Genomic DNA, 144,179 nt, shown 5'->3' on the forward strand with positions numbered 1-144,179 from the left:
GTGTCTGTGAAAGTACGCAACCTTGAGGGGCTCCCGTATTCACCGTTCTAGATGCACAGTTAGACTTCACTTGTTGAGTACTGTTCACAAGGAAACTATTTATCCACTTGCTCAGTTGAGAGTTCACATTCACAAGCTTATCCACAAGTAGGTGGGGTTGGATGGTTTTAAACGCACTCCTGAAGTCAATGAATACAATTTTCACTAGGCTATTTGCCTTTTCTAAATGTTGGTAGATATTGTTCAGCATGACCAGTAACTCATCATCAACACCTCTGGAGGCACGGTATGCGAATTGGTTTGACTCTAACTGGGATGAGAATTTAGAGAGAATTTGTTATTTAAATAATTTTTTCAAAACATTTCATAGGTACAGATGTCAGAGCTACAGGACGTAAATTGTCCTTTTCTTTCGGCCTGTTGTTTTTAAGTATTGGGACAATCAGTGACTTCTAACATAAGTTTGTAATTATCCCAGTGTTCATTGACTGCTGGAACAGCTTCTGGAACGGTAATGCTGAGCATGAAGTGCCTTGCTGCTGACGTCGTCTGGACCATATGGTTGTCCTGGGTTGACACGTTGAAAGTGTTGCTTGACGTCATTCACAGAGATCTGTATATCAACAGATGTCTAAGGCCAGTTTCTGCTGCGATGTCAAATCACACGTCAAACCTGCAAGGTCATTTCCAATGGTCTCTGCCAGGCTTTCCTGCTGTCTTTGTCCTTGAAAAGGTTTTCTGTCTTTGTATGCTGCCTTGCACTACTTCATTTTGCTTATGACATGCCTCTGAATATGTGTCATTTACTACCACCTGATTTAAACACGCCTTTTCTCTGGTTGAGGAGCTCTTTTAATACCTGACTTACCCACACTATATTACTGGGGATGATGTTGACTTTCTTTTTGGGAATAACGAGATCCTCACAGAAACGGATGAACCCTTCCAGGTCATTGATGTACCCTTCCAGGTCATTGATGAACCCTTCCAGGTCATTGATGTACCCTTCCAGGTCATTGATGTACCCTTCCAGGTCATTGATGTACCCTTCCAGGTCATTGATGTACCCTTCCAGGTCATTACCCTTCCAGGTCATTGATGTACCCTTCCAGGTCATTGGTCCAGTCAGACGCTTCAGGAGTCCAGCTTTAAATCTACACATTTTTTACCTGGGCTGCACCGCATCTGCCCGATGTCGCACCTCCCATCTGCGGTGAAAGGTGACACAGCCAGAGCGGTTTGTCAGACCATGAGACAGCCCATCTGCGGTGAAAGGTGACACAGCCAGAGCGGTTTGTCAGACTATGAGACAGCCCATCTGCGGTGAAAGGTGACACAGCCAGAGCGGTTTGTCAGACTATGAGACAGCCCATCTGCGGTGAAAGGTGACACAGCCAGAGCGGTTTGTCAGACCATGAGACAGCCCATCTGCGGTGAAAGGTGACACAGCCAGAGCGGTTTGTCAGACCATGAGACAGCCCATCTGCGGTGAATGGTGACACAGCCAGAGCGGTTTGTCAGACCATGAGACAGCCCATCTGCGGTGAAAGGTGACACAGCCAGAGCGGTTTGTCAGACTATGAGACAACCCATCTGCGGTGAATGGTGACACAGCCAGAGCGGTTTGTCAGACCATGAGACAGCCCATCTGCGGTGAATGGTGACACAGCCAGAGCGGTTTGTCAGACCATGAGACAGCCCATCTGCGGTGAATGGTGACACAGCCAGAGCGGTTTGTCAGACCATGAGACAACCCATCTGCGGTGAAAGGTGACACAGCCAGAGCGGTTTGTCAGACCATGAGACAGCCCATCTGCGGTGAAAGGTGACACAGCCAGAGCGGTTTGTCAGAACATGAGACATGAGAAAAACATGAGAAAAAAAGTCTGTAGCTCCAGAACAGTTTGGCCTAAAAACTGTACTGAACAAAAAATATAAACGCAACATGTAAAGTGTTGATCCAATGTTCCATGAGCTGAAAGAAAATCACAGCAATGTGCCATACGCACAAAACGCTTATTTCTCTCAAATGTGTTTACATCCCTGTTAGTGACTTAATTGAAATGGATTGAATAGAGCCTTATGAACACACTATTTCTTACACTTACGCTCCTTGACCTTGTTTTGTATCATTTGTGGAATATAGTTGACTATTTTGGGCATCTTAATGCCGTTTTTAATAACCTCATATTTTAACGGTTGGCCGTTTCATAGGCTACATCAATGTACTAGTGTGGTGACTGGACATGATATTACAGTGATTCAATATAATTAATGCAATGTAACTGTGTGGGAGCAGTCATTTCTGAACTAGCTTCTAAATGAGTGGCAGGACTTCCAGTATCAAACCCTCCTGTAGAGGGAAGTATGCAGGACAGAAAAAAAATAAAACATGATATTTTTAGATAAAAATATTTTATTGACTCCACACTAAAAATAAGAAAGCAATAAAAACACATCATCTAGATCAGTGGTTCCCAAACTTGTTTTAGTCCCGACCCCTTCTTTCCTCCAGCTGTACCCCTTCAAACATTCAACCTCCAGCTGTACCCCCTCTAGCACCAGGGTCAGCACACTCTCAAATGTTGTTTTTTTGCCATCATTGTAAGCCTGCCACACACACACTATACGATACATTTATTAAACATAAGAATGAGTGTGAGTTTTTGTCACAACCCGGTTCTTGGGAAGTGACAAAGAGCTCTTATAGGACCAGGGCACAAATAATCATATAATAATAACCAATCATTTTGCTCTTTATTTAACTAACTTACAAATAAAACCTTATTTGTTCACAAAAATTGTGAATAACTCACCACAAGTTAATGAGAAGGGTGTGCTTGAAAGGATGCGCATACCTCTGCAATGTTGGGTCGTATTGGTGAGAGTCTGTCTTAAATCATTTTCCACACAGTCTGTGCCTGTATTTAGTTTTCATGCTAGTGAGGGCTGAGAATCCACTCTCCATAGCTATGTGGTTGCAAAGGGCATCCGAGTCTTAACAGCGCGATTTGCCAAGGCAGGATACTCTGAGTGTAGCCCAATCCAGAAATCTGGAAGTGGCTTCTGATGAAATTCTGTTTTCATAGAACCGCTTGTTGCAATTTCGATGAGGCTCTCTTGTTCAGATATCAGTAAGTGGACTGGAGGCAGGGAATGAAAGGGATAACGAATCCAGTTTGTGTCTTCCATTTTGGGGATGTACTGTACCTGCGTAACTGTGCACCCAACTCACTCAGGTGCTTCGAATAAATCACATTGACATTGTCCGTAAGCTTCAGTTCATTTGCACAGAAGAAAATCATACAATAATGGAAATAGAAGAGCCCTAACTTCTTAATCATAGCCTCAATTGTATCCCGCACATTGAATATAGTCTGTATGTTATAAAAGCGTTACATGGTCGCTGCCCATATCATTGCATAGTGCAGAAAATACACGAGAGTTCATGGGCCTTGCTTTAACAAAGTTAACCATTTTCACTGTAGTGTCCAAAATGTCTTTCAAGCGGTCAGGCATTCCCTTGGCAGCAAGAGCCTCTGGGTGGATGCTGCAGTGTACCCAAGTGGCTTCTGCTTGCAGGCGCGTTACCTCTCCACTATGTCTCCCTGTCATGACTTTTGCACCATCAGTACAGATGCCAACATGAGCAGCAGTTATGTTCGGCTACATACGGACCGTTAGTGGAATTCCCACGAGAGAGTAACGGTTAATGTGATTGGATGTTAATTATTTGACGAGGCTACCTGTATTTGACATTGTGTTGTTATTTCGATGAACACTAGATGATTTCATTTGATTTTTGGCAGTGAAACGAGGCTACTTAGGCGAGGAGAAAAAAACTCACCCAAATGTATCGCCCCATTGGAAAATAGAAATGGACTGTTTGAAAATGTGGGAAAAAAAAGTGAATCACATTTTTATTTGGCGTACAATGAGTACCCCAGTTAGGGATTAGCTGATCTAAATGATAAGGGCCTGTCTCTTTGACTTGTAGGTGTCATGTCCCCTGGATTACAGCACAATACAACATCCACATTCTGAAAGCATCCTTGTGTTTTTGGCTGAAGTGCAGGACATGTTAAGTTCTTGTCAGTGGCATGTCTACTGCAGAAGTCGCTGTATGTGTTTGCTGGTTCCTTTTCAGTCGGTTAACTTGGTACAACACAGCTATGGGGAGTTTGCACACTAGATCCTTCTACTGAAAAACATTAGAATCACACCTGACAAGGTGAATGAACACCATGCCTCACCAGAAGCCCCGCCTTCCACAGGTGAAGAACATTAGAATCACGCCTGACAAGGCCAATGAACACCATGCCTCACCAGAAGCCCCGCCTCCACAGGTGAAAAACCAGAGGAACGTTCTTCACCTCCAGCTGAACAGAAGAATTCACACATTTCTTTCGTGCCAGATGCCTACAATCTCTCTTTCTCTCTCTCTCCCGAGGAGCGTGTAGGCTTCCTTAGAAGGCTTTGTGGGACTGAATTTGTCTTTCCTCTCCTGGGTGCCTATAATTCGGCAGAGTCTGAGTTGCAGTATACGGGGTTGATCTGGACTCACTTTGGAATGATGCTGTTGTGTCTATGGTCTGTTCTAGGGGGGGTTCTTAAAAGAAGATTGAGGGTTTGTTTTCCGGGCAGCCACACGTCCTACGGAATCCCTTGCTTCTAGTGAACCGCTAATTTATTTATGTCTCAGAGCGGCTGTCAGCGGAGGGGCTGTCCTCACCCCGCGGTGGAAGGTGTCAAGGTTTGGTGTAAATACCTGCTACTGGTGCTATCCACAGTACTGCACTGCTACTGGTGTTATCCACAGTCCTGCACCGCTACTGGTGTTATCCACAGTCCTGCTACTGGTGCTATCCACAGTACTGCACTGCTACTGGTGCTATCCACAGTACTGCACTGCTACTGGTGCTATCCACAGTCCTGCTACTGGTGCTATCCACAGTACTGCTACTGGTGCTATCCACAGTCCTGCTACTGGTGCTATCAGCAGTCCTGCACCGCTACTGGTGCTATCCACAGTACTGCTACTGGTGCTATCCACAGTACTGCTACTGGTGCTATCAGCAGTCCTGCACCGCTTGCCTCTTTTTCCAGACTCTTTCGATGAGCTTAAGACAACATGTTCCCAGCCTGTTCCCAGACAAGCTGATGTTGCATGGATAATTCCCACTTCACGGATATGGAGGGGGCGGGGTTTTTCCACATGCTTCCGGTGGGTGAGAAGCTAGCTGGCTACCTAGCCCCGTTGGCTAACAAAGGGATGACTAACTCCAACATGTCGCTCCCTAATAAGCACTGTCATTTGTTTTAGGACGCAGCTGGACAAGGTGTACTGGTCCCAGGGGGTGGCGTACTGATCAGTAGAGGAAGGGACCTCCCCATAGCTGTGTTGTACCTGGTTTCCCTCTCTCAGGGAACAGAAGATACAGTAATGAGTATATGTTCTGCTGAGTCCAGGTGGTACTTGGAAAGAAGGCAGGAAGGACATCAATGCAGCAGCTGAAACCAGTTTCTTAAAACTCGTGTGTTATTGTGTTGTTGTGTGTCTGTTACTCTGTATGGTGTGTGTGTTACTCTGTGTGGTGTGTGTGTTACTCTGTGTGGTGTGTGTTACTCTGTGTGGTGTGTGTGTTACTCTGTGTGGTGTGTGTTACTCTGTGTTGTGTGTGTTACTCTGTGTGGTGTGTGTGTTACTCTGTGTGGTGTGTGTGTTACTCTGTGTGGTGTGTGTTACTCTGTGTGGTGTGTGTGTTACTCTGTGTGGTGTGTGTTACTCTGTGTGGTGTGTGTGTTACTCTGTGTGGTGTGTGTGTTACTCTGTGTGGTGTGTGTGTTATTGTGTGTGTTCCTCTGTGTTGTGTGTGTTACTCTGTGTGGTGTGTGTGTGTTATTGTGTGTGTTCCTCTGTGTGGTGTGTGCGTTATTGTGTGTGTTACTCTGTGTGTTATTGTGTGTGTGTTCCTCTGTGTGGTGTGTTCCTCTGTGTGGTGTGTGTGTTCCTCTGTGTGGTGTGTGTGTGTTATTGTGTGTGTTCCTCTGTGTGGTGTGTGTGTTCCTCTGTGTGGTGTGTGTGTTATTGTGTGTGTTCCTCTGTGTGGTGTGTGTGTAATTGTGTGTGTTCCTCTGTGTGGTGTGTGTTGTAAGTCTCTCTCAGCCTCCCCAGAAGCTCCTGCAGCTCCTCCATGTTGTGATTCTTGTCCTCCAGCAGCTCATAACGCAGACTGGAGATATCCTGCTTAATCTCTTTCAGCTCACCTACACACACACAGACCACACAGTTCGCGTTGAGTAAAGTTTCAAAACTACTCTGCATTTCTTATGACTAAAGTGTGTGTGTGTGTGTGTCAGTCACCTTCGTTGATCTCGTCATTTTCTTTGTCCGTCTGGGCTTTGATGATGTAACGTTTTATAAGGCGCTTCATGATCTTCTGCAACACACACACACACACACACACACACACACACACACACACACACACACACACACACTGAACAGATAAACATACAAAATATACATTCATTATATTAACCTGTAAGTGAGTGAGTGGCGATTCCTCAGAGGAGGAAGGGGAGGACCATCCTCTTCACTGAGTTTCATAAAAATGTAAATAGTGAAACATATATATATAATATACTAAATACTGCATATTCACGTCACCAAATAATTGATTAAAACACACTGTTTTTGCAAAGAAGGTCTACAGTAGCCTCAACAGCACTCTGTAGGGTAGCACCATGGTGTAGCCAGAGGACAGCTAGCTTCCATCCTCCTCTGGGTACATTGACTACAATACAAAACCTAGGAGGCTCATTGTTATCATCCCCCTTCCATAATTATGACAACTTCCGGAAGACGTCCTCTAACTTGTCAGAGCTTTTGCAGCATGAACTGACATGTTGTCCACCCAATCAAAGGATCAGAGAATGAATCTCGTACTGAAAGCATAAGCTACAGCTAGCTAGCACTGCAGTGCATAAAATGTGGTGAGTAGTTGACTCAAAGTGAGAGAATGGAAATAGTTTTACAGTTTTGAACAAAAATACTTCTTTAAAAATTATTGAGAGGCATGAGAAAGGGAGAGAGAGAGCTAGCTATATTTCGTAGTTTAGCCTAATCAAAAACCCAGCTCAAAACAGAGAGGAATGTTACGTTAGCTAACTGGCTATGTCTATCCAACACTGGAACTCTTAAGTCAAGGTAAGCTTTTGGTTGTATTCATTTATTGCCACCAGGGCACTCCGGTGTAACTGCTAAAATGCTTGCTGACTGTACTGCATGATTTTAGCAAGTTTACTGGTGCATTAGTTATGTTAGCTATGTTGACTATGATGTTAGATAATATGGTGACACAATGTAGGCTGTGTGTGGCATTTAGAGGGTATGATATGAAGCTTTGGCTTGGAAAGGTTTTTTCACCTGGTCACATACAGCTGATGTGTTGTGCACTGAAGTCCTACAAGCGAAGGGAAATGGTGAGAGGACGAGAGTAAGTAGATCAGAGAAGGATTTACAACGTGAAAAGTGACTGTTTGTATGTGGCTGCTACAAAATGAACTGTGTTTGTGTGTGATTAGGGGTGTATTCATTCTGCATATTCTGTTGAAAAATGTTACTTAAATGTTTCTTCTTTCTTAAACGGAATGAAACGGGGATAAACATAGCTGAATTGGTCCAATAGAAACTCTCGTTTGCAACTGTTGTACTAATGCTTGCATCTTAGATGGGGCAGCAGGTAGCCTAGTGGTTAGAGAGTTGGGCCAGTAACTGAAAGGTGGCTAGATTGAATTCCCGAGCTGTCGTTCTGCCCCTGAACAAGGCAGTTAACCCACTGTTCCTAGGCCGTCATTGTAAAAAAGAATTGGTTCTTAACTGACTTGCCTAGTTAAATAAAGGTTAAATAAATAAAAATATATACTATCAGCTAGATGCAGACAAGATGATATTGAATATGTTACTGTCTGTGACCTTGATTGTTAAGAATTCTCTTGACCTGTGAACCTACATTGTAAACGTTCATTCATAGTTTAGGTTCTATCAACGTCATGATAGGTTTAGGGAAAATTACAGTATCATGTAGTAGCCTAAACCTATCGTTGTTACATTGAGCTTTGTCCATGGAATATGAATGACAGTCATCCAATATGCTGTAATATAAATAAGGCCATGCTCATTAAAATAATAAAATAATCCTGGTGTATGTTACCTGGTATCTGGTGGGTCTCGGAGAGTTGCTGTATCCTGAAGCTTTACTGTCTCCCAGCTGGAACACACAGAGACACAGTAGTAAATACTTATTACGATTGCTATATTAATACTGTTTACATACCTATATAAATACGGATTACCGTTAACATTTTACAGTAAGTTTTATAATTACGTTATTAATAATGGTTATTTAATCATTTGTAAATGCATTATAAACCAGTGAAAAACAGGGCATTGGTCAAAATAGTGTGATCGGCAGTCAGTGCTTGCCTCCAGTTAACCATTTAGAAATGCACCTACAAATGCAATAATAGGAACCCTTATGTATCATCATGCAACCTTATTTTCTATAGTTGCACAATTGAACGTTATCTTTTCACATTTGGGTGTGGTGCATTGTTGCTCTGCCCCAGGAAAAGAAATGATTGGTTTTTAGGCCAGTGGTCAATTCCTATTATGTGTTTTGCCCCACGTTTGAAACCCTGATGATGATGATGAATTGGTGCGCTTTATCCCAGTCTAATAGCCTCATAAAACCATGTATTATAAACATTACCCTTTATTATAGCCTTTGTGGATGAGCATATGGTGTTTTATATTGCATCAAACACTTGTTACTTTCATGTGCAAACGTAGAAGAAACAACATTTCAGGGTCAATGTTACATTTTCTATTGTACCATTCACTTAAATATTTTGACCTTTTATGCTGTAGTCAACTAAAGTAACCTATTTTGTTTTAGCCAATTAGAAGCCTTGCTAAGCCATCATTGCATCAATAATTAGCCTAGCTTCTTCAAAGGAAGAGTTGGAGAGGACAGCTTTGTTCCAAGATGACCTGAGGACTTTTTTGTGACCTGGACTTCTCTTCTGTTGCACGCAGGGCATTTTCCTCCATGGATTACAGCATGCAGGGCATTCTGAGCATGTTGAGGACGCGGCTAGGGATGCCGTCTGGGCCAGCAGCCTTGCGAGGGTTAATACATTTAAATGTTTTTCTCACATTGTCTCACATGGAGAAGGAAGGAGGGGGGTTGCAGTCCTTGTTAGCGGGGCGCGACGGAGGCACTGTATCCTCAAAGTGGGCAAAGAAGGTGTTTAGTTTGTCTGGAGGCGTGACGTTGGTGTCTGGAGGCGTGACGTTGGTGTCTGGAGGCGTGACGTTGGTGTCTGTCATGTGGCTTTTTTTTTGTAGTCCATTATTTCCTGTAGACTCTGCCACATACGTCTCGTGTCTGAGCCGTTGAATTGCGTCTCCACCTTGTCCCTGTACTGGCATTTCGCTTGTTTGATTGCCTTGCGGAGGGAATAACTTCACTGTTTATATTCAGCCTTTCCATGGTTAAATGCGGTGGTTCATGCTTTCAGTTTTGCACAAATTCCGCCACCCGTTCACGGTTTCTGGTTAGGGTAGGTTTTAATAGTCACAGTACAACATCTCCAATGTACTTCTTTCTAAAATCACTCACCGAGTCAGCGTATAGGTCGATGTTGTTCTCTGAGGATGACCGCAACATATTCCAGTACGCGTGATCAAAACAATCTTGAAGCGTGGCTTCCGATTGGTCAGACCAGTGTTGAATGGGTTCTCATCACTGGTACATCCTGTTTGAGTTTCTGCCTATAAGACGGTAGGAGCAAGATGGCGTCGTATTCGTATTTGCTGAAGGGAGGGGGGGGGTTTGTATGCATCGTGGAAGTTAGAGTAGCAGTGGTCGAGAATCATAAAACACGGGACGAGATGTTAAAAACTGTCCATTGTGCCAATAGATGGAATGCACTCGCATGAGATTTGCCGTGATGTTGACAGAGTGTCATGGGAGGTTTATTTCTTAGACTGGGGTAAGATGTCAATTTTTGGGACACATCCTCAGTAGTGTGCCTTCGAATCAGTGGGTGTTTCGGCCTTTAATCACTAAACACCCTCATCAAAGGTGGCCAGCTAAAGGGTGATCAAGCCTTAGCTTGTGTCCCATGCCCAATTAAGATGTCCCACAGGACTGTGCAAGGCAGGGGCGTCCTCTTCTCTGAGCCAGCCATACAGCTGACCGCATACCTCATATGCCCTCCTCAAGTTGGAGGGATCTGAATTGAGTTCTCAGGTGGGGGTGAGGGGTCATGAAGTTATAGCCCAGCAAGGGTCCTTCCGTTTGATCCAGATCCACTGGCTACCTCTTTCAGCTGCTTGAGAAACTGCTCTGACGGTCTGCCGCAGAGCCTGTCCATGGATTCCAAGTTCTTTCAGCAACCTGATGATGGAAGAAGCCACGAATCCTCTGCATCCCACTTCAACTGGCCAGACTTTTGCATTCCAGCCACGCTGAGTTGCGTCTGCTGCCAACTCTGTATAACGCAGTTTCTTACGTTCGTAGGCCTCTTCAACAGAGTTTTCCCACGGGACTGTGAGCTCTATGATGTACACAGCCTTTCGTGAAGGGGACCAGAGTACCATGTCTGGCCTAAGGTTGGTAGAAGCAATCTCAGGTGGAAAAATGAGTTGCTGGCCAATATCGACAAGCATCTTCCAGTCCCGGGCCATAGCTAGGTGTCCAGTTTCTGGCTTTGTAGGAGGATACTTGGGCCTTTTCTGTCCCTCCCGGATGAATGTTGTTGTTTTGACGGGATTGCTTGTTTTTGGAGGTAATGAATTGGTTGCACTCCTCTTGGTCTCAAGTGCTGCAGCCAGGCTCTTGAGGACCTGATTGTGCCTCCAGGTGTAGCGGCCTTGTGAGAGGCTGGTCTTGCAACCTGTCATTATATGCCTGAGAGTCGCTGGAGCTGGGCAGAGGGGGCAGGTCGAGTCCTCGCCATACCATTGATGTAGATTTTTTGGTGATGGAAGCACATCATAAACAGCTCTTATGATGAAGCTGATGTTGCTTGCCTCCATTTGCCAAAGCTCACTCCAGTTGATCTTTCTCCTCTCCAGGCCTTCCCACCGCGTCCATTGCCCTTGTTTAGCAAGAGAGACAGCCTTTGCACTTCTTGCAGTCTCCTCCTGTCTTCGCACCTCCTCGACCACCAGCTTCCTGCGTTCAGATGTTGTTGCCTTATGGAACGTTGGTTTGCTTGCTGCCAGGCCAAAGCCTCCTCTTCCATGCTGGATATTCCCCACAATGTCTTGGTGTCTCAGGGCTGATGTTGCTTGCTGCACAGCATTGGATGATGTCCATTTCCGTCCAGTTTGTAGGGGAGGTGCAGCCTTGCTAATGGTCTGGTCTTTGGAGTCCTTCAATGTCATCTGAAGTCTTACTTTAGAGCACTTGTACTCCTCCGTTAGACTTGTAAGAGGTAGTTCAAGGACCCCTTTGCCATAGAGGCCGATGTTACTCAGGCATCGTGGGACACCCAGCCATTTCTTCACGTATGAGGTAATGGTTCGCTCCATCTTCTCCACTGTTGTTATTGGGACCTCATAGACGGTGAGTGGCCACATTACCCGGGGGAGAAGTCCAAACTGTAGGCACCAGAGCTTGAGCCTCCCAGGCAGTAGGGTCTTGTTGATGTTCTCAAGACCATCGGCGATGTCCTGCCTTACTTGCTGCACTTGATCTTTATCCCGGAGGCTTTCGTTGTACCATCTACCCAGGCTCTTGATGGGTTGCTCAGACACCGTTGGTATCGGGTCATCTCCAATGCAGAACCTCACATCTTTAAGCTGTCCCTTGACTATGGAGATGCTTCGAGATTTGCTTGGCTTGATTTTCATCCGTGCCCACTTGATGTTATCCTGCAGTTTTGCAAGTAGCCGCCTGGTGCATGCTGCAGTGGTGGTCAGTGTAGTCATGTCATCCATGTATGCTCGGATAGGTGGGAGACGGAGCCCTTCCTTAGTTCTCTCACCACCGACCACCCATCTCGATGCCCTGATGATGACTTCCATGGCCATAGTGAAGGCCAGAGGAGAAATTGTACAGCCTGCCATTATGCCTACTTCCAAGCGCTGCCATGTTGTTGTGAAGTCAGGTGTTGTGAAACACAATTGCAGGTCTTGGAAATAGGCCTTTACCAGTGTAGTGATGGGTTCTGGTACGTGGAAAATGTTGAAGGATTCCCAGAGGAGTTCATGGGGAACTGAGCCAAAGGCATTGGCCAAGTCGAGGAAGATGACATAGAGGTCTCTCTTGTCCTTCTTAGCTGTTTGGATCTGGTGCCAAATCATACTAGTATGTTCCAGGCAACCAGAGAAACCAGGAATGCCTGCTTTCTGTACAGATGTATCAATGTACTTGTTCCTTTCCAGATAAGTGGACAGCCTCTGTGCTATTATACTGAAAAAGATCTTCCCTTCGACGTTGAGAAGGGAGATTGGTCGGAATTGACTGATGTCTGTCGCATCCTTCTCTTTCGGGATTAGCACACCACCAGCCCTTCGCCATGCCTTTGGTATTATTTCCTTCTGCCACACTATCCTCATGAGCCTCCAAAGAAAGCGTAGAACATCCGGGACGTTCTTGTAGAGCTTGTATGGTACTCCATTAGGCCCAGGAGCAGAGGCCGCTCTTGCTCTTCGGACAACGTTCTCTACTTCCCTCCATTTTGGAGGGTCAGTGTCCAGATTGAATTCTGGTGGTTGAATAGGTGGGATGTCATGTGGGATGATTATCTGCTCATGCCTTTTCATGTCCTGGTGGACCTTTTCCAGATGTTCTTCCAGTTCAGGCTTTGTAGTTTTTAGGATTCCGCACTTTTCCTTTGCGAAGAGATCTTTGACAAACTTAAAGGGGTTTTTATAGAACCGTGTTCTTGAGTGTTCCTTCTTCCTACGAAGTTTCCTTAAGTTTTCCGCTCTTCGCAAGGTAGCCAGCCGACATTTAATGTCTGCTTGGAGTAGCATGAGACCTTCTCTCTCTGCATCAGAGGCCTTCTTCCACTGCTTCCTCAGCTGCCTTCTCTCTCTGACAAGTATCTCGATCTCCTGCTGTCTCCTAGATTTGGCTGGTGCGGGAGGTGTCTTGCCACTTCTCCTTTCGTTTACGCCAAAGCGCTCTTCTCCGTAGTGGTAGATAATGTCTCCCATCCTTTCAAGCTTTTTCTCTGCTTTTCCTACCTGTTGTTCCAAGATTTTTGTCAGGTCGTTGTTGATTGTTTCCCACTCTCTCTTTTCAACGGCTTTGGGCCACTTCACACTCGGTCTGTGCCCTTTGATCTTTTCCTCTTTTAGAGGTCTCTGTGGTTGGGTGAGTTCATCCACCGGCATTTCTGTGCTTGTGTTATCCTCCTCAGTTACAGGGGTGCTGATGCTCTGCGAACTTTGGTTTGCGTCCCGTCGCTGTGCTTCATTCGACTGATTTGACTGGCTGCTTCGTAAGAAGTACTGGTCAATGCGAGGTCCCTGTCTCTGCTTCTCTAACAAGCACCTTTTCCTCCCTTGATGGATCCTTAACCCCCTTGCCGATGTTACTCTCTCCCAACCACAGCTGCACACCTGAAGTGTGTGTCCTGCTGCTGTTATGGTTGTCTCATGTGCTGTGTTCCTACTCGTAGTCGTTTCCGTTCCTGGGTCCGTAACCGTGTGATCAGTCGTTGAGCCATCTTGCGCCCCAGCTCTCGCAGGCTCTAGGGGTATGTTCCTTTGTTGACTTTCAGTAGCACTTAGCGGGTGTCTCCAACATACTGAAACAGCGTTGGAGACTGCCAACATGGGTAGCTAACCCATGACAGCCCCAGTGGGGTCTATTCCCTCCGGTCAGCTGTCTCTCCAAGCTGTCACACAGACTTTCCTATGTTGTCAGCTGTCCTTTCACAGCAGTCACTGGACTGGTCCAGATAATCAGAATCATAAAACACGGGACGAGATGTTAAAAACTGTCCATTGTGCCAATAGATGGAATGCACTCGCATGAGATTTGCCGTGATGTTGACAGAGTGTCATGGGAGGTTTATTTCTTAGACTGGGGTAAGATGTCAATTTTTGGGACACATCCTCAGTAGTGTGCCTTCGAATCAGTGGGTGTTTCGGCCTTTAATCACTAAACACCCTCATCAAAGGTGGCCAGCTAAAGGGTGATCAAGCCTTAGCTTGTGTCCCATGCCCAATTAAGATGTCCCACAGGACTGTGCAAGGCAGGGGCGTCCTCTTCTCTGAGCCAGCCATACAGCTGACCGCATACCTCATATGCCCTCCTCAAGTTGGAGGGATCTGAATTGAGTTCTCAGGTGGGGGTGAGGGGTCATGAAGTTATAGCCCAGCAAGGGTCCTTCCGTTTGATCCAGATCCACTGGCTACCTCTTTCAGCTGCTTGAGAAACTGCTCTGACGGTCTGCCGCAGAGCCTGTCCATGGATTCCAAGTTCTTTCAGCAACCTGATGATGGAAGAAGCCACGAATCCTCTGCATCCCACTTCAACTGGCCAGACTTTTGCATTCCAGCCACGCTGAGTTGCGTCTGCTGCCAACTCTGTATAACGCAGTTTCTTACGTTCGTAGGCCTCTTCAACAGAGTTTTCCCACGGGACTGTGAGCTCTATGATGTACACAGCCTTTCGTGAAGGGGACCAGAGTACCATGTCTGGCCTAAGGTTGGTAGAAGCAATCTCAGGTGGAAAAATGAGTTGCTGGCCAATATCGACAAGCATCTTCCAGTCCCGGGCCATAGCTAGGTGTCCAGTTTCTGGCTTTGTAGGAGGATACTTGGGCCTTTTCTGTCCCTCCCGGATGAATGTTGTTGTTTTGACGGGATTGCTTGTTTTTGGAGGTAATGAATTGGTTGCACTCCTCTTGGTCTCAAGTGCTGCAGCCAGGCTCTTGAGGACCTGATTGTGCCTCCAGGTGTAGCGGCCTTGTGAGAGGCTGGTCTTGCAACCTGTCATTATATGCCTGAGAGTCGCTGGAGCTGGGCATAGTGCAGTAAAGAAGCTGATAGAATTTAGGTAGCCTTGTTCTCAAATTTTCTTGTTAAAATCCCCAGCTACGAGTCCAGTGAAGTTCCTTGAAGGCCGTCTTGGTGTCTGCTTGAGGGGGAATGTACACCGCTGTGACAACAACTGATGAGAATTATCTTGGTAGGTAAAATGGCCTGCATTTGATTGTAAGGAATTCTAGGTCGGGTGGGCAAAAATACTTGAGTTCCTGTATGTTATGATTACACCATGAGTCGTTAATCATGAAGCATACACCCCCGCCCTTCCTCTTCCAAGAGAAGTGTTTATCTCTGTCGGCGCGATGCATGGAGAAGCCCGGTGGCTGAAACGATTCCAACTACATACCCCGAGAGAGTCATGTTTCCATGAAACAGAGAATGCTACAATCTCTGAGTTCTCTCTGGAAAGCAACCCTTGCTCGAATTTGGTACTGTATACAGCAGTGACCAAACGTTTTGAGAATGACACAAGTATTAATTTCCACAAAGTTTGCTGCTTCAGTGTCTTTAGATATTTTTGTCAGATGTTACTATGGAATACTGAAGTATAAGCATTTCATAAGTGTCAAAGGCTCTTATTGACAATTGTCTTATTGACAATTTCAATCAATGAAGCTGATGCAAAGAGTCAATATTTGCAGTGTTGACCCTTCTTTTTCAAGACCTCTGCAATCTGCCCTGGCATGCTGTCAATTAACTTCTGGGTCACATCCTGACTGATGGCAGCCCATTCTTGCATAATCATTGCTTGGAGTTTGTCAGAATTTGTGGGTTTTTGTTTGTCCACCCGCGCCTTGAGGATTGACCACAAGTTCTCAGTGGGATTAAGGTCTGGGGAGTTTCCTGGCCATGGACCCAAAATATCGATGTTTTGTTCCCTGAGCCACTTAGTTATCACTTTTGCCTTATGGCAAGGTGCTCCATCGTGCTGAAAAAGGCATTGTTCATCACCAAACTGTTCCTGGATGGTTGGGAGAAGTTGCTCTCAGAGGATGTGTTGGTACCATTCTTTATTCATGGCTGTGTTCTCAGGCAAAATTGTCAGTGAGCCCACTCCCTTGGCTGAGAAGCAACCCCACACAAGAATGGTCTCAGGATGCTTTACTGTTGGCATGACACAGGACTGATGGCAGCGCTCACCTTGCCTTCTCTGGACAAGCTTTTTTCTGGATGCCAAACAATCAGAAAGGGTATTCATCAGAGAAAATTGCTTTACCCCAGTCCTCAGCAGTCCAATCCCTGTACCGTTTGCAGAATATCAGTCTGTCCCTGATGTTTTTCCCTGGAGTGAAGTGGCTTCTTTGCTGCCCTTCTTGACACCAGGCCATCCTCCAAAAGTCTTCGCCTCACTGTGCATGCAGATGCACTCACACCTGCCTGCTGCATTCCTAAGCAAGCTCTGTATTGGTGGTGCCCCGATCCCACAGCTAAATCAACCTGGCACTTGCTGGACTTTCTTGGGCGTCCTTAAGCATTCTTCACAACAATTGAACCGCTCTCCTTGAAGATCTTGATGACCCGATAAATGGTTGTTTTAGGTGCAATCTTACTGGCAGCAATATCTTTGCCCGTGAAGCCCTTTTTGTGCAAAGCAATGATGACTGCACGTGCTTCCTTGCAGGTAACCATGGTTGACAGAGGAAGAACAATTATTCCAAGCACCACCCTCCTTTTGAAGCTTCCAGTCTGTTATTCGAACTCAATCAGCATGACAGAGTGATCTCCAGCCTTGTCCTCGTCAACACTCACACCTGTGTTAATGAGAGAATAACTGACATGATGTGGTCCTTCTGTAGCTCAGTTGGTAGAGTTGGTAGAGCATGGCGCTTGTAACGCCAGGGTAGCGGGTTCGATCCCCGGGACCACCCATACGTAGAATGTATGCACACATGACTGTAAGTCGCTTTGGATAAAAGCGTCTGCTAAATGGCATATATTATTATTATATTATTATTATTATATTATGTCAGCTGGTCCTTTTGTGGCAGGGCTGAAATGCAGTGGACATGTTTTTGGGGGTTTCAGTTCATTTGCATGGCAAAGAGGGACTTTGCAATTCATCTGATCACTCTTCATAACATTCTGGAGTATGTGCAAATTGCCATCATACAAACTGAGGCAGCAGACTTTGTGAAAATGTATATTTGTGTAATTCTCAAAACTTTTGGCCACGACTGCAGTTTCCTAAGAATTCGAAGCAAGGCGACAGTCTCTGTCGGCGTCATCTTACACTACGTCTACCATAACTAGAGGCAGATACAGGACCAAGGTCTACCATAACTAACGGCAGATACAGGACCAAGGTCTACCATAACTAGAGGCAGATACAGGACCAAGGTCTACCATAACTAGAGGCTGATACAGGACCAAGGTCTACCATGGTTCATAACTAGAGGCAGATACAGATCCAAGGTCTACCATAACTAGAGACAGATATAGGGCCAAGGTCTACCATAACTAGAGACAGATACAGGACCAAGGTCTACCATTACTAGAGGCTGATACAGGACCAAGGTCTACCATAACTAGAGACAGATATAGGGCCAAGGTCTACCATAACTAGAGGCAGATACAGGACCAAGGTCTACCATAACTAGAGGCTGATACAGGACCAAGGTCTACCATAACTAGAGGCAGATACAGGACCAAGGTCCACCATGGTTCATAACTAGAGGCAGATACAGAACCAAGGTCTACCATGGTTCATTACTAGAGGCAGATACAGAACCAAGGTCTACCATAACTAGAGGCTGATACAGGACCAAGGTCTACCATAACTAGAGGCTGATACAGGACCAAGGTCTACCATAACTAGAGGCAGATACAGGACCAAGGTCCACCATGGTTCATAACTAGAGGCAGATACAGAACCAAGGTCTACCATGGTTCATAACTAGAGGCAGATACAGGACCAAGGTCTACCATAACTAGAGACAGATACAGGACCAAGGTCTACCATGGTTCATTACTAGAGGCAGATACAGGACCAATGTCCACCATGGTTCATTACTAGAGGCAGATATAGGACCAAGGTCTACCATAACTAGAGACAGATACAGGACCAAGGTCTACCATAACTGGAGACAGATACAGGACCAAGGTCTACCATGGTTCATTAGTAGAGGCAGATATAGGACCAAGGTCTACCATAACTAGAGACAGATACAGGACCAAGGTCTACCATAACTAGAGGCTGAAACAGGACCAAGGTCTACCATTACTAGAGGCAGATACAGGACCAAGGTCTACCATAACTAGAGGCTGATACAGGACCAAGGTCCACCATGGTTCATAACTAGAGGCAGATACAGGACCAAGGTCCACCATGGTTCATTACTAGAGGCAGATACAGGACCAAGGTCTACCATAACTACAGGCTGATACAGGACCAAGGTCTACCATAACTAGAGGCTGATACAGGACCAAGGTCTACCATGGTTCATTACTAGAGACAGATACAGGACCAAGGTCTAACATGGTTCATTACTAGAGACAGATACAGGACCAAGGTCTACCATGGTTCATTACTAGAGGCAGATACAGGACCAAGGTCTACCATGGTTCATTACTAGAGGCAGATACAGGACCAAGGTCTACCATAACTAGAGACAGATACAGGACCAAGGTCCACCGTGGTTCATTACTAGAGGCAGATACAGAACCAAGGTCCACCATGGTTCATAACTAGAGGCTGATACAGGACCAAGGTCTACCATGGTTCATTACTAGAGGCAGATACAGAACCAAGGTCCACCATGGTTCATAACTAGAGGCTGATACAGGACCAAGGTCTACCATGGTTCATTACTAGAGGCAGATACAGGACCAAGGTCTACCATGGTCCATTACTAGAGGCAGATACAGGACCAAGGTCTACCATGGTTCATTACTAGAGGCAGATACAGAACCAAGGTCCACCATGGTTCATAACTAGAGGCTGATACAGGACCAAGGTCTACCATAACTACAGGCAGATACAGATCCAAGGTCTACCATGGTTCATTACTAGAGGCAGATACAGGACCAAGGTCTACCATAACTAGAGGCTGATACAGGACCAAGTTCCACCATAACTAGAGGCAGATACAGATCCAAGGTCTACCATAACTAGAAGAGACAGATATAGGGCCAAGGTCTACCATGGTTCATTACTAGAGGCAGATACAGGACCAAGGTCTACCATAACTAGAGGCTGATGCAGGACCAAGGTCTACCATAACTAGAGGCTGATACAGGACCAAGGTCCACCATGACTAGAGGCTGATACAGAACCAAGGCCTACCATGGTTCATTACTAGAGGCAGATACAGATCCAAGGTCTACCATAACTAGAAGAGACAGATATAGGGCCAATGTCTACCATGGTTCATAACTACAGACAGATACAGGACCAAGGTCTACCATGGTTCATTACTAGAGGCTGATACAGGACCAAGGTCTACCATGGTTCGTTACTAGAGGCAGATACAGGACCAAGGTCCACCGTGGTTCATTACTAGAGGCAGATACAGAACTAAGGTCTACCATGGTTCATTACTAGAGACAGATACAGGACCAAGGTCTACCATAACTAGAGACAGATACAGGACCAAGGTCTACCATGGTTCGTTACTAGAGGCAGATACAGGACAAAGGTCCACCGTGGTTCATTGCTAGAGGCAGATACAGAACCAAGGTCTACCATGGTTCATTACTAGAGACAGATACAGGACCAAGGTCTACCATAACTAGAGACAGATACAGGACCAAGGTCTACCATGGTTCATAACTACAGGCAGATACAGGACCAAGGTCTACCATAACTAGAGACAGATACAGGGCCAAGGTCTACCATGGTTCATAACTACAGGCAGATACAGGACCAAGGTCTACCATAACTAGAGACAGATACAGGGCCAAGGTCTACCATGGTTCATAACTAGAGACAGATACAGGACCAAGGTCCACCATGGTTCATTACTAGAGGCAGATACAGGACCAAGGTCTACCATAACTACAGGCTGATACAGGACCAAGGTCTACCATAACTAGAGGCTGATACAGGACCAAGGTCTACCATGGTTCATTACTAGAGACAGATACAGGACCAAGGTCTAACATGGTTCATTACTAGAGACAGATACAGGACCAAGGTCTACCATGGTTCATTACTAGAGGCAGATACAGGACCAAGGTCTACCATGGTTCATTACTAGAGGCAGATACAGGACCAAGGTCTACCATAACTAGAGACAGATACAGATCCAAGGTCTACCATGGTTCATTACTAGAGGCAGATACAGGACCAAGGTCTACCATAACTAGAGACAGATACAGATCCAAGGTCTACCATGGTTCATTACTAGAGGCAGATACAGGACCAAGGTCTACCATAACTAGAGGCTGATACAGGACCAAGTTCCACCATAACTAGAGGCTGATACAGAACCAAGGTCTACCATGGTTCATTACTAGAGGCAGATACAGATCCAAGGTCTACCATAACTAGAGACAGATATAGGGCCAAGGTCTACCATGGTTCATAACTACAGACAGATACAGGACCAAGGTCTACCATGGTTCATAACTAGAGGCTGATACAGGACCAAGGTCTACCATGGTTCATTACTAGAGGCAGATACAGGGCCAAGGTCCACCGTGGTTCATTACTAGAGGCAGATACAGAACCAAGGTCTACCATGGTTCATTACTAGAGGCAGATACAGGACCAAGGTCTACCATAACTAGAGACAGATACAGGACCAAGGTCTACCATGGTTCATAACTACAGGCAGATACAGGACCAAGGTCTACCATAACTAGAGACAGATACAGGGCCAAGGTCTACCATGGTTCATAACTACAGGCAGATACAGGACCAAGGTCTACCATAACTAGAGACAGATACAGGGCCAAGGTCTACCATGGTTCATAACTAGAGACAGATACAGGACCAAGGTCTACCATAACTAGAGGCTGATGCAGGACCAAGGTCTACCATTACTAGAGGCTGATATAGGACCAAGGTCCACCATAACTAGAGGCTGATACAGAACCAAGGCCTACCATGGTTCATTACTAGAGGCAGATACAGATCCAAGGTCTACCATAACTAGAAGAGACAGATATAGGGCCAATGTCTACCATGGTTCATAACTACAGACAGATACAGGACCAAGGTCTACCATGGTTCATTACTAGAGGCTGATACAGGACCAAGGTCTACCATGGTTCGTTACTAGAGGCAGATACAGGACCAAGGTCCACCGTGGTTCATTACTAGAGGCAGATACAGAACCAAGGTCTACCATGGTTCATTACTAGAGACAGATACAGGACCAAGGTCTACCATAACTAGAGACAGATACAGGACCAAGGTCTACCATGGTTCGTTACTAGAGGCAGATACAGGACAAAGGTCCACCGTGGTTCATTGCTAGAGGCAGATACAGAACCAAGGTCTACCATGGTTCATTACTAGAGACAGATACAGGACCAAGGTCTACCATAACTAGAGACAGATACAGGACCAAGGTCTACCATGGTTCATAACTACAGGCAGATACAGGACCAAGGTCTACCATAACTAGAGACAGATACAGGGCCAAGGTCTACCATGGTTCATAACTACAGGCAGATACAGGACCAAGGTCTACCATAACTAGAGACAGATACAGGGCCAAGGTCTACCATGGTTCATAACTAGAGACAGATACAGGACCAAGGTCTACCATAACTAGAGGCTGATGCAGGACCAAGGTCTACCATAACTAGAGGCTGATACAGAACCAAGGTCTACCATGGTTCATTACTAGAGGCAGATACAGATCCAAGGTCTACCATAACTAGAGACAGATATAGGGCCAAGGTCTACCATGGTTCATAACTACAGACAGATACGGGACCAAGGTCTACCATGGTTCATTACTAGAGGCTGATACAGGACCAAGGTCTACCATGGTTCGTTACTAGAGGCAGATACAGGACCAAGGTCCACCGTGGTTCATTACTAGAGGCAGATACAGAACCAAGGTCTACCATGGTTCATTACTAGAGGCAGATACAGGACCAAGGTCTACCATAACTAGAGACAGATACAGGACCAAGGTCTACCATGGTTCATAACTACAGGCAGATACAGGACCAAGGTCTACCATAACTAGAGACAGATACAGGGCCAAGGTCTACCATGGTTCATAACTACAGGCAGATACAGGACCAAGGTCTACCATAACTAGAGACAGATACAGGGCCAAGGTCTACCATGGTTCATAACTAGAGACAGATACAGGACCAAGGTCTACCATAACTAGAGGCTGATGCAGGACCAAGGCCTACCATAACTAGAGGCTGATACAGGACCAAGGTCTACCATAACTAGAGGCTGATGCAGGACCAAGGTCTACCATAACTAGAGGCTGATACAGGACCAAGGTCTACCATAACTAGAGGCTGATACAGGACCAAGGTCCACCATAACTAGAGGCAGATACAGGACCAAGGTCTACCATGGTTCATAACTACAGGCAGATACAGGACCAAGGTCTACCATAACTAGAGACAGATACAGGGCCAAGGTCTACCATGGTTCATAACTACAGGCAGATACAGGACCAAGGTCTACCATAACTAGAGACAGATACAGGGCCAAGGTCTACCATGGTTCATAACTAGAGACAGATACAGGACCAAGGTCTACCATAACTAGAGGCTGATGCAGGACCAAGGTCTACCATAACTAGAGGCTGATACAGGACCAAGGTCCACCATAACTAGAGGCTGATACAGAACCAAGGCCTACCATGGTTCATTACTAGAGGCAGATACAGATCCAAGGTCTACCATAACTAGAGACAGATATAGGGCCAAGGTCTACCATGGTTCATAACTACAGACAGATACAGGACCAAGGTCTACCATGGTTCATTACTAGAGGCTGATACAGGACCAAGGTCTACCATGGTTCGTTACTAGAGGCAGATACAGGACCAAGGTCCACCGTGGTTCATTACTAGAGGCAGATACAGAACCAAGGTCTACCATGGTTCATTACTAGAGGCAGATACAGGACCAAGGTCTACCATAACTAGAGACAGATACAGGACCAAGGTCTACCGTGGTTCATAACTACAGGCAGATACAGGACCAAGGTCTACCATAACTAGAGACAGATACAGGGCCAAGGTCTACCATGGTTCATAACTACAGGCAGATACAGGACCAAGGTCTACCATAACTAGAGACAGATACAGGGCCAAGGTCTACCATGGTTCATAACTAGAGACAGATACAGGACCAAGGTCTACCATAACTAGAGGCTGATGCAGGACCAAGGCCTACCATAACTAGAGGCTGATACAGGACCAAGGTCTACCATAACTAGAGGCTGATGCAGGACCAAGGTCTACCATAACTAGAGGCTGATACAGGACCAAGGTCTACCATAACTAGAGGCTGATACAGGACCAAGGTCCACCATAACTAGAGGCAGATACAGGACCAAGGTCTACCATGGTTCATTACTAGAGGCTGATACAGGACCAAGGTCCACCATAACTAGAGGCTGATACAGGACCAAGGTCTACCATGGTTCATAACTACAGGCTGATACAGATCCAAGGTCCACCATAACTAGAGGCTGATACAGGACCCAGGTCTACCATGGTTCATAACTAGAGGCTGATACAGGACCAAGGTCCACCATTACTAGAGGCAGATACAGGACCAAGGTCTACCATGGTTCATAACTACAGGCAGATACAGGACCAAGGTCCACCATGGTTCATAACTAGAGGCTGATACAGGACCAAGGTCTACCATGGTTCATAACTACAGGCAGATACAGGACCAAGGTCTACCATGGTTCATAACTAGAGGCTGATACAGGACAAAGGTCTACCATGGTTCATAACTACAGGCAGATACAGGACCAAGATCTACCATAACTAGAGGCTGATACAGGACCAAGGTCTACCATGGTTCATAACTACAGACAGATACAGGACCAAGATCTACCATAACTAGAGGCTGATACAGTGGATGAACAGAGAGGTGTGTTTGTATGTGTACCTGGTTGAGCTGCGCCCCGTCAGGTGGCTGTGTGTGGCTGTGTAGCAGCAGCTCTCTAACAGCAGTGGCCAGGCCCAGCATTGCTTTAGGACTAGGAACCAGGTTAAATGGGACGGGCAGGGTCCTGCCTTCCTCAAAGTAGGAGAACCACAGCTTGGCACGGGCAAACTTCCACTCCACATCAGCATCATCCTGTAACCAGGTAGAGAGAGAAAGAGAGAAGGAAGGAGAGGGAGAGCGAGAAGGAAGGTAAGAGAATGAAAGAGAGAGCGAGAGGAGAGAACGGGGACAGAGAGAGAGAGAGAAGGAAGGAGAGAGAGAGAGAGCGAGAAGGAAGGAGAGAGAGAGAGAGCGAGAAGGAAGGAGAGAGAGAGAGAGAGAGAAGGAAGGAGAGAGAGAGAGAGCGAGAAGGAAGGTAAGAGAATGAAAGCGAAAACGAGAGGAGAGAACGGGGAGAGAGAGGGAGAGAGAAGAAGAGAGGACAGAGAGAGGGAGAGAAGAACAAGAGAGAGAGAAGAACAGAGAAGAAGGAAGGAGAGAGTATTAAACAGGTTTAGGAGAGTCTGACTGATGAGACCTTACAGGGCCTCGATCCTGTGTGTGTGTCAGGCCTGTATTTAAGTATGCGCATGTGTGTTTCACGTTTTATTTATCGTACTGGATACACATGGTATACATCGGCCAATGAAATGCTTACTTCCGGGTTCCTTCTCAACAATAAGACAATAACAAAAGATAAGAATATGAACACAAAGTAAATGTCTCAGTAGAATAGAATAAACATTTTAACATCAGTATAATACAGGAAGTCCAATGTTTACACGTTTTGGACAGGGGGATTGGGGGGCAAGTTCTTAAATGTTACAGTATTTACCAATCATATTAAGAGTCTGGTAGCATCAGTAGTGGGGTGTGTACCTCTATCTCCTGGAAAGAGCTGTTTATCATCGCGATCAGCATGTTGAGCAGAACGATCACCATGGTAACATTGTAAACACCATACAGCACATAGCCGATGTTCTCAATGAACTTGTGATCGTTGTTAATGACTACCGACTTCACCTCCGACAGGCCGAAGATCGCCCAAAACAGAGTCTTAAAGCTCTCCTCGAGACTGGAGGGAGGGAAGGGGGGAGGGGAAATAGAAGGGAGGATGGTGGAGTTATTTGAAGCACCACTGGAAATAAAATATCATTAGAATGAAAATAAAGCCCTATGTAATGGACTGGGTTGAAACCATCTGAGTTAGCCTGCTGAGCTAAAGGCTGCACGGAAGTTGTTACTGTGTGTGAATGTAATGCGTGATAAAGGACTCATTCTGCTTGGCCCCCAGGTAGTAGGACTGTGTGTGTGTGAATGTTTTACGTGGTAAAGGCATCGTTCTGCTTGGCCGCCAGGTAGTAGGACTGTGTGTGTGTGTGAATGTTTTACGTGGTAAAGGCATCGTTCTGCTTGGCCCCCAGGTAGTAGGACTGTGTGTGTGTGAATGTTTTACGTGGTAAAGGCATCATTCTGCTTGGCCGCCAGGTAGTAGGACTGTGTGTGTGTGTGAATGTTTTACGTGGTAAAGGCATCGTTCTGCTTGGCCCCCAGGTAGTAGGACTGTGTGTGTGTGAATGTTTTACGTGGTAAAGGCATCATTCTGCTTGGCCCCCAGGTAGTAGGACTGTGTGTGTGTGAATGTTTTACGTAGTAAAGGCATCGTTCTGCTTGGCCCCCAGGTAGTAGGACTGTGTGTGTGTGAATATTTTACGTAGTAAAGGCATCGTTCTGCTTGGCCCCCAGGTAGTAGGACTGTGTGTGTGTGAATGTTTTACGTAGTAAAGGCATCGTTCTGCTTGGCCCCCAGGTAGTAGGACTGTGTGTGTGTGAATGTTTTACGTAGTAAAGGCATCGTTCTGCTTGGCCCCCAGGTAGTAGGACTGTGTGTGTGTGAATGTTTTACGTGGTAAAGGCATCGTTCTGCTTGGCCCCCAGGTAGTAGGACTGTGTGTGTGTGAATGTTTTACGTAGTAAAGGCATCGTTCTGCTTGGCCCCCAGGTAGTAGGACTGTGTGTGTGTGAATGTTTTACGTAGTAAAGGCATCGTTCTGCTTGGCCCCCAGGTAGTAGGACTGTGCGTGTGTGAATGTTTTACGTAGTAAAGGCATCGTTCTGCTTGGCCCCCAGGTAGTAGGACTGTGTGTGTGTGAATGTTTTACGTAGTAAAGGACTCATTCTGCTTGGCCCCCAGGTAGTAGGACTGTGTGTGTGTGAATGTTTTACGTAGTAAAGGCATCGTTCTGCTTGGCCCCCAGGTAGTAGGACTGTGTGTGTGTGAATGTTTTACGTAGTAAAGGCATCGTTCTGCTTGGCCCCCAGGTAGTAGGACTGTGTGTGTGTGAATGTTTTACGTAGTAAAGGCATCGTTCTGCTTGGCCCCCAGGTAGTAGGACTGTGTGTGTGTGAATGTTTTACGTAGTAAAGGCATCGTTCTGCTTGGCCCCCAGGTAGTAGGACTGTGTGTGTGTGAATGTTTTACGTAGTAAAGGCATCGTTCTGCTTGGCCCCCAGGTAGTAGGACTGTGTGTGTGTGAATGTTTTACGTAGTAAAGGCATCGTTCTGCTTGGCCCCCAGGTAGTAGGACTGTGTGTGTGTGAATGTTTTACGTAGTAAAGGCATCGTTCTGCTTGGCCCCCAGGTAGTAGGACTGTGTGTGTGTGAATGTTTTACGTAGTAAAGGCATCGTTCTGCTTGGCCCCCAGGTAGTAGGACTGTGTGTGTGTGAATGTTTTACGTGGTAAAGGCATCGTTCTGCTTGGCCCCCAGGTAGTAGGACTGTGCGTGTGTGAATGTTTTACGTAGTAAAGGCATCGTTCTGCTTGGCCCCCAGGTAGTAGGACTGTGCGTGTGTGAATGTTTTACGTAGTAAAGGCATCGTTCTGCTTGGCCCCCAGGTAGTAGGACTGTGCGTGTGTGAATGTTTTACGTAGTAAAGGCATCGTTCTGCTTGGCCCCCAGGTAGTAGGACTGTGTGTGTGTGAATGTTTTACGTAGTAAAGGACTCATTCTGCTTGGCCCCCAGGTAGTAGGACTGTGTGTGTGTGAATGTTTTACGTAGTAAAGGCATCGTTCTGCTTGGCCCCCAGGTAGTAGGACTGTGTGTGTGTGAATGTTTTACGTAGTAAAGGCATCGTTCTGCTTGGCCCCCAGGTAGTAGGAGTAGAGGTTGAACATTCCGATCATAAACGCCAGGAACACCAGGATAAAGATTACCATGAACTTCAAGATGTCTGCAACACACACACACACACACACACACACACACACACACACACACACACACACACACACACACACACACACACACACACACACACACACACACACACACACACACACACACACACACACACACACACACACACACACACACACACACACACACACATGGGAGGGGTGAGAAAGTGATATAATCAGGTATATTAACAGAGTGGTTACTGTTGGGTTTGGGTTATGAGATTATCAGGTAGAGTAACAGAGAGGTTATTGTGGTGTTGGGGTTATATATGAGATAATCAGGTAGGGTATCAGAGAGTTTATTGTGGTTTTATCAGGTAGAGTAACAGAGAGGTTATTGTGGTGTTGGGGTTATATATGAGATAATCAGGTAGGGTATCAGAGAGTTTATTGTGGTTTTATCAGGTAGAGTAACAGAGAGGTTATTGTGGTGTTGGGGTTATATATGAGATAATCAGGTTGAGTATCAGAGAGGTTATTATGGTGTTATCAGGTAGAGTAACAGATAGGTTATTGTGGTATTGGGGTTATATATGAGATAATCCGGTCGAGTATCAGAGAGGTTATTGTGGTGTTATCAGGTAGAGTAACTGAGAGGTTATTGTGGTATTGGGGTTATATATGAGATAATCAGGTAGAGTAACAGAGAGGTTATTGTGGTTTTATCAGGTAGAGTAACAGATAGGTTATTGTGGTATTGGGGTTATATATGAGATAATCAGGTAATAGAGAGGTTATTGTGGTATTGGGGTTATATATGAGATAATCAGGTAGAGTATCAGAGAGGTTATTGTGGTGTTATCAGGTAGAGTAACCGAGAGATTATTGTGGTGTTGGAGTTATATATGAGATAATCAGGTAGAGTAACAGATAGGTTATTGTGGTATTGGGGTTATATATGAGATAATCCGGTCGAGTATCAGAGAGGTTATTGTGGTGTTGGGGTTATATATGAGATAATCAGGTAGAGTAACAGAGAGGTTATTGTGGTATTGGGGTTATATATGAGATAATCAGGTAGAGTAACAGAGAGGTTATTGTGGTATTGGGGTTATATATGAGATAATCAGGTAGAGTAACAGAGAGGTTATTGTGGTATTGGGGTTATATATGAGATAATCCAGTAGAGTAACAGATAGGTTATTGTGGTGTTGGGGTTATATATGAGATAATCAGGTAGAGTAACAGAGAGGTTATTGTGGTGTTGGGGTTATATATGAGATAATCAGGTAGAGTAACAGAGAGGTTATTGTGGTTTTATCAGGTAGAGTAACAGAGAGGTTATTGTGGTGTTGGGCTTATATATGAGATAATCAGGTAGAGTAACAGAGAGGTTATTGTGGTGTTGGGGTTATATATGAGATAATCAGGTAGAGTAACTGAGAGGTTATTGTGGTTTTATCAGGTAGAGTAACAGAGAGGTTATTGTGGTGTTGGGGTTATATATGAGATAATCAGGTAGAGTCTCAGAGAGGTTATTGTGGTTTTACCAGGTAGAGTAACAGAGAGGTTATTGTGGTGTTGGGGTTATATATGAGATAATCCAGTAGAGTAACAGATAGGTTATTGTGGTGTTGGGGTTATATATGAGATAATCAGGTAGAGTAACAGAGAGGTTATTGTGGTGTTGGGGTTATATATGAGATAATCAGGTAGAGTAACAGAGAGGTTATTGTGGTTTTATCAGGTAGAGTAACAGAGAGGTTATTGTGGTGTTGGGCTTATATATGAGATAATCAGGTAGAGTAACAGAGAGGTTATTGTGGTGTTGGGGTTATATATGAGATAATCAGGTAGAGTAACAGAGAGGTTATTGTGGTGTTGGGGTTATATATGAGATAATCAGGTAGAGTAACAGAGAGGTTATTGTGGTGTTGGGGTTATATATGAGATAATCAGGTAGAGTAACAGAGAGGTTATTGTGGTGTTGGGGTTATATATGAGATAATCAGGTAGAGTAACAGAGAGGTTATTGTGGTGTTGGGGTTATATATGAGATAATCCAGTAGAGTAACTGAGAGGTTATTGTGGTGTTGGGGTTATATATGAGATAATCCAGTAGAGTAACTGAGAGGTTATTGTGGTTTTATCAGGTAGAGTAACAGAGAGGTTATTGTGGTGTTGGGGTTATATATGAGATAATCAGGTAGAGTCTCAGAGAGGTTATTGTGGTTTTACCAGGTAGAGTAACAGAGAGGTTATTGTGGTGTTGGGGTTATATATGAGATAATCCAGTAGAGTAACTGAGAGGTTATTGTGGTGTTTGGGTTATATATGAGATAATCAGGTAGAGTATCAGAGAGGTTATTGTGGTTTTATCAGGTAGAGTAACAGAGAGGTTATTGTGGTGTTGGGGTTATATATGAGATAATCAGGTAGAGTCTCAGAGAGGTTATTGTGGTTTTACCAGGTAGAGTAACAGAGAGGTTATTGTGGTGTTGGGGTTATATATGAGATAATCAGGTAGAGTATCAGAGAGGTTATTGTGGCGTTGGGGTTATATATGAGATAATCAGGTAGAGTAACAGAGAGGTTATTGTGGAGTTGGGGTTATATATGAGATAATCAGGTAGAGTATCAGAGAGGTTATTGTGGTGTTGGGGTTATATATGAGATAATCAGGTAGAGTAACAGAAGTTATTGTGGTGTTGGGGTTATATATGAGATAATCAGGTAGAGTATCAGAGAGGTTATTGTGGTGTTGGGGTTATATATGAGATAATCAGGTAGAGTAACAGAAGTTATTGTGGTGTTGGGGTTATATATGAGATAATCAGGTAGAGTAACAGAAGTTATTGTGGTGTTGGGGTTATATATGAGATAATCCGGTCTGAATGTTAATACAGTAGGCAAATAATTAGTAGTAAATAACTTTGCCATCATTATGATGTCGGCAATTTTACTTTAGACAGATGGCAATGTTGTTATTAGCTATCAAGGTTTGTCAAAAGTACTTAGCAATGCTTAAGTTAGCTAGCTAAAATCCGGTGCTCTCCCATCAGTCTTGGCTAAATAGTTAACGCTAAACTACGTCTAAAGACATTTTGTCGACATCACAATGATGACAAGGTTTTCCTACTAATGATTTGCCTCCTTTAGAAATGTTATTGTTTTTTCAAGCCACTACAATGCACTTTAGACTAATTCTTTATCAACTCCAATTGAGAAGGCATTGAGTTGAACATTTTGTCTGGAGTCAGTCTTCAAAACAATATTGTGACGAAACATGCAACCCATTAACCTACCAGGTCTTACAGTCTCACGTCAGAATTAGACGTTCATCCATGTTTCTCAAATTTCATTTTTTTTCCAAGAATAACACTTAGAAGTGTTTAAGGCTAAGTTTAGGCATTAAATCTGCATTTTTAATGTTGGAGTTCAGTTCAGGCATTAACTCAAAAGTCTTAAGGTTAGGCATTAACTCTGATTGGTTGGTTAAGGTAAGAGAAGGTTTGGGATAGGCTTAAAACAAAAATACCAAAAACAACTTTATATCACTGGACTCAAACTTGCAAACTTCGAAATAAGAGGCAGATGCTTACGCCCATCCGCAATCCCTGTCCACAACACCCTAGCAAAACCGAAAACCTTGAAGGGAACACCGCTCACTGTTGCCTCTAGCAGCCGTTTTCCACGTCATCTCCCGACATCCTTAGACATGGATGGACGTCAAATATTGACTTGTGTCACTGGGGACCTGCCTGCATAAATAGCAGTTAGTTAGGTGTGTGTACCTTTAACAGTGCGTCCCAGTGATATCTGCAGCGGTCCGAAGCTTTCATTGGCTGGCAGGATGTAGGCGATGCGGCTGAAACTGAGCACCACGGCAACCGCATACAGGCCCTCAGATATCAGCTGGGGGTCAGAGGGCAACCAGGAGAGACGAGCTGGGGGGGATTGATTGATTGGTTGGTTGGTTGGTTGGTTGGTTGGTTGGTTGATTGATTAAGTGAATGATTGACTCAAGTCCAAGCTCTGTATGTGTGTGGTGTGGTGTGTGTATACTCACCCAGTGTGTAGTAGTGTACGTGTGGTGGAAGGGTGATGTTGTCCAGGGTAGAGAGGTGGGTGTAGTGTGTGTGGACGTATAGCTGGGCTGAGTGGGTGTGGTTATAGGCAGAGAAGCGGGAACTGAAGGACGCCAGGAAGATGGCCAACATTCCGAAGTCCAGGAAGTTCCATGGTTCTAAGAGGTATTCTCCCGCTCCCTGGGACCAGATCTCCTTTACCTCTGCCCAAATCATACCTGAGAGAGGGAGTTAGTAGTTCATAGATGCTCCTTTCACCCCAGTTCAGATCATTCTGCTGGACTTACTTTACATTTAGTTGTGTTACAGCCTGAATTCAATTTAGATTAAATAGATTACAGTACACCATAATGACAAAGTGAAAACATGTTTTTAGAAATGTTTGCTAATTTATTGAAAATTAAATGAAGAAATGTGTCATTTAAGTATTCACACCCCCGAGTCAATAGATGTTAGAATCACCTTTGCCAGCAATTACAGCTGTAAATCTTTCTGGTAAGTCTTTAAGAGCTTTTCACACCTGGATTGTACAATATTTGCAGATATTTATTTGTAAAATTCTTCAAGCTCTGTCAAGTTGGTTGTTGATCATTGCTAGACAGCCATTTTCAAGTCTTGCCATAGATTTTCAAGACAATTTAAGTCAACTGTAACTAGGTCACTCAGGAGCATTCAATGTCATCTTGGTAAGCAACTCATATATATTTGGCCTTGTGTTTTAGGTTATTGTCCTGCTGAAAGGTGAATTGTCCTCCCAGTGACTGTTGGAAAGCAGACTGAAACAAGTTTACCTGTAGGATTTTGCCTGTGCTTAGCTCTATTCTGTTTTTTTTATCCCCAAAAACTCCCTAGTCCTTGCCTATGACAAGCATACCCCTAACATGATGCAGCCACCACCATGCTTGAAAATATGAAGAGTGGTACTCAGTGATGTTGGATTTGACCCAAACAGGTAATTTCTTTACCACATTTTTTGCAGTTTTACTTTCGTGCCTTTTTGCAAACAGGATGCATATTTTGGAATAGTTTTATTCTGTACGAGTTTCCTTCTTTTCACTTTGACATTTCAGTTAGTATTGTGTAGTAATGGTAGACTTCCGGTCAGGCGATGTAAGAAGACGTGTTTGAGAAAGGTACCCAATTAAACATTTATTTTTAAGTTTTTACACTCCGCTGTCAGTTTTTATGTTGATGTATCAGTTTGTTATATTCTTTTGATCACTTTTTTTGGTAGCTTGAGCAAGACCAGCCCAAAGACAACTGCTACAACCAACACACCGAACCAACTACTGTAAATGGCTGCCAGCCCTGTTGCAGAGTTGGAGGCCTTGTATATGACCACGCTTGTAGCTGAGGTAGTTAAACAAATAAGTAGCCTAAAAGAGGATATGGCTTGTCTCCTCAGCACTTGGCTTGCACCTCTCCAAACTTCTATTGACGCCTTTTGCGAAACAGTCAACACGTTTGGGCGATGCTTCACTACACTAGCAGGTTTCTCCATTGACAACACCGAGCGGATTGCTGAGCTGTATCTCATATGGAAACAGCCAACACAGCTCTACTTTCCAAGGTAGATTCGCTGGTGAATTATGCCAGAAGGGAAAACATCCGATTGTTGGCGTCAAGGAGAGAATTAAGACTGGAGTCAACCCTGTGAAATTTGTCTCCAACATGCTGGTGGAAGTGATGGGTAAAGGTGTCTTTGACGAGCCGTCAGAGCTCGACCAAGTGCACAGATCCCTCTCCCCTAAATCCAACTCAGGGGAGCAACCTAGGTTAATCATAGCCCGCTTTCATTATTACCAAGACAAGGAATGTGCAATGTGCTGGGCAAGGTAACATGAACCAAAATTCTGTGGCCAAGATATATGATTCTACCTGGACCTGAGTGCCAACCTTGTGAAGAAATGAGTTGAATTCAAGGACATCAAAACCGGTCTCAACAAGAAGGGGATCAAGTTTCAGCTCCGACACCCTCCCCGTCTTCTATGCGCATAGAGTAAAGTTGATCGAGGAAGGCTAGCAGTCAGGCTGGAGGAATATACGGCTGGCTAATTTGCTAGCTGACAACGGACTGATTTTCATGACATCGACTTGGATATTACTTTTCACATGAAAGCAATGTTGTTTTATCTTCTCATTCCAGGAGCACAGACTTATTTTTTTGTTATATTTGACTGAGACTAATACATCACACTCAAGCGGGAGCTGGCTGGAGACACTTGACTGTTGACTATCTAGCTAGCTACATTTATTTTGAGATGTGTTTCTACATGGCTCAACTCCTATATATATATATAAATGTTTCACTTCAGTTTATTTTAGTAAATAATTTCTTAACACTTTTAAAAACTGCGTTGTTGGTTAAGGGCTTGTAGGTACGCATTTCACGGTGCATGTGACAAATAACAATTGATTTGATTGTTACACATTCTACTTCAACAGTATGTTGCCTAATGTTTGTTTTTTTGTCAGTGGTCTTATACAGGGTTTTCATCTCTATTCCAGTTTTCTTTTGATGACAATTCAGATATTGGGGTGGGAGTTGGAGTCAGCTATTAGGTTTGCAAGCTGGAACGTCAGGCAAATGAACGGCCCAGTTAAACAGGATAGTGTTTTTGCTCATCTTAATTTAAAACCAGATATAGCATTCTAACATGAAACACAGCTGTGTAAGGCAGATCATGGTAGACTCCGTAAAGCTTGGGGATGACAAATATTCCATTCAAAATGTAATGCTAAGGCAAAATAACAGAACAGGGGAACAGCAATGCTTAATCATAGGAACGTACAATTTACAGCTGCTGACATCATCTCGGATACACAGGGGTGTTTTGTTATGGTGTCAGGTTCTCTTTCACACCTCTGTAAAGGTTTATGCTCCCAATTGGGATGATGTTGATTTTATTAACAAATGTATTTCTTTGCTGCCCAATCTCAACTCACACTATATCATTTTTGAAGTTGACTTGAATTGTGTGATCAACCCAGTCTTCCACATTCAAACTCTAGATCATTATCTGCCTCTAAAATGTTCAGAGCTTTGTCTGCATTAATGAGCCAGGCAGGATGTGTAGATCCATGGAGATTCCTTTTTTCCCAGTAACAAAAATGTTCTTTCTTTTCACATGTGTACCACTCCTATTCCAGAATATACTACTTTTTTTGTAGATAAAGCTATTCTCCCCACTGTTAAGAAAGTATAATTCTCTGCCACTGTTGTTAGTGACAATGTTCCTCTGTCACTCAACCTCTCATTGAACTTTACAGATCGCCCCCCATGGAGACTTAACTCATCTTTACTTTCAAACAATTCATTCTGCACCGTTCTATCGAATGCAAATTATGTCATTATTGAGACAAATAAAACAGATTCTCTCCATCTACACTTTGGGAAACACTTGAAGTTGTTCTTAAAGGCTAAATCATTTCCTATTTCTCTCTAATAATTTAATTAATTTTATTGTATATTTATTTTTTATTTATTTTACCTTATTTAACCATGTAGGCTAATTGAGAACAAGTTCTCATTTGCAACTGCCACGTGGCCAAGATAAAGCAAAGCAGTGTGACACAAATAACAACAAACAAACATGCAGTCAATAATATAATACAAGAAGTCTATATACAGTATGTGCAAATGCGGTAGGATAAGAGAGGTAAAGCAATACATAGGCCATAGTTTCGAAATAATTACAATTTAGCAATTTAAACAATGGAGGGATAGATGTGCAGAAGATGAATGTGCAAGTAGAGATACTGGGGTGCAAAATAGAAAGAAGAAAAATACATTTAAAAAACAGTATGGGGATGAGGTAGTTGGATGAGCTATTTACAGATGGGCTATGTACAGCTGCTCTGACAGATGGTAAATATAATAATATAATAATATAATAATAATAATAATAATAATATAATAATAATAATATAATAATATATAATAATAATAATAATAAAGATGGTGCTTAAAGTTAGTGAGGGAGATATGAGTCTCCGGTGTCAGTGATTTTTGCAATTCTTTCCTGTCATTGGCAGCAGAGAACTGGAAGGAAAGGCGACCAAATGAGGAATAGCTTTGGGGGTGACCAGTGAAATATACCTGCTGGAGCGCGTGCTATGGGTGGGTGCTGCTATGGTGACCAGTGAGCTGAGATAAGGCGGGGCTTTACCTAGCAAAGACTTATAGATGACCTGGAGCCAGTGGGTTTGACAACGAATATGAAGCGAGGGCCAGCCAACGAGAGCATACAGGTCGCAGCGGTGGGTAGTATATGTGGCTTTGGTGACAAAACGGATGGCACTGTGATAGTTTGCTGAGTAGAGTGTTGGAGGCTATTTTGTAAATGACATCGCCGAAGTGGAGGATCGACAGGATAGTCAGTTTTACGAGGGTATGTTTGGCAGCATGAGTGAAGGATGCTTTGTTGCGATATAGGAAGCCCTTTAATTTTGGATTGGAGATGCTTAATGTGAGTCTGGAAGGAGAGTTTACAGTCTAACCAGACACCTAGAGATTTGTAGTTGTCCACATATTCTAAGTCAGAACTGTCCAGAGTAGTGATGCTAGACGGGCGGACAGGTGCGGACAGCGATCGGTTGAAGAGCATGCATTTAGTTTTACTTGCATTTAAGAGCGGTTGGAGGCCACGGAAGGAGAGTTGTATGGCATTGAAGCTCGTCTGGAGGTTAGTTAACACTGTGTCATAGAGACTGCCAGAGGACCGGACAACAGGCCCCTGATTTGATACACTGAACTCTATCAGAGAAGTAGTTGGTGAACCAGGCGAGGCAGTCATTTGAGAAACCAAGGCTGTTGAATCTGCCGATAAGAATGTGGTGATTGACAGAGTCGAAAGCCTTGGCCAGGTCGATGAATACAGCTGCACAGTATTGTCTCTTATCGATGGTGGCTATGATATCGTTAAGGACCTTGAGCGTGGCTGAGGTGCACCCATGACCAGCTCGGAAACCAGATTGTATAGTGGAGAAGGTACGATGTGATTCAAAATGGTCAGTAATCTGTTTGTTAACTTGGCTTTCGAAGACCTTAGAGATGCATGGTAGGATAGATATTGGTCTGTAGCAGTTTGGGTCTAGAGTGTCTCCCACTTTGAATAAGGGGATGACCGCAGCAGCTTTCTAATCTTTGGGGATCTCAGATGATACGAAAGAGAACAGGCTAGTAATAGGGATAGCAACAAATTTGGCTGATAGTTTTAGAAAGAGAGGGTCCAGATTGTCTAGCCCTGCTGATTTGTAGGGGTCCAGATTTTGCAGCTCTTTCAGAACATCAGCAATCTGGATTTGGGTGAAGGAGAAATGGGGGAGGCGTTCGCACGTTACTGTGGGGAGGTGCACGGCTGTTCACCAGGGTAGGGGTATACACGTGGAAAGCATGGGCAGCCGTAGAAAAATGCTTTTTGAAATTCTCAATTATCGCGGATTTATCGGTGGTGACAGTGTTTCCTAGCCTCAGTGCAGTAGGCAGCTGGGAGGAGGGAGGTGCTCTTATTCTCCATTGACTTTACAGTGGCCCAGAACTTTATGGTGTTTGTGCTGCAGGATGCAAAATTTGTGTTAGGAAAGCCAAGGCTGCCTGTGTATATTGATTCCTAACTTCCCTGAAAGTTGCATATCGCGGGGGCTATTTGAATGTAAAATGCCACAGGATGTTTTTGTGCTGGTCAACGGCAGTCAGGTCTGGAGTGAATCACGGGCTATATCTGTTCCTGGTTCTACATTTTTTGAGTGGGGCATGCTTATTTAAGATTGTGAGAAAGCACTTCTAAAGAATAACCAGGCATCTTCTACTGACGGCATGAGGTCAATACCTGGGCCAGGTCGATTAGAAAGGCCTGCTCGCTGAAGTGTTTTAGGGAGCGTTTGACAGTGATGAGGGGTGGTCGTTTGACCACAGACCCATTACGGACGCAAGCAATGCGGCAGTGATCTCTGAGATCCTGGTTGAAGACAGCAGAGGTGTATTTGTAGGGCAGGTTGGTTAGGATGATATCTATGAGGGTGCCTGTGTTTACGGATTTGGGGTTGTTCCGGGTAGGTTCATTGATAATTTGTGTGAGGTTGAGGGCATCAATCTTAGATTGTAGGATGGCCGTGGTGTTAAGCATGTCCCAGTTTAGGTCACCTAACAGCCCGAGCTCTGAAGATAGATGGGGGGCAATCAATTCACATATGGAGTCCAGGGCACAGCTGGAGGCAGAAGGTGGTCTATAGCAAGCGGCAACGGTGAGAGACTTGTTTAATAAACAATGAAAAATGAAACAACATTCTGGGATTAGGACAACAGTACTACACCTCTCCATCACCAGAAATGTATAAATAAAGGCTTAGTCTTCAAACGTGGCTTTTCCTTCCTGTTGGCCCGCAGAAGGCTTTTATTGGATTGGGAATCTATCTAACCTCTCTTTGGCTCCAAGATATGATGCTGTTCCTAAAATGAGAAGATATTAAGTATACTATCTGAGCGTCAAGCAACTCATTTGATTCCAACAGGGACACGATAATATCCTATTTTGAACAGCTCCAAACACGTCCTTCAGATTAGTACTCTTGGCCCCACCCCCACCAATTAAGATTATTGCTATATAGGCCTATAAAATCACCTAATCATCTGAAATTGTTAGGCTATTATGTTTTCGCTTGTTTTGAAGTAGCGTTGTATCATTTTGTTTTCTGACATGTAACTCAATGACTTCCCTTTCTTTTTAAATGTGTTTGGAGGGGGGTCGAAGGGGGCCAAAAAGGGAAGAATGTGTCTACATTTTATCTTTCATTCAGTGTGAACAAAAATATTATACAAATATTTGGAGTAACTACACTGTTGTTTATCCAGCCTCAGTTCTCTTTTATTACAGCCATTGGCTGAAATCCTTGAGAGGTTTTCTTCCTCTCCTGCAACTGAGTTGCCACCTGTAACAAAGGGGTTGAATCCTTATTGACTGGAGACATTTCAGATTTTCATTTTTTATAAATTAGTTTAAAAAATGTAAAAGCATAATTTCACTTTGACATGATGGCGTATTGTGACACAAAATCTACATTTAATATTTTTTTATTTAGGCTGTAACGACGAAATGTGGAAAGAGTCAATGGATGAGATTACTTTCTGAAGGCACTGTACTTATAGCAGGGAGAGAGATGGAGCGAAGGATAGAGGGAGCGAAGGATAGAGGGAGCGAAGGATAGAGGGAGGGAGTTAGTAGCCAGGAAATTATGTTATAGCAGCAGGATATGATGTCAGACTGACCAATGACCCAGGATATGATGAGAATCTCCATCCAGGTGAAGGGGGTGGTGGTCATACGGTACAGCATGGTGGGGTCTTCCTCTGGAAAGGAGGAGGAGATGAAGAACAATTAAAGTTGCAAGCAGCAATGCTGGGATTCAAGCTGTGGGCCCACCATTCCACCATCAGGTGTAATTGGACACATCGCCCTAGAATGGGGTCAGTCTGTTATATCTGGTGTAAATCTCCTGCCTTATCTGGTGTGCTGTGTGAATTTAAATATGCTTCCTCTAATTCTCTCTCTCCTGGAAGAACTGAGCACTAGGACCTGGCCTGATGACTCCTGGCTGTCACAAATCCATCTGGTCGTGTGGCTGCTTCAGTTTCAACCCTGTTCACTGGATGTGTTACCTTGTCCCGGACATGCTGTTTTTGACTTTCTCTCTCTCACTCTCTCTCTCTCACTCACGCACCTGCACCTGCTGTCTCAACCTCTGAATGCTCGGCTTTGAAAAGCAAACTGACATTTACTCCCGAGGTGCTGATCTGTTGCACCCTCTACAACCACTGTGATTATTATTTGCTGGTCATCTATGAACGTTTGAACATCTTGAATAAGAATCTGGCCTTAATGGACATGTACTGTTATAATCTCCACCCGGCACAGCCAGAAGAGGACTGGCCACCCCTCAGAGCCTGGTTCCTCTCTAGGTTTCTTCCTAGGTTCTTTTTCCTAGCTACCGTGCTTCTACACAAAATCAAATCAAATGTATTTGTCACATACACTTGGTTAGCAGATGTTAATGCGAGTGTAGCGAAATGCTTGTGCTTCTAGTTCCGACAATGCAGTAATAACCAACAAGTAATCTAGCTAACAATTCCAAAACTACTACCTTATAGACACAAGTGTAAGGGGATAAAGAATATGTACATAAAGATATATGAGTGAGTGATGGTACAGAGCGGCATACCAGTAGATGGTATTGAGTGCAGTATATACATATGAGATGAGTATGTAAACAAAGTGGCATAGTTAAAGTGGCTAGTGATACATGTATTACATAAAGATGCAGTAGATGATATAGAGTACAGTATATACGTATGCATATGAGATGAATGATGTAGGGTATGTAAACATTATATTAGGTAGCATTGTTTAAAGTGGCTAGTGATATATTTTACATTTCCCATCAATTCCCATTATTAAAGTGGCTGGAGTTGAGTCAGTGTGTTGGCAGCAGCCACTCAATGTTAGTGGTGGCTGTTTAACAGGCTGATGGCCTTGAGATAGAAGCTGTTTTTCAGTCTCTCGGTCCCAGCTTTGATGCACCTGTACTGACCTCGCCTTCTGGATGATAGCGGGGTGAACAGGCAGTGGCTCGGGTGGTTGTTGTGCTTGATGATCTTAATGGCCTTCCTGTGCCATCGGGTGGTGTAGGTGTCCTGGAGGGCAGGTAGTTTGCCCCCGGTGATGCGTTGTGCAGACCTCACTACCCTCTGGAGAGCCTTACGGTTGTGGGCGGAGCAGTTGCCGTACCAGGCGGTGATACAGCCCGCCAGGATGCTCTCGATTGTGAATCTGTAGAAATTTGTGAGGTTATTTTCCTGACACCACACTCTGAGGGCCCTCACCTCCTCCCTGAAGGCTGTCTCGTCGTTGTTGGTAATCAAGCCTACCACTGTTGTGTCATCCGCAAACTTGATGATTGAGTTGGAGGCGTGCGTGGCCACGCAGTCGTGGGTGAACAGGGAGTACAGGAGAGGGCTCAGAACGCACCCTTGTGGTGCCCCAGTGTTGAGGATCAGCGGGGTGGAGATGTTGTTGCCTACCCTCACCACCTGGGGGCGGCCCGTCAGGAAGTCCAGTACCCAGTTGCACAGGGCGGGGTCGAGACCCGGGGTCTCAAGCTTGATGACGAGCTTGGAGGGTACTATGGTGTTAAATGCCAAGCTGTAGTCGATGAACAGCATTCTCACATAGGTATTCATCTTGTCCAGATGGGTTAGGGCAGTGTGGTTGAGATTGCATCGTCTGTGGACCTATTTGGGCGGTTAGCAAATTGGAGTGGGTCTTGGGTGTCAGGTAGGGTGGAGGTGATATGGTCCTTGACTAGTCTCTCAAAGCACTTCATGATGACGGAAGTGAGTGCTACGGGGTGGTAGTCGTTTAGCTCAGTTACCTTAGCTTTCTTGGTAACAGGAACAATGGTGGCCCTCTTGAAGCATGTGGGAACAACAGACTGGGATAGGGATTGATTGAATATGTCCATAAACACACCAGCCAGCTGGTCTGCGCATGCTCTGAGGGCGCGGCTGGGGATGCCGTCTGGGCCTGCAGCCTTGCGAGGGTTAACACGTTTAAATGTTTTCCTCATGTCGGCTGCAGTGAAGGAGAGTCCGCATGTTTTGGTTGCGGGCCGTGTCAGTGGCACTGTATTGTCCTCAAAGCGGGCAAAAAAGTTATTTAGTCTGCCTGGGAGCAAGACATCCTGGTCCGTGACTGGGCTGGGTTTCTTTTTGTAATCCGTGATTGACTGTAGACCCTGCCATATACCTCTTGTGTCTGGGGATAAGAGTAGGTGGATAGGGGAATGGGGCTTAGGGTAGGGAGTAATGGTTGGAGATGTGCGTAGGCTGATGGACCTGCAAAGCTTATGTTTATGTGTGTGTGTGTGTCAGAGCCAAGATTATATGGAATAGTAAGGCTTTCCTGTTTGGACTCATCCAAAACATCTGTCATATTTTCTTTGAAGTGAGACACCTTCAGTCATTCATAACACATCCATGAGGTCTGTATATCCACGATGCTGTACTTACTATGTAGCCAGACACCTTCAGTCATTCATAACACATCCATAAAGGCTTAATGATGTAAACACATGTATTACCACTTAGGGAACGTTCACTAACAGCTAAAATAAAAATAAAACATTAATGACGTGTTTAAACCACATTTTTGTGTCCCTAGTGGCACATACTCATCAAAAGGTGTCTGACTGGACAGAGATGCTTGGGGAAATGATCACAACGGGGGACCAGTGTGTGTTTCAGGGTGGAGGGGGTGTATCTGAGCACCATCAGCTTGGACTTGACATTGGTTAATCAAACCTTCCATTCTTGCTGCGTTTTGCATTCCTTCTCAAACAACTGTGTATGCATTCGCACATCATGTCTTCTCTTGGGTTGGGCTTGGGAATTCTACTTTGTCTCTATACTGACGCTTAGCTTGTTTGATTGCCTTGCTGAGGGAATAGTTACACTGTTTGTATTCGGTCATGTTTCCGGTCACCTTGCCCTGATTAAAAGCAGTGGTTTGTGCTTTCAGTTTCACGTGAATGCTGCCATCAATCCACGGTTTCTGGTTTGGGAATGTTTTAATCGTTGCTTTGGGAACGACATCTTCAACCCACGTTCTAATGAACTCGCTCACCGAATCAGCGTATTCGTCAATGCTGTTGTTTGGCGCAATACGAAACATATCCCAGTCCACGTGATGGAAGCAGTCTTGGCGTGTGGAATCAGATTGGTCGGACCAATGTTGAACAGACCTCAGCGCGGGTGCTTCTTGTTTTAGTTTCTGTCTGTACGCAGGGAGCAACATTGCATTGCTTGCTGTTTGGGGTTTTAGGCTGGGTTTCTGTACAGCACTTTGAGATATCAGCTGATGTAAAAAGGGCTTAATAAAAACATTTGATTTGATCTAATCCTTACCATACTTGGCCAAACATCAGAACTCAACATCAAACAAATCATGCAATATGCCTTTGACATGTTATTTTCCGCTGGGCTGATCGGCCCCAAATGTTTAAATGAAACATTTTCCATTGGTCGATCTGAATGTACTTACATATGTCGAGTCTTGGCAGTGTTTGGAACCAGGTTTTGTTACAATACAAAAATATCTGTGTCTGATTTATGTATTCTGATTTACGACAGAATAATAATGAACCCAAACAAATAGAATAGATTTCACCAGCTTCGCTGCTGATCCCCTAATAATGGTAATAATTACAGCCACAAGCTGTGTTGCCGGGGTTTACGCTAGGTACTGTTATTCATTGTTGGTAAATGTTGAAGTGAGCTGAGCAGTTGCAATAAGATGGCAAGAGTTAGTGGTACCTGAAGAGGGGCATTAGGAGTATTGATAATGTTTCGCATGCAAACATTTCACATAGTCAAACACACCAACATTATATTACAGTATTCCAATGCTAGGATTATTTGGCTGAAATATGGCACAATTCCACAATTGAAATCAATTAGCATCAGTTTCATTGAGGGACTTTTATTTTGAAGGCAAACCGCAAAATTAACTATTATGGCTGACTAGTGGTTATTGTGGTTAGCATCACATAGGTCAGTTCTGTTTAACAACAGTCTCTTTTAACCCACTGTGAATGTTGTGTAATCTGAACCTTAGTGAAAACTGTACCCTCGTTTCTAATCTTCAATTCAATTAGCGCCCTATGCCCACATGAAGTTTGGTGTTCTGTTACAAATACATTTAAAACAGACTGTAAGCCTGAGCAACGTGAAGTAACGTTAGGCAGCTAACGTTACTACCTATGTAGAAACTGATGAGGGGAAGCGGGAGTAGACGTGACACAATCACGTGTCTATGAACCAGAATTATGCTGTTAGCACTGAGGCGGTGTGCCCTAGTAGGAAGTCCACTGTTAGCACTGAGGCGGTGTGCCCTAGTAGGAAGTCCACTGTTAGCACTGAGGCGGTGTGCCCTAGTAGGAAGTCCACTGTTAGCACTGAGGCGGTGTGCCCTAGTAGGAAGTCCACTGTTAGCACTGAGGCGGTGTGCCCTAGTAGGAAGTCCACTGTTAGCACTGAGGCGGTGTGCCCTAGTAGGAAGTCCACTGTTAGCACTGAGGCGGTGTGCCTAGTAGAAAGTCTACTGTTAGCACTGAGGCGGTGTGCCCTAGTAAGAAGACCACTGTTACACTGAGGCGGTGTGCCCTAGTAGGAAGTCCACTGTTAGCACTGAGGCGGTGTGCCCTAGTAGGAAGACCACTGTTAGCACTGAGGCGGTGTGCCCTAGTAGGAAGTCCACTGTTAGCACTGAGGCGGTGTGCCCTAGTAGGAAGTCCACTGTTAGCACTGAGGCGGTGTGCCCTAGTAGGAAGTCCACTGTTAGCACTGAGGCGGTGTGCCCTAGTAGGAAGTCCACTGTTAGCACTGAGGCGGTGTGCCCTAGTAGGAAGTCCACTGTTAGCACTGAGGCGGTGTGCCCTAGTAGGAAGTACACTGTTAGCACTGAGGCGGTGTGCCCTAGTAGGAAGTCCACTGTGTGCAGCTCAACCTGCACTAACATAAAAAACATGAACATATCTACTTCTGCTAAGCTTCCCAGTAAAGCAATGAAAACAAACAAACATTTCAGAAGTGCTCAAAATAGCCTAAGCTAACATATGTAGCTTAAGAAACAAGGTTCATGAAATGAATAACTTAATAGTGCCAGATGACATTCATATTCTGACTCTCTCTGATACTCACTTAGACAATAGCTTTGATGATACATTGGTAGCAATACAAGGTTATAACATCTACAGAAAAGACAGAAATGCCAATGGTGGAGGTGTTGCTGTTTATATTCAGAACCACATTCCTATAAAGCTTAGAGACGATCTAATGTTAAACATTGTTGAAGTGTAACAGCTTTCTTCCTGGGAAGGAGAGGAGGACCAAAACGCAGCGTTGTTGAAGTTCATGGTTCTTTAATAAGAGACACTTAACATGAACAAACGTGGCAAAACCGAAACAGCCCTATCTGGTGCAGAAAACACAAAGACAGGGAACAACCACCCACAAATCCCAACACAAAACAGGCTACCTAAATATGGTTCCCAATCAGAGACAATGACTAACACCTGCCTCTGATTGAGAACCATATCAGGCCAAACATAGAAATATACAAACTAGACACACAACATAGAATGCCCACCCAGCTCACGTCCTGACCAACACTAAAACAAGGAAAACACAAAAGAACTATGGTCAGAACGTGACATGAAGTAATATGGCTACAGGTTCATCTGTCTCACCTAAAGCCCATTCTGGTGTGAAGCTGCTATAGACCACCAAGTGCTAACAGTCAGTATCTGGATAATATATGTGAAATGCTTGATAATGTTTGTGATATCAACAGAGAGGTATATTTTCTGGGTGATTGAAATATTAACTGGCTTTCATCAAGCTGCCCACTCAAGGAAAATCTTCAAACTGTAACCAGTGCCTGCAACCCGGTTCAGGTTATCAGTCAACCTACCAGGGTAGTTACAAACAGCAGAGGAATGAAATCAACATGAATCTTTACTAACGCTGCAGAAATTTGCTTTAAAGCAGTAGTCAGATCCATTGGATGTAGTGATCACAATATAGTAGCCATATCTAGGAAAACCAACGTACCAAAGGCTGGGCCTAATATAGCGTATGAGAGGTCATACAATACGTTTTTGTAGTGATTCCTATGTTGTTGATGTAAATAATATTTGTTGGTTCGTGGTGTGTAATGAGGAGCAATCAGATGTTACACTTATGAAATTGCTTATCCCAGTTACTAATAAGCATGAACCCATTTAGAATATTACTAAAAACTGTTAAATACCTGTGGATTGATGAGGAATTGAAAAATTGTATGGTTGAGACGGATGAGGCAAAAGGAATGGCAAAAAAGTCTGACTGCACAACCAATTGGCATCGGTACTGCAAATTGAGAAATCATGTTACTAAACTGAATAAAAAGAAGAAACTATACTATGAAACAAAGATTGATAGTAAAAAACATTGGAGCACCTTCAAAAAGCAAGCAGCTCCATCATTCATTGAAACAGATGGATCATTCATTACAAAACCGACTGATATTGCCAACTACATTAAGGTTTTTTTCGTTGGCAAGATTAGAAAACGTAGGCATGACATGCCAGAAAAAACGCTAACACCACACATTATATCTAACCAAATTATGAAAGACAAGCATTGTAATTTTGAATTCTGTAAAGTGAGTGTGGAAGAGGTGAAAAAAATAATTGTTGTCTATCAACAATGACAAGGCACCGGGGTCTGACAACTTGGATGGAAAATGACTGAGGATAATAGCGGACGATATTGCCACTTCTCTTTGCCATATCTTTAATTTAAGCCTACTAGAAAGTGTGTGCCCTCTGGCCTGGAGGGAAGCTAAAGTCATTCCGCTACCTGAGAATAGTAAAGCCCCCTTTACTGGCTCAAATAGCCGACCAGTCAACTTGTTACCAACCCTTAGTAAACATCTGGGAAAAAATTGTGTTTGACCAGATACAATGCTATTTTACAGTAAACAAATTGACAATAGATTTTCAGCACGCTTATAGGGAAGGACATTCAACAAGCACTGCACTTACACAAATTAATGATGATTGACTGAGAGAAATTGATGATAAGATTGTGGGGGCTCTTAGATTTCAGTGCGGATTTTGACATTATCGATCATAGTCTGCTGCTGGAAAAATGTGTTGTGGATAAATAAAACTGTCAAATAGAACACAGAGGGTGTTCTTTAATGGAAGCCTCTACAACATAATCCAGGTAGAATCAGGAATTCCCCAGGGCAGCTGTCTAGGCCCCTTACTTTTAAAAATCTTTACTAACTACATGCCAGTGTATCTATGTATGTGGATGACTCAACACCATACACAGTATTCCACAGTACTACGTAGAGCCATGACTACATGGAACTCTATTCCACAGTACTACATAGAGCCATGACTACATGGAACTCTATTCCACAGTACTACATAGAGACATGACTACATGGAACTCTATTCCACAGTACTACATAGAGACATGACTACATGGAACTCTATTCCACAGTACTACATAGAGACATGACTACATGGAACTCTATTCCACAGTACTACATAGAGACATGACTACATGGAACTCTATTCCACAGTACTACATAGAAACATGACTACATGGAACTCTATTCCACAGTACAAAATAGAGCCATGACTACATGGAACTCTATTCCACATCAGGTAACTGATACAGCAGCATCAGAATCAGAAACAGGTCAAAATACACCTTATGGAAAGCGGGGACTGTCTCAGACACATGCATACACACACTGTGAAGAGACCGACACAAAGGTAAACCCATGCATACACACACATGATAACATACGCGCTATACACACGTACACGTGGATTTTGTGTTGTAGATATGTGGGTGTGGAGTATGGGCCTGAGGGCCAACAATGTGTTGTGGATTCTGTAATGAATGTATTGTAATGTTTAAAAAAATGTATAACTGCCTTAATTTGAGCCTTGTTAGTATCTAATGGGGAGCCATAATAAATAGAAATGCAAAACACTATGGCTGCCATATTGGACACATTGCTGTAGTGTAATCCTTACCAGACCTTGGTGTTGGTTGTGATCGGGTCGGGTTATGTGGGGAGAATTAAGGTAAAGGTTAAACAGACCTTGGTGTTGGTTGTGATCGGGTCGGGGTTATGTGGGGAGAATTAAGGTAAAGGTTAAACAGACCTTGTTGTTGGTTCTGTTGCGGTCGTGCGGGGAGATGTGTGGTCATGTTGGGTAGCAGTGTGGTCCCAGCGAAGCGGTCGGCAGCGTTCAAGACCAGCAGACACAGAAAGATGGAGAAAGAGGAAGCGTGGGCCACGAACTTCATGAAGGGACTTCTCATCACCTTCCCTACCTGTGGGAGACAGGTGACCACAAGTAGTTTAACAGCTGTAGGGTGGAGGGGTTAGGCTGTAGTGTGCATAGTAGAGTGTGTAGTGTACCTACCCTACTGCAGGGGGCCACCAGGTAAGCCACAGCTAGTCCAGGTAGTCCAACAGCCACTCCCAGGACCACTAGTAGTTTAACAGCTGTAGTCTGCTGTCTCAGACCTGGTAGGTTCTCATACCAGATAGACAACAACTGCTGTTGACAGTTAGGATGGGCTACAAACTGGAGAGATGAAGGGAGTTAAATTAGACTGATATCCATACGCACATGCAAGTGTGTGTGTGTGTGTGTGTGTGTGTGTGTGTGTGTGTGTGTGTGTGTGTGTGTGTGTGTGTGTGTGTGTGTGTGTGTGTGTGTGTGTGTGTGTGTGTGTGTGTGTGTGTGTGTGTGTGTGTGTGTGTGTGTGCTGACCTTCTTGAGTTCATATTTGATGGCCAGTTTGAGTCGCATGAGTGAGGGTCGGCCAGGTGGATGGTACTTCTCCTCTGAGTCAGTATCTCCACTCAGTATAGCCTCCACCTCCTCAGTGCTGCGACAGAGATCCAACAGACCTACCACATAGTCTTTACACTGCCCAGACAGACGCCGGTAGTCATTCTACAGGGAGGGAGGTGCGGAAGTAGAGTGGGAGATAGTGAGAGTTGGGGTAGGGAGAGTGGGAGAGAGACAGAAAGGGGGAGAGCAAGTTCGTTTATGCAAGTTCTTTCACTTGTCTGTGCATAATTATATGTGTGTGTGTGCATGTACATGTGCATGTGTGTGTGGTATGTACATTTTTACCTTCATAAATGCATGGTTGTGTGTATAGAGCACAGGTGTGTATAGTACCATGTGTGTGTGGTATGTACATTTTTACCTTCATAAATGCATGGTTGTGTGTATAGAGCACAGGTGTGTATAGTACCGTGTGTGTGTGTTAGTTAGAGCCTGTGAGTGCTCCTCTGTGTGCACCTTAAACTCCTTCTCGATGTTGGCCAGGACAGCTAACTCGTTACTGAGCTCCAGGGCGGCTAATACTGGATCCTCATTGGACAGCGAGAGGTAGGCGGGGCTAGCCAGGCCACGGTAAGCGTTAATCCTGGACCGTGAGTGGCTGAAGGAGTCAAATTGCTGCTGGTAGTTGCACGAATCACAGCAACAAAAGTAGTCGTGGGGCGGGTCTATACGAGCTCCTTTACCCAATAGGTTGTGGACAATCTCATATTCATGACAATGAGCAGCAAGAATCACTGGAGTCACATCATGGGAGAAACTATAGAGAGAGACAAAGAGAGAGACAGTATCAATGAATTGGCGAGGGCACTAGAACAGTCTGCAGCACCCGGCCTCACCCTACTAGCATCTGAATTCAAATGACTCCTGATTGCTGATGATGTGGTGCTTCTGTCCCCAACCAAGGAGGGCCTACAGCAGCACGTAGATCTTCTACACATATTCTGCCAGACCTGGGCCCTGACAGTATATCTCAGTAAGACAAAAAAAATGCTGGTCCAGTTGCCAGAACCACAAATACAAATTTAATCTAGACATCTCTACCCTAGAGCACACAAACTATACCTACCTTGGCATAAACATCAGCGTCAGAGATAACATCCACAAAGCTGTGAACGATGTGAGAGACAAGATAAGAAGGGCCTAATATACCATCAAAAGGAACATAAAATTCAACATACCAATTAGGACCTGACTAGAAAATACTTGAATTAGTTATAAAAACCCATGGCTCTTTCCGGTTGTGAGGTTTGGGGTCCGCTCATCAACCAAGAATTCACAAAATGGGACAAACACCAAATTGAGAATTCTGCTGAAATATCCTCCGTGTACAATGTAAAACACCAAATAATGCAGAGCAGAATTAGGCCGATACCTATTAATTGTCAAAATCCATTATATTCTACAACCACTAAAAACAAAGTGATTCATAAAACTTCCATAACAAAGCAATCACCTACAGAGAGATGAACATGGAGAAGAATCCCCTAAGCAAGGTGGTCCTGTGGCTCTGTTAACACAACAGACCCCACAGAGCAACACAATTAGAACCAACAAAATCATTAGAAAACCAAAAGATAATTACTTGACACATTTGAAAGAATTAATTAAAAACACAGAGCTAACTGAAATGCTATTCGGCCCTAAACAGAGTACACAGTGGCACAATATCTGACCATTGTTAGTGACCCAAACTTAAGGAAAGCTTTGACTACAGTTGAAATCAGAAGTTTACATACACCTTAGCCAAATACATTTATAAACTCAGTTTTTCACAATTCCTGATGTTTAATCCCAGTTAGGATCACCACTTTATTTTAAGAATGTGAAATGTCAGAATAATAGTAGAGAGAATTATTTATTTCAGCTTTAACTTCTTTCATCACATTCCCAGTGGGTCAGAAGTTTACATACACTCAATTAGTATTTGGTAGCTTTGCCTTTAAATTGTTTATCTTGGGTCAAACTTTTTGGGTAGCCTTCCACAAGCTTCCCACAATAAGTTAGGTGAATTTTGGACCCTTCCTCCTGACAGAGTTGGTGTAACTGAATCAGGTTTGTAGGCCTCCTTGCTCGCACATGCTTTTTAAGTTCAGCCCACAAAATGTATATAGGGTTGAGGTCAGGGCTTTGTGATGGCCACTCCAATACCTTGACTTTGTTGTACTTATTAAGCCATTTTACCACAACTTTGGAAGTATGCTTGGGGTCATTGGCCATTTGGAAGACCCATTAACAACCAAGCTTTAACTCCATTACTGATGTCTTGAGATGTTGCTTCAATATATCCACATAATTTTCCTACCTCATGTTGCCATCTATTTTGTGAAGTGCACCAGTCCCTCATGCAGCAAAGCACCCCCACAACATGATGCTGCCCCCGTGCTTCACGGTTGGGATGGTGATCTACGGCATGCAAGCCTCCCCCTTTTTCCTCCAAACATAACGATGGTCCGTATGGCCAAACAGTTCTATTTTTGTTTCATCAGACCAGAGGACATTTCTCCAAAATACAATCTTTGTGCCCATGTGGAGTTGCAAACCATATTATGGCATTTTTATGGCGGTTTTGGAGCAGTGACTTCTTCCTTGCTGTGCGGACTTTCAGGTTATGTCGATATAGGACTTGTTTTACTGTGGATATACAGTGAGCGAAACAAGTATTTGATCCCCTGCTGATTTTGTACGTTTGCCCACTGACTAAGAAATGATCAGTCTATAATTTTAATGGTAGGTTTATTTGAACAAATCAAATCAAATCAAATCAAATCAAATTTTATTTGTCACATACACATGGTTAGCAGATGTTAATGCGAGTGTAGCGAAATGCTTGTGCTTCTAGTTCCGACAATGCAGTGATAACCAACAAGTAATCTAACTAACAATTCCAAAACTACTGTCTTATACACAGTGTAAGGGGATAAGGAACATGTACATAAGGATATATGAATGAGTGATGGTACAGAGCAGCATACAGTAGATGGTATCGAGTACAGTATATACATATGAGATGAGTGTGTAGACAAAGTAAACAAAGTGGCATAGTTAAAGTGGCTAGTGATACATGTGTTACATAAGGATGCAGTCGATGTTGTAGAGTACAGTATATACATATGCATATGAGATGAATAATGTAGGGTAAGTAACATTATATAAGGTAGCATTGTTTAAAGTGGCTAGTGATATATTTACATCATTTCCCATCAATTCCCATTATTAAAATGGCTGGAGTTGGGTCAGTGTCAATGACAGTGTGTTGGCAGCAGCCACTCAATGTTAGTGGTGGCTATTTAACAGTCTGATGGCCTTGAGATAGAAGCTGTTTTTCAGTCTCTCGGTCCCAGCTTTGATGCACCTGTACTGACCTCGCCTTCTGGATGATAGCGGGGTGAACAGGCAGTGGTTCGGGTGGTTGATGTCCTTGATGATCTTAATGGCCTTCCTGTAACAACGGGTGGTGTAGGTGTCCTGGAGGGCAGGTAGTTTGCCCCCGGTGATGCGTGGTGCAGTCCTCACTACCCTCTGGAGAGCCTTACGGTTGAGGGCGGAGCAGTTGCCGTACCAGGCGGTGATACAGCCCGCCAGGATGCTCTCGATTGTGCATCTGTAGAAGTTTGTGAGTGCTTTTGGTGACAAGCCGAATTTCTTCAGCCTCCTGAGGTTGAATAGGCGCTGCTGCGCCTTCTTCACGACGCTGTCAGTGTGAGTGGACCAATTCAGTTTGTCTGTGATGTGTATGCCGAGGAACTTAAAACTAGCTACCCTCTCCACTACTGTTCCATCGATGTGGATAGGGGGGTGTTCCCTCTGCTGTTTCCTGAAGTCCACAATCATCTCCTTAGTTTTGTTGACGTTGAGTGTGAGGTTATTTTCCTGACACCACACTCCGAGGGCCCTCACCTCCTCCCTGTAGGCCGTCTCGTCGTTGTTGGTAATCAAGCCTACCACTGTTGTGTCGTCCGCAAACTTGATGATTGAGTTGGAGGCGTGCGTGGCCACGCAGTCGTAGGTGAACAGGGAGTACAGGAGAGGGCTCAGAACGCACCCTTGTGGGGCCCCCGTGTTGAGGATCAGCGGGGAGGAGATGTTGTTGCCTACCCTCACCACCTGGGGGCGGCCCGTCAGGAAGTCCAGTACCCAGTTGCACAGGGCGGGGTCGAGACCCAGGGTCTCGAGCTTGATGACGAGCTTGGAGGGTACTATGGTGTTGAATGCCGAGCTGTAGTCGATGAACAGCATTCTCACATAGGTATTCCTCTTGTCCAGGTGGGTTAGGGCAGTGTGCAGTGTGGTTGAGATTGCATCGTCTGTGGACCTATTTGGGCGGTAAGCAAATTGGAGTGGGTCTAGGGTGTCAGGTAGGGTGGAGGTGATATGGTCCTTGACTAGTCTCTCAAAGCACTTCATGATGACGGAAGTGAGTGCTACGGGGCGGTAGTCGTTTAGCTCAGTTACCTTAGCTTTCTTGGGAACAGGAACAATGGTGGCCCTCTTGAAGCATGTGGGAACAGCAGACTGGTATAGGGATTGATTGAATATGTCCGTAAACACACCGGCCAGCTGGTCTGCGCATGCTCGGAGGGCGCGGCTGGGGATGCCGTCTGGGCCTGCAGCCTTGCGAGGGTTAACACGTTTAAATGTCTTACTCACCTCGGCTGCAGTGAAGGAGAGACTGCATGTTTCCGTTGCAGGCCGTGTCAGTGGCACTGTATTGTCCTCAAAGCGGGCAAAAAGTTATTTAGTCTGCCTGGGAGCAAGACATCCTGGTCCGTGACTGGGCTGGATTTCATCTTGTAGTCCGTGATTGACTGTAGACCCTGCCACATGCCTCTTGTGTCTGAGCCATTGAATTGAGATTCCACTTTGTCTCTGTACTGACGCTTAGCTTGTTTGATAGCCTTACGGAGGGAATAGCTGCACTGTTTGTATTCAGTCATGTTGCCAGACACCTTGCCCTGATTAAAAGCAGTGGTTCGCGCTTTCAGTTTCACGCGAATGCTGCCATCAATCCACGGTTTCTGGTTAGGGAATGTTTTTATCGTTGCTATGGGAACGACATCTTCGACGCACGTTCTAATGAACTCGCACACCGAATCAGCGTATTCGTCAATATTCCCATCTGACGCAATACGAAACATGTCCCAGTCCACGTGATGGAAGCAGTCTTGGAGTGTAGAGTCAGCTTGGTCTGACCAGCGTTGGACAGACCTCAGCGTGGGAGCCTCTTGTTTTAATTTCTGTCTGTAGGCAGGGATCAGCAAAATGGAGTCGTGGTCAGCTTTTCCGAAAGGGGGCGGGGCAGGGCCTTATATGCGTCGCGGAAGTTAGAGTAACAATGATCCAAGGTTTTACCACCCCTGGTTGCGCAATCGATATGCTGATAAAATTTAGGGAGTCTTGTTTTCAGATTGGCTTTGTTAAAATCCCCAGCTACAATGAATGCAGCCTCCGGATAAATGTTTTCCAGTTTGCAAAGAGTTAAATAAAGTTCGTTCAGAGCCATCGATGTGTCTGCTTGGGGGGGATATATACGGCTGTGATTATAATCGAAGAGAATTCTCTTGGAAGATAATGCGGTCTACATTTGATTGTGAGGAATTCTAAATCAGGTGAACAGAAGGATTTGAGTTCCTGTATGTTTCCTTCATCACACCATGTCCCGTTAGTCATGAGGCATACGCCCCCTCCACTCTTCTTACCAGATAGATGTTTGTTTCTGTCGGCGCGATGCGTGGAGAAACCCGTTGGCTGTACCGCCCTGGATAGCGTTTTCCCAGTAAGCCATGTCTCCGTAAAGCAGAGAACGTTGCAGTCTCTGATGTCCCTCTGGAATGCCACCCTTGCTCGGATTTCATCAACCTTGTTGTCGAGAGACTGGACATTGGCAAGAAGAATACTGGGAAGTGGTGCGCGATGTGCCCTTTTTCGGAGTCTGACCAGAACACCGCCGCGTTTCCCTCTTTTTCGGAGTCGTTTCCTTGGGTCGCTGCATGCGATCCATTCCGTTGTCCTGTTTGTAAGGCAGAACACAGGATCCGCGTCGCGGAAAACATATTCTTGGTCGTACTGATGGTGAGTTGACGCTGATCTTATATTCAGTAGTTCTTCTCGACTGTATGTAATGAAACCTAAGATGACCTGGGGTACTAATGTAAGAAATAACACGTAAAAAAACAAAAAACTGCATAGTTTCCTAGGAACGCGAAGCGAGGCGGCCATCTCAGTCGGCGCCGGAAGTCATAGACAGAATAACAACAAAAAAATCCTGAAAAACGCATGTCAAAAATGTTATAAATTGATTTGCAAGGGCCTCCCAGGTGGCGCAATGGTCTAGGGCACTGCATCGCAGCGCTAGATGTGACACCAGAGACTCTGGATTTGTGCCCAGGCTTTGTCGCAGCCGGCCACGACTGGGAGGTCCGTGGGGCGACGCACAATTGGCCTAGCATTTTCCAGGTTAGGGAGGGTTTGCCCGGTAGGGATATCCTTGTCTCATCGCGCACCAGTGACCGCTGTGGCAGGCCAGGCGCAGTGCACGCTAACCAAGGTCGCCAGGTGCACAGTGTTTCCTCCGACACATTGGTGCGGCTGGCTTCCGGGTTGGATGCGCTCTGTGTTAAGAAGCAGTGCGGCTTGGTTGGGTTGTGTTTTGGAGGATGCACTCCCAACCTTCGTCTCTCCTGAGCCCGTACAGGAGTTATAGCAATGAGACAAGATAGGAACTAATAATAATTGTACAGTACGAAATTGGGGAGAAAAAGGGGGTAAAATGTAAAAAATAATAATAAGTAAATAAAATAAAAATTGATTTGCATTTTAATGAGGGAAATAAGTATTTGACCCCTCTGCGAAACATGACTTAGTACTTGGTGGCACAACCCTTGTTGGCAATCACAGAGGTCAGACGTTTCTTGTAGTTGGCCACCAGGTTTGATCTTCTCCAAGTCATTAAGGTTTCGAGGCTGACTTTTGGCAACTCGAACCTTCAGCTCCCTCCACAGATTTTCAATGGGATCAAGGTCTGGAGACTGGCTAGCCCACTCCAGGACCTTAATGCGCTTCTTCTTGAGCCACTCCTTTGTTGCCTTGGCCGTGTGTTTTGGGTCATTGTCATGCTGGAATACCCATCCACTACCCATTTTCAATGCCCTGGCTGAGGGAAGGAGGTTCTCACCCAAGATTTGATGGTACATGGCCCCGTCCATCGTCCCTTTGATGCGGTGAAGTTGTCCATAATGTTTCCACCTCCGTGTTTGACGGTGGGGATGGTATTCTTGGGGTCATAGGCAGCATGAGTTGAGTTGAGTTGATGCCAAAGAGCTCCATTTTGGTCTCATCTGACCACAACACTTTCACCCAGTTGTCCTCTGAATCATTGGCAAACTTCAGACGGGCATGTATATGTGCTTTCTTGAGCAGGGGGACTTTGCGGGCGCTGCAGGATTTCAGTCCTTCACGGCGTAGTGCGTTACCAATTGTTTTCTTGGTGACTATGGTCCCAGCTGCCTTGAGATCATTGACAAGATCATCCCGTGTAGTTCTGGGCTGATTCCTCACCGTTCTCGTGATCATTGCAACTCCACGAGGTGAGATCTTGCATGGAGCCCCAGGCTGAGGGAGATTGACAGTTCTTTTGTGTTTCTTCCATTTGCGAATAATCATATCATCTGTTGTCACCTTGTCACCAAGCTGCTTGGCGATGGTCTTGTAGACCATTCCAGCCTTGTGTAGGTCTACAATCTTGTCCCTGACATCCTTGGAGACCTCTTTGGTCTTGTAGACCATTCCAGCCTTGTGTAGGTCTACAATCGTGTCCCTGACATCCTTGGAGAGCTCTTTGGTCTTGTAGCCCATTCCAGCCTTGTGTAGGTCTACAATCTTGTCCCTGACATACCTGGAGAGCTCTTTGGTCTTGTAGACCATTCCAGCCTTGTGTAGGTCTACAATCTTGTCCCTGACATACCTGGAGAGCTCTTTGGTCTTGGTCATGGTGGAGAGTTTGGAATCTGATTGATTGATTGCTTCTGTGGACAGTTGTCTTTTATACAGGTAACAAACTGAGATTAGGAGCACTCCCTTTAAGAGTGTGCTCCTAATCTCAGCTCGTTACCTGTATAAAAGACACCTGGGAGCCAGAAATCTTTCTGATTGAGAGGGGGTCAAATACCCTCATTAAAATGCAAATCAATTTATAACATTTTTCACATGCGTTTTTCTGAATTTTTGTTGTTGTTATTCTGTCCCTCACTGTTAAAATAAACCTACCATTAAAATTATAGACTGATCATTTCTTTGTCAGTGGGCAAATGTACAAAATCAGCAGGGGATCAAATACTTTTTCCCCTCACTGTAGATGCTTTTATACCTGTTTCCTCCAGCAAGGTCCTTTGCTGTTGTTCTGGGGTTGATTTGCACTTTTCACACCAAAATACGATCATCTCTAGGAGACAGAACGCATCTCCTTCCTGAGCGGTATGATAGCTGAATTGTCCCATGGTGTTTATACTTGCGTACTATTGTTTGTACAGATGAACGTGGTACCTTCAGGCGTTTGGAAATTGCTCCCAAGGATGAACCAGACTTGTGGAGGTCTACAATTTTTTTCTGAGGTCTTGATTTCTATAGATTTTCCCATGATGTCAAGCAAAGAGGCACTGTGTTTAAAGGTAGGCCTTGAAATACATCCACAGGTACACCTCCAATTGACTCAAATGGTCAATTAGCCTATCAGAAGCTTCTAAAGCCAGGACATCATTTTCTAGAGTATTCCAAGCTGTTTAATAAAGGTACAGTCAATTTAGTGTATGTAAACTTCTGACCCACTGGAATTGTGATACAAAGAATTATAAGTGAAACAATCTGTTTGTAAACAATTGTTGGAAAAATGACTTGTCATGCACAAAGTAGATGTCCAAACCGACTTGCCAAAACTATAGTTTGTTAACAAGAAATTTGTGGAGGGGTTGAAAAACTAGTTTTCATGAGTCCAACCTGTGTATGTAAACTTCCGACTTCAACTGTATGCTGAAGAGGGTGGGGCTTAAGCAAAATCCCTGTCTTAACAATCATGAAGCGTGGATTCCGATTGGTCAGACCAGCATTGAATAGTCCTTAGCACGGGTACCTCCTGTTTGAGTTTCTGCCTATAGGAAGGAAGGAGCAAAATGGAGTCGTGGTCAGATTTGCCAAAGGATGGCAGTGGAGGGCCTTACAGGCATCCCGGAAGTTGGAGTAACAGTTGTCGAGTGTTTTGGCAGCGCGAGTCTATGTGTTGATAGAACTTCGGCATCTTTTTTCTCAAATTTGCTTTGATAAAATCCCCAGCTACAATAAATGCAGCCTCAGGATATGTAGTTTCCTGTTTGCATAAAGTTCAGTGGAGTTCTTTGTGGGCCGTCGTGGTATCAGCTTGAGGGGGGATATACACGGCCGTGGCTATAACCGATGAGAAATCTCTTGGGAGATAATACAACATTTGATTGTGAGGTATTTTAGATCGGGTGAATGAAAACATACAGGAACTCAAGTCCTATCACAATTACACCATGACCCGTTAATCATGAAACATGCACCTGCCCTTCTTCTCACCAGAGATATTTATTCCTTTCTGCGCAAAGAACTGTGAATCCAGCTGGCTGACCGATTCTAACAGTTATTCAGAGAGAGCCTTATCTCCATGAAGCAGAGTATGTCACAATCCCTGATGTCTCTCTGGATCTTTCCAGACTCGGGCTCTGAGCTCGTCAACTTTGTTATCCAGAGACTGAACATTAGCGAGTAATATACTTGGAGGTGGTGGGTGGTGTTTTCGCCTCCTAAATCAGACTAGAACCCCACTCCTTTGCCTGCGTTGTTTTGGGTCAGCTTCTGGAATCCTTTCAATTGCCCTAGTGGTTGCAAACAATGGATCTGCTTCAGAAAAGTCATCCCTGCTCTTGATGCTGGTAGTTCTGGTAGTGCTGGTGAGTTACCAGCGCTCTGATATCCAATAGTTCTCCCTGGCTGTATGTAATAACACAAAAATATTCTGGGCTAATAACGTAAGATATAATACATTGTCGAGTTTATGTCTAGGTAATCCTGTTTAATGCAGTTTTTTTAATGTATCATGTAGTAAAACTGCAAGTGTTGGTCTCTACTTTCTGGAGGACCAACAGGTCAATATTAGGAAAGTTTTCTTAATGTTTTGTACACTCAGTGTTAGCTGCTAGAATTTTTTATTTTATTTTTTATTTAACTAGGTAAGTTTGTTAAGATCAAATTCTTATTTACAATGATGGCCTAGGAACGGTGTGTGAACTGCCTTGTTCAGGGGCAGATTGATAGATTTTTACCTTGTCAGCTCGGGGATCGAGCTAGCAACCTTTAGGTTACTGGCCCACCGCTAGACCTAGAATCCCTTGGGTCACGTCACGGGAGAAACTAGAGAGAGAGAGACATACACGTACATAGACACACACACAAAAACACACAGACAGACAAGCATCACACACACACACACGCACGCACACACGCACGCACGCACGCACGCACGCACACACGCCCCCCTCTCACCGTGTTCCATCCTCATCATAAGCGTAGAAGTCATCCAACATGTCCACCTGGGCAGGGCTTGCTGTCAGGCGCTGCGCGTCACTGAACGAACGGTGGCCTAGCAACACCTCCGTTATACGCACATAACCTTTACCTAGGATACACACAGAGAGTAATGGAGTAAGTGTATCTCTCTCTCTCTCTCTCTCTCTGTCTCTCTCTCTCTCTCTCTCTCTCTCTCTCTCTCTCTCTCTCTCTCTCTCTCTCTCTCTCTCTCTCTCTATCAATCAATCAATCACTCACTGATGGCCAGTAGCAGAGCGTCTCCCACCCTGGATAGCTCCACTCTCCCAAGCAGCAGCTCAGTCACCTCTAGATGCTCATTGGCCACTGCCAGCTGCAATGCATTCTGGCCCATGTAGTCTACTGCGTTCACGTTGAGACTGGGCATGTGTAGGACCATGCGTCGCACCTCGTGGGAGAAGTAAATGCTGGTTAAAAAACAGCGATATAACGCACTGTGGTGAATTTAAGCCTGGTCCTAATGTCTGAAACAGATACACAACGCACTGTGGTGACATTAAACTAAAGTCCCCTGTATAATTTGGCCTTATAAAGAGTTTTATGGTAAAGGTCTATAATATCATGTCAAGGTCAATGTCCGAGCACCCATGGAAAATCTATTTGGCAAAATAAAAAATTCCCCATACAAATCTGTCAGTTTAAACGAGAGATATCGCTTGTTTTGCATTGGAATGCGTCTCAATCCACTGCATCTGCCGATGTAACACTTCCGCATCTGCAGTGAAACGTGATAGAGTTACAGCTGTGTTTGTGAGACCATGAGACATCCCGAAAATCAGTCTTCTCACAAAATCGTCTGTAGCTTCCGAACTGCCTTCAAACTATTATGACCTGTCATGACGTGACTATCAAACTATTATGACCTGTCATGACGTGACTATCAAACTATTATGACCTGTCATGACGTGACTATCAAACTATTATGACCTGTCATGACGTGACTATCAAACTATTATGACCTGTCATGATGTGATTAAATTAATCATATAACAATCAACCCATTAGTATCTTGGGGCACCATGGAAAAAGGTTGTTTAACTTCTTGCGGCGAGCCATCCCGGATCCGGGATCGTGAATACAGCCTCAAGCTCATTACCATAACGCAATGTTAACTATTCATGAAAATCGCAAATTAAATGAAATCAATATGCTAGCTCTCAAGCTTAGCCTTTTGTTAACAACACTGTCATCTCAGATTTTCAAAAATATGCTTCTCAACCATAGCAAAACTAGCATTTGTGTAACAGTATTGATAGCTATTGATAGCTAGCATTAGCATTTAGCGTTAGCATTCAGCAGGCAACATTTTCACAAAAACCAGAAAACCATTCAAATAAAATAATTTACCTTTGAAGAACTTCGGATGTTTTCAATGAGGAGACTCTCAGTTAGATAGCAAATGTTCAGTTTTTCCTGAAAGATTATTTGTGCAGGAGAAATCTGTCCGTTTTCTGCATCATGTTTGGCTACCAAAAAAACCCGAAAATTCATTCGTCAAAACGGCAAACTTTTTTCCAAATTAACTCCATAATATCGACTGAAACATGGTAAACGTTGTTTAGAATCAATCCTCAACGTGTTTTCACATATCTCTTCGATGATATATCGTTCGTAGAAGTGTGCTTTCCCCTCTGAATCCCATGGCAAAATGCCTGCAGCTGAAGTTTACGCACCAATTTAGACAAAGGACACCGGGCGGACCCCTGGCAAATGTAGTCTCTTATGGCCAATCTTCCAATGATATGCCTACAAATACGTCACAATGCTGCAGACACCTTGGGCGAACGGCAGAGAGCTTATGCTCGTTCATGGCACATTCACAGCCATAGAAGGAGACGATGGAAAACAGAGCCTCAAGAATTCTGCTCATTTCCTGTTTGAGGTTTCATCTTGGTTTCGCCTGTAGCATGAGTTCTGTGGCACTCACAGATAATATATTTGCAGTTTTGAAAACGTCAGTGTTTTCTTTCCAAAGCTGCCAATTATATGCATAGTCGAGCATCTTTTCGTGACAAAATATTGCTCTTAAAACGGGCACGTTTTTTATCCAATAATGACATAGCGCCCCCATAGGTTGAAGAGGTTAGGGAGTTACCGTTTCCCGAATTAACTCACTGGAGTGAACCAAGGGCTACAGTGGGGCAAAAAAGTATTGTCAGCCACCAATTGTTCAAGTTCTCCCACTTAAAAAGATGAGAGAAGCCTGTAGTTTTTTTTTTAATTTTCATCATAGGTACACTTCAACTATGACAGACAAATTTTGATGAAAAAAAATCCAGAAAATCACATTGTAGGATTTTTTATGAATTTATTTGTAAATTATGGTGGAAAAAAGTATTTGGTCAATAACAAAAGTTTATCTCAATACTTTGTTATATACCCTTTTTTGGCAATGACAGAGGTCAAACGTTTTCTGTACGTCAATCAGTCAACCAATTTCTAAAGTCGGTTGACATCTAGTGGAAGCCATAGAAACTGCAACCAGATACCTCAGATATCTAGATTCCCATGGAAAACCAATTGAAAACACAGTCACTTCAAAAAAGAAAATTCCTGGACAGTTTGTCCTCTGGGTTTCGCCTGCCAAATAAGTTATGTAAAACTCACAGTCATAATTTTAACAGTTGTATAAACTTTAGAGTGTTTTCTATCAAAATCGACCAATTACGGTCATATCCTAGCTTCTGGGTCTGAGTAGCAGGCAGCTTACTTTGGGCACGCTTTTCATCTGGACGTGAAAATAGTGCCCCCTAGTCCGAAGAGGTTTTAAAACATGTTGGCATTACAGACTCAGACAGAGAGAGGTTGAAAATGTCAGTGAAGACACTTGCCACTTTGTCAACGCGTGTTCGCAGTAACACATCCTGGTAATCCATCTGGCCCTGCGGCCTTGTGAATGTTGACCTGTTTAAAGGTCTTACTCACATCGACTGCAGAGAGTGTGATCACCCAGTCTTTCCCGAAACAGCTGATGCTCTCATGCATGTTTCAGCGAAGGTTTACCTTCGAACAGGACAACGACCCTAAGCACACAGCCAAACCTACACAGGAGTGGCTTTGGGACACGTCTCTAAATGTCCTTTAGTGGCCCAGCCAGAGATTGGACTTGAACCCGATCGAACATCTCCGGAGAGACTTGAAAATAGCTGTGCAGGGACGCTCCCCATCCGACCTGACAGAGTTTGAGAGGATCTGCAGAGAGGAATGGGAGAAACTCCCCAAATACAGGTGTGCCAAGCTTGTAGCGCCACACCCAAGAAGACTCAAGGCTTTAATCACTGTCACAGGTGCTTCAACAAAGTACTGAGTAAAAGGTTTGAATATCTCTTTTTTATTTTGAATAGATTAGCTACATTTTCTAAAAACCTGTTTTTGCTTACGGGGTATTGTGTGTAGATTGATGAGGGAAAAACACAATTTAATACATTTTATAATAAGTAACGTAGCAAAATGTAGAAAAAGTCAAGAGGACTGAATACCTTCCGATTAACTGTATATGACCCCTCTGTGGAAATGTGAGACTCTACTGTACATTTTGGTGTTTTGCTCGAGAATGCCCACAGGACTCACAAGACTCATCTGAATGTTCCCCGTGCCAGTTGAAAAAATGTAATGTTTCCTGATCTTTCTTATCTGTATCTGTTGTTGTATCTGACTGTATCTGCTGTTCCATGTGGTCAATCTGTTATTCAATGAGTTTGTATGGGCTAATAGCAGTAAGGACTACCTGTTGTTCCATGTGGTCAATCTGTTATTCAATGAGTTTGTATGGGCTATTAGCAGTAAGGACTACCTGTTGTTCCATGTGGTCAATCTGTTATTCAATGAGTTTGTATGGGCTAATAGCAGTAAGGACTACCTGTTGTTCCATGTAGTCAATCTGTTATTCAATGAGTTTGTATGGGCTAATAGCAGTAAGGACTACCTGTTGTTCCATGTAGTCAATCTGTTATTCAATGAGTTTGTATGGGCTAATAGCAGTAAGGACTACCTGTTGTTCCATGTAGTCAATCTGTTATTCAATGAGTTTGTATGGGCTAATAGCAGTAAGGACTACCTGTTGTTCAATGTAGTCAATCTGTTATTCAATGAGTTTGTATGGGCTAATAGCAGTAAGGACTACCTGTTGTTCCATGTGGTCAATCTGTTATTCAATGAGTTTGTATGGGCTAATAGCAGTAAGGACTACCTGTTGTTCCATGTAGTCAATCTGTTATTCAATGAGTTTGTATGGGCTAATAGCAGTAAGGACTACCTGTTGTTCCATGTGGTCAATCTGTTATTCAATGAGTTTGTATGGGCTAATAGCAGTAAGGACTACCTGTTGTTCCATGTGGTCAATCTGTTATTCAATGAGTTTGTATGGGCTAATAGCAGTAAGGACTACCTGTTGTTCCATGTAGTCAATCTGTTATTCAATGAGTTTGTATGGGCTAATAGCAGTAAGGACTACCTGTTGTTCCATGTAGTCAATCTGTTATTCAATGAGTTTGTATGGGCTAATAGCAGTAAGGACTACCTGTTGTTCAATGTAGTCAATCTGTTATTCAATGAGTTTGTATGGGCTAATAGCAGTAAGGACTACCTGTTGTTCCATGTGGTCAATCTGTTATTCAATGAGTTTGTATGGGCTAATAGCAGTAAGGACTACCTGTTGTTCCATGTAGTCAATCTGTTATTCAATGAGTTTGTATGGGCTAATAGCAGTAAGGACTACCTGTTGTTCCATGTGGTCAATCTGTTATTCAATGAGTTTGTATGGGCTAATAGCAGTAAGGACTACCTGTTGTTCCATGTGGTCAATCTGTTATTCAATGAGTTTGTATGGGCTAATAGCAGTAAGGACTACCTGTTGTTCCATGTAGTCAATCTGTTATTCAATGAGTTTGTATGGGCTAATAGCAGTAAGGACTACCTGTTGTTCCATGTGGTCAATCTGTTATTCAATGAGTTTGTATGGGCTAATAGCAGTAAGGACTACCTGTTGTTCCATGTGGTCAATCTGTTATTCAATGAGTTTGTATGGGTTAATTTGGGATACTCTAAGGAGTCTTCTTAATCAAAATGATCCTTGGTATGACCTTCTTAAAACAATTCCATATAGCTTAGTAGAACTCCTCCCCAGCTTAGACAGGGCTTATAAGTTAACTGACAGGGGTGTAACATTGTCATGGTAACAGTTCCTTATTGTTGATCCTTATTCTTGAACTGCATTGTTGAGTAGATTTAGCAAGTAAACATTTTACTGTACCCTTTACACCTGTATTTTGTGCACATGACCAATAAACGTGTATTTTATTTGACAGGTCTGTAATGTTGTCATGGTAACTGACCTCTGGGATATTGCCATACTCCGCCGCCTCCAGGAAGCGCTGTTCTGCATCCGAGAGGCTGATGGGCGGATCCGAGAACATGTAGGCGGGGCCTCGCAGGGCCTGTCGTCGCTTAGCAACCGCCTGACGTGCCAGGAGCTGTCGCTCTGCACTGCTGCGACTGACAATTGAAACACGAATATACAAATGTAAATACACACATACACACACACACATATACAAACTGAAACCCCTACCTACATGTACAAATTACCTCGATTAACCTGTACCCCTGCACATTGACTCAGTGCCGGTACCCCCTTTATATAGTCTCCACACTGACTCGGTGCCGGTACCCCCTGTATATAGTCACCACACCAGGGCTGGAAAAACCTTGGATCACTGCTATTCTAACTTCCGCGACGCATATAAGGCCCTGCCCCGCCCTCCTTTCGGAAAAGCTGACCACGACTCCATTTTGTTGATCCCTGCCTACAGACAGAAACTAAAACAAGAAGCTCCCGCGCTGAGGTCTGTTCAACGCTGGTCTGACAAATCTGATTCCACACTCCAAGACTGCTTCCATCACGTGCACTGGGATATGTTTCGTATTGCGTCAGACAACAACATTGACGAATACGCTGATTCGGTGAGCGAGTTCATTAGAACGTGCGTTGAAGATGTCATTCCCATAGCAATGATTAAAACATTCCCAAACCAGAAACCGTGGATTGATGGCAACATTCGCGTGAAACTGAAAGCCCGAATCACTGCTTTTAATCAGGGCAAGGTGACCGGAAACATGACCGAATACAAACAGTGTAACTATTCCCTCCGCAAGGCAATCAAACAAGCTAAGCGTGAGTATAGAGACAAAGTAGAATCTCAATTCAACAGCAGACACAAGAGGTATGTGGCAGGGTCTACAGTCTATCACGGATTACAAAATGAAAACCAGCCCAGTCACGGACCAGGATGTCTTGCTCCCAGGCAGACTAAATAACTTTTTTTGCCCGCTTTGAGGACAATACAGTGCCACTGACACGGCCCGCAACTAAAACATGCGGACTCTCCTTCACTGCAGCCGACATGAGGAAAACGCAAGGCTGCAGGCCCAGACGGCATCCCCAGCCGCGCCCTCAGAGCATGCGCAGACCAGCTGGCCGGTGTGTTTACGGACATATTCAATCAATCCCTATCCCACTCTGCTGTTCCCACATGCTTCAAGAGGGCCACCATTGTTCCTGTTCCCAAGAAAGCTAAGGTAACTGAGCTAAACGACTACCGCCCCGTAGCACTCACTTCCGTCATCATGAAGTGCTTTGAGAGACTAGTCAAGGACCATATCACCTCCACCCTACCTGACACCCTAGACCCACTCCAATTTGCTTACCACCCAAATAGGTCCACAGACGATGCAATCTCAACCACACTGCACACTGCCCTAACCCATCTGGACAAGAGGAATACCTATGTGAGAATGAATGCTGTTCATCGACTACAGCTCGGCATTTAACACCATAGTGCCCTCCAAGCTCGTCATCAAGCTCGAGACCCTGGGTCTCGACCCTGCCCTGTGCCACTGGGTACTGGACTTCCTGACGGGCCGCCCCCAGGTGGTGAGGGTAGGCAACAACATTTCCACCCCGCTGATCCTCAACACTGGGGCCCCACAAGGGTGCGTTCTGAGCCCTCTCCTGTACTCCCTGTTCACCCACGACTGCGTGGCCACGCACGCCTCCAACTCAATCATTAAGTTTGCGGACGACACAACAGTGGTAGGCTTGATTACCAACAACGACGAGACGCCCTACAGGGAGGAGGTGAGGGCCCTCGGAGTGTGGTGTCAGGAAAATAACCTCACACTCAACGTCAACAAAACTAAGGAGATGATTGTGGACTTCAGGAAACAGCAGAGGGAACACCCCCCTATCCACATCGATGGAACAGTAGTGGAAAGGGTAGTAAGTTTTCAGTTCCTCGGCGTACACATCACAGACAAACTGATTTGGTCCACCCACACAGACAGCATCGTGAAGAAGGCACCGCAGCGCCTCTTCAACCTCAGGAGGCTGAAGAAATTCGGCTTGTCACCAAAAGCACTCACAAACTTCTACAGATGCACAATCGAGAGCATCCTGTCGGGCTGTATCACAGCCTGGTAGGGCAACTGCTTCGCCCACAACCGTAAGGCTCTCCAGAGGGTAGTGAGGTCTGCACAACGCATCACCGGGGGCAAACTACCTGCCCTCCAGGACACCTACACCACCCGATGTCACAGGAAGGCCATAATGATCATCAAGGACAACAACCACCCGAGCCACTGCCTGTTCACCCCGCTATCATCCAGAAGGCGAGGTCAGTACAGGTGCATCAAAGCTGGGACCGAGAGACTGAAAAACAGCTTCTATCTCAAGGCCATCAGACTGTTAAACAGCCACCACTAACATTGAGTGGCTGCTGCCAACACACTGACTCAACTCCAGCCACTTTAATAATGGGAATTGATGGGAAATTATGTAAAATATATCACTAGCCACTTTAAACAATGCTACCTAATATAATGTTTACATACCCTACATTATTCATCTCATATGTATATGTATATACTGTACTCTATATCATCTACTGCATCTTTATGTAATACATGTATCACTAGCCACTTTAACTATGCCACTTTGTTTACATACTCATCTCATATGTATATACTGCACTCAATACCATCTACTGGTATGCCGCTCTGTACCATCACTCACTCATATATCTTTATGTACATATTCTTTATCCCCTTACACTTGTGTCTATAAGGTAGTAGTTTTGGAATTGTTAGCTAGATTACTTGTTGGTTATTACTGCATTGTCGGAACTAGAAGCACAAGCATTTCGCTACACTCGCATTAACATCTGCTAACCATGTGTATGTGACAAATAAAATTTGATTTGATTTGACACTGACTCGGTGCCGGTACCCCCTGTATATAGCCTCCACATTGACTCTGTACCGGTAATGTCATGTTTTGTCATTGATTATCATGTCTTGTCCCTGTGCTTCCCCTTCTATTCGTTTCCCTCTGCTGGTCTTATTAGGTTCTTTCCCTCTTTCTATCCCTCTCTCTCCCCCTCCCTCTCTCACTCTCTCGCTCTCTCTTCTCTCTATCGTTCCGTTCCTGCTCCCAGCTGTTCCTATTCCCCTAATCAATCATTTAGTCTTCCCACACCTGTTCCTGATCCTTTTCCCTGATTAGAGTCCCTATTTCTCTCCTTGTTTTCCGTTCCTGCCCTGTCGGATCCTTGTCTATTATTCACCGTGCTGTGTCTATGTATTGCCCTGTCGTGTCGTGTTTCCCTCAGATGCTGCGTGGTGAGCAGGTGTCTGAGTCTGCTACGTTCAAGTGCCTTCCCGAGGCAACCTGCAGTTCTTGATCAAGTCTCCAGTCTGTTCTCGTCATTACGAGTAGTATTATGCCTTTTGTTTGTAAAGTAACTTTACTGGATTAAAAACTCTGTTTTCGCCAAGTCGCTTTTGGGTCCTCATTCACCTGCATAACAGAAGGATCCGACCAAGGAATGGACCCAGCGACTACAGATGCTCGTAACACTGCCGTGGAGATCCAAGGAGCCATGCTCGGCAGACACGAGCAGGAATTGTCTGCTGCTCGCCATGCCGTGGAGAACCTGGCCGCTCAGGTTTCCGACCTCTCTGGACAGTTCCAGAGTCTTCGTCTCGTGCCACCTGTTACTTCCTGGCCTGCCGAGCCTCCGGAACCTAGGGTTAATAACCCACCTTGCTACTCCGGGCAGCCCACGGAGTGCCGCTCCTTTCTCACCCAGTGTGATATTGTGTTCTCTCTCCAACCCAACACATACTCTAGCGAGAGAGCTCGGGTTGCTTACGTCATTTCACTCCTTACTGGCCGGGCTCGAGAGTGGGGCACAGCTATCTGGGAGGCAAGGGCTGATTGTTCTAACAATTACCAGAACTTTAAAGAGGAGATGATTCGGGTTTTTGACCGTTCAGTTTTTGGTAGGGAGGCTTCTAGGGCCCTGGCTTCCCTATGCCAAGGTGATCGATCCATAACGGATTACTCTATAGAGTTTCGCACTCTTGCTGCCTCTAGTGACTGGAACGAGCCGGCGCTGCTCGCTCGTTTTCTGGAGGGACTCCACGCAGTGGTCAAAGATGAGATTCTCTCCCGGGAGGTTCCTTCCAGTGTGGATTCTTTGATTGCTCTCGCCATCCGCATAGAACGACGGGTAGATCTTCGTCACCAAGCTCGTGGAAGAGAGCTCGCGTCAACGGTGTTTCCCTGCTCCGCATCGCAACCATCTCCCTCCTCTGGCTCAGAGACTGAGCCCATGCAGCTGGGAGGTATTCGCATCTCGACCAAGGAGAGGGAACGGAGGATCACCAACCGCCTGTGCCTCTATTGCGGATTTGATGGACATTTTGTCAATTCATGTCCAGTAAAAGGCCAGAGCTCATCAGTAAGCGGAGGGCTACTGGTGAGCGCTACTACTCAGGTCTCTTCATCTAGATCCTGTACTACTATGTCGGTCCATCTACGCTGGACCGGTTCGGGTGCTACATGCAGTGCCTTGATTGACTCTGGGGCTGAGGGTTGTTTCATGGACGAAGCATGGGCTCGGAAACATGACATTCCTTTCAGACAGTTAGACAAGCCTACGCCCATGTTTGCCTTAGATGGTAGTCATCTTCCCAGTATCAGATTTGAGACACTACCTTTAACTCTCACAGTATCTGGTAACCACAGTGAGACTATTTCTTTTTTGATTTTTCGTTCACCTTTTACACCTGTTGTTTTGGGTCATCCCTGGCTAGTATGTCATAATCCTTCTATTAATTGGTCTAGTAATTCTATCCTATCCTGGAACGTTTCTTGTCATGTGAAGTGTTTAATGTCTGCCATCCCTCCCATTTCTTCTGTCCCCACTTCTCAGGAGGAACCTGGCGATTTGACAGGAGTGCCGGAGGAATATCATGATCTGCGCACGGTCTTCAGTCGGTCCCGAGCCAACTCCCTTCCTCCTCACCGGTCGTATGATTGTAGTATTGATCTCCTTCCGGGGACCACTCCTCCTCGGGGTAGACTATACTCTCTGTCGGCTCCCGAACGTAAGGCTCTCGAGGATTATTTATCTGTGTCTCTTGACGCCGGTACCATAGTGCCTTCTTCCTCTCCGGCCGGGGCGGGGTTCTTTTTGTTAAGAAGAAGGACGGTACTCTGCGCCCCTGCGTGGATTATCGAGGGCTGAATGACATAACGGTTAAGAATCGTTATCCGCTTCCCCTTATGTCATCAGCCTTCGAGATTCTGCAGGGAGCCAGGTGCTTTACTAAGTTGGACCTTCGTAACGCTTACCATCTCGTGCGCATCAGAGAGGGGGACGAGTGGAAAACGGCGTTTAACACTCCGTTAGGGCATTTTGAGTACCGGGTTCTGCCGTTTGGTCTCGCCAATGCGCCAGCTGTTTTTCAGGCATTAGTTAATGATGTTCTGAGAGACATGCTGAACATCTTTGTTTTTGTCTATCTTGACGATATCCTGATTTTTTCACCGTCACTCGAGATTCATGTTCAGCACGTTCGACGTGTTCTACAGCGCCTTTTAGAGAATTGTCTCTACGTAAAGGCTGAGAAGTGCTCTTTTCATGTCTCCTCCGTTACTTTTCTCGGTTCCGTTATTTCCGCTGAAGGCATTCAGATGGATTCCGCTAAGGTCCAAGCTGTCAGTGATTGGCCCGTTCCAAGGTCACGTGTCGAGTTGCAGCGCTTTTTAGGTTTCGCTAATTTCTATCGGCGTTTCATTCGTAATTTCGGTCAAGTTGCTGCCCCTCTCACAGCTCTTACTTCTGTCAAGACGTGTTTTAAGTGGTCCGGTTCCGCCCAGGGAGCTTTTGATCTTCTAAAAGAACGTTTTACGTCCGCTCCTATCCTCGTTACTCCTGACGTCACTAGACAATTCATTGTCGAGGTTGACGCTTCAGAGGTAGGCGTGGGAGCCATTCTATCCCAGCGCTTCCAGTCTGACGATAAGGTTCATCCTTGCGCTTATTTTTCTCATCGCCTGTCGCCATCTGAGCGCAACTATGATGTGGGTAACCGTGAACTGCTCGCCATCCGCTTAGCCCTAGGCGAATGGCGACAGTGGTTGGAGGGGGCGACCGTTCCTTTGTCGTTTGGACAGACCATAAGAACCTTGAGTACATCCGTTCTGCCAAACGACTTAATGCCCGTCAAGCTCGTTGGGCGTTGTTTTTCGCTCGTTTCGAGTTTGTGATTTCTTACCGTCCGGGTAGCAAAAACACCAAGCCTGATGCCTTATCCCGTCTGTTTAGTTCTTCTGTGGCTTCTACTGATCCCGAGGGGATTCTTCCTTATGGGCGTGTTGTCGGGTTGACAGTCTGGGGAATTGAAAGACAGGTTAAGCAAGCACTCACGCATACTGCGTCGCCGCGCGCTTGTCCTAGTAACCTCCTTTTCGTTCCTGTTTCCACTCGTCTGGCTGTTCTTCAGTGGGCTCACTCTGCCAAGTTAGCTGGTCATCCCGGTGTTCGAGGCACTCTTGCGTCTATTCGCCAGCGCTTTTGGTGGCCGACTCAGGAGCGTGACACGCGCCGTTTCGTGGCTGCTTGTTCGGACTGCGCGCAGACTAAGTCGGGTAACTCTCCTCCTGCCGGTCGTCTCAGACCGCTCCCATTCCTTCTCGACCATGGTCTCACATCGCCCTAGACTTCATTACCGGTCTGCCTTTGTCTGCGGGAAGACTGTGATTCTTACGGTTGTCGATAGGTTCTCTAAGGCGGCACATTTCATTCCCCTCGCTAAACTTCCTTCCGCTAAGGAGACGGCACAAATCATTATCGAGAATGTGTTCAGAATTCATGGCCTCCCGTTAGACGCCGTTTCAGACAGAGGCCCGCAATTCACGTCACAGTTTTGGAGGGAGTTCTGTCGTTTGATTGGTGCGTCCGTCAGTCTCTCTTCCGGGTTTCATCCCCAGTCTAACGGTCAAGCAGAGAGGGCCAATCAGACGATTGGTCGCATACTACGCAGCCTTTCTTTCAGAAACCCTGCGTCTTGGGCAGAACAGCTCCCCTGGGCAGAATACGCTCACAACTCGCTTCCTTCGTCTGCTACCGGGTTATCTCCGTTTCAGAGTAGTCTGGGTTACCAGCCTCCTCTGTTCTCATCCCAGCTTGCCGAGTCCAGCGTTCCCTCCGCTCAAGCGTTTGTCCAACGTTGTGAGCGCACCTGGAGGAGGGTGAGGTCTGCACTTTGCCGTTACAGGGCACAGACTGTGAGAGCCGCCAATAAACGCAGGATTAAGAGTCCAAGGTATTGTTGCGGCCAGAGAGTGTGGCTTTCCACTCGCAACCTTCCTCTTACGACAGCTTCTCGTAAGTTGACTCCGCGGTTCATTGGTCCGTTCCGTGTCTCCCAGGTCGTCAATCCTGTCGCTGTGCGACTGCTTCTTCCGCGACATCTTCGTCGCGTCCATCCTGTCTTCCATGTCTCCTGTGTCAAGCCCTTTCTTCGCACCCCCGTTCGTCTTCCCTCCCCCTCCCGTCCTTGTCGAGAGCGCACCTATTTACAAGGTACGTAAGATCATGGACATGCGTTCTCGGGGACGGGGTCACCAATACTTAGTGGATTGGGAGGGTTACGGTCCTGAGGAGAGGAGTTGGGTTCCGTCTCGGGACGTGCTGGACCGTTCACTTATTGATGATTTCCTCCGTTGCCGCCAGGATTCCTCCTCGAGTGCGCCAGGAGGCGCTCGGTGAGTGGGGGGGTACTGTCATGTTTTGTCATTGATTATCATGTCTTGTCCCTGTGCTTCCCCTTCTATTCGTTTCCCTCTGCTGGTCTTATTAGGTTCTTTCCCTCTTTCTATCCCTCTCTCTCCCCCTCCCTCTCTCACTCTCTCGCTCTCTCTTCTCTCTATCGTTCCGTTCCTGCTCCCAGCTGTTCCTATTCCCCTAATCAATCATTTAGTCTTCCCACACCTGTTCCTGATCCTTTTCCCTGATTAGAGTCCCTATTTCTCTCCTTGTTTTCCGTTCCTGCCCTGTCGGATCCTTGTCTATTATTCACCGTGCTGTGTCTATGTATTGCCCTGTCGTGTCGTGTTTCCCTCAGATGCTGCGTGGTGAGCAGGTGTCTGAGTCTGCTACGTTCAAGTGCCTTCCCGAGGCAACCTGCAGTTCTTGATCAAGTCTCCAGTCTGTTCTCGTCATTACGAGTAGTATTATGCCTTTTGTTTGTAAAGTAACTTTACTGGATTAAAAACTCTGTTTTCGCCAAGTCGCTTTTGGGTCCTCATTCACCTGCATAACAGGTAACCCCTGACTATAGCCTCCATATTGACTCGGTGCCGGTACCTCCTGTATATAGCCTCCACATTGACTCGGTGCCGGTACCCCCTGTATATAGCCTTCACATTGACTCAGTTCGGGTATCCCCTGTATATAACCTCCACATCGACTCTGTACCGGTACCCCCTGTATATAGTCTCCACATTGACTCGGTGCCGGTACCCCCTGTATATAGCCTCCACATTGACTCGGTGCCGGTACCCCCTGTATATAGCCTCCACATTGACTCGGTGCCGGTACCCCCTGTATATAGTCTCCATATTGACTCGGTGCCGGTACCCCCTGTATATAGTCTCCACATTGACTCTGTACCGGTACCCCCTGTATATAGCCTCCACATTGACTCGGTGCCGGTACCCCCTGTATATAGCCTCCACATTGACTCGGTGCCGGTACCCCCTGTATATAGCCTCCACATTGACTCGGTGCCGGTACCCCCTGTATATAGTCTCCATATTGACTCGGTGCCGGTACCCCCTGTATATAGTCTCCACATTGACTTTGTACCGGTACCCCCGTATATAGTCTCCATATTGACTCGGTGCCGGTACCCCCTGTATATAGTCTCCACATGGACTCTGTACCGGTACCCCCTGTATATAGTCTCCATATTGACTCGGTGCCGGTACCCCCTGTATATAGTCTCCACATTGACTCTGTACTGGTACCCCCTGTATATAGTCTCCATATTGACTCGGTGCCGGTACCCCCTGTATATAGTCTCCACATTGACTCTGTACTGGTACCCCCTGTATATAGTCTCCACATTGACTCTGTACTGGTACCCCCTGTATATAGTCTCCATATTGACTCGGTGCCGGTACCCCCTGTATATAGTCTCCACATGGACTCTGTACCGGTACCCCCTGTATATAGTCTCCATATTGACTCGGTGCCGGTACCCCCTGTATATAGTCTCCACATTGACTCTGTACTGGTACCCCCTGTATATAGTCTCCATATTGACTCGGTGCCGGTACCCCCTGTATATAGTCTCCACATTGACTCTGTACTGGTACCCCCTGTATATAGTCTCCATATTGACTCAGTGCCGGTACCCCCTGTTTATAGCCTCGTTATTATTATTTTAGTGTTACTTCTTTCTTTTTTTAAACTTTAATTTATTTAGTAAATATTTTTGAACTGCATTGTTGGTTAATACGTGCTTGTAATTAAGAATTCACGGTAAGGTCTACTACACCTGTTAAATTCGGCGCATGTGACAAATAAAATTTGATATGACAAACACACACACAATATAAACAAACACAAACAAACATGGGTCGATCTATGGCTGGGATAGAGGGAATAGGTGTTTGTTTGGGAGTGGTAGGGTGAGTGAGTGTATGCATCCCACATCTGTTGACAAAAATGTAGAATTCCTACTGCCGGTCCTTGTTATCGACAACAATCCTTCATAGAAGTGCTTATATTATTACGCATATTATTAGTCAATTGTGGGAATAAATTAAGATGTGCAAGATTTTTTTGTCTTTTAAAAAAAAAGGCCCTAGGACCCATCTGTTCTTTTAGAGGATGGGCCCCCATCCCTTAAAGGCCCTAGGATCCATCTGCTCTTTTAAAGGATGGGCCACCATCCCTTAAAGGTCCGAAGACCCATCTGCTCTTTTAAAGGATGGGCCCCCATCCCTTAAAGGCCATAGGATCCATCTGCTCTTTTAAAGGATGGGCCCCCATCCCTTAAGGGCCCTAGGATCCATCTGCTCTTTTAAAGGATGGGCCCCCATCCCTTAAGGGCCCTAGGATCCATCTGCTCTTTTAAAGGATGGGCCCCCATCCCTTAAGGGTCCTAGGATCCATCTGCTCTTTTAAAGGCCCTAGGACCCATCTGCTCTTTTAAAGGATGGGCCCCCATCTCTTAAAGGCCCTAGGATCCATGTGCTAATTTTAAAGGATGGGCCCCTATCTCTTAAAGGCCCTAGGCTCCATGTGCTCATTTTAAAGGATGGATCCCTATATTTTAAAGGTCATAGGATCCATGTGTACAGGGATGGTCAGCCAGTCACTGGGAGGACAACCCAACTTGGGATGAGGGGATGTTTTAGCGGGTGGAATATTGGAGGACAAATAGTTTTACTTAGTTGCAGCTACAGCGTAACAGTGCAACCAGCTCGATTCGGGTTTATGTACCAATATTTGAAACTTTTTTACATTGAAAAAAGTAGAGACAAAGCAAAAAATTTGTATATCACACAACTACAGTTGAGGAACAATGGGAAAGTAATTCTGCTTTGAAAGTTGAGTAGAGGTTGAGAAAATGTCTCTTGAATGTTTTGGTAAACCTACTGGACAGCTCTTCTTTGTCTACACCCATTCAGCATTGTTCTCAACCTCTAAAGCCATCTCTTTAAGGATTCACATGTGAGGCCAAGTACTAAATAACCAAAGATTTCAAGACTGAAGGCTGGTTTATACTACGGGTGTATTCATAAATTTAATCTGGAGTGGCAGAGTGTGTTCAGAGTGCACTCAGTATGGTTGTAAACTCAGAGCGTTGTCAGATTGTCCATTTGTAAATTCAGAGCGTTTCACTCTGGAGCATTCAAAGCCACACTGGACGCTCTGGCCGAGGAGTAGAGTTGATGAGCGTTCTGACCTAACAACAGCAGTCAAGATAACTGGCTAACGTTGGCTAGATTGCTAACTACTTCCAGACACAAATGAGAGAACTGCTCACTGACCGTTTTACTCACCCTAGCAGAGCTGGTTAGGCTGTTTTTATGTTATCGAGAGCATTGGTGACTGCAACTGTGCTGCTGGTAACAAATTATTTACACTTTTTTGCCAGCGTTTTCTGACACCGGCCATATTCAACGGGTGTTGAGCGTTGGTAAATGCATCAGTTATTATGCGCTCTGACACACTTAGACAGAGTAGATAGCCAGAGCGAATTCACCAGCTATGCCTATCGACACTTGTCGCAGTGATATCATGAACGTTGCACTGAAATGGTTACTTTTAAATTTATTTATTTTTTTAAATTCACCTTTATTTAACCAGGTAGGCTAGTTGAAAACAAGTTCTCATTTGAGACTGCGACCTGGCCAAGATAAAGCATAGAAATTCCACACATACAACAACACAGAGTTACACATGGAATAAACAAAACATAGCCAATAATACAGTAGAACAAAAGAAAACAAAAATTCTATATACAGTGAGTGCAAATGAGGTAAGATAAGGAGTTAAGACAATAAATAGGCCATGGTGGCGAAGTAATTACAACATAGCAATTAAACACTGGAATGGTAGATGTGCAGAAGAGGAATGTGTATGTAGAGATACTGGGGAGCAAAGGAGCAAGATAAATAAATAAATACAGTATGGGGATGAGGTAGGTAGATAGATGGGATGTTTACAGATGGGCTATATACATGTGCAGTGATCTGTGAGCTGCTCTGACAACTGGTGCTTAAAGCTAGTGAGGGAGATATGAGTCTCCAACTTCAGTGATTATTGCAGTTCGTTCCAGTCATTGGCAGCAGAGAACTGGAAGGAAAGACGACCAAAGGAGGAATTGGCTTTGGGGTTGACCAGTGAGATCTACCTGCTGGAGTGTGTGCTACGGGTGGGTGTTGCTATGGTGACCAGTGAGCTGAAATAAGGCATGGCTTTACCTAGCAGAGACTTGTAGATAACATGTAGCCAGTGGGTTTGGCGACGAGTATGAAGCGAGGGCCAGCCAACAAGAGCGTACAGGTCGCAATGGTGAGTAGTGTATGGGGCTTTGGTGACAAAACGGATGGCACTGTGATAGACTGCATCCAGATTGTTGAGTAGAGTGTTGGAGGCTATTTTATAGATGACATCACCGAAGTCGAGGATTGGTAGGATGGTCAGTTTTACGAGGGTATGTTTGGCAACATGAGTGAAGGATGCTTTTTTGCGAAATAGGAAGCCGATTCTAGATTACATTTTGGATTGGAGATGCTTAATGTGAGTCTGGAAGGAGAGTTTACAGTCTAACCAGACACCTAGGTATTTGTAGTTTTCCACGTATTCAGTCAGAGCCGTCCAGAGTAGTGATGCTGGATGAGCGAGCAGGTGCGGGCAGTGATCAGTTGAATAGCATGCATTTAGTTTTACTTGCATTTAAGAGCAGTTGGAGGCCACGGAAGGAGAGTAGTATGGCATTGAAGCTCGTCTGGAGGTTAGTTAACAGTGTCCAAAGAGGGGCCAGAAGTATACAGAATGGTGTAGTCTGCGTAGAGGTGTATCAGAGAATCACCAGCAGCAAGAGCAACATCATTGATGTATACAGAGAAGAGAGTCGGCCCGAGGATTGAACCCTGTGGCACCCCCATAGAGACTGCCAGAGGTCTGGACAATAGGCCCTCAGATTCGACACACTGAACTCGATCAGAGAAGTAGTTGGTAAACCAGGCGAGGCAATCATTTGAGAAACCAAGGCGGTCGGGTCTGCCAATAAGAATGTGGTGATTGACTAAGTCGAAAGCCTTGGCCAGGTCGATGAATACGGCTGCATAGTAATGTCTCTTATCGATTGCGGTTATGATGTCGTTTAGAACCTTGAGCGTGGCTGATTCGATGCTAATGCAGTACGCCACAAGATGTTTTTGTGCTGGTCAAGGGCAGACAGGTCTGGAATAAACCAAGGACTATATCTATTCCTGGTTCTACATTTTTTAATGGAGCATGTTTATTTAAGATGGTGAGGAAGGCACTTATAAAGAATAGCCTGGCATCATCTACTGATGTGATGAGGTCAATGTCATTCCAGGATATCCCGGCCAGGTCGATTCTGCTCGCAGAAGTGTTTTAGGGAGCGTTTGACAGTGATGAGGGGTGGTCGTTTGTTCGCAGACCCATTACGGACGCAGGCAATGAGGCAGTGATTGCTGAGATCTTGATTGAAAACAGCGGAGGTGTATTTGGAGGGCGAGTTAGTTAGGATGACATCTATGAGGGTGCCCGTGTTTACGGATTTGGAGTTGTTCCTGGTAGGTTCATTGATAATTTGTGTGAGATTGAGGGCATCAAGTTTGGATTGTAGGATGGCCGGGGTGTTAAGCATGTCCCAGTTTAGGTCACCTAGTAGCACGAGCTCAGAAGATAGATGGGGGGCAATCAATTCACATATGGTATCGAGTGCACAGCTGGGGGCAGAGGGGGGTCTATAGCAAGCGGCAACAGTGAGAGACTTGTTTCTGGAAAGGTGCATTTTTAGAAGTAGAAGCTCGAATTGTTTGGATACAGACTTGGATAGTAATACAGAACTCTGCAGGCTCTCTTTGCAGTAGATTGCAACTCCATCCCCTTTGGCAGTTCTATCTTGGCGGAAATGTTATTGTTAACAATGGAGATTTCAGACACGGCTAAGATATCTGGGTTGAGTGTGCTAAAGCAGTGAGTAAAACAAACTTAGGGAGTAGGCTTCTAATGTTGACATGCATGAAACCAAGGCTTTTATGGTTACAGAAGTCAACAAATGAGAGCACCTGGGGAGTGGGAGTGGAGCTAGGCACTGCAGGACCTGGATTAACCTCTACATCACCAGAGGAACAGAGGAGAAGTAGGATAAGGGTATGGCTAACGGCTATACGAACTGGCCGCCTAGTACGTTCGGAACAGAGAGTAAAAGGAGCAGGTTTCTGGGCACGATAGCATAGATTCAAGGCATAGTATACAGACAAAGGTAAGGTAGGATGTGAGTACATTGGAGGTAAACCTAGGCATTGAGTAATGATGAGAGAGATATATTCTCTAGAGACGTTTAAACCAGGTAATGTCATTGCATATGTAGGTGGTGGAACAACATGGTTGGTTAAGGCATATTGAGCAGGGCTAGAGGCTCTACAGTGAAATAAGACAGTAATCACTAACTAGGACAGTAATGGACAAGGCATATTGATATTAGAGAGAGGCATGCGTAGCCAAGTGAACATATGGGTCCAGTGAGTGGTTGGGCTGACTGGGGACACGGCGATTCAGACCGTTAGCAGGCCAATGCTAACAGTTAGTAGGCTGGGGCTAAACAAGCTAGCAGTTAGCAGACCGGGTTAACAAGCAAGCATAGTGGAATCTTCTGTTTTGACATGTATCTAGCTAGCTAAACTAAGAACCATAATCCCAACTCATGGTTACTAGCCTGCATGAAGTTACAGTTAGCTAACCAACCAGGTTCAATGTTAGCTAGCTAACATTAGGCTATAACCATCAATTTAAATGGCTCTGAGACACAAAAAATATAACTACACAGATCTCACACGTGTAACGTCAGCTAGCTAGCAACCAGAACACTAACCTGAAATGAAAATGACTTTTACAAAATTAGAAATGTGTAATATCTGAAAATGGTAGCTAGCTAGACTATCTTACTAATGTACATGGATGAACGCTTCTCCCTCTCTGTCACGGATGCCATGGATGCCCTTTGTTTGAAGATGTAATCCGGAGACAGGTGTTTTTTATACAACAGCCTTCTGTGTGTTCCCTTTTCGACTCAGTCGGCATGTTTGCAATCAAACGCCAGACGTTTCTCCATCTCCTTAGCTATCATACTCTAATTCCACTGATTTCCAAACTCGGTCCTCCAGAAAGTGGAGAGCAACACATGCAGTTTTACTACATGTTATCTTTCAAAAAAGCCACGTTGGAAATGAGTACCTACACATACTGACCAGCTCATGTTATAGACAGAAGCATGTTACATGGCAGACCAATCCGAACTCATCTCTCGGCATGTCTAGCCCACTCATTATCTCAGCCAATCATGGTTTAGAGGGAAGCTTGCTTACTTTTTCTGTGACTAAACCAACCAGGCTCATAATTTTACAATTGTATTAGTATTTACAGATGGCATACACATTTGTTATTAAGGCTTATGAAAGTTCACATTTTCCAGAATGCATTTCTTCCCAAAAAACAACACGCAACATATGCCTAGTTTCCTGAAACGAGACACAAATGGACACTCAATTATCATGGTACTTCTTAATGGTAAGTTTACAAACATATATTATGTTAAGTATAATAAAAACATGTATCTCATTATGTTATGTAGAATCAGAACTTGTATCTCATTATGGTAAGTGGTGAAATCAATATAGCTAGTTATAATTGTAATGGCTTAGCAGATAATAAGAAAAGACGATCAGTATTTATCAGTATTCAGACCCCTTGACATTTCCACATTTTGTTACCTTACAGCCTTATTCTAAAATGGATTCAATTATGAAATTATTTTTTTCCCCTCAATCTACACACAATATCCCATAATGACAAAGCATAAACAGGTTTTGTAAATGTATATATTTTTTAAATATCACATTTACATAAGAATTCAGACCCTTTACTCAGTACTTTGTTGAAGTACCTTTGGCAGCGATTACAGCTTGGAGTCTTCTTAGGTATGATACAAGCGTGGCACACCTGTATTTGGGTTGTTTCTCCCATTCTCTCTGCAGATCATGTCTAGCTCTGTCAGATTGGATGGGGAGCATCGCTACATAGCTATTTTCAAGTCTCTCCAGAGATGTTCGATCAGGTTCAAGTCTGCCTTCTGGCTGGGCCACTCAAGGACATTCAGAGAAGCCACTCCTGTGTTGTCTTGGCTGTGTTCTTAGGGTTGTTGTCCTGTTGGATGGTGAACCTTCTCCCCATCCCCAGTCTGAGGTCCTGAGCAGGTTTTCGTCAAGGATCTCTGTACTTTGCTCTGTTCATCTTTCCCTCGATCCTGACAAGTCTCCTAGTCCCTCCCGCTGATAAACATCCCCACAGCACGATGCTGCCACCACCATGCTTCACTGTAGGGATGGTGCCAGGTTTCCTCCAGATGTGACACTTGGTATTCAGGCCAAAGAGTTCAATCTTGGTTTCATCAGCAATCTTGTTGTTGTCTTTTAGGTGACTTTAGGTGAACTCCAAGCGGGCTGTCATGTGCCATCTCTGTGCAGAGATGGTTTTACTTCTGGAAGGTTATTCAATTACCAAAGGGGAACTTGAGAGCTCTGTCAGAGTGACCATTGGGTTCTTGGTCACCTCCCTGACCAAGGCCCTTCTGACCAAGGCCCTTCTCCCCTGATTGCTCAGTTTGGCCAGGCAGCCAGCTGTAGGAAACGTCTTGGTGGTTCCAAACTTCTTCCATATAAGAATAATGGAGGCCACTGTGATCTTGGGGACCTACAATGTTACTCAAATGCTTTGGTACTCTTCCCCAGATCTGTGCCTCGGCACAATCCTGTCTTGAAGCTCTACGGACAATTAATTTGACCTCAATGCTTCGTTTTTGCTCTGAGATGCACTGTCAACTGTGGGACCTTATATGGACAAGTGTGTGCCTTTCCAAATCATGTCCAATCAATTGAATTTACCTCTGGTGGACTCCAATCAAGTTGTAGAAACATCTCAAGGATGCTCAATGGAAACAGGGTGCACCTGAGCTCAATTTCGAGGCTCATAGCAAAGGGTCAGCGTAGAGTGGAAAGCTTTCCCAGAAGAGTGGAGGCTGTTACAGCAGTAGAGGTTTGACCAACTCCCTATTAATGCCTGTGATTTTGGAATGAGAGAGTACGACCCTGCCTCACACAGGAAGCGGCGCAGGTCCTAATCCAGGCACTTGTCATCTCCCGTCTGGATTACTGCAACTCGCTGTTGGCTGGGCTCCCTGCCTGTGCCATTAAACCCCTTCAACTCATCCAGAACGCCGCAGCCCGTCTGGTGTTCAACCTTCCCAAGTTCTCTCACGTCACCCCGCTCCTCCGTTCTCTCCACTGGCTTCCAGTTGAAGCTCGCATCCGCTACAAGACCATGGTGCTTGCCTACGGAGCTGTGAGGGGAACGGCACCTCAGTACCTCCAGGCTCTGATCAGGCCCTACACCCAAATAAGGGCACTGCGTTCATCCACCTCTGGCCTGCTCGCCTCCCTACCACTGAGGAAGTACAGCTCCCGCTCAGCCCAGTCAAAACTGTTCGCTGCCCTGGCCCCCCCAATGGTGGAACAAACTCCCTCACGACGCCAGGACAGCGGAGTCAATCACCACCTTCCGGAGACACCTGAAACCCCACCTCTTTAAGGAATACCTAGGATAGGTTAAGTAATCCCTCTCACCCCACCCCCCCTAAGTTTTAGATGCACTATTGTTAAGTGACTGTCCCACTGGATGTCATAAGGTGAATGCACCAATTTGTAAGTCGCTCTGGATAAGAGCGTCTGCTAAATGACTTAAATGTAAATGTAAATGATGTTCTTTCGTTCATACTTTTGTTCATGTGGTGTATATTTACAGGAAAAACTATATGGGGGTTTGGAAATGATGCAGACATTTAAATGGATAGAAACCACAAACTTCCTGCAAGATTAAAGCTGATCTACCCCCCAAAAGATAAACAAAACCATCTATAATTTGCCGGTATAAGGAAAAGTACTGAGCTGTTACTGTAAGCTGCAACAGCTATTACTGTAAGCTGCAACAGCTATTACTGTAAGCTGCAACAGTTGTTACTATAACCTTCAACAGCTGTTACTGTAACCTTCAACAACTATTACTGTAACCTTCAACAGCTGTTACTATAACCTTCAACAACTATTACTGTAACCTTCAACAGCTGTTACTGTAACCTTCAACAACTATTATTGTAACCTTCAACAGCTGTAACTATAACCTTCAACAACTATTATTGTAACTTTCAACAGCTGTTACTACAACTGTTACGAGAGGTGCTTTCATCTTATCTATAAATATAGACAGGGCTCTAACTCCTCTAGCTCCACAATGAGATAGGGTGCAGGCCAAGCAGCTGTTAGCCAGCCTGCCAGCATAGTGGAGTCTGCCACTAGCATAGTTAGTGTAGTCAGCTCAGCTATCCCCATGGAGACCGTGTCTGTGCCTCCATTTAAGTTAGGAAAACTAAACATGGCAGTGTTTGCCTTAGCAATCTCACTGGAATAAAGACCTATATTCCTGTCATGATTGAAAGAGATGTTGCACATCTCAAAATAGGGCTACTTAATGTTAGATCCCTCACTTCCAAGGCAGTTATAGTCAATGAACTAATCACTGATCATAATCTTGGTGGGATTGGCCTGACTGACACATGGCTTAAGCCTGATGAATTTACTGTGTTAAATGAGGCCTCACCTCCTGGCTACACTAGTGACCATATCCCCCGCCATCCCGCAAAGGCAGAGGTGTTGCTAACATTTACGATAGCAAATTTCAATTACAAAAAAATACTGTTTTTGTCTTTTGAGCTTCTAGTCATGAAATCTATGCAGCCTACTCAGTAACTTTTTATAGCTACTGTTTACAGGCCTCCTGGGCCATATACAGCGTTCCTCACTGAGTTCCCTGAATTCCTATAGGACCTTGTAGTTATGGCAGATAATATTCAAATTTTTTGTGACTTTAATATTCACATGGAAAAGTCCACAGACCCCCTCCAAAAGGCTTTCGGAGCAATCATCGACTCAGTGGGTTTTGTCCAACATGTCTCCGGACCTACTCGCTGCCACGGTCATACTCTGGACATAGTTTGGTCCCTTGGAATAAATGTTGTGGATCTTAATGTTTTTCCTCATAATCCTGGACTATCGGACCACCATTTTATTATGTTTGCAATCGCAACAAATAATATTTTTAGACCCCAACCAAGGATCATCAAAAGCTGTGCCATAAATTCTCAGACAACCCAAAGATTCCAAGATGCCCTTTCAGACTCCCTCCACCTACCCAAGGACGTCAGAGTACAAACATCGGTTAACCACCTAACTGAGGAACTACATTTAACCTTGCGCAATACCCTAGATGCAGTCGCACCCCTAAAAACTAAAAACCTTTGTCATAAGAAACTAGCTCCCTGGTATATAGAAAATACCCGAGCCTGAAGCAAGCGTACAGAAAATTGGAACAGAATTGGCACTACACCAAACTAGATATCGTCTGACTCTCTTGGAAAGACAGCACCGTGCAATATCGAAGAGCCCTCACTGCTGCTCGATCATCCTATTTTTCCAAATGAATTGAGGAGAATAAGAACAATCCTAGTGTATTTTTGATCCTGTAGCAAAGCTAACTAAAAAGCAGCATTCTGTAAGAGAGATAGATGGCTTTCACTTCAGCAGTGAAATTCATGAACTTCTTTGACGAAAATATCATAATCATTAGAAAGCAAATTATGGATTCCTCTTTAAATCTGTGTATTTCTCCAAAGCTCAGTTGTCCTGAGTCTGCACAACACAACCAGGACCTAGGATCAAGGGAGACACTCAAGTTTTTTTTAATGCTATATCTCTTGAAACATTCATGAAAATAGTAATGGCCTCTGAAACCTTCAAGCTGCATACTGGACCCTATTCCAACTAAACTACTGAAAGAGCTGCTTCCTGTGCTTGGCCCTCCTATGTTTAACATAATAAACGTTCTCTATCCACCGGATGTGTACCAACCTCACTAAAAGTGTCAGTAATAAAGCCTCTTGAAAAAGCCAAACCTTGGCCCAGAAAATATACAAAAATACCGGCCTATATCGAATCTACCATTCCTCTGAAAACATTTTGAAAAAGCTGTTGCGCAGCAACTCACTGCCTTCTTGAAGACAAACAATGTATATGAAAAAATACGACAAATATTTTACTTTTAAACTCGGACAAAACAGAGATGCTAGATCTGGGTCCCAAGAAACAAAGAGATCTTCTGTTGGATCTGTCAATTAATCTTAATGGTTGTACAGTCGTCTCAAATAAAACTGTGAAGGACCTCGGCATTACTCTGGACCCTGATCTCTCTTTTGGCGAACATATCAAGACTGTTTCAAGGACAGCTTTTTTCCCATCTATGTAACATTGCAAAGAATCTGGAACTTCCTGTCCAGAAATTATGCAGAAAAGTTCATCCATGCTTTTGTCACTTCTAGGTTAGACTACTGCAATGCTCTACTTTCCGGCTACCCGGATAAAGCACTAAATAAACTTCAGTTAGTGCTAAATACGGCTGCTAGAATCCTGACTAGAACCAAAAATGTGATCATATTACTCCAGTGCTAGCCTCTCTACACTGGTTTCCTGTCAAGGCAAGGGCTGATTTCAATGTTCTACTGCTAACCTACAAAGTATTACATGGGCTTGCTCCTACCTATCTCTCCGATTTGGTCCTGCCGTACATACCTACACGTATGCTATGGTCACAAGATGCAGGCCTCTTTATTGTCCCTAGAATTTCTAAGGTGGACTGCCTATCCATGTGAGAGACGCAGACTCGGTCTCTGCCTTTATTGAAGACTCATCTCTTCAGTAGGTCCTATGGTTGAGTGTAGTCTGGCCCAGGAGTGTGAAGGTGAATGGAAAGGCACTGGAGTAATGAACCACCCTTGCTGTCTCTGCCTGGCCGGTTCCCCTCTCTCCACTGGGATTCTCTGCCTCTGACCCTGTTACAGGGGCTGAGTCACTGGCTTACTGGTGCGTCACTTGAGTGGGTTGAGTCACTCAAATCAAATCAAATCAAATCAAATTTTATTTGTCACATACACATGGTTAGCAGATGTTAATGCGAGTGTAGCGAAATGCTTGTGCTTCTAGTTCCGACAATGCAGTGATAACCAACAAGTAATCTAACTAACAATTCCAAAACTACTGTCTTATACACAGTGTAAGGGGATAAGGAACATGTACATAAGGATATATGAATGAGTGATGGTACAGAGCAGCATACAGTAGATGGTATCGAGTACAGTATATACATATGAGATGAGTGTGTAGACAAAGTAAACAAAGTGGCATAGTTAAAGTGGCTAGTGATACATGTGTTACATAAGGATGCAGTCGATGATGTAGAGTACAGTATATACATATGCATATGAGATGAATAATGTAGGGTAAGTAACATTATATAAGGTAGCATTGTTTAAAGTGGCTAGTGATATATTTACATCATTTCCCATCAATTCCCATTATTAAAATGGCTGGAGTTGGGTCAGTGTCAATGACAGTGTGTTGGCAGCAGCCACTCAATGTTAGTGGTGGCTGTTTAACAGTCTGATGGCCTTGAGATAGAAGCTGTTTTTCAGTCTCTCGGTCCCAGCTTTGATGCACCTGTACTGACCTCGCCTTCTGGATGATAGCGGGGTGAACAGGCAGTGGTTCGGGTGGTTGATGTCCTTGATGATCTTTATGGCCTTCCTGTAACAACGGGTGGTGTAGGTGTCCTGGAGGGCAGGTAGTTTGCCCCCGGTGATGCGTTGTGCAGTCCTCACTACCCTCTGGAGAGCCTTACGGTTGAGGGCGGAGCAGTTGCCGTACCAGGCGGTGATACAGCCCGCCAGGATGCTCTCGATTGTGCATCTGTAGAAGTTTGTGAGTGCTTTTGGTGACAAGCCAAATTTCTTCAGCCTCCTGAGGTTGAATAGGCGCTGCTGCGCCTTCTTCACGACGCTGTCAGTGTGAGTGGACCAATTCAGTTTGTCTGTGATGTGTATGCCGAGGAACTTAAAACTAGCTACCCTCTCCACTACTGTTCCATCGATGTGGATAGTGGGGTGTTCCCTCTGCTGTTTCCTGAAGTCCACAATCATCTCCTTAGTTAGTTGGTAGAGCATGGCGCTTGTAACGCCAGGGTAGTGGGTTCGATGCAATCTCAACCACACTGCACACTGCCCTAACCCACCTGGACAAGAGGAATACCTATGTGAGAATGCTGTTCATCGACTACAGCTCGGCATTCAACACCATAGTACCCTCCAAGCTCGTCATCAAGCTCGAGACCCTGGGTCTCGACCCCGCCCTGTGCAACTGGGTACTGGACTTCCTGACGGGCCGCCCCCAGGTGGTGAGGGTAGGCAACAACATCTCCTCCCCGCTGATCCTCAACACGGGGGCCCCACAAGGGTGCGTTCTGAGCCCTCTCCTGTACTCCCTGTTCACCCACGACTGCGTGGCCACGCACGCCTCCAACTCAATCATCAAGTTTGCGGACGACACAACAGTGGTAGGCTTGATTACCAACAACGACGAGACGGCCTACAGGGAGGAGGTGAGGGCCCTCGGAGTGTGGTGTCAGGAAAATAACCTCACACTCAACGTCAACAAAACGTCAACAAAACCGGGATCCCCGGGACCACCCATACGTAGAATGTATGCACACATGACTGTAAGGCGCTTTGGATAAAAGCGTCTGCTAAATGGCATATATATTATTATTATATTAAACAATGGTGCTAGTCCCATGAATTCTAAACAATGGTGCTAGTCCCATGAATTCTAAACAATGGTGCTAGTCCCATGAATTCTAAACAATGGTGCATGTCCCATGAATTCTAAACAATGGTGCTAGTCCCATGAATTCTAAACAATGGTGCATGTCCCATGAATTCTAAACAATGGTGCTAGTCCCATGAATTCTAAACAATGGTGCATGTCCCATGAATTCTAAACAATGGTGCTAGTCCCATGAATTCTAAACAATGGTGCATGTCCCATGAATTCTAAACAATGGTGCTAGTCCCATGAATTCTAAACAATGGTGCATGTCCCATGAATTCTAAACAATGGTGCTAGTCCCATGAATTCTAAACAATGGTGCTAGTCCCATGAATTCTAAACAATGGTGCTAGTCCCATGAATTCTAAACAATGGTGCTAGTCCCATGAATTCTAAACAATGGTGCTAGTCCCATGAATTCTAAACAATGGTGCTTGTCCCATGAATTCTAAACAATGGTGCTAGTCCCATGAATTCTAAACAATGAGGCTGGTCCCATGAATTCTAAACAATGGTGCTAGTCCCATGAATTCTAAACAATGGTGCTAGTCCCATGAATTCTAAACAATGGTGCTAGTCCCATGAATTCTAAACAATGGTGCTAGTCCCATGAATTCTAAACAATGGTGCTAGTCCCATGAATTCTAAACAATGGTGCTTGTCCCATGAATTCTAAACAATGGTGCTAGTCCCATGAATTCTAAACAATGAGGCTGGTCCCATGAATTCTAAACAATGGTGCTAGTCCCATGAATTCTAAACAATGGTGCTAGTCCCATGAATTCTAAACAATGGTGCTAGTCCCATGAATTCTAAACAATGGTGCTTGTCCCATGAATTCTAAACAATGGTGCTAGTCCCATGAATTCTAAACAATGTGGTGCTTGTCCCATGAATTCTAAACAATGGTGCTAGTCCCATGAATTCTAAACAATGAGGCTGGTCCCATGAATTCTAAACAATGGTGCTAGTCCCATGAATTCTAAACAATGGTGCTAGTCCCATGAATTCTAAACAATGGTGCTAGTCCCATGAATTCTAAACAATGGTGCTTGTCCCATGAATTCTAAACAATGGTGCTAGTCCCATGAATTCTAAACAATGGTGCTTGTCCCATGAATTCTAAACAATGGTGCTAGTCCCATGAATTCTAAACAATGGTGCTAGTCCCATGAATTCTAAACAATGGTGCTTGTCCCATGAATTCTAAACAATGGTGCTAGTCCCATGAATTCTAAACAATGGTGCATGTCCCATGAATTCTAAACAATGGTGCTAGTCCCATGAATTCTAAACAATGGTGCTAGTCCCATGAATTCTAAACAATGGTGCATGTCCCATGAATTCTAAACAATGGTGCTAGTCCCATGAATTCTAAACAATGGTGCTAGTCCCATGAATTCTAAACAATGGTGCTAGTCCCATGAATTATAAACAATGGTGCATGTCCCATTCATCTGTTTGTTTTTCAAATGTTCTGTACGTGAATACAACTTGTCCTAACCTTTATTATCTTCATCTTAGGGGTTAGTCCCATCATCTCTGCCAACTCAGTTTGTTGTCGTATCAAGTGCCATGTCATGATATGAAACCATAATCAGAGTGGGCTACAACACCTTATCCCCTATCTAAATCAATCTGTTTTTGTCTACAACCTGCAATTTAGCTCTTAATTGCTAATGTGTACAAGATCAAAATAAACCTCACTATAATACACCTTTCTCTACACAGACAGGTTAAAAGCATAAAGACTACACTAAGGTGTAATCCAGACCTACAGAAAGTCTGTTCCACTTGTCTATTTTTCTTGCCTTGTATTCTGTTGTTCTGAACATAAAGGGTGCTTAGTAAATCTATTACGTATTACTCAGGAAATCAGATTAGTTTAGGCCTACGTGATCAGACACTATTTGAAACAAATGAAAAATGCAAGTCAGAAGGATAACGTATTATTTTAGGCTGAATCAGAGCCATGTCACTCACCCTGGGTAGTATCCATGGTAACTGGAACAGTTGTCATCTCCAAAGTCTGCATTGATGAGTAGGTTGTCACGACTCCTGACCCTCCGCTCGATCACATGGTTCTGTTCCGACACAGACCGGCGCTGGTTCATCTTCTGACCTCTCCACAACTGCTAAACAACCGCTTCAGACCACTAAAGACTAATGCAGAATACTACAGACCAGGACAGATAACTACTGACATCTACAGACTACTACAGACCACTAGACTACTACAGACCACTACAGACCACTACAGAGAACTACAGACCACAATCCACAACAGACGCTCTTGCTGCTGGTTGCCGATCTAGGGTTCTGACATCTCACACACACGGAGTAGCCAATACAACAACGCGTGGCCTCTGTCATTCGTTCTCACTATCTCTTTCTCTACTTTCTCTCTCGCTCTCTCCAACTGCCTCTCCTCCCTTCTCTCTCTCTCACCTCTTTCTCCCCCCCTCTCTCAATTAATTTATATTCAAATTGGCTTTATTGGCATATAAACATATGATTAAATTGCCAAAACAAATGAACTAAACAATAAACACAAGTGAGAAGAAACACATGTAACAGCAGTAAAACATTGCACTGCAAAAGGTTTTTAAAAAGACATTTCAAGTGTTAACTTATCAGCTATGTACAGTGTTTATCTCTCTCTCTCAACCCCCTTCTCTCTCTCTCTCTCTCTCTCTCTCCACCCCTTCTCTCTCTACCCCTCTCTCTCTCCACCCCTTCCTCTCTACCCCCTCTCTCTCTATCACCCTCTCTCAACCCCCTTCTCTCTCTACCCCCCTCTCTCTACCCCCCTCTCTCTCTCTCTCGCTCTCTCTAGCTCTCTCTCGCTCTCTCTCGCTCTCTCTCGCTCTCTCTCTCTCTCTACCCCCTCTCACTCTACCCCCTCTCTCTCCACCCCCTTCTCTCTCTCTACCCCCTCTCTCTCTACCCCCCCTCTCTCTCTCTCTCTCTCTCTCTCTCTCTCTCTCTCTCTCTCTCTCTCTCTCTCTCTCTCTCTCCACCCCCTTCTTTCTCCACCCCCTCTCTCTCCACCCCTTCTCTCCCCCAACCCCCTCTCTCTCCACCCCTTCTCTCTCTCCACCCCCTCTATCTATCCACCCTCTCCCTCTACCCCCTCTCTCTAACCCCTCTCTCTCCACCCCCTTCTCTCTTTAACCTCCTCTCTCCACCCCCCTCTACCTATCCCCTCTATCTCAATTAATTTTTCCATTTAAGGGGCTTTATTGGCATGGTTAACATATGTTAACATTGCCAAAGCAAGTGAAATAGATATATAGATATATTTCACTATATATGAAATAAACAATAAAATATGAACAGTAAACATTACACTCACAGAAGTTCCAAAATATTAAAGACATTTCAAATGTCATATTATGTCTATATACAGTGTTGTAACGATGTGCAAATACTTACTTAAATAAATAATCATAAATATGGGTTGTATTTACAATGTTGTTTGTTCTTCACTGGTTGACCTTTTCTTGTGGCAACAGGTCACAAATCTTGCTTCTGTGATGGAACACTGTGTTATTTCACCCAGTAGATATGGGAGTTTATCAAAATTGGATTTGATTTCAAATTCTTTGTGGATCTGGATCAGGGACCAGGCTGTAGGAGACCACAGATCTGGGACCAGGCTGTAGGAGACCACAGATCAAGGACCAGGCTGTAGGAGACCACAGATCTGGGACCAGGCTGTAGGAGATCACAGATCTGGGACCAGGCTGTAGGAGACCACAGATCAGGGACCAGGCTGTAGGAGACCACAGATCAGGGACCAGGCTGTAGGAGACCACAGATCAGGGACCAGGCTGTAGGAGACCACAGATCTGGGACCAGGCTGTAGGAGACCACAGATCTGGGACCAGGCTGTAGGAGACCACAGATCAGGGACCAGGCTGTAGGAGACCACAGATCAGGGACCAGGCTGTAGGAGACCACAGATCAGGGACCAGGCTGTAGGAGACCACAGATCAAGGACCAGGCTGTAGGAGACCACAGATCTGGGACCAGGCTGTAGGAGATCACAGATCTGGGACCAGGCTGTAGGAGACCACAGATCAGGGACCAGGCTGTAGGAGACCACAGATCAGGGACCAGGCTGTAGGAGACCACAGATCAGGGACCAGGCTGTAGGAGACCACAGATCTGGGACCAGGCTGTAGGAGATCACAGATCTGGGACCAGGCTGTAGGAGACCACAGATCAGGGACCAGGCTGTAGGAGACCACAGATCAGGGACCAGGCTGTAGGAGACCACAGATCAGGGACCAGGCTGTAGGAGACCACAGATCAGGGACCAGGCCTAAACATATTAACCTGTAAAAGAAAAGGGTTCATATTGAAACTAAAATGATTTAATTCTTTGAATCAAACCGAAACCAAAATCTGTGTAATGTTCATACATTTGACAGGAGGTTAGGAAGTGCAACTCAGTTTCCACATCATTTTGGAAAGAATTAACAAAAAAACAGAGCAAACTAGAATGCTATTTGGCCCTAAACAGAGAGTACACAGTGGCAGAATACCTGACCACTGTGACTGACCCAAACTTAAGGAAAGCTTTGACTATGTACAGACTCAGTGTGCACATAGCCTGTCTTCTCTTGAAAGCCAGGTCTGCTATCGGCTGCCTTTCTCAATAGCAAGGATAAGCTCACTACCCCCCTCTCTCTAGACTGCCCCCCTCTCTAGACCCCCCCCCTCTCTAGACTCCCCCTATCTCTCTAGATTCCCCTCTGTCTCTCTAGACTCACCTCTCTGTCTACCCTCCCCTCTCTCTACCCCTCTCTCTAGACTCTCCCCTCTCTAGACCCCCCTCTCTAGACTCCCCCTCTCTAGACTCCCCCTATCTCTCTAGATTCCCCTCTGTCTCTCTAGACTCACCTCTCTGTCTACCCTCCCCTCTCTCTACCCCCTCTCTCTAGACTCCCCCTATTTCTCTAGATTCCCCTCTGTCTCTCTAGATTCATCTCTCTGTCTACCCTCCCCTCTCTCTACCCCTTCTCTCTAGACTCCCCCTCTCAAGACCCCCCTCTCTCTAGACTCCCCCTCTCTAGACTCCCCCTATCTCTCTAGATTCCCCTCTGTCTCTCTAGACTCACCTCTCTGTCTACCCTCCCCTCTCTCTACCCCCTCTCTCTAGACTCCCCCTCTCTAGACTCCCCTATCTCTCTAGATTCCCCTCTGTCTCTCTAGACTCACCTCTCTGTCTACCCTCCCCTCTCTCTAGACTCCCCCTCTCTAGACTCCCCCTATCTCTCTAGATTCCCCTCTGTCTCTCTAGACTCACCTCTCTGTCTACCCTCCCCTCTCTCTACCCCCTCTCTCTAGACTCCCCCTCTCTAGACTCCCCCTATCTCTCTAGATTCCCCTCTGTCTCTCTAGACTCACCTCTCTGTCTACCCTCCCCTCTCTGTCTACCCTCCCCTCTCTCTAGACTCTCCCCCTCTCTAGACTCCCCCCATCTCTCTAGATTCCCCTCTGTCTCTCTAGACTCACCTCTCTGACTACCCTCCCCTCTCTCTACCTCCCTCTCTCTAGACTCCCCCTCTCTAGACTCCCCCGTATCTCTGTAGATTCCCCTCTGTCTCTCTAGACTCCCCCTCTCTAGACCCCCCCTCTCTAGACCCCCCTCTCTAGACTCCCCCTATCTCTCTAGATTCCCCTCTGTCTCTCTAGACTCACCTCTCTGTCTACCCTCCCTCTCTCTACCCCCTCTCTCTAGACTCTCCCCCTCTCTAGACCCCCCCCTCTCTAGACTCCCCCTCTCTAGACTCCCCCTATCTCTCTAGATTCCCCTCTGTCTCTCTAGACTCACCTCTCTGTCTACCCTCCCCCTCTCTCTACCCCCTCTCTCTAGACTCCCCCTATTTCTCTAGATTCCCCTCTGTCTCTCTAGACTCACCTCTCTGTCTACCCTCCCTCTCTCTACCCCCTCTCTCTAGACTCCCCCTCTCTAGACTCCCCTATCTCTCTAGATTCCCCTCTGTCTCTCTAGACTCACCTCTCTGTCTACCCTCCCCTCTCTCTAGACTCCCCCTCTCTAGACTCCCCCTATCTCTCTAGATTCCCCTCTGTCTCTCTAGACTCACCTCTCTGTCTACCCTCCCCTCTCTCTACCCCCTCTCTCTAGACTCCCCCTCTCTAGACTCCCCTATCTCTCTAGATTCCCCTCTGTCTCTCTAGACTCACCTCTCTGTCTACCCTCCCTCTCTGTCTACCCTCCCCTCTCTCTAGACTCTCCCCTCTCTAGACTCCCCCATCTCTCTAGATTCCCCTCTGTCTCTCTAGACTCACCTCTCTGACTACCCCCCTCTCTCTACCTCCCTCTCTCTAGACTCCCCCCTCTCTAGACTCCCCGTATCTCTGTAGATTCCCCTCTGTCTCTCTAGACTCCCCCTCTCTAGACCCCCCCCTCTCTAGACTCCCCCTCTCTAGACTCCCCCTATCTCTCTAGATTCCCCTCTGTCTCTCTAGACTCACCTCTCTGTCTACCCTCCCCTCTCTCTGCCCCCTCTCTCTAGACTCCCCCTCTCTAGACTCCCCCTATCTCTCTAGATTCCCCTCTGTCTCTCTAGACTCACCTCTCTGTCCACCCCCCTCTCTCTACCACCCCTCTCTCTAAACTCCCTCCTATCTCTCTAGATTCCGCTCTGTCTCTCTAGACTCACCTCTCTGTCTACCCTCCCCTCTCTCTACCCCCTCTCTCTAGACTCCCCCTCTCTAGACTCCCCCTATCTCTCTAGATTCCCCTCTGTCTCTCTAGACTCACCTCTCTGTCTACCCTCCCCTCTCTCTACCCCCTCTCTCTAGACACCCCCTCTCTAGACTCCCCGTATCTCTCTAGATTCCCCTCTGTCTCTCTAGACTCACCTCTATTTCTACCCTCCCCTCTCTCTACCCCCTCTCTCTAGACTCCCCCTCTCTAGACTCCCCCTATCTCTCTAGATTCCCCTCTGTCTCTCTAGACTCACCTCTCTGTCTACCCTCCCCTCTCTCTACTCCCCTCCCTCTAGACTCCCCCTCTCTAGACTCCCCCTATCTCTCTAGATTCCCCTCTGTCTCTCTAGACTCACCTCTCTGTCCACCCTCCCTCTCTCTGCCCCCTCTCTCTAGAATCCCCACTATCTCTCTAGATTCCCCTCTGTCTCTCTAGACTCACCTCTCTGTCTACCCTCCCCTCTCTCTACTCCCCTCTCTCTAGACTCCCCCTATCTAGACTCCCCCTATCTCTCTAGATTCCCCTCTGTCTCTCTAGACTCACCTCTCTGTCCACCCTCCCCTCTCTCTACCCCCTCTCTCTAGACTCCCCCTATCTCTCTAGATTCCCCTCTGTCTCTCTCTCTAGACTCACCTCTCTGTCTACCCTCCCCTCTCTCTACCCCCTCTCTCTAGACCCCCCTCTCTAGACTCCCCCTATCTCTCTAGATTCCCCTCTGTCTCTCTAGACTCATCTCTCTGACTACCCTCCCTCTCTCTACCCCCTCTCTCTAGACTCCCCCTCTCTAGACTCCCCCTATCTCTCTAGATTCCCCTCTGTCTCTCTAGACTCACCTCTCTGTCTACCCTCCCCTCTCTCTACCCCCTCTCTCTAGACTCCCCCTCTCTAGACTCCCCATATCTCTCTAGATTCCCCTCTGTCTCTCTAGACTCACCTCTCTGTCTACCCTCCCCTCTCTGTCTACCCTCCCCTCTCTCTAGACTCTCCCCCTCTCTAGACTCCCCCCATCTCTCTAGATTCCCCTCTGTCTCTCTAGACTCACCTCTCTGACTACCCTCCCCTCTCTCTACCTCCCTCTCTCTAGACTCCCCCCTCTCTAGACTCCCCGTATCTCTGTAGATTCCCCTCTGTCTCTCTAGACTCCCCCTCTCTAGACCCCCCTCTCTAGACTCCGCCCTCTCTAGACTCCCCTATCTCTCTAGATTCCCCTCTGTCTCTCTAGACTCACCTCTCTGTCTACCCTCCCCTCTCTCTGCCCCCTCTCTCTAGACTCCCCCTCTCTAGACTCCCCCTATCTCTCTAGATTCCCCTCTGTCTCTCTAGACTCACCTCTCTGTCTACCCTCCCTCTCTCTACCACCACTATCTCTAGAATCCCCCTCTCTCTAGATTCCCCTCTGTCTCTCTAGACTCACCTCTCTGTCTACCCTCCCCTCTCTCTACTCCCCTCCCTCTAGACTCCCCCTCTCTAGACTCCCCCTATCTCTCTAGATTCCCCTCTGTCTCTCTAGACTCACCTCTCTGTCTACCCTCCCCTCTCTCTAGACTCCCCCTATCTAGACTCCCCCTATCTCTCTAGATTCCCCTCTGTCTCTCTAGACTCACCTCTCTGTCCACCCTCCCCTCTCTCTACCCCCTCTCTCTAGACTCCCCCTATCTCTCTAGATTCCCCTCTGTCTCTCTAGACTCACCTCTCTGTCTACCCTCCCCTCTCTCTACCCCCTCTCTCTAGACCCCCCCTCTCTAGACTCCCCCTATCTCTCTAGATTCCCCTCTGTCTCTCTAGACTCATCTCTCTGACTACCCTCCCCTCTCTCTACCCCCTCTCTCTAGACTCCCCCTCTCTAGACTCCCCCTATCTCTCTAGATTCCCCTCTGTCTCTCTAGACTCACCTCTCTGTCTACCCTCCCTCTCTCTACCCCACTCTCTCTAGACTCCCCCTATCTCTCTAGATTCCCCTCTGTCTCTCTAGACTCACCTCTCTGTCTACCCTCCCTCTCTCTAGACTCCCCCTATCTAGACTCCCCCTATCTCTCTAGATTCCCCTCTGTCTCTCTAGACTCACCTCTCTGTCCACCCTCCCCTCTCTCTACCCCCTCTCTCTAGACTCCCCCTATCTCTCTAGATTCCCCTCTGTCTCTCTAGACTCACCTCTCTGTCTACCCTCCCTCTCTCTACCCCCTCTCTCTAGACCCCCCCCTCTCTAGACTCCCCCTATCTCTCTAGATTCCCCTCTGTCTCTCTAGACTCATCTCTCTGACTACCCTCCCTCTCTCTACCCCCTCTCTCTAGACTCCCCCTCTCTAGACTCCCCCTATCTCTCTAGATTCCCTCTGTCTCTCTAGACTCACCTCTCTGTCTACCCTCCCCTCTCTCTACCCCACTCTCTCTAGACTCCCCCTATCTCTCTAGATTCCCCTCTGTCTCTCTAGACTCACCTCTCTGACTACCTTCCCTCTCTCTACCTCCCTCTCTCTAGACTCCCCCTCTCTAGACTCCCCAGTATCTCTGTAGATTCCCCTCTGTCTCTCTAGACTCCCCCTCTCTAGATTCCCCCTCTCTAGACTCCCCCCTCTCTAGACTCTCCCCTATCTCTCTATATTCCCCTCTGTCTCTCTAGACTCACCTCTCTGTCTACCCTCCCCTCTCTCTACCCCCCTCTCTCTAGACTCCCCCTCTCTAGACTCCCCCTATCTCTCTAGATTCCCCTCTGTCTCTCTAGACTCACCTCTCTGTCCACCCTCCCTCTCTCTACCACCCCTCTCTCTAGACTCCCCCTATCTCTCTAGATTCCCCTCTGTCTCTCTAGACTCACCTCTCTGTCTACCCTCCCTCTCTCTACCCCCTCTCTCTAGACTCCCCCTCTCTAGACTCCCCCTATCTCTCTTGATTCCCCTCTGTCTCTCTAGACTCACCTCTCTGTCTACCCTCCCCTCTCTCTACCCCCTCTCTCTAGACTCCCCCTCTCTAGACTCCCCCTATCTCTCTAGATTCCCCTCTGTCTCTCTAGACTCACCTCTCTGTCTACCCTCCCCTCTCTCTACCACCCCTCTCTCTAGACTCCCCCTATCTCTCTAGATTCCCCTCTGTCTCTCTAGACTCAGCTCTCTGTCTACCCTCCCCTCTCTCTACTCCCCTCCCTCTAGACTCCCCCTCTCTAGACTCCCCCTATCTCTCTAGATTCCCCTTTGTCTCTCTAGACTCACCTCTCTGTCTACCCTCCCTCTCTCTACCCCCCTCTCTCTAGACTCCCCCTATCTAGACTCCCCCTATCTCTCTAGATTCCCCTCTGTCTCTCTAGACTCACCTCTCTATCTACCCTCCCCTCTCTCTACCCCCTCTCTCTAGACTCCCCCTATCTCTCTAGATTCCCCTCTGTCTCTCTAGACTCACCTCTCTGTCTACCCTCCCCTCTCTCTACCCCCCTCTCTAGACTCCCCCTCTCTAGACTCCCCCTATCTCTCTAGATTCCCTCTGTCTCTCTAGACTCACCTCTCTGTCTACCCTCCCCTCTCTCTACCCCCTCTCTCTAGACTCCCCCTCTCTAGACTCCCCCCATCTCTCTAGATTCCCCTCTGTCTCTCTAGACTCACCTCTCTGTCTACCCTCCCCTCTCTCTACCCCCTCTCTCTAGACTCCCCCTATCTCTCTAGATTCCCTCTGTCTCTCTAGACTCACCTCTCTGTCTACCCTCCCCTCTCTCTACCCCCTCTCTCTAGACTCCCCCTCTCTAGACTCCCCCTATCTCTCTAGATTCCCTCTGTCTCTCTAGACTCACCTCTCTGTCTACCCTCCCCTCTCTCTACCCCCTCTCTCTAGACTCACCTCTCTGACTACCCTCCCCTCTCTCCCTCTACCCCCTCTCTCTAGACTCACCTCTCTGTCTACCCTCCCCTCTCTCTACCCCCTCTCTCTAGACTCACCTCTCTGACTACCCTCCCCTCTCTCCCTCTACACCCCTCTCTTTAGACTCCCCTCTCTCTAGACTCCCCCTCTCTCTAGATTCCCCCCCTCTCTACCGCCCTCTCTATAGACTCCCCCTCATTCTCCACCCCTCACTCTAGACTCCCCTCTCTCTCTAGACTCCCCCTCTCTCGCTCTCTCTAGATTCCCCCTCTCTCTAGACTCCCCCTCTCTCTACCCCCTCTCTCTCTAGACTCCCTCCTCTCTCTCTATGCCCCCTCTCTCTACGCCCCCCTCTCTCTCTCTCTCTAGATTCCCCCTATCTCTAGATTCCCCTCTCTCTAGACTCCCCCTCTCTCTACGCCCCTTCTCTCTTTCTCTACACCCCCTTCTCTCTCTACCCGCCTCTCTCTACCCACACCCTTCCTCCTCCACCCTTCTCTCTGGTTTCTCTCATACTTGCCAAACAGTGGTAAAGTTTTTTCATCCTATGACAAGTTGTTAAGTTGTTTATCATTCTAGATTCCTCTCCTTGTTTAACTTCAGTCGGGTCTATAGAGGCCAGTTGGTTCCCTACAATTCAATGTGTTTCACTTTAGACATAGATGGCACTCTATTCCCTAGTGACAGACAGACAGACAGACAGACAGACAGACAGACAGACAGACAGACAGACAGACAGACAGACAGACAGACAGACAGACAGACAGACAGACAGACAGACAGACAGACAGACAGACAGACAGACAGACAGACAGACAGACAGACAGACAGACAGACAGACAGACAGACAGACAGACAGACAGACAGACAGACAGACAGACAGACAGACAGACAGACAGACAGACAGACAGACAGACAGCATTATCAGTATCATCCAGGTATCTAGAGGGCTTCAGATATACTTTTAAAAACATTTTTTTGTCAGTCAAGTCAGTTAAGAACAAATTCTTATTTACAATGACCGGCCTACCCCGGACGACGCTGGGCCAATTGTGTGCCGCCCTATGAGACTCCCAATCACGGCCGGATGTGATTCAGCCTAGAAACCAGGGACTGTAGTGACACCTCTTGTACTGACAGGCGGTGTCTTAGACCAATGCGCCACTCAGGTGCCCCACTACCATCACCAGTATCATCCAGGTATCTAGACTGCTTCAGACAGACAGACTATTACTATCAGCAGTATCATCCAGGTAACAAATCAAATCAAACTTCATTTGTCACGTGTGACCTTCCTGGTCCGGTAACGTAACAAAATGTTGAAAAAGCCAAGGAGTCTGAATACTTTCCGAATGCACTGAAAGTTAACACGCACTTAATTCTTAAACTGCTCAAGTACCACCAGATCAGAACATTCCTCCAATGTATCTACCTCTGAGGCAGAACACCAATGATTAAACTGAGACACTAAATTACGTGCAAATTCTACATTGTTTTTCTTGTCACTTTTCCAATTGTGAAAACGCTGCCTATAAGCCTCTGGGACCACTGTCGTTTTTACCATTTCACAATTTCACTTTAAAAGTGCTTTCCTCACCAACTTAAATAAGCATGCCCCTTTCAAAAAATGTAGAACTAAGAACAGATATACAGTGGGGCAAAAGACTATTTAGTCAGCCACCAATTGTGCAGTTCTCCCACTTAAAAAGATGAGAGAGGCCTGTACATTTTCATCATAGGTACACTTCAACTATGACAGCAAAAATCCAGAAAATCACATTGTAGGATTTTTTATGAATTTATTGGCAAATTATGTTGGAAAATAAGTATTTGGTCACCTACAAACAAGCAAGATTTCTGGCTCTCACAGACCTGTAACTTCTTCTTTAAGAGGCTCCTCTGTCCTCCACTCGTTACCTGTTTTAATGGCACCTGTTTGAACTTGTTATCAGTATAAAAGACACCTGTCCACAACCTCAAACAGTCACACTCCAAACTCCACTATGGCCAAGACCAAAGAGCTGTCAAAGGACACCAGAAACTAAATTGTAGACCTCTAAGCTTACCTTCTCTGATTAGGTCTTATTCTGTTGTCTAAGCTTACCCTCTCTGATTAGGTCTTATTCTGTTGTCTAAGCTTACCCTCTCTGATTAGGAGTAGTTTATTATGTTGTCTAAGCTTACCTTCTCTGATTAGGTCTTATTCTGTTGTCTAAGCTTACCTTCTCTGATTAGGTCTTATTCTGTTGTCTAAGCTTACCTTCTCTGATTAGGTCTTATTCTGTTGTCTAAGCTTACCTTCTCTGATTAGGTCTTATTCTGTTGTCTAAGCTTACCCTCTCTGATTAGGTCTTATTCTGTTGTCTAAGCTTACCTTCTCTGATTAGGTCTTATTCTGTTGTCTAAGCTTACCTTCTCTGATTAGGTCTTATTCTGTTGTCTAAGCTTACCCTCTCTGATTAGGTCTTATTCTGTTGTCTAAGCTTACCTTCTCTGATTAGGTCTTATTCTGTTGTCTAAGCTTACCTTCTCTGATTAGGTCTTATTCTGTTGTCTAAGCTTACCCTCTCTGATTAGCTCTTATTCTGTTGTCTAAGCTTACCCTCTCTGATTAGGTCTTATTCTGTTGTCTAAGCTTACCCTCTCTGATTAGCTCTTATTCTGTTGTCTAAGCTTACCCTCTCTGATTAGGAGTAGTTTATTATGTTGTCTAAGCTTACCCTCTCTGATTAGGTCTTATTATGTTGTCTAAGCTTACCCTCTCTGATTAGGTCTTATTATGTTGTCTAAGCTTACCCTCTCTGATTAGGTCTTATTCTGTTGTCTAAGCTTACCCTCTCTGATTAGGTCTTATTCTGTTGTCTAAGCTTACCCTCTCTGATTAGGTCTTATTCTGTTGTCTAAGCTTACCTTCTCTGATTAGGTCTTATTCTGTTGTCTAAGCTTACCCTCTCTGATTAGGTCTTATTATGTTGTCTAAGCTTACCTTCTCTGATTAGGTCTTATTATGTTGTCTAAGCTTACCCTCTCTGATTAGGTCTTATTCTGTTGTCTAAGCTTACCCTCTCTGATTAGGTCTTATTATGTTGTCTAAGCTTACCTTCTCTGATTAGGTCTTATTCTGTTGTCTAAGCTTACCTTCTCTGATTAGGTCTTATTCTGTTGTCTAAGCTTACCCTCTCTGATTAGCTCTTATTCTGTTGTCTAAGCTTACCCTCTCTGATTAGGTCTTATTCTGTTGTCTAAGCTTACCCTCTCTGATTAGCTCTTATTCTGTTGTCTAAGCTTACCCTCTCTGATTAGCTCTTATTCTGTTGTCTAAGCTTACCCTCTCTGATTAGGTCTTATTCTGTTGTCTAAGCTTACCCTCTCTGATTAGGAGTAGTTTATTATGTTGTCTAAGCTTACCCTCTCTGATTAGGTCTTATTCTGTTGTCTAAGCTTACCCTCTCTGATTAGGTCTTATTCTGTTGTCTAAGCTTACCTTCTCTGATTAGGTCTTATTCTGTTGTCTAAGCTTACCTTCTCTGATTAGGTCTTATTCTGTTGTCTAAGCTTACCTTCTCTGATTAGGTCTTATTATGTTGTCTAAGCTTACCCTCTCTGATTAGGTCTTATTCTGTTGTCTAAGCTTACCCTCTCTGATTAGGTCTTATTCTGTTGTCTAAGCTTACCTTCTCTGATTAGGTCTTATTCTGTTGTCTAAGCTTACCTTCTCTGATTAGGTCTTATTATGTTGTCTAAGCTTACCTTCTCTGATTAGGTCTTATTATGTTGTCTAAGCTTACCCTCTCTGATTAGGAGTAGTTTATTATGTTGTCTAAGCTTACCTTCTCTGATTAGGTCTTATTCTGTTGTCTAAGCTTACCTTCTCTGATTAGGTCTTATTATGTTGTCTAAGCTTACCTTCTCTGATTAGGTCTTATTCTGTTGTCTAAGCTTACCCTCTCTGATTAGGTCTTATTCTGTTGTCTAAGCTTACCCTCTCTGATTAGCTCTTATTCTGTTGTCTAAGCTTACCCTCTCTGATTAGGAGTAGTTTATTATGTTGTCTAAGCTTACCTTCTCTGATTAGCTCTTATTCTGTTGTCTAAGCTTACCTTCTCTGATTAGGTCTTATTATGTTGTCTAAGCTTACCCTCTCTGATTAGGTCTTATTATGTTGTCTAAGCTTACCCTCTCTGATTAGGTCTTATTCTGTTGTCTAAGCTTACCCTCTCTGATTAGGTCTTATTCTGTTGTCTAAGCTTACCTTCTCTGATTAGGTCTTATTATGTTGTCTAAGCTTACCCTCTCTGATTAGGTCTTATTATGTTGTCTAAGCTTACCTTCTCTGATTAGGTCTTATTCTGTTGTCTAAGCTTACCTTCTCTGATTAGGTCTTATTATGTTGTCTAAGCTTACCCTCTCTGATTAGGTCTTATTATGTTGTCTAAGCTTACCTTCTCTGATTAGGTCTTATTCTGTTGTCTAAGCTTACCCTCTCTGATTAGGTCTTATTCTGTTGTCTAAGCTTACCTTCTCTGATTAGGTCTTATTCTGTTGTCTAAGCTTACCCTCTCTGATTAGGTCTTATTCTGTTGTCTAAGCTTACCCTCTCTGATTAGGTCTTATTATGTTGTCTAAGCTTACCTTCTCTGATTAGGTCTTATTATGTTGTCTAAGCTTACCCTCTCTGATTAGGTCTTATTATGTTGTCTAAGCTTACCTTCTCTGATTAGGTCTTATTCTGTTGTCTAAGCTTACCCTCTCTGATTAGGTCTTATTCTGTTGTCTAAGCTTACCTTCTCTGATTAGGTCTTATTATGTTGTCTAAGCTTACCCTCTCTGATTAGGTCTTATTCTGTTGTCTAAGCTTACCTTCTCTGATTAGGTCTTATTCTGTTGTCTAAGCTTACCCTCTCTGATTAGCTCTTATTCTGTTGTCTAAGCTTACCCTCTCTGATTAGGTCTTATTCTGTTGTCTAAGCTTACCCTCTCTGATTAGCTCTTATTCTGTTGTCTAAGCTTACCCTCTCTGATTAGCTCTTATTCTGTTGTCTAAGCTTACCCTCTCTGATTAGGAGTAGTTTATTATGTTGTCTAAGCTTACCTTCTCTGATTAGGTCTTATTCTGTTGTCTAAGCTTACCCTCTCTGATTAGGTCTTATTCTGTTGTCTAAGCTTACCCTCTCTGATTAGGAGTAGTTTATTATGTTGTCTAAGCTTACCCTCTCTGATTAGGTCTTATTCTGTTGTCTAAGCTTACCCTCTCTGATTAGGTCTTATTATGTTGTCTAAGCTTACCTTCTCTGATTAGGTCTTATTATGTTGTCTAAGCTTACCCTCTCTGATTAGGTCTTATTATGTTGTCTAAGCTTACCTTCTCTGATTAGGTCTTATTCTGTTGTCTAAGCTTACCCTCTCTGATTAGCTCTTATTCTGTTGTCTAAGCTTACCCTCTCTGATTAGGAGTAGTTTATTCTGTTGTCTAAGCTTACCTTCTCTGATTAGGTCTTATTCTGTTGTCTAAGCTTACCCTCTCTGATTAGGTCTTATTCTGTTGTCTAAGCTTACCCTCTGATTAGGAGTAGTTTATTCTGTTGTCTAAGCTTACCCTCTCTGATTAGGAGTAGTTTATTCTGTTGTCTAAGCTTACCTTCTCTGATTAGGTCTTATTCTGTTGTCTAAGCTTACCTTCTCTGATTAGGTCTTATTCTGTTGTCTAAGCTTACCCTCTCTGATTAGGTCTTATTATGTTGTCTAAGCTTACCCTCTCTGATTAGGAGTAGTTTATTATGTTGTCTAAGCTTACCCTCTCTGATTAGGAGTAGTTTATTATGTTGTCTAAGCTTACCCTCTCTGATTAGGTCTTATTCTGTTGTCTAAGCTTACCCTCTCTGATTAGGTCTTATTCTGTTGTCTAAGCTTACCCTCTCTGATTAGGAGTAGTTTATTATGTTGTCTAAGCTTACCCTCTCTGATTAGGAGTAGTTTATTATGTTGTCTAAGCTTACCCTCTCTGATTAGGAGTAGTTTATTATGTTGTCTAAGCTTACCCTCTCTGATTAGGTCTTATTCTGTTGTCTAAGCTTACCCTCTCTGATTAGGTCTTATTATGTTGTCTAAGCTTACCTTCTCTGATTAGGTCTTATTATGTTGTCTAAGCTTACCCTCTCTGATTAGGTCTTATTCTGTTGTCTAAGCTTACCCTCTCTGATTAGGTCTTATTCTGTTGTCTAAGCTTACCTTCTCTGATTAGGTCTTATTCTGTTGTCTAAGCTTACCCTCTCTGATTAGGTCTTATTCTGTTGTCTAAGCTTACCCTCTCTGATTAGGTCTTATTCTGTTGTCTAAGCTTACCCTCTCTGATTAGGTCTTATTCTGTTGTCTAAGCTTACCTTCTCTGATTAGGTCTTATTCTGTTGTCTAAGCTTACCCTCTCTGATTAGGAGTAGTTTATTATGTTGTCTAAGCTTACCCTCTCTGATTAGGAGTAGTTTATTATGTTGTCTAAGCTTACCCTCTCTGATTAGGAGTAGTTTATTATGTTGTCTAAGCTTACCCTCTCTGATTAGGTCTTATTCTGGTGTCTAAGCTTACCCTCTCTGATTAGGTCTTATTCTGGTGTCTAAGCTTACCCTCTCTGATTAGGAGTAGTTTATTATGTTGTCTAAGCTTACCCTCTCTGATTAGGAGTAGTTTATTCTGGTGTCTAAGCTTACCCTCTCTGATTAGGAGTAGTTTATTCTGTTGTCTAAGCTTACCCTCTCTGATTAGGTCTTATTATGTTGTCTAAGCTTACCCTCTCTGATTAGGAGTAGTTTATTATGTTGTCTAAGCTTACCCTCTCTGATTAGGAGTAGTTTATTCTGTTGTCTAAGCTTACCCTCTCTGATTAGGTCTTATTCTGTTGTCTAAGCTTACCCTCTCTGATTAGGTCTTATTATGTTGTCTAAGCTTACCCTCTCTGATTAGGTCTTATTATGTTGTCTAAGCTTACCTTCTCTGATTAGGTCTTATTATGTTGTCTAAGCTTACCCTCTCTGATTAGGTCTTATTATGTTGTCTAAGCTTACCTTCTCTGATTAGGTCTTATTCTGTTGTCTAAGCTTACCCTCTCTGATTAGGTCTTATTATGTTGTCTAAGCTTACCTTCTCTGATTAGGTCTTATTATGTTGTCTAAGCTTACCCTCTCTGATTAGGTCTTATTATGTTGTCTAAGCTTACCCTCTCTGATTAGGTCTTATTCTGGTGTCTAAGCTTACCCTCTCTGATTAGGTCTTATTCTGGTGTCTAAGCTTACCCTCTCTGATTAGGTCTTATTATGTTGTCTAAGCTTACCTTCTCTGATTAGGTCTTATTCTGTTGTCTAAGCTTACCCTCTCTGATTAGGTCTTATTATGTTGTCTAAGCTTACCCTCTCTGATTAGGTCTTATTATGTTGTCTAAGCTTACCTTCTCTGATTAGGTCTTATTCTGTTGTCTAAGCTTACCCTCTCTGATTAGGTCTTATTATGTTGTCTAAGCTTACCTTCTCTGATTAGGTCTTATTCTGTTGTCTAAGCTTACCCTCTCTGATTAGGTCTTATTCTGTTGTCTACCCTCTCTGATTAGGTCTTATTCTGGTGTCTAAGCTTACCCTCTCTGATTAGGAGTAGTTTATTATGTTGTCTAAGCTTACCTTCTCTGATTAGGTCTTATTCTGTTGTCTAAGCTTACCCTCTCTGATTAGGAGTAGTTTATTATGTTGTCTAAGCTTACCTTCTCTGATTAGGTCTTATTCTGTTGTCTAAGCTTACCTTCTCTGATTAGGTCTTATTCTGTTGTCTAAGCTTACCCTCTCTGATTAGGAGTAGTTTATTATGTTGTCTAAGCTTACCTTCTCTGATTAGGTCTTATTCTGTTGTCTAAGCTTACCCTCTCTGATTAGGTCTTATTCTGGTGTCTAAGCTTACCTTCTCTGATTAGGTCTTATTCTGTTGTCTAAGCTTACCCTCTCTGATTAGGTCTTATTCTGTTGTCTAAGCTTACCTTCTCTGATTAGGAGTAGTTTATTATGTTGTCTAAGCTTACCTTCTCTGATTAGGTCTTATTCTGGTGTCTAAGCTTACCTTCTCTGATTAGGTCTTATTCTGTTGTCTAAGCTTACCTTCTCTGATTAGGAGTAGTTTATTATGTTGTCTAAGCTTACCCTCTCTGATTAGGAGTAGTTTATTATGTTGTCTAAGCTTACCCTCTCTGATTAGGAGTAGTTTATTATGTTGTCTAAGCTTACCCTCTCTGATTAGGAGTAGTTTATTATGTTGTCTAAGCTTACCCTCTCTGATTAGGTCTTATTCTGGTGTCTAAGCTTACCCTCTCTGATTAGGTCTTATTCTGGTGTCTAAGCTTACCCTCTCTGATTAGGAGTAGTTTATTATGTTGTCTAAGCTTACCCTCTCTGATTAGGAGTAGTTTATTCTGGTGTCTAAGCTTACCCTCTCTGATTAGGAGTAGTTTATTATGTTGTCTAAGCTTACCTTCTCTGATTAGGTCTTATTCTGTTGTCTAAGCTTACCCTCTCTGATTAGGAGTAGTTTATTATGTTGTCTAAGCTTACCCTCTCTGATTAGGAGTAGTTTATTATGTTGTCTAAGCTTACCCTCTCTGATTAGGAGTAGTTTATTATGTTGTCTAAGCTTACCCTCTCTGATTAGGAGTAGTTTATTATGTTGTCTAAGCTTAACTTCTCTGATTAGGTCTTATTCTGTTGTCTAAGCTTACCCTCTCTGATTCGGAGTAGTTTATTATGTTGTCTAAGCTTACCTTCTCTGATTAGGTCTTATTCTGTTGTCTAAGCTTACCTTCTCTGATTAGGTCTTATTATGTTGTCTAAGCTTACCTTCTCTGATTAGGTCTTATTCTGTTGTCTAAGCTTACCTTCTCTGATTAGGTCTTATTATGTTGTCTAAGCTTACCCTCTCTGATTAGGTCTTATTATGTTGTCTAAGCTTACCTTCTCTGATTAGGTCTTATTCTGTTGTCTAAGCTTACCCTCTCTGATTAGGAGTAGTTTATTATGTTGTCTAAGCTTACCCTCTCTGATTAGGTCTTATTCTGTTGTCTAAGCTTACCCTCTCTGATTAGGTCTTATTCTGTTGTCTACCCTCTCTGATTAGGTCTTATTATGTTGTCTAAGCTTACCCTCTCTGATTAGGTCTTATTCTGTTGTCTAAGCTTACCCTCTCTGATTAGGAGTAGTTTATTCTCTTGTCTAAGCTTACCTTCTCTGATTAGGTCTTATTATGTTGTCTAAGCTTACCTTCTCTGATTAGGTCTTATTATGTTGTCTAAGCTTACCTTCTCTGATTAGGTCTTATTATGTTGTCTAAGCTTACCTTCTCTGATTAGGTCTTATTATGTTGTCTAAGCTTTCCTTCTCTGATTAGGTCTTATTATGTTGTCTAAGCTTACCTTCTCTGATTAGGTCTTATTCTGTTGTCTAAGCTTACCTTCTCTGATTAGGTCTTATTCTGTTGTCTAAGCTTACCTTCTCTGATTAGGTCTTATTCTGTTGTCTAAGCTTACCTTCTCTGATTAGGTCTTATTCTGTTGTCTAAGCTTACCTTCTCTGATTAGGTCTTATTATGTTGTCTTGTCATGCAGGTGAAAGAGGACCCAAAAGCGACTTAACAGAAACAGAGTTTATTCAAGTCCAAACAGAAAACGACAAATCCTGAATCCTTAACAGGAAATGTCCAAACAGGGAATAACAGAAATCCTCTAGTCTGTAGAGGGGAAAAACAGGAGAAGCGGCCACAGACTGCAGGTCGCTTCGGGTAGGCGCAGGCCGTAGCTGACAGAGACACCTGCTCACACGCAGCATCTGATGAAGGCAAAAACACGACAGGACAGGGCGATACACAATCACAGCACGGTGAATTCTAAACAGGGAACCGACAGGACAGGAACGGAACACAAAGGAAGAAATAGGGACTCTAATCAGGGGAAAGGATCGGGAACAGGTGTGGGAAGACTAAATGATGATTAGGGGAATAGGAACAGCTGGGAGCAGGAACGGAACGATAGAGAGAAGAGAGAGCGAGAGAGTGAGAGAGGGAGGGGGAGAGAGAGGGATAGAAAGAGGGAAAGAACCTAATAAGACCAGCAGAGGGAAACGAATAGAATGGGGAGCACAGGGACAAGACATGATAATAAATGACAAACATGACAGTACCCCCCACTCACCGGCGCCTCCTGGCGCACTCGAGGAGGAATCCTGGCGGCAACGGAGGAAATCATCGATGAGTGAACGGTCCAGCACGTCCCGAGACGGAACCCAACTCCTCTCCTCAGGACCGTAACCCTCCCAATCCACTAAGTATTGGTGACCCCGTCCCCGAGAACGCATGTCCATGATCTTATGTACCTTGTAAATAGGTGCGCTCTCGACAAGGACGGGAGGGGGAGGGAAGACGAACGGGGTGCGAAGAAAAGGCTTAACACAGGAGACATGGAAGACAGGATGGACGCGACGAAGATGTCGCGGAAGAAGCAGTCGCACAGCGACAGGATTGACGACCTGGGAGACACGGAACGGACCAATGAACCGCGGAGTCAACTTACGAGAAGCTGTCGTAAGAGGAAGGTTGCGAGTGGAAAGCCACACTCTCTGGCCGCAACAATACCTTGGACTCTTAATCCTGCGTTTATTGGCGGCTCTCACCGTCTGTGCCCTGTAACGGCAAAGTGCAGACCTCACCCTCCTCCAGGTGCGCTCACAACGTTGGACAAACGCTTGAGCGGAGGGAACGCTGGACTCGGCAAGCTGGGATGAGAACAGAGGAGGCTGGTAACCCAGACTACTCTGAAACGGAGATAACCCGGTAGCAGACGAAGGAAGCGAATTGTGAGCGTATTCTGCCCAGGGAGCTGTTCTGCCCAAGACGCAGGGTTTCTGAAAGAAAGGCTGCGTAGTATGCGACCAATCGTCTGATTGGCCCTCTCTGCTTGACCGTTAGACTGGGGATGAAACCCGGAAGAGAGACTGACGGACGCACCAATCAAACGACAGAACTCCCTCCAAAACTGTGACGTGAATTGCGGGCCTCTGTCTGAAACGGCGTCTAACGGGAGGCCATGAATTCTGAATACATTCTCAATAATGATTTGTGCCGTCTCCTTAGCGGAAGGAAGTTTAGCGAGGGGAATGAAATGTGCCGCCTTAGAGAACCTATCGACAACCGTAAGAATCACAGTCTTCCCCGCAGACAAAGGCAGACCGGTAATGAAGTCTAAGGCGATGTGAGACCATGGTCGAGAAGGAATGGGAGCGGTCTGAGACGACCGGCAGGAGGAGAGTTACCCGACTTAGTCTGCGCGCAGTCCGAACAAGCAGCCACGAAACGGCGCGTGTCACGCTCCTGAGTCGGCCACCAAAAGCACTGGCGAATAGACGCAAGAGTGCCTCGAACACCGGGATGACCAGCTAACTTGGCAGAGTGAGCCCACTGAAGAACAGCCAGACGAGTGGAAACAGGAACGAAAAGGAGGTTACTAGGACAAGCGCGGCGACGCAGTGTGCGTGAGTGCTTGCTTAACCTGTCTTTCAATTCCCCAGACTGTTAACCCGACAACACGCCCATAAGGAAGAATCCCCTCGGGATCAGTAGAAGCCACAGAAGAACTAAACAGATGGGATAAGGCATCAGGCTTGGTGTTCTTGCTACCCGGACGGTAAGAAATCACAAACTCGAAACGAGCGAAAAACAACGCCCAACGAGCTTGACGGGCATTAAGTCGTTTGGCAGAACGGATGTACTCAAGGTTCTTATGGTCTGTCCAAACGACAAAAGGAACGGTCGCCCCCTCCAACCACTGTCGCCATTCGCCTAGGGCTAAGCGGATGGCGAGCAGTTCACGGTTACCCACATCATAGTTGCGCTCAGATGGCGACAGGCGATGAGAAAAATAAGCGCAAGGATGAACCTTATCGTCAGACTGGAAGCGCTGGGATAGAATGGCTCCCACGCCTACCTCTGAAGCGTCAACCTCGACAATGAATTGTCTAGTGACGTCAGGAGTAACGAGGATAGGAGCGGACGTAAAACGTTCTTTTAGAAGATCAAAAGCTCCCTGGGCGGAACCGGACCACTTAAAACACGTCTTGACAGAAGTAAGAGCTGTGAGAGGGGCAGCAACTTGACCGAAATTACGAATGAAACGCCGATAGAAATTAGCGAAACCTAAAAAGCGCTGCAACTCGACACGTGACCTTGGAACGGGCCAATCACTGACAGCTTGGACCTTAGCGGAATCCATCTGAATGCCTTCAGCGGAAATAACGGAACCGAGAAAAGTAACGGAGGAGACATGAAAAGAGCACTTCTCAGCCTTTACGTAGAGACAATTCTCTAAAAGGCGCTGTAGAACACGTCGAACGTGCTGAACATGAATCTCGAGTGACGGAGAAAAAATCAGGATATCGTCAAGATAGACAAAAACAAAGATGTTCAGCATGTCTCTCAGAACATCATTAACTAATGCCTGAAAAACAGCTGGCGCATTGGCGAGACCGAACGGCAGAACCCGGTACTCAAAATGCCCTAACGGAGTGTTAAACGCCGTTTTCCACTCGTCCCCCTCTCTGATGCGCACGAGATGGTAAGCGTTACGAAGGTCCAACTTAGTAAAGCACCTGGCTCCCTGCAGAATCTCGAAGGCTGATGACATAAGGGGAAGCGGATAACGATTCTTAACCGTTATGTCATTCAGCCCTCGATAATCCACGCAGGGGCGCAGAGTACCGTCCTTCTTCTTAACAAAAAAGAACCCCGCCCCGGCCGGAGAGGAAGAAGGCACTATGGTACCGGCGTCAAGAGACACAGACAAATAATCCTCGAGAGCCTTACGTTCGGGAGCCGACAGAGAGTATAGTCTACCTCGAGGAGGAGTGGTCCCCGGAAGGAGATCAATACTACAATCATACGACCGGTGAGGAGGAAGGGAGTTGGCTCGGGACCGACTGAAGACCGTGCGCAGATCATGATATTCCTCCGGCACTCCTGTCAAATCGCCAGGTTCCTCCTGAGAAGTAGGGACAGAAGAAACGGGAGGGATGGCAGACATTAAACACTTCACATGACAAGAAACGTTCCAGGATAGGATAGAATTACTAGACCAATTAATAGAAGGATTATGACATACTAGCCAGGGATGACCCAAAACAACAGGTGTAAACGGTGAACGGAAAATCAAAAAAGAAATAGTCTCACTGTGGTTACCAGATACTGTGAGGGTTAAAGGTAGTGTCTCAAATCTGATACTGGGAAGATGACTACCATCTAAGGCGAACATGGGCGTAGGCTTCTCTAACTCTCTGAAAGGAATGTCATGTTTCCGAACCCATGCTTCGTCCATGAAACAACCCTCAGCCCCAGAGTCTATCAAGGCACTACATGTAGCACCCGAACCGGTCCAGCGTAGATGGACCGACAAAGTAGTACAGGATTTTGATGGAGAGACTTGAGTAGTTGCGCTCACCTGTAGCCCTCCGCTTACAGATGAGCTCTGGCTTTTACTGGACATGAATTAACAAAATGTCCAGCTACTCCGCAATAGAGGCACAGGCGGTTGGTGACCCTCCGTTCCCTCTCCTTAGTCGAGATGCGAATCCCTCCCAGCTGCATGGGCTCAGTCTCAAAGCCAGAGGAGGGAGATGGTTGCGATGCGGAGCAGGGAAACACCGTTGATGCGAGCTCTCTTCCACGAGCCCGGTGACGAAGATCTACCCGTCGTTCTATGCGGATGGCGAGAGCAATCAAAGAGTCCACATCTGAAGGAACCTCCCGGGAGAGAATCTCATCCTTAACCACTGCGTGGAGTCCCTCCAGAAAACGAGCGAGCAGCGCCGGCTCGTTCCACTCACTAGAGGCAGCAAGAGTGCGAAACTCAATAGAATAATCCGTTATGGACCGTTCACCTTGGCATAAGGAAGCCAGGGCCCTAGAAGCCTCCCCACCAAAAACTGAACGGTCAAAAACCCGAATCATCTCCTCTTTAAAGTTCTGGAACTTGTTAGAGCAATCAGCCCTTGCCTCCCAGATAGCTGTGCCCCATTCTCGAGCCCGGCCAGTAAGGAGTGAAATGACGTAAGCAACCCGAGCTCTCTCTCTAGAGTATGTGTTGGGTTGGAGAGAGAACACAATCTCACACTGCGTGAGAAAGGAGCGGCACTCAGTGGGCTGCCCGGAGTAGCAAGGTGGGTTATTAACCCTAGGTTCTGGAGGCTCGGCAGGCCAGGAAGTAACAGGTGGCACGAGACGTAGACTCTGGAACTGTCCAGAGAGGTCGGAAACCTGAGCGGCCAGGTTCTCCACGGCATGGCGAGCAGCAGACAATTCCTGCTCGTGTCTGCCGAGCATGGCTCCTTGGATCTCGACGGCAGTGTAACGAGCGTCTGAAGTCGCTGGGTCCATTCCTTGGTCGGTTCCTTCTGTCATGCAGGTGAAAGAGGACCCAAAAGCGACTTAACAGAAACAGAGTTTATTCAAGTCCAAACAGAAAACGACAAATCCTGAATCCTTAACAGGAAATGTCCAAACAGGGAATAACAGAAATCCTCTAGTCTGTAGAGGGGAAAAACAGGAGAAGCGGCCACAGACTGCAGGTCGCTTCGGGTAGGCGCAGGCCGTAGCTGACAGAGACACCTGCTCACACGCAGCATCTGATGAAGGCAAAAACACGACAGGACAGGGCGATACACAATCACAGCACGGTGAATTCTAAACAGGGAACCGACAGGACAGGAACGGAACACAAAGGAAGAAATAGGGACTCTAATCAGGGGAAAGGATCGGGAACAGGTGTGGGAAGACTAAATGATGATTAGGGGAATAGGAACAGCTGGGAGCAGGAACGGAACGATAGAGAGAAGAGAGAGCGAGAGAGTGAGAGAGGGAGGGGGAGAGAGAGGGATAGAAAGAGGGAAAGAACCTAATAAGACCAGCAGAGGGAAACTAATAGAATGGGGAGCACAGGGACAAGACATGATAATAAATGACAAACATGACATGTCTAAGCTTACCTTCTCTGATTAGGTCTTATTCTGTTGTCTAAGCTTACCTTCTCTGATTAGGTCTTATTATGTTGTCTAAGCTTACCTTCTCTGATTAGGTCTTATTCTGTTGTCTAAGCTTACCTTCTCTGATTAGGTCTTATTCTGTTGTCTAAGCTTACCTTCTCTGATTAGGTCTTATTCTGTTGTCTAAGCTTACCTTCTCTGATTAGGTCTTATTCTGTTGTCTAAGCTTACCCTCTCTGATTAGGTCTTATTCTGTTGTCTAAGCTTACCTTCTCTGATTAGGTCTTATTCTGGTGTCTAAGCTTACCCTCTCTGATTAGGTCTTATTATGTTGTCTAAGCTTACCTTCTCTGATTAGGTCTTATTCTGGTGTCTAAGCTTACCCTCTCTGATTAGGTCTTATTCTGTTGTCTAAGCTTACCCTCTCTGATTAGGAGTAGTTTATTATGTTGTCTAAGCTTACCCTCTCTGATTAGGAGTAGTTTATTATGTTGTCTAAGCTTACCCTCTCTGATTAGGAGTAGTTTATTATGTTGTCTAAGCTTACCCTCTCTGATTAGGAGTAGTTTATTATGTTGTCTAAGCTTACCCTCTCTGATTAGGAGTAGTTTATTCTGTTGTCTAAGCTTACCCTCTCTGATTAGGTCTTATTCTGGTGTCTAAGCTTACCCTCTCTGATTAGGTCTTATTCTGGTGTCTAAGCTTACCCTCTCTGATTAGGTCTTATTCTGGTGTCTAAGCTTACCCTCTCTGATTAGGTCTTATTCTGTTGTCTAAGCTTACCCTCTCTGATTAGGAGTAGTTTATTATGTTGTCTAAGCTTACCTTCTCTGATTAGGTCTTATTCTGGTGTCTAAGCTTACCCTCTCTGATTAGGTCTTATTCTGTTGTCTAAGCTTACCCTCTCTGATTAGGAGTAGTTTATTATGTTGTCTAAGCTTACCCTCTCTGATTAGGAGTAGTTTATTCTGTTGTCTAAGCTTACCCTCTCTGATTAGGAGTAGTTTATTCTGTTGTCTAAGCTTACCCTCTCTGATTAGGTCTTATTCTGGTGTCTAAGCTTACCCTCTCTGATTAGGTCTTATTCTGGTGTCTAAGCTTACCCTCTCTGATTAGGTCTTATTCTGTTGTCTAAGCTTACCCTCTCTGATTAGGAGTAGTTTATTATGTTGTCTAAGCTTACCTTCTCTGATTAGGTCTTATTCTGGTGTCTAAGCTTACCCTCTCTGATTAGGTCTTATTCTGTTGTCTAAGCTTACCCTCTCTGATTAGGAGTAGTTTATTATGTTGTCTAAGCTTACCCTCTCTGATTAGGAGTAGTTTATTATGTTGTCTAAGCTTACCCTCTCTGATTAGGAGTAGTTTATTATGTTGTCTAAGCTTACCCTCTCTGATTAGGAGTAGTTTATTCTGTTGTCTAAGCTTACCCTCTCTGATTAGGAGTAGTTTATTCTGTTGTCTAAGCTTACCTTCTCTGATTAGGAGTAGTTTATTATGTTGTCTAAGCTTACCCTCTCTGATTAGGAGTAGTTTATTCTGTTGTCTAAGCTTACCCTCTCTGATTAGGAGTAGTTTATTATGTTGTCTAAGCTTACCTTCTCTGATTAGGAGTAGTTTATTATGTTGTCTAAGCTTACCCTCTCTGATTAGGAGTAGTTTATTCTGTTGTCTAAGCTTACCTTCTCTGATTAGGTCGTATTCTGTTGTCTAAGCTTACCCTCTCTGATTAGGAGTAGTTTATTCTGTTGTCTAAGCTTACCTTCTCTGATTAGGAGTAGTTTATTATGTTGTCTAAGCTTACCCTCTCTGATTAGGAGTAGTTTATTCTGTTGTCTAAGCTTACCTTCTCTGATTAGGTCGTATTCTGTTGTCTAAGCTTACCTTCTCTGATTAGGTCTTATTCTGTTGTCTAAGCTTACCCTCTCTGATTAGGTCTTATTCTGTTGTCTAAGCTTACCTTCTCTGATTAGGTCTTATTCTGTTGTCTAAGCTTACCCTCTCTGATTAGGAGTAGTTTATTATGTTGTCTAAGCTTACCTTCTCTGATTAGGTCTTATTCTGGTGTCTAAGCTTACCCTCTCTGATTAGGTCTTATTCTGTTGTCTAAGCTTACCCTCTCTGATTAGGAGTAGTTTATTATGTTGTCTAAGCTTACCCTCTCTGATTAGGAGTAGTTTATTATGTTGTCTAAGCTTACCCTCTCTGATTAGGAGTAGTTTATTATGTTGTCTAAGCTTACCCTCTCTGATTAGGAGTAGTTTATTCTGTTGTCTAAGCTTACCCTCTCTGATTAGGAGTAGTTTATTCTGTTGTCTAAGCTTACCTTCTCTGATTAGGAGTAGTTTATTATGTTGTCTAAGCTTACCCTCTCTGATTAGGAGTAGTTTATTCTGTTGTCTAAGCTTACCCTCTCTGATTAGGAGTAGTTTATTATGTTGTCTAAGCTTACCTTCTCTGATTAGGAGTAGTTTATTATGTTGTCTAAGCTTACCCTCTCTGATTAGGAGTAGTTTATTCTGTTGTCTAAGCTTACCTTCTCTGATTAGGTCGTATTCTGTTGTCTAAGCTTACCCTCTCTGATTAGGAGTAGTTTATTCTGTTGTCTAAGCTTACCTTCTCTGATTAGGAGTAGTTTATTATGTTGTCTAAGCTTACCCTCTCTGATTAGGAGTAGTTTATTCTGTTGTCTAAGCTTACCTTCTCTGATTAGGTCGTATTCTGTTGTCTAAGCTTACCTTCTCTGATTAGGTCTTATTCTGTTGTCTAAGCTTACCCTCTCTGATTAGGTCTTATTCTGTTGTCTAAGCTTACCCTCTCTGATTAGGAGTAGTTTATTATGTTGTCTAAGCTTACCTTCTCTGATTAGGTCGTATTCTGTTGTCTAAGCTTACCTTCTCTGATTAGGTCTTATTCTGTTGTCTAAGCTTACCCTCTCTGATTAGGTCTTATTCTGTTGTCTAAGCTTACCCTCTCTGATTAGGAGTAGTTTATTATGTTGTCTAAGCTTACCCTCTCTGATTAGGAGTAGTTAATTATGTTGTCTAAGCTTACCTTCTCTGATTAGGTCTTATTCTGTTGTCTAAGCTTACCCTCTCTGATTAGGAGTAGTTTATTATGTTGTCTAAGCTTACCTTCTCTGATTAGGTCTTATTCTGTTGTCTAAGCTTACCCTCTCTGATTAGGAGTAGTTTATTATGTTGTCTAAGCTTACCCTCTCTGATTAGGAGTAGTTTATTATGTTGTCTAAGCTTACCCTCTCTGATTAGGAGTAGTTTATTATGTTGTCTAAGCTTACCTTCTCTGATTAGGTCTTATTCTGTTGTCTAAGCTTACCCTCTCTGATTAGGAGTAGTTTATTCTGTTGTCTAAGCTTACCTTCTCTGATTAGGAGTAGTTTATTATGTTGTCTAAGCTTACCTTCTCTGATTAGGTCTTATTCTGTTGTCTAAGCTTACCCTCTCTGATTAGGAGTAGTTTATTCTGTTGTCTAAGCTTACCCTCTCTGATTAGGAGTAGTTTATTATGTTGTCTAAGCTTACCTTCTCTGATTAGGTCTTATTATGTTGTCTAAGCTTACCTTCTCTGATTAGGTCTTATTATGTTGTCTAAGCTTACCCTCTCTGATTAGGTCTTATTCTGTTGTCTAAGCTTACCTTCTCTGATTAGGTCTTATTCTGTTGTCTAAGCTTACCCTCTCTGATTAGGTCTTATTATGTTGTCTAAGCTTACCTTCTCTGATTAGGTCTTATTATGTTGTCTAAGCTTACCTTCTCTGATTAGGTCTTATTCTGTTGTCTAAGCTTACCTTCTCTGATTAGGTCTTATTCTGTTGTCTAAGCTTACCCTCTCTGATTAGGTCTTATTCTGTTGTCTAAGCTTACCCTCTCTGATTAGGTCTTATTATGTTGTCTAAGCTTACCTTCTCTGATTAGGTCTTATTCTGTTGTCTAAGCTTACCCTCTCTGATTAGGTCTTATTCTGTTGTCTAAGCTTACCCTCTCTGATTAGGTCTTATTCTGTTGTCTAAGCTTACCTTCTCTGATTAGGTCTTATTCTGTTGTCTAAGCTTACCCTCTCTGATTAGGTCTTATTATGTTGTCTAAGCTTACCCTCTCTGATTAGGTCTTATTCTGTTGTCTAAGCTTACCCTCTCTGATTAGGTCTTATTCTGTTGTCTAAGCTTACCCTCTCTGATTAGGTCTTATTCTGTTGTCTAAGCTTACCTTCTCTGATTAGGTCTTATTCTGTTGTCTAAGCTTACCCTCTCTGATTAGGTCTTATTATGTTGTCTAAGCTTACCTTCTCTGATTAGGTCTTATTCTGTTGTCTAAGCTTACCCTCTCTGATTAGGTCTTATTATGTTGTCTAAGCTTACCTTCTCTGATTAGGTCTTATTCTGTTGTCTAAGCTTACCTTCTCTGATTAGGTCTTATTCTGTTGTCTAAGCTTACCTTCTCTGATTAGTTCTTATTATGTTGTCTAAGCTTACCCTCTCTGATTAGGTCTTATTCTGTTGTCTAAGCTTACCCTCTCTGATTAGGTCTTATTATGTTGTCTACCCTCTCTGGTTAGGTCTTATTATGTTGTCTAAGCTTACCCTCTCTGATTAGGTCTTATTCTGTTGTCTAAGCTTACCTTCTCTGATTAGGTCTTATTCTGTTGTCTAAGCTTACCTTCTCTGATTAGGTCTTATTCTGTTGTCTAAGCTTACCCTCTCTGATTAGGTCTTATTATGTTGTCTAAGCTTACCTTCTCTGATTAGGTCTTATTCTGTTGTCTAAGCTTACCTTCTCTGATTAGGTCTTATTATGTTGTCTAAGCTTACCCTCTCTGATTAGGTCTTATTCTGTTGTCTAAGCTTACCCTCTCTGATTAGGTCTTATTCTGTTGTCTAAGCTTACCCTCTCTGATTAGGTCTTATTCTGTTGTCTAAGCTTACCTTCTCTGATTAGGTCTTATTCTGTTGTCTAAGCTTACCTTCTCTGATTAGGTCTTATTATGTTGTCTAAGCTTACCCTCTCTGATTAGGTCTTATTATGTTGTCTAAGCTTACCCTCTCTGATTAGGTCTTATTCTGTTGTCTAAGCTTACCCTCTCTGATTAGGTCTTATTCTGTTGTCTAAGCTTACCCTCTCTGATTAGGTCTTATTCTGTTGTCTAAGCTTACCTTCTCTGATTAGGTCTTATTATGTTGTCTAAGCTTACCTTCTCTGATTAGGTCTTATTCTGTTGTCTAAGCTTACCTTCTCTGATTAGGTCTTATTCTGTTGTCTAAGCTTACCTTCTCTGATTAGGTCTTATTATGTTGTCTAAGCTTACCCTCTCTGATTAGGTCTTATTATGTTGTCTAAGCTTACCCTCTCTGATTAGGTCTTATTCTGTTGTCTAAGCTTACCCTCTCTGATTAGGTCTTATTCTGTTGTCTAAGCTTACCCTCTCTGATTAGGTCTTATTCTGTTGTCTAAGCTTACCTTCTCTGATTAGGTCTTATTCTGTTGTCTAAGCTTACCTTCTCTGATTAGGTCTTATTCTGTTGTCTAAGCTTACCTTCTCTGATTAGGTCTTATTCTGTTGTCTAAGCTTACCTTCTCTGATTAGGTCTTATTATGTTGTCTAAGCTTACCCTCTCTGATTAGGTCTTATTCTGTTGTCTAAGCTTACCCTCTCCGATTAGGTCTTATTCTGTTGTCTACCCTCTCTGATTAGGTCTTATTATGTTGTCTAAGCTTACCCTCTCTGATTAGGTCTTATTCTGTTGTCTAAGCTTACCCTCTCTGATTAGGTCTTATTATGTTGTCTAAGCTTACCTTCTCTGATTAGGTCTTATTCTGTTGTCTAAGCTTACCTTCTCTGATTAGGTCTTATTCTGTTGTCTAAGCTTACCTTCTCTGATTAGGTCTTATTATGTTGTCTAAGCTTACCCTCTCTGATTAGGTCTTATTCTGTTGTCTAAGCTTACCCTCTCTGATTAGGTCTTATTATGTTGTCTAAGCTTACCCTCTCTGATTAGGTCTTATTCTGTTGTCTAAGCTTACCCTCTCTGATTAGGTCTTATTATGTTGTCTAAGCTTACCTTCTCTGATTAGGTCTTATTCTGTTGTCTAAGCTTACCTTCTCTGATTAGGTCTTATTCTGTTGTCTAAGCTTACCTTCTCTGATTAGGTCTTATTATGTTGTCTAAGCTTACCCTCTCTAATTAGGTCTTATTCTGTTGTCTAAGCTTACCCTCTCTGATTAGGTCTTATTCTGTTGTCTACCCTCTCTGATTAGGTCTTATTATGTTGTCTAAGCTTACCCTCTCTGATTAGGTCTTATTCTGTTGTCTAAGCTTACCCTCTCTGATTAGGTCTTATTATGTTGTCTAAGCTTACCTTCTCTGATTAGGTCTTATTCTGTTGTCTAAGCTTACCTTCTCTGATTAGGTCTTATTCTGTTGTCTAAGCTTACCTTCTCTGATTAGGTCTTATTATGTTGTCTAAGCTTACCCTCTCTGATTAGGTCTTATTCTGTTGTCTAAGCTTACCCTCTCTGATTAGGTCTTATTCTGTTGTCTAAGCTTACCCTCTCTGATTAGGTCTTATTCTGTTGTCTAAGCTTACCCTCTCTGATTAGGTCTTATTATGTTGTCTAAGCTTACCTTCTCTGATTAGGTCTTATTCTGTTGTCTAAGCTTACCTTCTCTGATTAGGTCTTATTATGTTGTCTAAGCTTACCCTCTCTGATTAGGTCTTATTCTGTTGTCTAAGCTTACCCTCTCTGATTAGGTCTTATTCTGTTGTCTAAGCTTACCTCTCTGATTAGGTCTTATTCTGTTGTCTAAGCTTACCTTCTCTGATTAGGTCTTATTCTGTTGTCTAAGCTTACCTTCTCTGATTAGGTCTTATTATGTTGTCTAAGCTTACCCTCTCTGATTAGGTCTTATTATGTTGTCTAAGCTTACCCTCTCTGATTAGGTCTTATTCTGTTGTCTAAGCTTACCCTCTCTGATTAGGTCTTATTATGTTGTCTAAGCTTACCCTCTCTGATTAGGTCTTATTCTGTTGTCTAAGCTTACCTTCTCTGATTAGGTCTTATTCTGTTGTCTAAGCTTACCTTCTCTGATTAGGTCTTATTCTGTTGTCTAAGCTTACCTTCTCTGATTAGGTCTTATTATGTTGTCTAAGCTTACCCTCTCTGATTAGGTCTTATTCTGTTGTCTAAGCTTACCCTCTCTGATTAGGTCTTATTCTGTTGTCTACCCTCTCTGATTAGGTCTTATTATGTTGTCTAAGCTTACCCTCTCTGATTAGGTCTTATTCTGTTGTCTAAGCTTACCCTCTCTGATTAGGTCTTATTATGTTGTCTAAGCTTACCTTCTCTGATTAGGTCTTATTCTGTTGTCTAAGCTTACCTTCTCTGATTAGGTCTTATTCTGTTGTCTAAGCTTACCTTCTCTGATTAGGTCTTATTATGTTGTCTAAGCTTACCCTCTCTGATTAGGTCTTATTCTGTTGTCTAAGCTTACCCTCTCTGATTAGGTCTTATTATGTTGTCTAAGCTTACCCTCTCTGATTAGGTCTTATTCTGTTGTCTAAGCTTACCCTCTCTGATTAGGTCTTATTATGTTGTCTAAGCTTACCTTCTCTGATTAGGTCTTATTCTGTTGTCTAAGCTTACCTTCTCTGATTAGGTCTTATTCTGTTGTCTAAGCTTACCTTCTCTGATTAGGTCTTATTATGTTGTCTAAGCTTACCCTCTCTGATTAGGTCTTATTCTGTTGTCTAAGCTTACCCTCTCTGATTAGGTCTTATTCTGTTGTCTACCCTCTCTGATTAGGTCTTATTATGTTGTCTAAGCTTACCCTCTCTGATTAGGTCTTATTATGTTGTCTAAGCTTACCCTCTCTGATTAGGTCTTATTCTGTTGTCTAAGCTTACCCTCTCTGATTAGGTCTTATTCTGTTGTCTAAGCTTACCCTCTCTGATTAGGTCTTATTCTGTTGTCTAAGCTTACCCTCTCTGATTAGGTCTTATTCTGTTGTCTAAGCTTACCCTCTCTGATTAGGTCTTATTCTGTTGTCTAAGCTTACCTTCTCTGATTAGGTCTTATTCTGTTGTCTAAGCTTACCTTCTCTGATTAGGTCTTATTATGTTGTCTAAGCTTACCCTCTCTGATTAGGTCTTATTATGTTGTCTAAGCTTACCCTCTCTGATTAGGTCTTATTCTGTTGTCTAAGCTTACCCTCTCTGATTAGGTCTTATTCTGTTGTCTAAGCTTACCCTCTCTGATTAGGTCTTATTCTGTTGTCTAAGCTTACCCTCTCTGATTAGGTCTTATTCTGTTGTCTAAGCTTACCCTCTCTGATTAGGTCTTATTCTGTTGTCTAAGCTTACCCTCTCTGATTAGGTCTTATTATGTTGTCTAAGCTTACCCTCTCTGATTAGGTCTTATTCTGTTGTCTAAGCTTACCCTCTCTGATTAGGTCTTATTCTGTTGTCTAAGCTTACCCTCTCTGATTAGGTCTTATTATGTTGTCTAAGCTTACCCTCTCTGATTAGGTCTTATTATGTTGTCTAAGCTTACCCTCTCTGATTAGGAGTAGTTTATTATGTTGTCTAAGCTTACCCTCTCTGATTAGGAGTAGTTTATTCTGTTGTCTAAGCTTACCCTCTCTGATTAGGAGTAGTTTATTCTGTTGTCTAAGCTTACCTTCTCTGATTAGGAGTAGTTTATTATGTTGTCTAAGCTTACCCTCTCTGATTAGGAGTAGTTTATTCTGTTGTCTAAGCTTACCCTCTCTGATTAGGAGTAGTTTATTATGTTGTCTAAGCTTACCTTCTCTGATTAGGAGTAGTTTATTCTGTTGTCTAAGCTTACCTTCTCTGATTAGGTCGTATTCTGTTGTCTAAGCTTACCTTCTCTGATTAGGTCTTATTCTGTTGTCTAAGCTTACCCTCTCTGATTAGGTCTTATTCTGTTGTCTAAGCTTACCCTCTCTGATTAGGTCTTATTCTGTTGTCTAAGCTTACCCTCTCTGATTAGGAGTAGTTTATTATGTTGTCTAAGCTTACCTTCTCTGATTAGGTCGTATTCTGTTGTCTAAGCTTACCTTCTCTGATTAGGTCTTATTCTGTTGTCTAAGCTTACCCTCTCTGATTAGGTCTTATTCTGTTGTCTAAGCTTACCCTCTCTGATTAGGAGTAGTTTATTATGTTGTCTAAGCTTACCCTCTCTGATTAGGAGTAGTTAATTATGTTGTCTAAGCTTACCTTCTCTGATTAGGTCTTATTCTGTTGTCTAAGCTTACCCTCTCTGATTAGGAGTAGTTTATTATGTTGTCTAAGCTTACCTTCTCTGATTAGGTCTTATTCTGTTGTCTAAGCTTACCCTCTCTGATTAGGAGTAGTTTATTATGTTGTCTAAGCTTACCCTCTCTGATTAGGAGTAGTTTATTATGTTGTCTAAGCTTACCCTCTCTGATTAGGAGTAGTTTATTATGTTGTCTAAGCTTACCTTCTCTGATTAGGTCTTATTCTGTTGTCTAAGCTTACCCTCTCTGATTAGGAGTAGTTTATTCTGTTGTCTAAGCTTACCTTCTCTGATTAGGAGTAGTTTATTATGTTGTCTAAGCTTACCTTCTCTGATTAGGTCTTATTCTGTTGTCTAAGCTTACCCTCTCTGATTAGGAGTAGTTTATTCTGTTGTCTAAGCTTACCCTCTCTGATTAGGAGTAGTTTATTATGTTGTCTAAGCTTACCCTCTCTGATTAGGAGTAGTTTATTCTGTTGTCTAAGCTTACCCTCTCTGATTAGGAGTAGTTTATTATGTTGTCTAAGCTTACCTTCTCTGATTAGGTCTTATTCTGTTGTCTAAGCTTACCTTCTCTGATTAGGTCTTATTCTGTTGTCTAAGCTTACCTTCTCTGATTAGTTCTTATTATGTTGTCTAAGCTTACCCTCTCTGATTAGGTCTTATTCTGTTGTCTAAGCTTACCCTCTCTGATTAGGTCTTATTATGTTGTCTAAGCTTACCCTCTCTGATTAGGTCTTATTCTGTTGTCTAAGCTTACCCTCTCTGATTAGGTCTTATTCTGTTGTCTAAGCTTACCCTCTCTGATTAGGTCTTATTATGTTGTCTAAGCTTACCCTCTCTGATTAGGTCTTATTCTGTTGTCTAAGCTTACCCTCTCTGATTAGGTCTTATTATGTTGTCTAAGCTTACCTTCTCTGATTAGGTCTTATTCTGTTGTCTAAGCTTACCTTCTCTGATTAGGTCTTATTCGTTGTCTAAGCTTACTGTTGTCTAAGCTTACCTTCTCTGATTAGGTCTTATTATGTTGTCTAAGCTTACCCTCTCTGATTAGGTCTTATTCTGTTGTCTAAGCTTACCCTCTCTGATTAGGTCTTATTATGTTGTCTAAGCTTACCTTCTCTGATTAGGTCTTATTCTGTTGTCTAAGCTTACCTTCTCTGATTAGGTCTTATTCTGTTGTCTAAGCTTACCTTCTCTGATTAGGTCTTATTATGTTGTCTAAGCTTACCCTCTCTGATTAGGTCTTATTCTGTTGTCTAAGCTTACCCTCTCTGATTAGGTCTTATTATGTTGTCTAAGCTTACCCTCTCTGATTAGGTCTTATTCTGTTGTCTAAGCTTACCCTCTCTGATTAGGTCTTATTATGTTGTCTAAGCTTACCTTCTCTGATTAGGTCTTATTCTGTTGTCTAAGCTTACCTTCTCTGATTAGGTCTTATTCTGTTGTCTAAGCTTACCTTCTCTGATTAGGTCTTATTATGTTGTCTACCCTCTCTGATTAGGTCTTATTCTGTTGTCTAAGCTTACCTTCTCTGATTAGGTCTTATTCTGTTGTCTAAGCTTACCTTCTCTGATTAGGTCTTATTATGTTGTCTACCCTCTCTGATTAGGTCTTATTCTGTTGTCTACCCTCTCTGATTAGCTCTTATTCTGTTGTCTAAGCTTACCTTCTCTGATTAGGTCTTATTCTGTTGTCTAAGCTTACCTTCTCTGATTAGGTCTTATTCTGTTGTCTAAGCTTACCTTCTCTGATTAGGTCTTATTATGTTGTCTAAGCTTACCCTCTCTGATTAGGTCTTATTCTGTTGTCTAAGCTTACCCTCTCTGATTAGGTCTTATTATGTTGTCTAAGCTTACCCTCTCTGATTAGGTCTTATTCTGTTGTCTAAGCTTACCCTCTCTGATTAGGTCTTATTATGTTGTCTAAGCTTACCTTCTCTGATTAGGTCTTATTCTGTTGTCTAAGCTTACCTTCTCTGATTAGGTCTTATTCTGTTGTCCAAGCTTACCTTCTCTGATTAGGTCTTATTATGTTGTCTAAGCTTACCCTCTCTGATTAGGTCTTATTCTGTTGTCTTATTCTGATTAGGTCTTATTCTGTTGTCTAAGCTTACCCTCTCTGATTAGGTCTTATTCTGTTGTCTAAGCTTACCTTCTCTGATTAGGTCTTATTCTGTTGTCTAAGCTTACCTTCTCTGATTAGGTCTTATTATGTTGTCTAAGCTTACCTCTCTGATTAGGTCTTATTATGTTGTCTAAGCTTACCCTCTCTGATTAGGTCTTATTCTGTTGTCTAAGCTTACCCTCTCTGATTAGGTCTTATTCTGTTGTCTAAGCTTACCCTCTCTGATTAGGTCTTATTCTGTTGTCTAAGCTTACCTTCTCTGATTAGGTCTTATTATGTTGTCTAAGCTTACCTTCTCTGATTAGGTCTTATTCTGTTGTCTAAGCTTACCTTCTCTGATTAGGTCTTATTCTGTTGTCTAAGCTTACCTTCTCTGATTAGGTCTTATTCTGTTGTCTAAGCTTACCTTCTCTGATTAGGTCTTATTATGTTGTCTAAGCTTACCCTCTCTGATTAGGTCTTATTCTGTTGTCTAAGCTTACCCTCTCCGATTAGGTCTTATTCTGTTGTCTACCCTCTCTGATTAGGTCTTATTATGTTGTCTAAGCTTACCCTCTCTGATTAGGTCTTATTCTGTTGTCTAAGCTTACCCTCTCTGATTAGGTCTTATTATGTTGTCTAAGCTTACCTTCTCTGATTAGGTCTTATTCTGTTGTCTAAGCTTACCTTCTCTGATTAGGTCTTATTCTGTTGTCTAAGCTTACCTTCTCTGATTAGGTCTTATTATGTTGTCTAAGCTTACCCTCTCTGATTAGGTCTTATTCTGTTGTCTAAGCTTACCCTCTCTGATTAGGTCTTATTATGTTGTCTAAGCTTACCCTCTCTGATTAGGTCTTATTCTGTTGTCTAAGCTTACCCTCTCTGATTAGGTCTTATTATGTTGTCTAAGCTTACCTTCTCTGATTAGGTCTTATTCTGTTGTCTAAGCTTACCTTCTCTGATTAGGTCTTATTCTGTTGTCTAAGCTTACCTTCTCTGATTAGGTCTTATTATGTTGTCTAAGCTTACCCTCTCTAATTAGGTCTTATTCTGTTGTCTAAGCTTACCCTCTCTGATTAGGTCTTATTCTGTTGTCTACCCTCTCTGATTAGGTCTTATTATGTTGTCTAAGCTTACCCTCTCTGATTAGGTCTTATTCTGTTGTCTAAGCTTACCCTCTCTGATTAGGTCTTATTATGTTGTCTAAGCTTACCTTCTCTGATTAGGTCTTATTCTGTTGTCTAACCTTACCTTCTCTGATTAGGTCTTATTCTGTTGTCTAAGCTTACCTTCTCTGATTAGGTCTTATTATGTTGTCTAAGCTTACCCTCTCTGATTAGGTCTTATTCTGTTGTCTAAGCTTACCCTCTCTGATTAGGTCTTATTATGTTGTCTAAGCTTACCCTCTCTGATTAGGTCTTATTCTGTTGTCTAAGCTTACCCTCTCTGATTAGGTCTTATTATGTTGTCTAAGCTTACCTTCTCTGATTAGGTCTTATTCTGTTGTCTAAGCTTACCTTCTCTGATTAGGTCTTATTCTGTTGTCTAAGCTTACCTTCTCTGATTAGGTCTTATTATGTTGTCTAAGCTTACCCTCTCTGATTAGGTCTTATTCTGTTGTCTAAGCTTACCCTCTCTGATTAGGTCTTATTCTGTTGTCTAAGCTTACCCTCTCTGATTAGGTCTTATTCTGTTGTCTAAGCTTACCTTCTCTGATTAGGTCTTATTCTGTTGTCTAAGCTTACCTTCTCTGATTAGGTCTTATTATGTTGTCTAAGCTTACCCTCTCTGATTAGGTCTTATTATGTTGTCTAAGCTTACCCTCTCTGATTAGGTCTTATTCTGTTGTCTAAGCTTACCCTCTCTGATTAGGTCTTATTCTGTTGTCTAAGCTTACCCTCTCTGATTAGGTCTTATTCTGTTGTCTAAGCTTACCTTCTCTGATTAGGTCTTATTCTGTTGTCTAAGCTTACCTTCTCTGATTAGGTCTTATTCTGTTGTCTAAGCTTACCTTCTCTGATTAGGTCTTATTATGTTGTCTAAGCTTACCCTCTCTGATTAGGTCTTATTATGTTGTCTAAGCTTACCCTCTCTGATTAGGTCTTATTCTGTTGTCTAAGCTTACCCTCTCTGATTAGGTCTTATTCTGTTGTCTAAGCTTACCCTCTCTGATTAGGTCTTATTCTGTTGTCTAAGCTTACCTTCTCTGATTAGGTCTTATTCTGTTGTCTAAGCTTACCTTCTCTGATTAGGTCTTATTATGTTGTCTAAGCTTACCCTCTCTGATTAGGTCTTATTCTGTTGTCTAAGCTTACCCTCTCTGATTAGGTCTTATTCTGTTGTCTAAGCTTACCCTCTCTGATTAGGTCTTATTATGTTGTCTAAGCTTACCTTCTCTGATTAGGTCTTATTCTGTTGTCTAAGCTTACCCTCTCTGATTAGGTCTTATTCTGTTGTCTAAGCTTACCTTCTCTGATTAGGTCTTATTCTGTTGTCTAAGCTTACCTTCTCTGATTAGGTCTTATTCTGTTGTCTAAGCTTACCTTCTCTGATTAGGTCTTATTATGTTGTCTAAGCTTACCCTCTCTGATTAGGTCTTATTCTGTTGTCTAAGCTTACCTTCTCTGATTAGGTCTTATTCTGTTGTCTAAGCTTACCCTCTCTGATTAGGTCTTATTCTGTTGTCTACCCTCTCTGATTAGGTCTTATTATGTTGTCTAAGCTTACCCTCTCTGATTAGGTCTTATTCTGTTGTCTAAGCTTACCCTCTCTGATTAGGTCTTATTCTGTTGTCTAAGCTTACCTTCTCTGATTAGGTCTTATTCTGTTGTCTAAGCTTACCTTCTCTGATTAGGTCTTATTCTGTTGTCTAAGCTTACCCTCTCTGATTAGGTCTTATTCTGTTGTCTAAGCTTACCCTCTCTGATTAGGTCTTATTATGTTGTCTAAGCTTACCCTCTCTGATTAGGTCTTATTCTGTTGTCTAAGCTTACCCTCTCTGATTAGGTCTTATTATGTTGTCTAAGCTTACCTTCTCTGATTAGGTCTTATTCTGTTGTCTAAGCTTACCTTCTCTGATTAGGTCTTATTCTGTTGTCTAAGCTTACCTTCTCTGATTAGGTCTTATTATGTTGTCTAAGCTTACCCTCTCTGATTAGGTCTTATTCTGTTGTCTAAGCTTACCCTCTCTGATTAGGTCTTATTCTGTTGTCTACCCTCTCTGATTAGGTCTTATTATGTTGTCTAAGCTGTTGTTACCCTCTCTGATTAGGTCTTATTCTGTTGTCTAAGCTTACCCTCTCTGATTAGGTCTTATTCTGTTGTCTAAGCTTACCCTCTCTGATTAGGTCTTATTATGTTGTCTAAGCTTACCCTCTCTGATTAGGTCTTATTCTGTTGTCTAAGCTTACCTTCTCTGATTAGGTCTTATTCTGTTGTCTAAGCTTACCTTCTCTGATTAGGTCTTATTCTGTTGTCTAAGCTTACCTTCTCTGATTAGGTCTTATTATGTTGTCTAAGCTTACCCTCTCTGATTAGGTCTTATTCTGTTGTCTAAGCTTACCCTCTCTGATTAGGTCTTATTCTGTTGTCTACCCTCTCTGATTAGGTCTTATTATGTTGTCTAAGCTTACCCTCTCTGATTAGGTCTTATTATGTTGTCTAAGCTTACCTTCTCTGATTAGGTCTTATTCTGTTGTCTAAGCTTACCTTCTCTGATTAGGTCTTATTCTGTTGTCTAAGCTTACCTTCTCTGATTAGGTCTTATTATGTTGTCTAAGCTTACCCTCTCTGATTAGGTCTTATTCTGTTGTCTAAGCTTACCCTCTCTGATTAGGTCTTATTCTGTTGTCTAAGCTTACCCTCTCTGATTAGGTCTTATTCTGTTGTCTAAGCTTACCTTCTCTGATTAGGTCTTATTCTGTTGTCTAAGCTTACCTTCTCTGATTAGGTCTTATTATGTTGTCTAAGCTTACCCTCTCTGATTAGGTCTTATTCTGTTGTCTAAGCTTACCCTCTCTGATTAGGTCTTATTCTGTTGTCTAAGCTTACCCTCTCTGATTAGGTCTTATTCTGTTGTCTAAGCTTACCTTCTCTGATTAGGTCTTATTCTGTTGTCTAAGCTTACCTCTCTGATTAGGTCTTATTATGTTGTCTAAGCTTACCCTCTCTGATTAGGTCTTATTATGTTGTCTAAGCTTACCCTCTCTGATTAGGTCTTATTCTGTTGTCTAAGCTTACCCTCTCTGATTAGGTCTTATTCTGTTGTCTAAGCTTACCCTCTCTGATTAGGTCTTATTCTGTTGTCTAAGCTTACCCTCTCTTATTAGGTCTTATTCTGTTGTCTAAGCTTACCTTCTCTGATTAGGTCTTATTCTGTTGTCTAAGCTTACCTTCTCTGATTAGGTCTTATTCTGTTGTCTAAGCTTACCTTCTCTGATTAGGTCTTATTATGTTGTCTAAGCTTACCCTCTCTGATTAGGTCTTATTATGTTGTCTAAGCTTACCCTCTCTGATTAGGTCTTATTCTGTTGTCTAAGCTTACCCTCTCTGATTAGGTCTTATTCTGTTGTCTAAGCTTACCCTCTCTGATTAGGTCTTATTCTGTTGTCTAAGCTTACCTTCTCTGATTAGGTCTTATTCTGTTGTCTAAGCTTACCTTCTCTGATTAGGTCTTATTATGTTGTCTAAGCTTACCCTCTCTGATTAGGTCTTATTCTGTTGTCTAAGCTTACCCTCTCTGATTAGGTCTTATTCTGTTGTCTAAGCTTACCCTCTCTGATTAGGTCTTATTATGTTGTCTAAGCTTACCTTCTCTGATTAGGTCTTATTCTGTTGTCTAAGCTTACCCTCTCTGATTAGGTCTTATTCTGTTGTCTAAGCTTACCTTCTCTGATTAGGTCTTATTCTGTTGTCTAAGCTTACCTTCTCTGATTAGGTCTTATTCTGTTGTCTAAGCTTACCTTCTCTGATTAGGTCTTATTATGTTGTCTAAGCTTACCCTCTCTGATTAGGTCTTATTCTGTTGTCTAAGCTTACCCTCTCTGATTAGGTCTTATTCTGTTGTCTAAGCTTACCCTCTCTGATTAGGTCTTATTCTGTTGTCTACCCTCTCTGATTAGGTCTTATTATGTTGTCTAAGCTTACCCTCTCTGATTAGGTCTTATTCTGTTGTCTAAGCTTACCCTCTCTGATTAGGTCTTATTATGTTGTCTAAGCTTACCTTCTCTGATTAGGTCTTATTCTGTTGTCTAAGCTTACCTTCTCTGATTAGGTCTTATTCTGTTGTCTAAGCTTACCCTCTCTGATTAGGTCTTATTCTGTTGTCTAAGCTTACCCTCTCTGATTAGGTCTTATTATGTTGTCTAAGCTTACCCTCTGATTAGGTCTTATTCTGTTGTCTAAGCTTACCCTCTCTGATTAGGTCTTATTATGTTGTCTAAGCTTACCTTCTCTGATTAGGTCTTATTCTGTTGTCTAAGCTTACCTTCTCTGATTAGGTCTTATTCTGTTGTCTAAGCTTACCTTCTCTGATTAGGTCTTATTATGTTGTCTAAGCTTACCCTCTCTGATTAGGTCTTATTCTGTTGTCTAAGCTTACCCTCTCTGATTAGGTCTTATTCTGTTGTCTACCCTCTCTGATTAGGTCTTATTATGTTGTCTAAGCTTACCCTCTCTGATTAGGTCTTATTCTGTTGTCTAAGCTTACCCTCTCTGATTAGGTCTTATTCTGTTGTCTAAGCTTACCCTCTCTGATTAGGTCTTATTATGTTGTCTAAGCTTACCCTCTCTGATTAGGTCTTATTCTGTTGTCTAAGCTTACCTTCTCTGATTAGGTCTTATTCTGTTGTCTAAGCTTACCTTCTCTGATTAGGTCTTATTCTGTTGTCTAAGCTTACCTTCTCTGATTAGGTCTTATAATGTTGTCTAAGCTTACCCTCTCTGATTAGGTCTTATTCTGTTGTCTAAGCTTACCCTCTCTGATTAGGTCTTATTCTGTTGTCTACCCTCTCTGATTAGGTCTTATTATGTTGTCTAAGCTTACCCTCTCTGATTAGGTCTTATTATGTTGTCTAAGCTTACCTTCTCTGATTAGGTCTTATTCTGTTGTCTAAGCTTACCTTCTCTGATTAGGTCTTATTCTGTTGTCTAAGCTTACCTTCTCTGATTAGGTCTTATTATGTTGTCTAAGCTTACCCTCTCTGATTAGGTCTTATTCTGTTGTCTAAGCTTACCCTCTCTGATTAGGTCTTATTCTGTTGTCTAAGCTTACCCTCTCTGATTAGGTCTTATTATGTTGTCTAAGCTTACCCTCTCTGATTAGGTCTTATTATGTTGTCTAAGCTTACCTTCTCTGATTAGGTCTTATTCTGTTGTCTAAGCTTACCCTCTCTGATTAGGTCTTATTCTGTTGTCTAAGCTTACCCTCTCTGATTAGGTCTTATTCTGTTGTCTAAGCTTACCCTCTCTGATTAGGTCTTATTCTGTTGTCTAAGCTTACCCTCTCTGATTAGGTCTTATTCTGTTGTCTAAGCTTACCCTCTCTGATTAGGTCTTATTATGTTGTCTAAGCTTACCCTCTCTGATTAGGTCTTATTCTGTTCCATCTGGAACTCAGTTTGTTGTTTAATCTGCTCTTTTCTAGTTGTAGCATTCAAACTCTTTGTTGCTCAGCAACACCTTCATAAAGCAACTGGAGTACCAAACTGTGGCTCTCGAACAGTTAGGGTTCCTTCCTCAACTAGTTCAGCTTTTTATTTTTTATTTCACCTTTATTTAACCAGGTAGGCTAGTTGAGAACAAGTTGTCATTTGCAACTGCGACCTGGCCAAGATAAAGCAAAGCAGTGCGACACATACAACAACACAGAGTTACACATGGAATAAACAAACATATAATCAATAATACCGTAGAAAAATCTATATACAGTGAGTGCAAATGAGGTAAGATATAAGAGGTAAGGCAATAAATAGGCCATGGTGGCGAAATATTTACAACAAAGCAACTAAACACTGGAATGATAGTATGTGCAGAAGATGAATGTGCAAGTAGAGATACTGGGGTGCAAAGGAGCAAAATAAATAAATAAATACAGTATGGGGATGAGGTAGATTGGATGGGCTATTTACAGACAAGCTATGTACAGGTGCAGTGATCTGTGAGCTGGTGCTTAAAGCTAGTGAGGGAGGTAAGAGTCTCCAGCTTTAGTGATTTTTGCAGTTCGTTCCAGTCATTGGCGGCAGAGAACTGGAATTAGAGGCAGCCAAAGGAAGAATTGGCATTGGGGGTGACCAGTGAGATATACCTGCTGGAGCGCGTGCTATGGGTGGGTGCTGCTATGATGACCAGTGAGCTGAGATAAGGCGGGGCTTTACCTAGCAGAGATTTATAGATGACCTGGAGCCAGTGGGTTTGGCGGCAAGTATGAAGCGAGGGCCAGCCAACGAGAGTGTACAGGTCGCAGTGGTGGGTAGTATATGGGGCTTTGGTGACAAAACGGATGGCACTGTGATAGACTGCATCCAATTTGTTGTATGTTTGGCAGCGTGAGTGAAGGAGGCTTTGTTGCAAAATACGCAGCCGATTCTAGGATTAATTTTGGATTGGAGATGTTTAATGTGAGTCTGGAAGGAGAGTTTACAGTCTAACCAGACACCTAAGTATTTGTAGTTGTCCACATATTCTAAGTCAGAACCGTCCAGAGTAGTGATGCTAGACGGGTGGGCAGGTGCGGGCAGCGATCGGTTGAAGAGCATGTATTTAGTTTTACCTGCATTTAAGAGCAGTTGGAGGCCACGGAAGGAGAGTTGTATGCATTGAAGCTCATCTGTCCAAAGAAGGGCCAGAGGTATACAGAATGGGGTCGTCTGCATAGAGGTGGTAAAAAGAATCACCAGCAGCAAGACCGACATCATTGATGTATACAGAGAAGAGAGTCGGCCCGAGAATTGAACCCTGAGGCACCCCCATAAAGACTGCCAGAGGTCCGGACAACAGGCCCTCCGATTTAACATACGGAACTCTATCAGAGAAGTAGTTGGTGAACCAGGCAAGGCAATTATTTGAGAAACCAAGGGAGTTGAGTCTGCCAATAAGAATGTTGGGATTGACAGAGTTGAAAGCCTGAATACGGCTGCACAGTAATGTCTCTTATCGATGGCGGTTATTATATAGTTTAGGACCTTGAGCGTGGCTGAGGTGCACCCATGACCAGTTCTGAAACCAGATTGCATAGCGGAGAAGGTACGGTGGGATTCGAAATGGTCGGTAATCTGTTTGTCAACCTGTCTGGCATGGCACCAGTGGTAGCATCCAACCGCGACAACAGCAAATGAAATTGCAGGGCGCCAAATTCAAAACAACAGAAATCACATAATTGAAATTCCTCAAACACACAAGTATTGTACACCATTTTAAAGATACACTTCTTGTAAATCCAACCACATTTCAAAAAGGCTTTACGGCAAAAAGCACACCTAACGATTATGTTAGGTCAGCGCCTAGTCACAGAAAACCATACAGTCATTTTCCAGCCAAGGAGAGGGCTCACAAAAGTCTGAAATAGCGATTAAATGAATCACTCATCTTTGATGATCTTCATCAGATGGCACTCACAGGACTTCATGTTACACAATAAATGTGTGTTTTGTTCGAGAAAGTTTATCTTCATGTCCAAAAACCTCAGTTGAGTTATGTACAGTAATCATTGTCTCAAACAAACATCCGGTGAAATTTCAGGGCCACACCAAATTACAGAAATACTTAAATACTTAATAAACATTGATGAAAAATACAAGTATTATAAGTAGGATCAAAGATAAACGTTAATCCAGCCGCAGTGTCCGATTTCAAAAAGGCTTTACAGTGAATGCGATTATGTTAGGTCAGCGCCTAGTCACAGAAAATAATACATCAATTTTCCAGCTAAAGAGGAGTCACAAAAAGCACAAATAGAGATCAAATGAATCACTAACCTTTGATGATCTTCATCAGATGGCACACGTAGGACTTCATGTTACACAGTACATGTATGTTTTGTTCAATAAAGTTCATATTTATATCCAAAAATCTCAGTTTACATTGGTTGCGTTATGTTCAGTAATGTTTTGCTTTCAAAACATCTGGTGATTTTTCAGAGAGCCACATCAATTTACAGAAATACTCATCATAGAAGTTGATGAAAGATACAAGTGTTATGCATAGAATTGAAATGTACTTCTCCTTAATGCAACCGCTGTGTCAGATTTCAAAAAAGCTTTACAGTGACAGCACATCATGCAATAATCTGAGTACAGCGCTCAGCCACCAAAACAAGCCATACAGATACCCACCATGTTGTGGAGTACAGCAGTCAGAAATTGCATTAAAATATTCACTTACCTTTGATGATCTTCATCGGAATGCACTCCCAGGAATCCCAGTTCCACAATAAATGTTTGTTTTGTTCGATCAAGTCCATATCTATGTCCAATTTTTTTTCCTTTTTGTTTGTGCGTTTAGTACACTAATCCAAATGCACATGGCGCGGGCACTAAGTCCAGACAAAAAGTCCAAAAAGTTTCATTACAATTTGTAGAAACATGTCAAACGATGTATAGAATCAATATTTAGGACGTTTTTATCATAAATCTTCAATAATATTCCAACCTGACAATTCCTTTGTCTTTAGAAAGGAAAGGGAACTGAGCTTGTGCTCACAGCCGTGTGCGTGACTAAACTCAAGGCTTTCAGCTGAGCCACTTCCATCTTCCACTTCCTGGTTGGATATTTCTCAGGTTTTCGCCTGCCATATGATTTTTGTTATACTCACAGACATCATTCAAACAGTTTTAGAAACGTAAGAGTGGTTTCTATCCAAATCTACTAATAATATGCATATATTAGCTTCGGGGACTGAGTAGCAGGCAGTTCACTCTGGGCACGCATTTCATCCGAAAGTGAAAATACTGTCCCCTAGCCCAAAGAGGTGAGTGAGGAAGGCACTTTTAAATAATAACCAGGCATCCTCTACTGACAGGATGAGGTTGATTATAAAGGCCTGCTTTTAGACTGACCTTCATAATGTCTTTCCATTGTTGTAGTACTCAGAAATCTATGCTATCTGCTTTTTAGTGCACTGCTCCAAAAGTGCTTCAGACGGACACTCAATAAACTTGTCTACATTACCATCCATGATAAACTCAACTAAATCACCCACATAGACGGAAACCAAAGACAAATGCCTACACAACTAGTGTTGGTACATAGTGTACAACGACAACATGAAGGACAACCAAGACTAAATGGAACCTCCCTCTAACTAATACAACTATCTAATTAACTAACTAGTCTAATCCCTAGTCTTTGTGCAGATACTGGCAGGGGGTGTTATGCACTGGTTCCATCGGAAACATAAAGGTAACATGAAATCCAGTGACTGATCTGTATCCTGTTGCAATTTATCACAATCATACAATGTGATTTTCTGGATTTTTGTTTTAGATTCCGTCTCTCACAGTTGAAGTGTACCTATGATAAAAAAATTACAAACCTCTAAATGCTTTTTAAGGAAAACGTGCAAAATCGGCAGTGTATCAAATAATTGTTCTCCCCACTGTATATGGGTAAGATAGTCTAGCTAGCTACATTTTAAGATATTATACGTTTATAATTTTTCTAAGTTGTTTTCATTTCAAGTTAATGCGTACTGTTAACTAGCTAGCTAAAGTTAGCTGGCATGATCTGTGTAGTAAAACATTTTTATCTCAGAGCCATTTGCATTGCTAGTTATAGCCTGGCTAACATTGAACCTGGTTGGTTAGCTACCTGCAGAATCATGCAGGGTAGTAACGTTATGAGTTGAGATTATGGTTCATTGTTTAGCTAGCTAGCTACATGTCTTAACAAAAGAATCAACTATGCATTTCAATAGACCCATTAATGATGTCACTGCAACAACTGTCGATAGATGTAGCTGGTAAATTCCCTCTGGCTATCTACTCCGATTTCAGAGCACTCTCGTCTGTGTGCCAGAGCGCAGAATAACTGATGAATTTACAAATGCTCAACACCCGTTGAATATGGCCGGTGTCAGTAAACGCTCAACACCCGTTGAATATGGCCGGTGTCAGTAAACGCTCAACACCCGTTGAATATGGCCGGTGTCAGTAAACGCTCAACACCCGTTGAATATGGCCGGTGTCAGTAAACGCTCAACACCCGTTGAATATGGCCGGTGTCAGTAAACGCTCAACACCCGTTGAATATGGCCGGTGTCAGTAAACGCTCAACACCCGTTGAATATGGCGGTGTCAGTAAACGCTCAACACCCGTTGAATATGGCGGTGTCAGTAAACGCTCAACACCCGTTGAATATGGCCGGTGTCAGTAAACGCTCAACACCCGTTGAATATGGCGGTGTCAGTAAACGCTCAACACCCGTTGAATATGGCGGTGTCAGTAAACGCTCAACACCCGTTGAATATGGCGGTGTCAGTAAACGCTCAACACCCGTTGAATATGGCGGTGTCAGTAAATGCTCAACACCCGTTGAATATGGCGGTGTCAGTAAACGCTCAACACCCGTTGAATATGGCGGTGTCAGTAAACGCTCAACACCCGTTGAATATGGCCGGTGTCAGTAAACGCTCAACACCCGTTGAATATGGCCGGTGTCAGTAAACGCTCAACACCCGTTGAATATGGCCGGTGTCAGTAAACGCTCAACACCCGTTGAATATGGCCGGTGTCAGTAAACATTGGGGGAAAAGCGTAATTCAAATGTTGGCAGCAGCACAGTTAGAGTTACCAACGCTCTGGATAACATAAAAACAGCTTAACCAGCTCTGCTAGGAAGGGTAAAATGGTCAAAGTGAGCTGTTCTCTCATTTGTGTCTGGAAGTAGCTAGCCAATGTTAGACAGTTAGCTTGGGTGCTTGACTGCTGTTGTTAGGTCTGAATGCTCTGAATGCTCCGAGAGCAAAACGCTCTGAATTTAAGAACGGACAATCTTACAAAGCTCTGAGTTTACGGACGCTCTGAGTTTATGGACGCTCTGAGTTTACAGACGCTCTGAGTTTATGAACGCTCTGAGTTTACGGACGCTCTGAGTTTACGAACACCCAGAGCTCACTCTGGCACTCCAGAATGAATTTACGAATACACCCATAGTATAAACCAGCCTTTAGTCTTGAAATCTTTGGTTGTTTAGCACATGGCCTCACATGTGAATCCTTAAAGATATGGCCTAAGGCTTAAGAGGGTGTGAACTATGTTGAATGGGTGTAGACAAAGAAGAGCTCTCCAGTAGGTTTACCAAAACATTCAAGAGACATTTTCTCAAGTGAGGTTACAAGTGTATCAACTTTCAAAGCAGAATTACTTTCCCATTGTTCCTCAACTCTAGTGTACCATTTTCTAGTCTCTACTTATTCAATGTAAACAACTTTTTTTAAACAATTTCAAATGTTGCTACATAAGACCGAATCAAGTCGGTCGGTCACATATGTGGTTCCTACCAACTCAAGTGGTTATCCTTTACCAAATCAATGTAACACATGAACCAGCACCTAAATCTCCAATGATGAGGAAATAGGCACAAACAAATGGCTTTGTAGACCAACAGATAGGGGAGAAAAGTTCTTCCCTTCCAGAATCCACCAAAACAAAACCCCCTAAAGCCTCCAAGGATAAACCCTGGGAAAAAAATATGTGTGACACTCCCAAAGTTTGGCTTTACCGAAGACTGCCAAACATATAGTACCTCATTGCCTTCTAAGAACTGCAGCAACACAGCTGAACCCAATTTGGCACCAATTACTACCCTTACATGGTGCTCTAATCTGACCACAGAACAGAGAGTCTAAACCAATGTCAACCTAACAAATAACATGCTACCAAAACTACCATATAACCAAAATCCCCAATAGGATGAGCCCCCACTGTGTTACGACCTGGCTCATAGTTCATAACAACAAGGGGGAGACCACACATGACTTAAATGGAATGCATTTATTAAACGAAATAATAAACACAAAAATGTACCATAAGCTGTGGACGTCTATACGATCATTAGTATATGCAGTGTGTAGATGAGTGGAGAGAGTGTTGTCTGGTGGAAACAGACCAAAAACCAAAAGGTGGAGGAAGCCAGCCTGCCAGTCAGGGAAGAGAGAGTGTTGTATGGTGGAAGCAGACCAGCAACCAAAAGGTGGAGGAAGCCAGCCTGCCAGTCAGGGAAGAGAGAGTGTTGTCTTGTGGAAACAGACCAGCAACCAAAAGGTGGAGGAAGCCAGCCTGCCAGTCAGGGAAGAGAGAGAGTGTTGTATGGTGGAAACAGACCAGCAACCAAAAGGTGGAGGAAGCCAGCCTGCCAGTCAGGGAAGAGAAACAGTGTTGTATGGTGAAAAGAAAGTATTGGCATTTGTGGTTACCCTTTATAGCCTGCCAGTGAAGCCGTCCCAGGTGCTCCACATCAGCTTACAATCCTCCCATTTCTGCCCACTAGCCTCCTGCAACAAGCAGACTACCAAACAGGATATCTGAGAAAACAGAGTGGGAGGGACGTCACAATAACACTGTTTATACAACATACAGTACAGTTTAGTGATGAATACTACTGTTAACACAACATTCAGTACAGTTTAGTGATGAATACTACTGTTAACACAACATTCAATACAGTTTAGTGATGAATACTACAGTTAACACAACATTCAGTACAGTTTAGTGATGAATACTACTGTTAACACAACAGTCAGTACAGTTTAGTAATTAATAACAGTTAATACAACATACAGTACAGTTTAGTAATTAGTAACTCCGTTAATACAACATTCAGTACAGTTCTGTAACTAATACCATTGTTAATACAACATTCAGTACAGTTCTGTAACTAATACCATTGTTAATACAACATTCAGTACAGTTCTGTAACTAATACCATTGTTAATACAACATTCAGTACAGTTCTGTAACTAATACCATTGTTAATACAACATTCAGTACAGTTCTGTAACTAATACCATTGTTAATACAACATTCAGTACAGTTCTGTAACTAATACCATTGTTAACACAACATACAGTACAGTTTAGTGATGAATACTACAGTTAACACAACATTCAGTACAGTTTAGTGATGAATACCATTGTTAATACAACATTCAGTACAGTTCTGTAACTAATACCATTGTTAATACAACATTCAGTACAGTTCTGTAACTAATACCATTGTTAATACAACATTCAGTACAGTTCTGTAACTAATACCATTGTTAATACAACATTCAGTACAGTTCTGTAACTAATACCATTGTTAACACAACATACAGTACAGTTTAGTGATGAATACTACAGTTAACACAACATACAGTACAGTTTAGTGATGAATACTACAGTTAACACAACATTCAGTACAGTTTAGTGATGAATACTACTGTTAACACAACATTCAGTACAGTTTAGTGATGAATACTACTGTTAACACAACATTCAGTACAGTTCTGTAACTAATACCATTGTTAACACAACATACAGTACAGTTTAGTGATGAATACTACAGTTAACACAACATTCAGTACAGTTTAGTGATGAATACTACTGTTAAAACAACATTCAGTACAGTTTAGTGATGAATACTACAGTTAACACAACAGTCAGTACAGTTTAGTAATTAATAACAGTTAATACAACATACAGTACAGTTTAGTAATTAGTAACTCCGTTAATACAACATTCAGTACAGTTCTGTAACTAATACCATTGTTAATACAACATTCAGTACAGTTCTGTAACTAATACCATTGTTAATACAACATTCAGTACAGTTCTGTAACTAATACCATTGTTAATACTTGTATTTATTTTTTTATTTTACCTTTATTTAACCAGGTAGGCTAGTTGAGAACAGGTTCTCATTTGCAACTGCGACCTGGCCAAGATAAAGCATAGCAGTGTGAACAGACAACACAGAGTTACACATGGAGTAAACAATTAACAAGTCAATAACACAGAGAAAAAAAGGGGAGTCTATATAAAATGTGTGCAAAAGGCATGAGGAGGTAGGCGAATAATTACAATATTGCAGATTAACACTGGAGTGATAAATGATCATGTACAGGTAGAGATATTGGTGTGCAAAAGAGCAGAAAAGTAAATAAATAAAAACTGTGGGGATGAGGTATGTGAAAATGGGTGTGCTATTTACCAATAGATTATGTACAGCTGCAGCGATCGGTTAGCTGCTCAGCTAGCTGATGTTTGAAGTTGGTGAGGGAGATAAAAGTCTCCAACTTCAGCGATTTTTGCAATTCGTTCCAGTCACAGGCAGCAGAGTACTGGAACGAAAGGCGGCCGAATGAGGTGTTGGCTTTAGGGATGATCAATGAGATACACCTGCTGGAGCGCGTGCTACGGATGGGTGTTGCCATCGTGACCAGTGAGCTGAGATAAGGCGGAGCTTTGCCTAGCATGACCTTGTAGATGACCTGAAGCCAGTGGGTCTGGCGACGAATATGTAGCGAGGGCCAGCCAACTACAGCATACAAGTCGCAGTGGTGAGTAGTATAAGGTGCTTTAGTGACAAAACGGATGGCACTGTGATAAACTGCATCCAGTTTGCTGAGTAGAGTGTTGGAAGCAATTTTGTAGATGACGTCGCCGAAGTCGAGGATCGGTAGGATAGTCAGTTTTACTAGGGTAAGCTAGGCAGCATGAGTGAAGGAGGCTTTGTTGCAGAATAGAAAGCCGATTCTTGATTTGATTTTCGATTGGAGATGTTTGATATGGGTCTGGAAGGAGAGTTTGCAGTCTAGCCAGACATCTAGGTACTTATAGGTGTCCACATATTCAAGGTCGGAACCATCCAGTGTGGTGATGCTAGTCGGGCATGCGGGTGCAAGCAGCGATCGGTTGAAAAGCATGCATTTGGTTTTACTAGCGTTTAAGAGCAGTTGGAGGCCACGGAAAGAGTGTTGTATGGCATTGAAGCTCGATTGGAGGTTAGATAGCACAGTGTCCAATGACGGGCCGAAAGTGTATACAATGGTGTCGTCTGCGTAGAGGTGGATCAGGGAATCGCCCGCAGCAAGAGCAACATCATTGATATATACAGAGAAAAGAGTCGGCCCGAGAATTGAACCCTGTGGCACCCCCATAGAGACTGCCAGAGGACCGGACAACATGCCCTCCGATTTGACACACTGAACTCTGTCTGCAAAGTAGTTGGTGAACCAGGCAAGGCAGTCATCCGAAAAACCGAGGCTACTGAGTCTGCCGATAAGAATATGGTGATTGACAGAGTCGAAAGCCTTGGCAAGGTCGATGAAGACGGCTGCACAGTACTGTCTTTTATCGATGGCGGTTATGATGTTGTTTAGTACCTTGAGTGTGGCTCGGAAACCGGATTGCATAGCGGAGAAGGTACGGTGGGATTCGAGATGGTCAGTCACCTGTTTGTTGACTTGGCTTTCGAAGTACAGTTCTGTAACTAATACCATTGTTAATACAACATTCAGTACAGTTCTGTAACTAATACCATTGTTAATACAACATTCAGTACAGTTTAGTAATTAATAAATCTTAATACAACATTCAGTCCAGTTTACTGATGAATAACTGTTACTACAACATATTAAGCCTTTATTTAACTAGTCTGTTAAAAACCTCTTCAGGCTCTGGTCCTTTTTCCTGAATTTCTCCCTGACTGACGTGCCCAAAGTAAACTGCCTGTTACTCAGGCCCAGAAGCCAGGACATGCAAGTAATTGGTATCATTGGATAGAAAATACTTTGACGTTTGTAGATATGTTAAAATAATGTATGAGATTATAACACAATAGATATGGTTGGAGTAAATCTAAAGAAAAACCAACCAACCATTTTTTTTTTTTTTTACAATGGAAGGTTTAGGGTCATATCCAAATCCAGCTCCCAGATTGCAATTCCTATGGCTTCCACCAGATGTCAACAGTCTTTTTTCACGGTTTTAGGCTTGTATCTTACCAAACGAGGAAGAATTTTGAGTTTTAGTTTGATGAACAAGAATTTAAGTGTTTAATCTATATAAAACACTTGTATACACCTACATGTTTAATATCCGTCATTTTTATGATTATTTATTTGAATTGCGCTCACTCCAATTTCACCGGAAGTTGTCGAAAAGATGTCCCGCTGGCAGGACGCCTAGCCCTAAGTTAAGAACACATTCTTATATACAATGAAGGCCAAAGCCTAATCCAGACGATGCTGGGCCAATTGTGCGCCGCCCTATGGGACAACCCAATCACGGCGGTTGTGATACAGCCTGAAATCAAACCAGGATATGTAGTGACACCTCTAGCACTGAGATGCAGTGCCTTAGATCGCTGCGCCACTCGGGAGCTCGGGTTAATATCACTATTAATACAACATTCAGTAGTTGCTGGTCATTCGTCCTGAAGCCTCATGGGAATATCGCTAATTCTAACCCGTCTGTCACAACACTTTAACTCCTCCAGTGGCCAGGCCTCAAACTATTAAACCTGCTCTGTGTGTGTGTGTTATAAGGGTGTGTGTGTGTGTGTGTGTGTGTGTGTGTGTGTGTGTGTGTGTGTGTGTGTGTGTGTGTGTGTGTGTGTGTGTGTGTGTGTGTGTGTGTGTGTGTGTGTGTGTGTGTGTGTGTGTGTGTGTGTGTGTGTGTGTGTGTGTGCGTGTCTGTTATAGGGGTGCGTGTGTGTGTGTGTGTCTGTTATAGGGGTGCGTGTGTGTGTGTGTGTCTGTTATAGGGGTGCGTGTGTGTGTGTGTGTCTGTTATAGGGGTGCGTGTGTGTGTGTGTGTCTGTTATAGGGGTGCGTGTGTGTGTGTGTGTGCAGCAGTTTTCCCACAGTGGAAAGGGATCATTGGAGCGGAGCAGGAAGCACAGTCTTCTGGGAAAACAGACCCTGAGGAATCTCATCTGCTGTTCATCACACACACACACACACACACACACACACACACACACACACACACACACACACACACACACACACACACACACACACACACACACACACACACACACACAGCACCCCCATTCCAGACTCACATAGTTACTCTTATTTTTTTTTCATACAGTAACAGTCAGTGTGTGTGTCTGAGTGAGAGAGAGAGACATGAGGCTGGTTGGGGGTCAAGGTAAGCCAGAGAGGGTCATGGGAAGACAGTTTCTCCTCATGTCTGTTTATACACACACAGCAACAGAGTCAGGCAGTATTTGTAGCCTTATCCGGTGGCCTAGGGTTGTACTCCAGTGCCCTTAAAGGTATTCTCTGCTGCTCTCACTTGTTTCACACAGAGCTATCATAGTGAGCACTAACCCATCATACCCATCGTAGCTAGCTCGTGAACGCTAACACATCATACCCAGCAAAGCTAGCTAGTGAGTGCTAGTGGGATTTGACCCATCGTAGCAAGCTAATGAGTGCTAGTTACTGCTAACCAATCTAGCTACTGAGCGCTAACCCACCATTGAAGCTAGCAAGTGTTAGCTAGTGACTGCTATCCCATGGTAGCTAGCTAGTAACTCATCATAGCTAGATAGCTACTGCTAACCTGTCATAGCTATCTAGTTACTGCTAACCCAGTTAGTTGGTGAGTGATGTATTTTTAGCCATGGTTTTGGTAACGGTTGATAATAGTTATGAGGAAGGAATGGAGGGAGGATAGGGTGGAGGGAGGATAGGGTGGAGGGAGGATAGGGTGGAGGGAGGATAGGGTGGAGGGAGGGCAGGGTGGAGGGAGGGCAGGGTGGAGGGAGGGCAGGGTGGAGGGAGGATAGGGTGGAGGGAGGGCAGAGTGGAGGGAGGATAGGGTGGAGGGAGGATAGGGTGGAGGGAGGATAGGGTGGAGGGAGGATAGGGTGGAGGGAGGATAGGGTGGAGGGAGGATAGGGTGGAGAGGGGATAGGGTGGAGGGAGGGCAGAGTGGAGGGAGGATAGGGTGGAGGGAGGATAGGGTGGAGGGAGGGCAGAGTGGAGGGGGGATAGGGTGGAGGGAGGGCAGAGTGGGAGGGAGGATAGGGTGGAGGGAGGGCAGAGTGGAGGGAGGATAGGGTGGAGGGTGGAGGGAGGATAGGGTGGAGGGAGGGCAGAGTGGAGGGAGGATAGGGTGGAGGGAGGATAGGGTGGAGGGAGGATAGGGTGGAGGGAGGATAGGGTGGAGGGAGGATAGGGTGGAGGAAGGGCAGAGTGGAGGGAGGATAGGGTGGAGGGAGGATAGGGTGGAGGGAGGGCAGAGTGGAGAGGGGGGGGTTGATGTCATGCCAGCTGTAATTCTGTTTAGTCTTCCTCAGAACAGAACAAACCCTGCAATCTAAATATAAACACTGCTGTGTCACACAAACACACCCCCCACACACACATATTCACACAAAGACTCTGTAAAAAGTAGTATATCAAATTCACTGCTCACTCCTGTGAATTGCACTTGTTGAAGTACGCTATGCTGCAGTGTTGTCTGTCTGACTGTCCCAAACTTTAAATGGCTCCTAGCAGTCACACCACGATTGGATTGAGTGCCAGGCTAAATGTCCTTTTATACACAGTTATGTCAACACCTCTCTGCTTTGTCTTGGCTGGTAACAACACACATTCTACTGGAGTGTTAACATATTGACTCTGTGTGTGGAGATCCATCCATCAGTCCAGTCATACACACAATAGACCACCCAGAGAGACACTCAGCACTGTCAACACCCTGACACTGAGCAGACACACACACATGCTAAACACACCCCTGGGTTTTAAAGGTCCTTTGTAGCTCAGTTGGTAAAACTTGTAACGCCAAGGTAATGGGTTCAAATCCCGGGACCACCCATATGTAAAATGTATAAAAGAATGATTATAAATTGCTAAAGATAAAATAATCTGATAAGTGTCATATATTACAGTGATTTGGGAAAGAATTCAGACCCCTTGACTTTTTACACATTTTGTTAGGTTACAGCCTTATTCTAAAATGGATTAAATCGTTTATTTTCCAATCTGCACACAATTCCCCACAATGACAAAGCAAAAACAGGTTTTTAGATATTCATACCCTTCACTCAGTACTTTGATGAAGCACCTTTGGCAGTGATTACTTCTTGGGTATGACGCTACAAGCTTGGCATACCTGTATATGGGGAGTTTCTCCCATTCTTCTCTGCAGATCCTGTCAAGCTTTGTCAGTTTGGATGGGGAGCGTTGCTGCACAGCTATTTTCAGGTCTCTCCAGAAATGTTCGATCGGGTTCAAGTCCAGGCTCTCGCTGGGCCACTCAAGGACATTCAGAAACTTGTCCTGAAGCCACACCTGCGTTGTCTTGGCTGTGTGCTTAGGGTCGTTATCCCGTTGGAAGGTGAACCTTCACCCCAGTCTGAGGTCCTGAGCACTCTGGAGCAGGTTTCTCTGTGCTTTGCGCCATTAATCATTCCCTCAATCCTGACGAGTCTCCCAGTCCCTGCCACTGAAAAACATCCCCACAGCATGATGCTGCCACCACCATGCTTCACCATAGGGATGGTTTCCTCCAGACGTGAAGCATGACATTCAGGCCAGCGAGTTCAATCTTGGTTTCATCAGACCATCCCTATGGTCATGGTCTGACAGTCTTTAGGTGCCTTTTGGCAAACTCCAAGCGGGCTGTCATGTTCCTTTTACTGAAGAGTGGCTTCCGTCTGACCACTCTACCATAAAGGCCT

General features: G+C 44.0%; 1 protein-coding gene across 1 annotated transcript; it reads right to left on the bottom strand.

Moving 5' to 3' along the window:
* Window positions 1-1,165: 1,165 nt before the first annotated feature.
* Window positions 1,166-88,916, bottom strand: LOC123990980 (short transient receptor potential channel 3-like). Its single transcript, XM_046292056.1, has 18 exons — window positions 88,458-88,916; window positions 63,868-64,027; window positions 58,754-58,922; window positions 58,472-58,604; window positions 48,377-48,677; window positions 47,837-48,022; window positions 47,483-47,647; window positions 47,219-47,390; window positions 38,703-38,783; window positions 31,417-31,653; window positions 31,142-31,294; window positions 27,289-27,400; window positions 25,046-25,241; window positions 24,128-24,319; window positions 8,217-8,273; window positions 6,365-6,440; window positions 6,096-6,267; window positions 1,166-1,208 (listed from the first exon to the last, which is right to left on the bottom strand). Exons 1-18 carry the CDS (start codon window positions 88,586-88,588, stop codon window positions 1,166-1,168), a joined length of 2,736 nt encoding a protein of 911 aa, XP_046148012.1. The 5' UTR covers window positions 88,589-88,916.
* Window positions 88,917-144,179: the final 55,263 nt, after the last annotated feature.

The sequence above is a fragment of the Oncorhynchus gorbuscha genome, linkage group LG02 (assembly GCF_021184085.1).
Source record: "Oncorhynchus gorbuscha isolate QuinsamMale2020 ecotype Even-year linkage group LG02, OgorEven_v1.0, whole genome shotgun sequence".
Taxonomy (NCBI): domain Eukaryota; kingdom Metazoa; phylum Chordata; class Actinopteri; order Salmoniformes; family Salmonidae; genus Oncorhynchus; species Oncorhynchus gorbuscha.

Excerpts from the sequence above, each read along its gene's own strand:
- LOC123990980 (XM_046292056.1), bottom strand. The coding sequence starts at position 88,588 with ATGAACCAGCGCCGGTCTGTGTCGGAACAGAACCATGTGATCGAGCGG. Across the intron at positions 31,654-38,702 it reads CATCATATCCTGGGTCATTG|GTATGATTTGGGCAGAGGTA; the intron begins GTCAGTCTGACA and ends TCCCTCTCTCAG. Across the intron at positions 24,320-25,045 it reads GCTCTTTCCAGGAGATAGAG|GATGATGCTGATGTGGAGTG; the intron begins GTACACACCCCA and ends ACCTGGTTACAG.